This window comes from Muntiacus reevesi, chromosome 3 (genome assembly GCF_963930625.1).
Source record: "Muntiacus reevesi chromosome 3, mMunRee1.1, whole genome shotgun sequence".
NCBI classification, from domain to species: Eukaryota; Metazoa; Chordata; class Mammalia; order Artiodactyla; family Cervidae; genus Muntiacus; species Muntiacus reevesi.
The window spans coordinates 236,213,202-236,357,380 of record NC_089251.1 but is presented as its reverse complement, the minus strand read 5'-3'; the positions used below and the strand labels follow the sequence as shown (position 1 = coordinate 236,357,380).

Below are 144,179 nucleotides of genomic sequence, written 5' to 3'. Positions count from 1 at the left end.
GAGGAGATGACTTTAGAACAAATTTGCATCTCCTCCCTCCCAGCCTGTGCAGACCAAATGGAAAGCAGAATTGGGAAAGGTTAGTATTCAAATATAGATGCACTCTCTTCTTTTTTAAAGAGAGAGAAGTGAGAGAAGGAAGCAGACACAGAGATAAAATACCACCCTTCTTAACCTAACTGGTCAAATTATACAGGTAACAAAAAAACGACTGAAGAACGAACAGCATGAGTTCAGAGACTTACTTTCACAGGGCAGAACATAAGTTTAAACAATAAATTTTCTGGAAACTAATTCTAAAGTTTTGCTGTTTCCCCTAGGAAATCACAAGTTCTTGCCAAGTCAGAGTTCTCACTTTCCCCCTAATGTTTTTGAATGATCTCGCTCACTTTTCCAACAATTATCGTTGAATTTTGATGTTTGAAATCATTTCTATCTGACATCTGGAACAAATGTGTGGCATTTCTAGGAAACTAACTTTTGCCTTTTTTTTTCCAAAAAAAGTTACATTTAGAGTAACACATCTTCCTTGAAAATTCATGTGCTTCACATTCTTAACATTTTTATATCCCAGTGAGAGAAATAGAGCAGAGAGCAGTGTCAGGTCAAGTTGAAAGGAGATGAGCTTTAAAATCAGGCAGACTGGGACTTGCATGACACCTCTGTCGGTGAATAAAATGGTTTAATAACCCCTACTTCATGGTTATGTCTTGGCACTTAACTGAGATAACACATTCCAAGCGCATGGTGCTGTCCCTGGCACATAGTTCAGTTCAGTTCAGTTGCTCAGTCGTGTCCCATTCTCTGCAACCCCATGGACTGCAGCACGCCAGGCTTCCCTGTCCATCACCAACTCCCAGAGCCTACTCAAACTCATGTCCATCACGTTGGTCACACCATCCAACAATCTCATCCTCTGTCATCCCCTTCTCCTCCTGCCTTCAATCTTTCCCAGCATCAGGGTCTTTTCCAATGAGTTGGTTCGTCACATCAGGTGGCCAAAGTACTGGAGTTTCAGCTTCAGCATCAGTCCTTCCTATGAATATTCAGGATTGATTTCCTTTAGGATGGACTGGTTGGATCTCCTTTCCAATAATGGAATCTTCTATTACTTAAATTATTTCAAAACAGTTGATAAGAAGTTAAGGTTACCAATAGTATAGTAAATTTGATCTCTGGTTCCTCTGCCTTTTCTAAAACCAGCTTTAACATCTGGAAGTTCACGGTTTACATATTGCTGAAGCCTGGCTTGGAGAATTTTGAGCATTACTTTACTAACATGTGAGATGAGTGCAATTGTGCAGTAGTTTGAGCATTCTTTGGGATTGCCTTTCTTTGGGGTTGGAATGAAAACTGACCTTTTCCAGTCCTGTGGCCACTGCTGAGTTTTCCAAATTTGCTGGCATATTGAGTGCAGCACTTTCACAGCATCATCTTTCAGGATTTGAATTAGCTCAACTGGAATTCCATCACCTCCACTAGCTTTGTTCATAGTGATGCTTTCTAAGGCCCACTTGACTTCACATTCCAGAATGTCTGGCTCTAGGTGAGTGATCACACCATAGTGATTATCTGGGTTGTGAAGATCTTTTTTGTATAGTTCTTCTGTGTATTCTTGCCACCTCTTCTTAATATCTTCTGACCTGGCATGCTGCAATTCATGGGGTCGCAAAGAGTTGGACACGACTGAGCGACTGAACTGAACTGAACTGAACTGAGTATAGTAAATACCCACTGGTATTGTTGTGGCTTTGGATGGTGAAAACATAATACTAAACAACCTTGATAAATCCAAAAGTGGCCTATTAAATAAAATCATGAAGTTCAAGACAAGCACAGATATTCTCATAAATAAAGCTGTGCTAGTTTCTTATTCCCGCTATAAAAAATTACCACAGTTCACTGCTTATTACAATATAAATTTATTATCTTACACTTCTACAGGTCACAGCCCAAAGTATTGGCAGCACCACACTCTTTCCAGGGGCCCTAGAGAAATTTTGGTTCCCTCCTTCTTCCAATTTCTTAGTGACTGTCTTCATTCCTCTCCATTCCTGCCTCTTTCTCCATCTTCCAAGTGACTCTCCAATCTCTGCTCTTGTCATCATATCTCTTTTGCTGCTGAGCCTTAATTTCCTATTTCCTTTTTGTAAGCACACTTGTGATTACATTCAGTTCAGTTCAGTCGCTCAGTCGTGTCCGACTCTTTGCGACCCCATGAACCACAGCATGCCAGGCCTCCCTGTCCATCACCAACTCCTAGAGGCCACCCAAACTCATGTCCATTGAGTCGGTGATGCCATCCAACCATCTCATCCTCTGTCGTCCCCTTCTCCTACTGCCCCCAATCCCTCCCAGCATCAGGGTCTTTTCAAATGAATCAGCTCTTTGCAACAGGTGGCCAAAGTATTGGAGTTTCAGCTTCAACATCAGTCCTTCAAATGAGCACCCAGGACTGATCTCCTTTAGGATGGACTGATTAGATCTCCTTGATTACATTGGGCCCACCTAGATAATCCAGATAACTTCTGCCTTTCAAGATCTTTAATTCAATATCATCTGCAAAGTCCCCTTTTCCATGTAAGGTAATATAGTCACTGGTTCTGGGGATTGGGATGTGACATTTTTGAGGGGGCCATTCATCAGCCTACAGCAAGACCCAAGACAAATTACACAGATATGACATATAGAAAATAGCAGTTTGACAGTAAAAGGCTTGGGATTTATTGTGGAACATAATATGTGCCAGAAACAGAAAGGAAATGCTGTAATTTAAACAGCAAACATGATACTGGGGTAGGATAAGAAGAAAACTATACTGTTTATTTACAGCTGATTTGGACTTAAGAAGAAATGCCATTACCAGTTTTATATAGCAAAGTATAGCATAGACTCCAAGGAGAAAAATTCTTAATTACAGAAATCATCATATATTGAGGGGAAAAATGTCTTCTGGAAAATAAGTGAATTTCAACCGTTGTAGCTTGTGGGGGAGGGGGGAGGTACAGCATACATCTTAATAATTAATTGTGAAAGTAGGAGTGTCGGCCAGAGATAATTAACAGGAAAGGTTGATCATGTACTCTCCACACTCACAGAGAACTGAGAAAAAGGAAATGGGCCAAACTGCAATGAGAAGCTGAGCTTTTAAAAAAGGAAGTTCTTGACCATGAAGATCAGACTACCAAGGGAAGCTGTGTAATCTCCATCCTTAAAGAGCTTTAAAAATAGTATAAACAGCCATCTGCACAAGATGATTTATGCATTGACCTTCAGGAGGCGGGCCCAGATCATCTCATGAAGTCCCTTCCAAGTGTGGGATTCTATGATTTAATCAGTATGTGATTTTTCTCAGCTCCACATTTTGTGAGATAACCAGCAGATGGAAGCCACAAATTCCCCAACATCATACCAAAATCATGGTTCCTTGTACTGGTAGGGCCCGGTCAAGCTTGCCAAATTGGCATTGGTTGTAAAAATCATTGAAGGACCCACCTCAAACATTTATTTATCTCCTCATGGGTGTCTGGACCACCCATGTCCACAAAATACAGATAATCTTTATATTGATTCATGTGCATTTAGCTTTCATTTAGCATAAGAGAAAATTGCATATGTTAGAAGTATTTGTCTGATTTTAAAATCTGAAGCAATAGCTCTTGAAAACATTATGAAAGATTTACAGACCCCTATCTGAGCAGAAATTAGACCAACTGGACATTTTGCTCTGAAAAGACTCATGACTCACTTGGGCCTCAGTGTTTGTAACTTAAGTAACAGATACAGTTCTCTGTGTATGTTTATGTGTTCGTTCAACAAATATCTGAGTGCTGACTGCGTTCTAGGTTATGTATGAAACATTAGAATGCAACAGTGAGGCAGACTCCTTCCCTCATGGAGCTTCAAGTCTCCTGGGAGAAACAAATAAAGAGTCCATTTTGCTGCAGCTATAAAACTTTGAGAGGACCCTTAGGTCCCTTAGGATGAGATGGTTGGATGGCACCACCAACTCAACGGACATGAGTTTGAGAAAACTCTGGGAGTTGGTGATGGACAGGAAAGTTTGGTGTGCTGCATCACGGGGTCAAAAAGAGCTGGACACTGAGTTGAGTTGGAGCGATTGAACTGAACTGAACTGAAGAGGATTTCTGGGCTTCTCCAATGGCTCAGCGGTGAAGAATCTACCTGCAATGCAGGCATTGCAGGAGACACAGTTTCGATCCCTGAGTCAGGAAGATCCCCTGGAGAAGGGCACAGTAACCCACTCCAGTATTCTTGCTTGGAGAATCCCATAGACAGAAAAGCCTGGTGTACTCCAGTCCATGGGATTGCAAAGAGTCATACACAACTGAATCAACTTAGCATGCAAGAAGATTTCTGGAGAAAATGAAGCCTAAGCTGCAATCTGACGGATGAATGGATGTTACTAGGGAAGAAGGTGGTGGAAGCATATTTCATGGAAAGGGAACAGCCTGGCTGAGAGGCTGGTAGTGCCATGGTATGGGAATTGAGTGTCTTAGCATATGGCTGGAGCTTAGAGGGTAAAGGGAAGGTTAAAAGTGAATGGGAGGAAGGAGACAGCAAGAGAAAGTCAGCAATGAAGCTTGAGAGATCACGAGAACTCTCATAACGATGCTAAAGAATTGGGACTTTTACATAAAAGTATGAGCTGCCATTAAAAGGTATAGATCAGGTTTGTCCTTTCAAAAGATATATTATGGTACAGCTTTGAATCCAAGAACAGGAAAACAGTGACATTTGTTTTAGCAATAGGAAGAGTTTCTCGGAAGAATATTGGGAATACAAGGAATCCAGGTAGGAACCGAACGTCCAAGCTGAGTGTAGGGCAGAGAGGTTAGTTGGGAGCCACAGAGCCTGGTGTGGGAGCAATGTGGTACTTCATTCTTCTCCTGTTGTTGCTTCTTGGAGCTTTGTCCCTTCCAAATGCTCTTTCTGTTCCTCCAGTTCTGTTAATGGTCACCAAAATCTCCTAACTTGTAAGCTTTCAGACTGAGCCAGTTCTTTCTAGTATAAATCCTACTTGTCAATGGAGGGGACTGCCAGGCTCATCTTTAATCTAGGAGCTCACCTCTTGACCAGAGAACTAGCAGAGTTGCACGACAAGGCATCTGTGCTTCAGCCACTTGGATGGCGAAGGAGGGCTTGCTCCCAGATATCTAAGTGCTACTTTGCAGATTTATCTGAGTTACTTTGCTGCAACTTAGATGGATTAATGGAAAGCCTGGAGGCACAGCCGACGTGGACTTGGTTACATACATATCCTTACATAAGAGGTGGAGCTTATATCTAGGATCTATGAGGAGAGCTGGAGCCTCCATTAACTCCAGGAACTACATAGACACACAAGCCACAAGCCCAGAGCAAGCTCGGGACCTCCGTCAAGCTCCACAACCCAGAGAACAGGTTTCTGGGAATGTGTTCTTATTCAAAGATATAACTACTGGCAGGTTCTACTCTCATATGTGAATTTCTAACCAGCATGCTTTTACTCAAATTGTTCTTTTGTTTCATCGTGTTACTAAAAAAAAATATGACAGGTTGGCATGCTTGTTCATGAATGTCTGCAACTGTAATTTCTTACGACTTAACTTATGATCACTATATAGGCTACCGTTTATAATATTCTCTGAAACAGTAAAATCATCTTGTCAATACTGACAAAACTTTCCTTAAATTTGTGAAGTATGAGCTATAAGCCTTTTTATTTATTTACCTCCCTCCTATTTCCATTTGTTTTCAATTTCTGTCAATATGTTACATTAAGCAATATATATGCAGTTACCTATATTACCACTAGATGGCATCATACATCTTTCCTTCTAATTTGATCTCAAACTAGCTTTTTAGAAAATGGATTTGCTTTTGTTTTTGCCTGTTGTTTTTCAGAGTTAATAGAATTATTGCATCATTTATTGAGTGTTCATTAATGCCACTATATATTTGTAATACTATCTTTAATCATATTCTAAATTTCTATATACGCTACACATTTCCAGGCAATTTTATTATTTTCTCTGTCAATTCTTATTACTACACCATGCTGTTTTAATTACTTTAGTTTTACAATGCATTTTAACATCTTTTATCACCACCATTACTCCTCAACTCTGTCTTCAACTTCAAAATCTTTTTAATCCATTAATTTATCTACATGAAATTTGGAATGATTTCATTCCCTTAAAAAATTTACTAGCATTTTTATTGGAATTGACAATAATTTGACAATAAATTTATAGGTTAATTTTTGAGGAGGTTACATCCTTGTAGTATTTATTCCTTTGCGTGTAAATAAATGCCTCTGAACCAGAAATGTAGATAAGAACATACGCAGAGTTCTTGGCATATGCATGAGTGTGTGTGTATGTGTACAGAATAAATGATTAAATAGAGAGGGACAGATTCAAATATTCTTTTTAAAAGGAGAAAAATAACTCCTCATGTCCAACTGTAGCAGATGGGCTAAATAAATTACTGTATAATCTCAATGGAATACTTTGCTCTACCACATATAGTGATTTCAAATGATTGTCAAATGAGAAAATGCTCAAATAAAAGGTTAAGTAAATATAGTAGATGTGAAATTATACATACAACAATTTAAAAATAGAGACAGAAGGAAATAGAATCCATGCTAACTCATCACATCTAGAAGGCAGAATTGCAACTAATTCATATTTTCTTAACATTTTCCAGACTTTTCTGTATTTCCTATAGTGAACATGTATTGATTTCATAATCAGAAAAAGAAACCTTCTAAATCTTTAAAGAAAATAGATTTCATGGAGTTTTCAAAGGTATATCATTTTCTTTTATGTCTATATACAGATTGATTTATTGACCAGTTTTTAGTAAAAATACTCATGTTATTCAAAGTCAGGAAATTTCCCATAGCTCAAAAAGTTACTTTCTGTTAATTTTTCCCATATGTTCCCCTGCCACCCCCTAGAGACATAATCTCAAGTTGTAGGTCACTGTCTCCAGAAAGTCCCTCCACTTCGATTTCTTTGCACAGGTCTGACCTTTCAAGCATTCCCTGAGAGCAGGTCTTCACCTTCCAGTAGGCAGTAGAAATCAGTGGATCTCAAACTTTCTGGTCTCAAGACCTCTTTATATTTTTAAAAATTATTGACTATGCCAAAGAGATTCTTTTTTTAAATTTAGATTATATTTATTAATATTTAACATATTCCAAATTGAAACAGAAATTTCTATATATTTATTTTAATTCATTTAAATAAAAAAAAATGAGGAGCAGGTTGACCAAGATGATGGCACTGGGGGCTCCTGAGTGCCCCCGCTCCTATGAACAAGAAGAATGTATAGCCGCACACAGAGAAATCATCTCTGAAAGAAATTCAAAAGCCCTACACATCAGGTGAATTAGAAAATACCTACATTGGGTTGGGTGGGAAATGCTGAGACAAACGCTTGCCAAAGAACCTCACCCTTGGTACAGTGCATACAATCCTGAGGGATCACCCAACTCCCAACTTCTCTCTGAAGAGTGAAGAGTTTGGACCCCACACCTAGTGCTCCCAGTTTTAAGATTCTCACTTGAGAGATGGGCCTCCCAAAGCTGAGCTCTGAAGGCCAATGAGGCTTGTATTCTTGAGATCCTTGAGACCACAGCTAACAAACAGTTCTTAAGGGACAGGCAATCACTCACTGCAGCTACCTCCCCAGGGGTCAGCACATAAGGAGCAAGGGAAAAATGCCCATTTCCCAGTCTTTTTGTAAAAGGGGTCCATCTGCAGACTTTGAAAGTTGCTGCTTGAAGGTCAGGCTTCTAATATAATATACATCTAGGGGCTGGTTGCAATTGTCGCCAGAGGATGCATACTCTTACCACTTTTATTCAACATAGTATTGGAGGTAATGATCAAGGCAGTTATTCAAGAAAAAGAAATTGAAGTCATTCAAACTGAAAAGAAAAATAAAAGCATCTCTATTTGCAGATGACATAATACTGCATATAGAAAATCCTAAAGACTTAACCAAAAAATATTAGAACTAAAAAAACAAATTTAGTAAAATTGCAGGACATGAAACTAAATCTACAAAATCAGCTGCATTTCTATACACTAACAACAAGCAACAGAAATAAAATTAAGAAACAATCTCATTTACTATAGCATGAAAAAGAGTAAAATACTTAAGAATAATTTAACAAGGAGGTAAAAGTTCTACAACCTGAAACTTTAAGATGCCTGTGAACAAAATTGAAGAAAACACAAATAAATTGAAAGATATTCTGTGTTCATAGTTCAGAAGAATTGATAATGTTAAACTGTCTATATGATACAATGTGATGTACAGATTCAGTGTAACCCCTCTAAAAATAACAATGGCATTTTTCACAGAAAAGAAAAAAAGCAATTCTAAAATTTCTATGGAGTCACAAAAGATCTCAAATAGCTAAGGCAATCTTGAGAAAGAAGAATAAAGCTGGAGACATCACATTCTTAATTTTAAGTTACATTACAAGTTTATAGTAATTAAAAGAGTATGGTGCTGAAACAAAAACAGACACATAAATCAATATGGAACAGAATACCGAACCCAGAAATAAACACATACATATATGTTCAATTAATTTTTCACCAAGACGCCAAAAGCATACAATGGATAAAGAACAGTCTCTGCTATAAATGATGTTAACAAAACTGAATTGTCACATGGAAAGAGTGAAACTGGATCCCCGTCTTAGACCATGCAAAAAAACCAACTCAAAACGGATTGAAGACTTGAATGTAAGATCTGAAACAGTAAAATTCCTGTAAGAAAATACAGAGGGTAAGCTTCTTGACATTGGTCCTGATCATAATTTTTGGGGCTTGACAATCAAAGCAAAAATAACAAGTGAAGCTACACCAAACTAAGAAGTTTTTGCTCAGCAAGGTAAACCATCAACAAAATGAAAATACTTGCAAATTGCATATTCAGTAAGGGGCTAATATCCAAAGTAGATTGGAAATCATACAACTTGATCACCAACAAACCAAATAACCCAATATAAAAAAGGGCAAAGGACCTTAATAGGTATTTTTCCAAAGAATACACACAAATAGCCAAGAGGGTTCATGAAGAGACATTCAATGTCACTAATCATCAGGGAAATGCAAATCAAAGTCACAATGAGCTGTCGCCTCACACCTGTTAGGATGACTTTTATTAAATAGAAATCACAAAGTTGTCAAGGTTGTGAAGAAAAGGAAATATTTTTACACTCTTGGTAGGAATACAAACTACTATGGAAAATTCTATAAAGTTCCCTCAAAAAAATGAAAAATAGAAATATCATGTGACAAAAAAATTCCACTTCTGGATATACATTCAAAGTAAACAAAACCACATCTCAAAGAGGTACATGTACTCCCAAGTTCACTGAAGCATTAGTCGCAATAGCCAAGATATGGACACATCTAAATGTCTGTCAAGGGATGAATTAATCAAGAAAATGCGTGTGTGCATTGTGTTTATGTATCTTGCGGTTTGTGACATGTATGAACCTGAAGGACATTATGTGAAATAAGCCAGGCACAGCAAGACAAATACTGCATGTTATCACTTACATGTGGAATTTTTTAAAAAGCGCAAAGTCATAGAAACAGAAAGTAGAGAAGTGGTTGCATGCGCTGGGGTGTGACCAGAATAAGGAGAGATTGGTAAAATGGCACAAAGTTTCAGTTATAAAATGAATAAAAGATGACTAAGATCTGAGAATCTAATATATAACTTGGTGAATATAGTTGATAACACTGTGGTTGTATAATTTAAGTATTCTCACCAAAAAAAGATAAGCACGTGAATTTATGAATATGATAACTTGATGAGGGAATCCTTTTTACAATGTGTACATGTATCAAATATCCACATTGTAGACTTACAATTTTATTTGTTAATTATACCATAAGAAAATTGAACAAAAAAAGATTGTGAGTGAGACTTCAGCCTCATCTGAAGTTCTGCTGGGGAAGGATATGCTGCTTCCAGTCTCACTTGGGTTGTTGGCAGAACTCAGTTTCTTGCTGGCTGTGGGTTTGGGGCCACCCTCAGCTCCTTGAGGCATCTACAGTTCCTTGACACATGGGGTTCCCCAAATGGCCACTTGCTACTTCAAAGCCATCAAAGGAGAGATGGAGCACCTCCAGCAAAATGAGCTTATGTATCAGCTCAGTTCAGTCGCTCAGTCGTGTCCGACTCTTTGCAACCCCATGAACCCAGCACACCAGGCCTCCCTGTCCATCACCAACTCCTGGAGTCCACCCAAACCCATGTCCATTGATTCGGTGATGCCATCCAACCATCTCACCCTCTGTCATCCCCTTCTCCTGCCCTCAATCTTTCCCAGCATAGGGTCTTTTCCAATGAGTCAGCTCTTTGCAACAGGTGGCCAAAGTGTTGGGAGTTTCAGCTTCAACATCAGTCCTTCCAATGAAAACCCAGGACTGATCTCCTTTAGGAGGGACTGGTTGGATCTCCTTTCAGTCCAAGAGACTCTCAAGAGTCTTCTCCAGCACCACAGTTCAAAAGCATCAATTCTTCGGCATTCAGCTTTCTTTATAATCCAACACTCACATCCATACATGACCACTGGAAAAACCGTAACCTTGACTAGACGGACCTTTGTTGATAAAGTAATGTCTCTGCTTTTTAATATGCTATATAGGTTGGTCATAACTTTCCTTCCAAGGAGTAAGCGTCTTTTAATTTCATTGCTGCAATCACCATCTGCAGTGATTTTGGAGCCTAGAAAATTAAAGTCAGCCACTGTTTCCACTGTCTCCCCATCTATTTGCCATGAAGTGATGTGACTGGATGCCATGATCTTAGTTTTCTGAATGTTAAGCTTAAGCCAACTTTTTCACTCTCCTCTTTCACTTTCATCAAGAGGCTCTTTAGTTCTTCACTTTCTGCCATAAGGGTGGTGTCATCTGCGTATCTGAGGTTACTGATATTTCTCCTGGCAATCTTGAATCCAGCTTGTGCTTCTTCCAGTCCAGCATTTCTCATGATGTACTCTGCGTATAAATTAAATACGCAGGGTGACAATATACATCCTTGACGTACTCCTTTTCCTATTGGGAACCAGTCTGTTGTTCCATGTCCAGTTCTAACTGTTGCTTCCTGACCTGAATACAGGTTTCTCAAGAGGCAGGTCAGGTGGTCTGGTATTCCCATCTCCTTCAGAATTTTCCACAGTTTATTGTGATCCACACAGTCAAAGGCTTTGGTATAGTCAATAAAGCAGAAATAGATGTTTTTCTGGAACTCTCTTGCTTTTTGGATGATCCAGCGGATGTTGGCAATTTGATCTCTGGTTCCTCTGCCTTTTCTGAAACCAGCTTGAACATCTGGAAATTCACGTTTCACGTAGAGCTTATGTAAGAGAGTCACAAATCACCTATTCCCAATCACGTTTGGCATAGTTGGTTAGTGTCTCAGATGTGTATATGGAGCATCCTGGTTGTAGGATACATCAAATAATTTATCTGATAGAATGAGGCAAAGTCTTCCTGAAGAGAGGATATTTTCCCTAAGACTCCAGATAATAAGGAACCAGCCATGAGAAGACAGAGGTTAGGAGCATTCTGAAAAGAAGGAACAGAAAATGAGAAATGTAGTTATACCTACAGAGAGACCATATTATCATGGCATTGTAACTTTGAATTTTCCTTCTGTGTCTATTTTCTCTATCATCTGATGCTCTGTACAAGATAGCTCAGAATCAGCATATCCCTGGTGGTCCAGTGGTTAAGAAAACACCTTCCAATCAGGGAATACAGGTTTGATCCCTGGTGGGGAAATTAAGATCCCAGCTGCCGTGAGGCAACCAAGCCTACACGCCACAGCTAGATGGAAGTCCACATGCCACAACAAAAGATTCCACATGACACTACAGAGACCCTGCGGCAACTGAGACCCAAAGCAGCCTGACAAATAAGCAAATACTTTTAAGCAATAACAACAACAGAAAACTAATTATCTCAGAATCTTCAACATGTATTATGCAGTAGACAATCAGCAAATTTACTTAATAAAAGGGAGAAATTTTAAATAAATAAATAAAAATTTTAAATTAAACCCATTGCAAGTTAACATAAATAACAAATTTTTTATGGGGGAAAAAAAATCCTTTATTTTCCAAAACAACAAAAATATAGTTCCCCAAATGGTGTCATTTTCCATGTTTTGAAATTTATTTCATTTCTAGTTTAATATAAACCAGCTGGATTCTCATGTCTGCTGCTGAACTCAATCTGTTGTGCTCTCAAACATCACATAGCCTCTGGAAAACTCCACTGTAGAGCCACGAGACAAAAGGAAAAATTGGCTAGTGATATCTCAGTATCCTTTAGCATAAAGTTATGACTTGATAAAGTTCTAGAGGAATTCCAGGGCTCCTCCCCCACCCCAATCTATATTTTGAAATTCATTACTTAGTTGGATTAAAACAATCATCTAATTCTTTCTTCTCTCTGTTATAAAACTCAGGTATTCAGCTGAAACTGAAAAATAATGATGATGAGGGTAAAAACACCAACATAAAATCTGGTCCCTCGTTGTCCACTTGATTACATGGAACTATTTTTAAGCTAGACCTTTGTGTCACTCTAGAGGTAACTGGATTTGTTGAAGTCGTCTCCTTCCCTCTAAATCCACCACTGCTCTCATCACTACTTGGTTACTCCTTGTTCCTCTTGGAAGATAGTTTAAGATTCACTCTTTTTAATTCTACTCCTCTTGTACTTCTCGATGAGTTCATTATCATGAAAGTGATGCTTTCCATGTCTGCCCTCTCAATTCCTTGCTCTCCCTTCTTTAATTGATGTTGCCCTCCCCTTCACCCTGGCTACTCGTTCCCATGAATATACCCTTGAATAACTGCAAACTCTCCACAATCTCAACTTTAAACAACCTAGTTTCTGGCCAATAGCTACTGTTTTTGTTTTTGTTTTTTTCCCTCCAGTTCACTTCCTATACCCCAGTTTCAACAATCTCTCAACTCCACAAACACTTCCAATCCATTGAGCCTACAAAATTTTCACTGGTTCTCCTTGTATCCTCACTCACTTTCCCATTATCCAGTTTAAATTCCATGGTCACTTATTATAATCACTCCTGCAAATTTGCTCCCAATTTCTTTGCCTTGCTTTTGCTTCATCACACTCTCTAGGATTAAAACCCTATTCTGGTTAAATTCAACGTCTGCCTACTCTATGCCTACACCCTCCTGGTTGAACATGCCTAGAGAAAAAGCCACTGATGACATCGGTCTAAATTCATGATTACCAAAATATTCACAAGTGAGTTTTTCTTTCATGGACACTTTCATAGGTCTCCAGTAGGGTCTCTCCTGAATGGCTCCCCCGAGATTCCCTTGTCTCAGGCAGGCAGATGCATCCTATTATGGATTGTCAAGCGAAGGGTGACCAACCATTCCAGTTTGTTTGGTAGTACCCCAGTTTCAGCATTTACAGTCCCAATTTCTAAGAAACCCTTCAGTCCTGGAAAAACAAGAATGGTGGATCATTCTAGTCATAGGGACCCTGTAGCCCTTCATTAATCTGATAGCAACTCCAACTGCTGGCTTCTGGTCCTTTGCTCCTTTAGGGCCTTATTAGATAAAACCAATGATAATCATACATTGATTCACCCACACAAGTGATTCACATCTCTGGTCCACAGAAAATATTCTTTGGCTGTTTTGAAATCTAGAGGTATAAACCCTCCTTCCTACCTGAATCCAAATATTTGCAGTGGTCATCTGCAAAAGCAGCTTCTTGTACTTCCCCTCCCTTTCCTGAGAGGAATTAAGTATGTCTTGGGCCCAATGGAACAGATTCCTTCCCATGGCCTCTGTGAGGGTTTGGTGATGGTCAAGAAGCATCAATGGGTGTTGGGTTTGGGCTTCTCAAGAAGATGCACGTTCCTCACAGATGTTGGTCATGTCTGTATATAACCCTTATGATATGTATGGTGAGCCCATAAATAACTACCCTGGGGCTACCTACCTTGCTTACTCTATGGTGGAATAATAAAAACTTTAATTACTGCCACCTTTTAAAAATAGTAGTAATTTTAGTAAAATAATAAATAAAATAAAATGTTATTTTAAGCAAAATAATAATAACCAATACCAAATTTTAATATAATAGGATTTGTAATAAAAAAAAAACACTTTATCTTGTTGCCATTTCTCTAAGTCTTCTGAGAATTGGACACTAGTCTACTGAGAATCGCAATGACGTGAAATATGGTTCAAACTCTCCAAACAGACACATTGAAGTCTCTTCTTACTTAAGTTACAGTAAAGGAAATAAAGATGGCTCAGACGGTAAAGAATCTGCCTGAAATGCAGGAGACCTGTGTTTGATCCCTGGATCGGGAAGATCCCCTGGAGAAGGGGATGGCTACCCATCCCAGTATTCTTGCCTGGAAGACTCCGTGGAGAGAGGATCCTGGTGGGCTACAGTCCATGGGATCGCAAAGCATCAGGCTAGACTGAGTGACTAACACTTTCACTTTCACCATTTCCTATAATGGAGCAACTTCTCTTCCCAAAGAAATCATTTCAAAATTCTCCTCCATATCAGCTCTTTCCATATGAAAGTGATTGAGGAGTTTCAGACACGAGATGTAAACTTTTCACATTGTAATCTGGCTACAGAATATTATCTCAAGTCTATATATTGGAGTCTCAGTCTCTAACTTTAATTTGAGCATTCTAGTCTACAAGATTATCCAAATGAAAACTGTACCCAGTAAGTGGCACCTGCAGAAATATGTGCAGAATATTTGTAGCAGATTGTATTTTCCACCAAATGCGATAGCAATATTTATGTTCTCATATAACCTTGACATCCTTCCATCAAGCAGTGGAATCTATCCTTCTCTCTCCAAATATGGGAAACCTCAGTGACTCACTTCTAAAAAATACAATGTCACAGGAGCCTGACTTCCTAGATGAGGTCAGAAAGGGCCATATAGCCTCTGGCAACTTCTCCTTCTCTGGCTCTCAATCAAGACCAGCTACATAATTGGTGGGACCCAGCACAAAATGAAAATGAGCATTTGCAACACTTAAAAATTTCAAGACGACCACCAGAGAACACTACACCAAACCCGAGATGAGTGTGGGGCCCTGTGTGATGCACAGGTCACCAGCCAAATTTGCTGAAGATGCTTATCCTTGACAACCAGCCACCACGTGGAGAGAAAGTCTAGGCTAAACAGAGCAGTCATGCATACCTCTTCTAGCAGACAGCCCTAGAAAGACCCTCAGCCAATAGCCACATCGACCACCTGACATGTGAGTAAAGGAGCATTCAGAAAATTCCAGCCACCAGGCCTCTAATCTTCTGGATGAAACTCCAGATCTAATAAAAGCAAGCTGCCTTCATTGTTAATATAACTATAGATTTTTTTTTAATGCCACTATATTTTGAGATTGTTACACAGTCATGGTAAGTACAACAACCTGATTTACAGACACAATACATGAAAGCCTTGCAGTCCAGTCACACCTGCGCTTTCTCTGCTCTTCAAGCATCTGCACACAACCTGTCTCCTCAGACACGAGTCCTCCTGTGTTCTGCTGAAAAAGCTTCAACCACCACAACAGCATGGTGACAGAACAAGTGCAAGTCTCCCCTCTTCCTAGAGCAGCTCCTGCCTTTTAGCACCTTTGCCAGCTTCAAAGTGTAATCGTCCTTGGACTTCCTGTCCAGCAGTTAAGATTCTGCACTTACAATGCAGGAGGCATGAGTTCGATCCCAGGTCAGAGAATTAAGATCCCACATGCTGCACGGAGTGGCCAAAAAAAAGCTTAATCATCTTTCACATTAGAGCTCCCTTTACAGGATTTCAACCTCAAGACAGGAGGGCCACTCAGAACATCCAGCCCTGATTGCACAGGCAGCCTTTCAGGTACACTCACCAATGGGACAAGCTTCCTGACTGTAGTTTTGGGGTTACGGTTCCAGCAACCATGTATATTAAACTGGCCCAAAGGAGTGGCTTTAGAACTTAGATCAGGGATTTTTATTTATATTTATATCAGGGTTTCTAGGAACATGAGGGTCTACCTTTTCATTAGTTAAAAACAACAATCCGGTCTGTAATCACAAATCCATTATTTGACTTAAACAGCTGTTGGAGGCCATTGACTTCGTCTTTCCACCTGTTTGTTTAATGACTTTGGAAGTCATATCTCTCAGAATTTAAAACACTCAACCCAAAGCAATTTAATGTTATTGCACTCTAGAAAAGAACTACAAAAACAGAGATTCCAACTAAGAAGTTTAGACATTTTTTAGGTTTTACAAATTATGAAACCATGACCACAGAAAGAAGCTCATCTATTATGCAAAATGATGTCATGAGTTATTTTGAAAAAATATAGGAATGTTCTCAAAGTAAATGTTGTTTTTACCATAGTAAGTTATTCAGTGCAACAAGTCACTGAAGTATCTATCTGCTCTACTCTTAATAATTCCCAAATTTAGTCATTCTTAAGTGAAGATGTCTTTTATCCCCTGACTTTTCCTGTCAGTCATATATTAGTGCATGTACCATTTCAACACCATGTAAACACTAACTTAGATAAATACACACTTTAAAAAAAATCTAAATAATCTCCAACCTTGAAAAGATTTCTTGGGCTTCGCTGGTGGTCCCGTGGTTAAGAATCCACCTGCCGATGTAGAGGACATGTGTTCCATCCCTGGCTCGGGAAGATTTCACCTGCCGCAGGGCAACTAAGCCCGTGCACCTCAATTACTGAAGCCCACAGGCGGCAATAAAGACAGAGCAGTCAAAAAATGAATTTTTAAAAAAGAAAAGATTTCTTACATGTCTCTTTGGTATCCAGTTGCCAAACAAACATAAATTCAGATTTTATCAAACTTGCTTTCCATACCAAAAATGTAATTATTTGGGACACACCAAGCATAATAAAAATAAAAATTAAAATAAAATGGCACTGTATCCTTAAGGGATTAAATTTCATTATTAAAAAATAAATCTGTGAATTTCTTTTTTCTGTTTTCTTTTTCCTTTTTCCTGGACCAGTCCAAATTGAACCAAGCAGGATCATAAATTTGGATATCAAAATACTCACAGTCCAGATTCTCTAAGGGCCCATCCATATCACTGTAGCACTACCAAGTAGCAATAGCAGTAAACTATGAGGAAATGTGAACTCCTTCCTGGGAAATCCAAAAACAGGATGTTCAAGGACAATGAAAATCTGCCCTGCCTACTGGTATATGAATGATGAGAGTGACTGGCCAACCAAATTCTGTCATGATATAAATGGAAACAATAACATTTGATTAAGGACTGGGAATGTTTTCACAGTATTTAGCTCCAAATTAACTCCCTATTATAAGCTTGCTAAATAAAATCATCTTGCTTATCTCATTTTTTTCCTCTCTACTACCTCTCAAGGTGAGTAATACTATCCACCACTAGTGGAAAGAAGTCCTGTGTTCAAGTACTGGCTGTGTACAACACTCTTGACAGTCAATCAGACACTGCGCTCATCCATCCATCTGCTCATTCACTTACTCTTCAAAGCCAAACTAGTGGTTAGTACATATGAAGAGCACACACTCCCTATGGAAACAGAAGGGGAACTTGACCACTGCCTTCCAGACTGAGTGGTTCAATACAGGAGCACACTTGTGGAGGCACTCAGGGCTCCCTGGAAGAGGCAATACATTGCTGAACCCTGAATAGAGATAATCTAGTGAAACTGTTTTAATCCACATATTTTCTAACTTGGCACTTCTCAAGCTTTGTTCAAAGGAACACTAATGTTTGGCTTAATATCAATAAATATCCTGTGAATGATGGAATATCCCAATTAGCAGCAGTTACCCTGTGGTCTGACCTAGCATTTCATTCATTGTAAATAATTAAAGTTGGCCCACTGTTTCACCAATGAAGCTGCTGAATTTGATCATTCAGTACTAGCCCAACATGAACTGGCTCATTTATGCAATAAGACTCCACAGATGGGCTCGTAGCTGACTCCTCTGACCTGGTGGGATGAAGGCACACCCCAGAACAGGTGTGGTATCATTGCATCTGACCACAATTCTCAGCCTTCATGGAGCTAATACTCTGGGTAGCTTTTCTTATTTGCCTAAGGTGAAACTGGACATTCTTTGGATGAATTTAGTGGGTGTGGTTAGAAAATAATTTATTTAAAAATTAAGCCAGAAGTGATAGTAGAATGGATTGTTAACTATTTAAGAAAGGGAAATAAACTTATCAAAGAAGCTTTTTGGAGCCACAGGAGGCAAAATCATCTATGCACCAGGGTGAGGTCAAGTAGCACACACCACAGAAAACCACTCAGCCCCCATATTTCCCTGGAGAACAGAAAAGAGTCAGGCGGGTTGTCTGTTTAAAGTAGATAATCTGAGCAGAGGACTGTTGAAGTGGAAATCAGAATTAGATTAGTTAGAAAAAATTTGAAGTGAGAAGAAACCTCTCCACCTATCTCCAGTTGTGCACAGCAGCAGCCAGACCTCCACTAAAATCTCGAGAAAACACACCCCTTTGTGAATTAGAAATTTGGCAGCAACCTCTGTAGGTCCACTTCTTCAATGTATTTCATGTCAAAATACATATAGAAGTCTCAAATGGGTGCTGGTAATCCCTTCTAAAGCTTTCCCTCAGGATAAAATTGGCAGTCCTGGGAATACATTGTAGGAGTTCTAAGGTTTGTTTACACTTGTCATGTTTTTTAGTGTTTGAAGCAAGATAGCACAAGTTCAAGGTGGAAGGGATGCCCTCGACAACAAGACAGGGCCCATTCCAACATCTAAAGAGGCTTTGATAGTCCTTAGCACAGAATCCTCCTTATTTCAGATGATACTTCATACTTGTGAGTCACCTCCTTGGACACTGTGGACATTTGCACCGAGGCTCCTGTTTGCTGCAGTCTGAATAGTGACAAAGATTTGTTGAGTATTTGCTCTGTTCTAGCCTCTTCACATTAATTATTTCCTATCTTGTCAGAGAAGCAGGACGTTCTGATTCAGAAGTATAAAACCCTCGTTGCTGATGCCTGCAAACTTGTCCCTACGGCACCTGACTCGGGGCAGAGCAGGAACACACTTCTGTCCCTCATTCAGAGTCCTGGTTCTTTTCTACGGTTCACGGTAAGGCTAATGTGCTATCTTATTCTACTGAACTTCACACAGAGGAGAGGAGTGGGAGAAAAGAGGAATTGAGAAAACAATGTTTGGCTTTCCATGTGATGCCTGTGAAGCTTTCTTCCTTGAAGAAAGCACAAGTTGCAGAGAAGGTCATGTTCCTCCTCTTTCTACATCTCTCTTCCTCCACCCTTATTTTCTTGGCTCTTTTTCTAAAACCTATCTTTGACCACAAGAGAGTAAAGAGTGGATTTGGGCAAAGAATGTTTGAAACAATGCTAGTTCTCTCCTCTTTATTCCAAGTTCCACAAACCATGAAAAATCACTTTTCTCGTATTTAGCATCCCTACCTAAGCACCTGCCATAGATGCTCTGTCTCCATGGGTCCTCCGCCATCACACCTGATCAGTGCTCTCTGCACTGTGATAGAAACGTGTGTGAGGACACAGCACCATCTCTATACTTTGTGGATGCTCAGTTCGTTTTAATTCTTTTTTAATTTTGGAATTTCAAAGCAAAACCAAATTGAACTTTTTTAAAAACGAGTTTTCCAAACTACATAAACAAGTGATTCTTTTTTTTTTAAACAAGTGATTCTTACAGGAAGTTTTCCAATAAACCATTTATGACATTTGACTTTACTCTGTTTTACAAAAACCAAATCAATCATCACTGATCCAGTCCAAATGAGACTTAAAAGCAAAAACCAACAAAATAAAGAGACTCATTTTTTTTAGCTTTCTAAGGAATTTTCACAATTAAACACAATCATGTGTGTATGTGTTTTTGTGTACAAGTAATCTTGTAAGTTTATTTACCCATTTAGCAAATATTTTTCAATCATCTACAGTATACCAAGTTTGCCAACTCATGCTAGGGGCTGAAGATAGAGTATTTAATAGAACGGTGTTGTGATTCTCTATTGCTGTATAATAAACCACCCCAAAATGTAGTTTTAACCTTACTACTATAATTCATTATGATCTTTCATAGTTCAGTAGGTTGACTTGGCTCAGCTGGGCAGTTGTCACGTAGGTCTTTCATGTAGTTACAATCAGATGCTGGTTGAGGCTGAAGTCACATGAAGACTTGACTGGTCTGGATGTACCGGACTAGGACAAGGTGTTTGCTTGCAGCCTGGATGGCTGGAACAGCTGGAGCTAGCCAAATCTGCCTGCTCGTCTCTCTCTCTCTCTCAAAATCGCTCTCTCACCATCTAGTCTATGCTCATAGCCAAGTTAGGCTTCCTTACAGCCAGGCAGTGCCAGGTAACCAGAGTCATCAATTTCCTCCAGAGCACCAAAAGACCAAGGCAAACACTGCAAGGTTTCTTGTGACCTAGCCTCAGAAGTTACGCAGACTCAATTCCACTGAATTGTATTGGCTACATAGGACAAGACTGGATTCACTGTGGGAGATAACTACCCAAGATCCTGAATGTAGGGAGACATGGTTTGTTGGGGGTCGTCTTTAGAAACTAACCAGGGTAAACAAGCATGGTCCCTAACCTCTAGAAGCTTATAGTAATTAAATACTCTCTGAAATAAGAGTTGTAATTTTAACTAATTTTGGTTTTGTCATACTATTGTGGAAGAACTGTTGCTTTCGAACTCTTATGCTGGAGAAGACTCTTGAGAGTCCTATGGACAGCAAAAAGATCAAACTAGTCAATCCTAAAGGAAATCAGCCCTGAATATTCATTGGAAGGACTGATGCTGAAGCTGAAACTCCAGTACTTTGGCCACCTGATGCGAAGAGTTGACTCATTGGAAAAGACCCTGATGCTGGAAGGGATTGGAGGCAGGAGGAGAAGGGGATGACAGAGGATGAGATGGCTGGATGGCATCACCGACTCAATGGACATGAGTTTGGGTAAACTCTGGGGGCTGGTGATGGACAGGGAGGCCTGGCATGCTGCAGTTCGTGGAGTCACAAACAGTGGGACAGAACTGAGTGACTGAACTGAAGTGATACTTCTCCAAATTTTCTATAGTGAACATGTATTGTTTCGACAACAAAAAGTGTACTATATTTATAACATGCTGAGAGAAAAGGAAAGTGAACAGCTCATCCTTATACTTATTTCTGGAACTTGGGCTCTCTAAAATCACCACAGAGGATGATAAATTATCATAGAATACTAGTGCGATGTTCGGCAAAAATGAAGACTACAAGGTGGCCAGGAGTTTGGCTCACAGGACTTCAGGGTCAATAGTCTTATGAAAGAAGAGTAAAGCAACAGGGTATTTCCTAAATTCTCTTAAAGGCAGAAACCACATCTTGACAAAGGAGAGAGTCAAAGGCTTATATTTGTCCTAGAACACTGAAGTTCTCAAGAGAGAAGTGTTTTGGCCATGGTGCTTATGCGATACCATTTGAACTAGTTCCAAGAGACTTTGTCCCAAGTTTCCAAAAAGGACTGTAAGAATAAAAGAAGGGGAAAGAGCAAATATAATTAAATACAGTATGACTCCACAGTGTGTGAGAGCAAGAGATCAAGGCTACCCTTTGAAGATGCCAATAAATTGAAAGAAATGGTGAAGAAATGCTTTCCTGTCTCAGATGGTTATATAGATGGGAATAGGATGGCATTTCAGTGGCAGGAGCCCATGCGTGGTAACCAGAATCACAGACTTAGTGGTGAATGTGGTGGCCAGATGAGTACTGAGCCACAGCTCATGTGGCTCAGCCTCAAATCTAGGTCATAGACAATGACATTTAGTACAGAAACTGAGGTTTTATTTCAAAATAACTCAGATTCTTCACTTTACATCTCAAGGACTGTTAAAAGCATTGAGCTACACAGTCCACAACACCACCTTAAAATTATCTTCCCTTTCTGTATGGGATGTCTGCTATTCCTCCCCTCCAGTGTGCATTTTCCTTTCCTTCATTAGAAGTGTACACCTAGATAAAAATCAGATGATTCCCAGGTGTGGTCAAGTGACTAAGCAATTTCCTTCAAGTATGTCGGCAGGCCCCCTGTGTCCCTTCTTCCTTTATGCTGGCAATAATACAGACAATTTGGCTGAAACTGAAACATCTATTTTGGACCATGGGAGAGCACGCTAAGAATAATGGAGCAGGAAAAGGATCCCAAGTCCTTGATGGTCATGGAACTTCCATGACGGTGAAAAACTACCTACATTTGGACTTTGTAAGTGATCGAGGAACAATCTTCTATCTTATGTAAGCTATTATTGTTCAGAAGTTTTTCTTGCTTGCAGCCAAACATAATTTTAACTAATTTAAAGTCAAATCTGTACATTCCTCATTTTCCTTTCCTAAAATCCCTGAGAGAAACACGTCCCTACATGCAGTCTCCAGAATCCCAGCCCCAAGAGAGAGATATCTCCATTTCTGAAGAAAGGAATGTCTGATGATTAGAGGGAAGCCTCTAATCACTCCTCTCCCTCCTTTCCTCCAGACCCTGAGGCTCTAGCTGCCTGTCCTCATTCTCAAATTCTGCAACCCACATTCCACATGCCTGGTAGGCACAGCCTAACCTCTCTTTAGGAGGAAGGGGATAAGGAGTTAAAAGCTGTAGGAAGATTCATACTTTAATTGCTAAAGCACACCACTATTTTCAAAGTAAAACAATGAAAGAAAAATGTCATTGTTAACAAGACACCTTTTTACCTGTGCAGATAACTTTATTGAAACATGTAATTTTTATTTTCTTTTTGAAATGAGAAATTGAAGAGGGAAAAATTGTGTAACTTTTTTGAGATGATATCTGAGAAAGAGCATGCTTGGGGCAGCAATTAAATCCTTTCCACTCTCATATTTACATGCCATTTGAATGCATTACTTCATCTTACCTCTAAACAACCCTGAGGGGTGAATATTATTACCATCCCCTATACACAGGACAAAGTTGAGGCTCAGAGAGTAACAATGTCTTGCTCAAGTTCATGTAATATATCAAGTTGTATTTTTTGTTCTCCAATAGTGGCTGCCCGGCACCACTTGTCACATCTTTGACATCAGGCTTAATGCTGTGATGATCTGCTTGGGCCAGTGAAATGTAAGTAGAGGAAAGTAGTCAAAGTGTTGACTAAAACAGTTGTGTTAGTTGTGTTCCATTCTTTGTGACTTCATGGACTATAGCCCACCAGGCTCCTCTGTCCATGGAATACTCCATGCAAGAATCGTGGAGTGGGTTGCCATTTCCTACTCCAGGGGATCTTCCCAACCCAGGAATCAAACTTGCATCTCTTGCTTCCCGTGCATTGGCAGGAGGATTCTTCACCACTGTGCCACCTGGGAAACCTGAAGGCCAGGTGCCAATTCCCAACTCAAGTTTTAAAGCATTTCTTCCACCCTCTTTTTCCTGGCATAGACCTGTGCGCCCCAGGTAACTGCTGGGTCATTGATCAAATACACAGAGTTGAGCCCCAGACGATGCACAATGCACATGTATCCTGAGCAAGAAATAACACCATGTTTATTTGTGGGTCATTTGTTCCTGTCATATAATTTAGACTAAGGTGATCAATGTACAAAGTGAGTGAGTAAAAACCCTGGGGCTGAAAGATCATCCCATTTAAGGCAGTATTTGATTAGCACCTCCAGACATTCCAACAGGACCCAAAGAGCAGAAGGAGTTATAGGCAGCTATCCGCTCCCAATCTCATCCCCCTTCTCTCATGTTTGGAAGTTCTCCAATCTACTTAGATCTCAGAGATAATGCGAGTTTGGTTCCAGACCATTGCAGTAAAGAGAGTATCCCATGTGCGTTTTTTTGGTTTCCCAGTGCATATGGGTTATTTTTACCTTATACTGTGGTCTATTAAGTATTCAACAGCACTATGGCTAATAAAACAATGTAATGCTTTGGTTAAAAATTACTTTGTTGCTAAAAAATAATAACCATCATCTGAGCCTTCAGTGAGTTATAAGCCTTTTGCTGGTGGAGGGTCTTGCTTCGATGTTGATGGCTGCTGACTGACCAAGGTGGTGGTTGCTAAAGGTTAGGGTGGCTGTGGCAATTTCTAAAAATAAGACAACAATGAACATTGCCTCATTGATTGTCTTTTCCTTTTACAAAGAATTTCTCTGAAGCATGCAATCCTGTTTGATAGCATTTTGCTCACAGTAGAAATTCTTTCAAAACAGGAGTCAATCTTCTCAAATACTACTGCTGCTTTACCAAGTAGTATAATAGGTTTGTGTAATATTCTAAATCTTTTGTTGTCATGAACTGTCCCAGCACCTCAACTGTGGCTGCCATGGCTGCCAAGGAAGACCCAAGATGCCCAGATTTCACGGCAAAGTTAAGAATCAGCTGGAGAGCCGGGGGACAGGAGCTTAAGGGTCACAGAAATCCTGCTGGGTAGGACACAACTTGGTCATCCTCTCCAAGGCTGTTGTGGCCTGAAAACAATTATATACAGTTAATTTTTTATTCACTTAATACACTGATTGTATTTGCCACAGCAGGGGCTTTGTTGCTAAAGATATTTTTCGACCACCAACAAATACATGGGCTACTCATGATGCCTTTGAGCTGCATGAGGGTTCCCACATCTTACTGTCAGTAGAACCACCATTTACTGCTATAAGAGAATAATGAGGCATCTGTAAGGAAACAAAACTGCCTCACTTTCAGTTTTATGGAAAATTACTGTTTGACTTTTAATTTTTGGAGTCATTATGGATTTTAGCAACTCCTTTAAAGTTTATTTTAAAAAAACTCATTTCCTCTAAGGCTTACTGAAAACCCTAAAGTATAGTGAACTGAATGGAAAAACATCTTTACCAGAGCAAGTGATATGAGGAGATGTGGAGAAAAACCCTGGATACATTTCTGATGTTTTTGTGGCAAAAATACCTTCTTTGAAGGGTCTCTGTAAACTTTCTAAGAACCTGTTTATCCAAGCAGGGGGCCCACACTTTAGCTGTTTGACCCAGTCCTGAAGAGAATGAAGTCTGAAGGCAAAGGAAAAGGATTAGAAATCGGAACAGGAGACAACTCAAAGATTCAAAGGAGTAAACTGTGCAGTTTGCCAAACAGGTTTGACGTGCAGTACGGAACGGATACCGAAACCAGGTAAGGTAATATTTTACTTGCTACAGAACAACTTGACTGTGTTTTGTAACTGGATGCTTCTATGTTTAAGTGTTCCGACAAAGCCGTGTGTATGTGTGTGTGTGTGTGTGTGTTTGCCAAAAACTAAGAAGAAAGGGGATTTTCCTCACTGTGGCAAAGCTAGCTGAAGAAATCTGTTTCTATATGCTGTAAAATCCTGTGGCAGCAGCTGCTGTAACTGGACAGCCAGGGGAGAAATGCAAAAGGCAAGATGGAAACAGCCGTTATAACTGATACTACGCCCCTCAGTCCTCCCTAAAGATTCCTTTAACAGCTGTTAGTGTTCTTTTTCACTTTTTGACATGAGTTCTATGTTTTAACACTCTTTCCCCCGATCTCCGCACGGCCACTTTCTCACCTCCCTCAGGTTTTGCCCAGATGGCCCCTTCAAGTGAGCCTTCTCCGACCTCCCCATTCAAAATTACAGCTCTAAGCTTCCCTGGTGGCTCAGTGGTAAAGAATCCACCCACCAATGCAGGAGATACAGGTTCGCTTCCTGGTCCAGGAAGATCCCACATGCCGAGGAGCAGCTAAGCCCATGCCCCGCAGCTACTGAGCCTGGGCTGAGTCTGGGAACCACAACTACTGCACCCATGCACTGCAACCACTGAAGTCCAGACCCCCTAGGGCCCGTGTCCCACAGCGAGAGAAGCCACAGTGAGAAGCCCAAACACAGCTAGAGAGTCACCTCCACTTACCACAACTAAAGAAAAGCCCACTCATCAGTGAAGACTCAGTCCAGTCAAAAACAAATAGATAAAATTGCAGTTCTTTCCTCTCTAAACCAATATTCCCTATTCCCTATTTCCACTTATATTATCCATAGTCCTATTCTACTCTTGTAAAGTGTAATATTTAATGCATACAAAAGGATATACATATACATGTAAATGATAAATCATGTTAATAAAAGTTCACCACAACTTAAGAATTGAAACATTTTGAATATTCTGTCCTCTTTCTCATTGTATCCCTGATATGTGTGCCAGGAGAATGTACATGATAGCACACATAATCACAATACAAAAAAACTGAAAGCAACAGAAATACCCATCAAACAAAGAATAGATAAGTGAATTACAAAATATTCCCCGCATAGAATATTCATTTGGTGGAAATGAACGAACTATAGCAATACACAATGAGCATGGAGTAATCTTAGAAACATAATGAGTAGAATAATTAAGTCCCAGAAGACCAAACTGAATATGATACCATTTATATAAAGCTCTAAAACAAGCAAAATAAAATTATTAGCATGAATCTTAATAAATGTTAGCACTATGATATATTCATCATCTTTATCTTAGTTTATGATTCAAAGAGAACTCTTCCAACTTCAACATACATACATGTAAAAATAATGTTTTCTAAATTCATGCCAGTTTTAAAAACTTAGTTCCAAAACCATGAAACTATATTTAGACCTCTAAGCTGAAAACAAGAATCAATCTTGACATCTTTTGTTTCTTGCCCACCATAAAAAAACTGGCTACCCAATCAGGTAACTGCCTCTTTTTTTTTTTTTTTTTTTTTTTTAAGTGGGTTTTGTCAAACATTGATATGAATCAGCCATAGAGTTACAAGCATTCCCCATCCCAATCCCCCCTCCCACCTCCCTCTCCACCCGATTCCTCTGGGTCTTCCCAGTGCACCAGGCCCGAGCACTTGACTCATGCATCCCACCTGGGCTGATGATCTGTTTCACCATAGATAATATACATGCTGTTCTTTCGAAACATCCCACCCTCACCTTCTCCCACAGAGTTCAAAAGTCTGTTCTGTACTTCTGTGTCTCTTTTTCTGTTTTGCATATAGGGTTATCGTTAACCATCTTTCTAAATTCCATATATATGTGTTAGTATGCTGTAATGTTCTTTATCTTTCTGGTTTACTTCATTCTGTAATCTGGCCTCAGTCTTCATCCAAGTTCAGATCATCCTTAGATCAGATCATCAACTTTGAATTCTAACATTTCATAATTCCCTAACTCATCCTTCTATTTTAGTCTATTCATAAAGTATCTTTCTGTGAATTATACAGAAGATTAAATTTTTTAGTTTTTATTTCAATGATAAATTTCAAATTATTTAATGAGCATAATTGACTTATCAAATAGCTTAAACCTGACACGAATTTGTCCTTGAAACAGTTTTATTTATTTCTCCAATGGCCACATTCATTTATACCAGAATAAACCTTCCTTTCAGGTTTCCCGGGTGGTGTTAATGGTAAAGAACCCACCTGCTGATGCAGGAGACATAAGAGAAGCTGGTTCGACCCCTGGGTTGGGAAGATCCCCTAGAGGAGGGTACAGCAACCCACTCCAGTGTTCTTGCCTGGATAATCTCATGGACAGAGGAGCCTGGTGGGCTACAGCCCACAGAGACTAAAAGAGTTGGACACAACTGAATCGGCTTAGCATGCATGCACACAAACCCTTCTTTCAGTTACTTTCAGATAATTTCTAATCTAATTCATTTTAATCCAGCTAAAATTTTATTCTCATAGAGCTCCCTCCCTCCCACTCCTAGCTCATGCTGCTTTACCTTTTATGGCCTGAAATCCGTAGAGCACAAGAGTGCCCTGATTTTTGCCTCTTCTCTGGGAAGTGTAGGTAGGTGGGGGAAAAAGACTTATGGAAAGGGATGACTGGGGGCTACTTGAGGATGCTGTTGTGGTTCTCTCTTGGCTACACTGGTTACTTATTCACTTCCTCAGTACAGCAGGAATCCAACTGATGCCTCTTTCGGGGGGCAGAGTGAAGTTCACTTTGGTGCACAGGGTGTTCTTGTTGGAGGGCCCACATCACCAATTGATTCTGAGGATAGGAGATCTGATCCAGCTAGACTTACTCCCATCTCTTTATCCCGTTATCTGCTGCAACCAGCTCATACTGGCCAATAGTTAAATTTTTAGAAATTTTATGGTCAGGATGTTAATCTGTTGGCAAGCTGGATAACAGCCATGGTGGCTGCTTTATTTATTTGTGGCTGTGCTGGGTCTCTGTTGCTGTGTGGGCTGTTCTCTAGTTGCAGTGAGCAGGAGCTGCTGTCCAGTTGCCATGCACGGGCTTCTCATTGCAGGGGCTTCTCTTATTGAAGAACATGGGCTCTATCACACGCAGACTTCAGTAGCTGTGGCACATGGGCATGTGGGCTCAGTACTTGTGGCTCCCAGCCTCTAAGAGCACATGCTTAATAGTTGTAGTACATGGGTTTAGTTGTTCCTCAGCATGTGGGATCTTCCTGGACCAGGTCTTAAACTCGTGTCTCCTGCATTGACAAGCGGATTCTTTACCACTGAGCCACCAGGAGAGCACCTTAGTATGATTTTTTGAAAGTAAAATTTATTAAAGTATGATATATATACAGAAGAATGCCTGAAAGATTTCCATACAGTGCAACATCCGTGCTGCCAAAAGTCAGATAAAAATCCAACATCAGGGTCTACCTTGTGATTCCTCCTAGTCACTTGCAGCAGAAAAGAGAAGCCATTCTCAACTCAGTTGGAATTCCTGAACCAGAATCTATCAGCATAATAAAATAGAGGAAAATCTTATCTGACTTCTAACCTCATAGGTGATTTATGCCTGAATAAAATCTTTATTGAGATATCACTCACATTGCCATATAATTTAATTATCTAAATTATGTAATTTGATGGCTTTTAACATACAGATAAACTGTGAAGCCATAAACACAATCTAAAATTTTAAAACATTTTCATCAGCCCACAAAGAAACCCCATATTCATAAACAGTCATCCCCTAGTCTTTTTCACTCCTGCTTAGCTCTGAATAAGACTTTGAAATGATTATCTCTTCACATTCTTGAGATCTGACGACAGAAAAACTTACTTCATTTATCTGCCACTAATCAAACATTTCCAAGAGCTGAAATTAGAAACTAATTCAAATGGCATTTCTTCCCTTAGCAAATCTGATATTGCTATTTCCTATAAGAACGTGAAAGGTGCTCAATATTGGCACTTTGTCAAGGATGGGTAGTCTGCATCTGGCTGCTGAAATAGACAAGCACATGGACAGTCCGCAGAGCGCCGCCTCGGCTGTGCTGAGCACTCGGAATAGTGGCAGAGTAACAGGTGCTGTGGGTTTTTCCATGGGGACCTCATGACACTCTGTTCCATGAGAAAGGAGAAAACAAAGCCTTTGGCCATTTCTTTAGTCCTAATTGGTGTATCTAATGCCTAATAGTAAGCACTCCAAAATGAGAGGTACCACCTATTTGTCCTCAAATTTGCAACTTAATTGCTAATTTTCGAGCCTAAGGAAAAAGACTTATTTATTATTCTATGAATAAGCACATTCTGGATTATCCAGATGACTATCATATAAAGACGCCTTTTTAATGTTCCATATTTGTTTCTTGTGTTAGTCTCATAGCTGTGGTAGTTTTCAAATGTGGTTGAAAATTCTTCAACATTCCTCCCATTGTGACATGGGGCCCATGCCTCCACTCCCTGAATCTATATGGACTTGTGGTCTCACTGTAACCAGTAGAATACAGAGAAAATTACCTTGTGTGACTGCTGAAGCCAGAACAGAAAAAGTGAAGCAGGCTCTATTTTGTGAGCTGGGACACTTGGGAGCTCTGAGCCTCCATGTAAGAAATGGGAGCTACCACTGAGTTCTGCCAATGATATGACTGCCCTGGGTTCCACGCATTGTGGAAGCTGAGTCCACCCACAAAGGCACGTACTGAAGCTCCTGTCAACTGCCCAGCTGAGGTCCCAGCCCAGAGGTAGCATCATTCACCAAAGATGTTGAGTTATCGCCAGCCTCTGAGTCTTCTCAGCTAAGCCCCAGGTGTCCTGGAGAAAAGAGAAGCCATTCCCAGCTCAATCTGAATTCATGACTCATAGAATCTATCAGCATAATAAAATGACTATTTAAGCAGCTAAGTTTTGAGGGAAACTTATAGCAAATGGAGGTCAAATGACTTCACAGCATGTGATATAGATAAAAGATGTGCAATAGTTTGAGCAACAGAAAAAAGTGGAAGAATTGAATTATCTTAAAACATGAGGTATTATAGGCATGCTGAGATCTCATGATTAAAGACATTAATTTTTTTCCTGAATTAATTTTAGCAAAATATACTCCTTCATGTTAATGAGAATGTGAACTTTAGAATTCATATGGTTTTGTTTTTATTGTATCAATCAATTTTGGTTCTTTAGTTGTATAAAAATTATAAGCAAAAAGAATTTATATGTAATTAGCCAAAGCTTATACATATAGGATATCTATCATAATAAAAACACATGTCAATCCTAAAAAAGTCTTCAAAAAAGATTTCTATTAAAAGGATGCATGGAATCATCAGATTTGGGAAATACTGTCTTCTGCTTAATAACCCACCATTAACCTGTTGCCTTTGGATTGAGTCCAAACACCTCTATAGGAAACACAAGCACCCAGTCCTAAAGTATCCTGATTTCTGTCTTCCCTTTATTCATTTGCTTTATGTTCTAACCACCTTGAAGTTCTCCCCCATCTCTTTAGGAATTCCCCCTCTCTCTAAAAGACCCATCCTCAGTGCTACTTCTGTGAAAATCTTTCTGGACTCCCCACAGAATTCTCTCCTCTGTGTTCCCACAGTGTTTCAGTAGGGTCTGGCAGGAAACAGACGGCACAGTCGAAAGAATCATTCAAGGATGTTCCCTGAAAGCAGCTATGACTGGCTGACAGATGCAGGCAGCCCCATGTGGAAGGAGAAGGGGGATTCGACACCTCACCTCAGCTGTCCCTTCCTCTAATCTGCTCCCCGGGTCCCCATCGGTTGAGCCCAACCAGAAGCCAAAGGGCAAAAGAACCCATTGATATAGCCACTCAGATGAGCTTCCCCAGAGAAAAGTGCAAGGTGGAGATTGAATATTGGGGCAAGGGAACAGAAGATATACAGGTTTTTTTTATTTATTCTTGAATGACATTCTATGCTATGACCTTTTTCATGATTGCTTTCTTTTTGGACTCCCTGCCATTAGTATCTCCATATGCTCTTTGCTTGGCAAAAGCTACTAGGACTTCCCTAGTAGATCAAACAGTAAAGAGTCTGCCTGCAAAGTAGGAGACCTGGGTTTGATCCCTTGGAGAAGGAAATAGAAACCCACTCCATTATTCTTGTCTGGGAAATCCCATGGATAGAGGAGCCTAGCGGGCTACAAGTACATGCGATAGCAAAGAGATGGACATATCTTAGTGATTAAACAACAACGATCTTTTAATAAGTGTTTATTGAACTGATGAATTAATAAGAAAATGACATGGATGAAAATACCAAGAACGTTACTTGTATTCTTGAATATTCCCCAATTGTTGTTTAAAAATTTTTTTTCTCTAGTTATTACTTTATTTCTATTTTTTGAAATCCATTTTTTTCCTAAAATAAGCTTGTGATTTTTTTTCCTGAGTAAAGCAGCTATTTGTATTGTATATTTGTTTGTTTGAATCTTGTTAGTGAGATTTTAGTTCTTTAAGCCAGTTATAATGGTATCTTATAATAAAGCTCATTTTAATCTGCTTTATTTTTGTGTATATGATTGTGGGACAATTTTAATTTATAAACTAGGACACATTTATGGCACATAGTTTAAAATTTTCCCTTCAGTTTTGTACTGATTTCCTAAATTCCTTTACACTATTTGTATGGATCTTGTCAATCAAATTTATTCTGTATAAGAGATTAATAGAGGGATGCTGCGTTATAAGCTTTCCAGTTTCCTTGAATGATTTTTAGTATTCTATAACACTTTTTTGTAATTAAGATTTAAATACCCAATCCCTCAAGACTTGCCATACAGAGAGCTGTCAATCAAGGAATTGGCAAGCTCTATGAACGGCATGATGAAATCTTTATCCCTACTCTCTGATGCCTTCAAGACCAGCTTTTGCAAGTTGATCCTTCATTTCACATGTCTTAGAACTCACTCACACTTCTTATGCTTGGAAATGTAACACACAGAGTGACAATGTAATCCACAGCTAATAAGTTAGCGGCTATAAAAATGAACATCCACATTAACTTGCCAAGCATGGAGGCTGGAGGTGTTACACTGTACTCGTGTATATATGTCTGCCAGGGCAATAGTACATATGCCTTTGGAGATGCTTCTAAGTTATGCAGAGAAGCCGACAATAATTCTTGAACTTTGTTGTCAGGATCCAGTTTCATTTAAGAGCCATACCAACAGCATCAAAACACTTGGCCATGATCAGCTACAATCCAACCAAAGAAGAAAACACACAAAACTAGCCCTTGGGTTGTAAATTTTGTGGAAATAAGGCTATCTCAGTATTTCTGTTGTGAGCTAGTTTCGAGTATAATATGCTTTCACTGAAAAAATAATAGCAATGAAGGAATTAAAAATCTTTTCTCTGCATATCTCTTAAATCATTACACAGTCAAGTAAAGTGAATAATTACTATTATTATTTACAAAAAATTTTAATCTAAAATTTATGTCATTACAAGTATAAAAACATAATGCCATTGCATTTTTTAACTTACATTTAAAGTTTTGTTTTTGGAGTTTATTCTGTTACAAACAATATTTTAAAAGAAGCTGAGCTCTACCCATCAAAATCTAATATTAAATTTACTTATTCTGTACATTAGGATAGGTTGTTTGACACATAGTGCTTAAAACATTTATAAACTCTTTATATATACATATTCTCTTAATGTGTTATACTTATGAATGTTTTTAATAAATATAAATTCTCTTACCTTTACTCAATATAATTTTTTTTTTTAATCATGTGAACTTGTGATCATAGACATGAGGGAAGATCATCTTGAGTCCATGGAAAGTTGAGTAGAGATTTATGTTAAATGGAGGCTGGGTTATATGTTGGGAGGAAAAGGAAGCCAACATTATCCTGTGTCTATTATGGTACTTGTTTAACGTCTCTTATTTTGTTACTTATAAGAACCCAATGAAGTAGTTGTAATTTATTGCTATACTGATTCAAATGTTAAATCTCAATAAGGTTGGATAAACTGGCCAAATTCACAGGACTGGTAAATAATAATGCTGGGATATGAATCCAGATCTCTTTAAAAAGTTTTTTAAATTTTTTTTGTCATTCCACATCCTCTTTCAATGTACAGAAAGTACTACATACTACAAGCTCCTCAAAGACAAGAGCTCTACCCAAAGCACCGTTGTGAATCTGACTGTCTGTCTGTTTCATCCATTTATTCCGTAAGTATACAGTCAGTGTCTACTCTGAGCCAGGTACTGTCCTAGGCCCTGGAGTACAATGATGAACAAGACAGACAAGGGGTCCTGTCCTTAAGGAGCTTGCAGACTACGAAAAGTTCAGAAAAGCAGAAAGGCAGTGGTAATATAGAGAGGTCACTGCTACAGGGAGAGGGGAACAGACATGCAAGGGGGGTTCACATTTGGGGAATCTGGGAAGGCAACTTGGAGAAAGCAGCATTTAAGCACAGACAACAAACAAGGAGTTTCAAACTGAAGCTGAAACTCCAATACTTTGACCACCTGATGCGCAGAGCTGACTCATTGGAAAAGACCCTAATGCTGGGAAGGATTGAAGGCAAGAGAAGAGGACAACAGAGGATGAGATGATTGGATGGCATCACCGACTCAATGGACATGAGTTTGAGTAAACTCTGGGAGTTGGTGATGGACAGGGAGGCCTGGCGTGCTGCAGTCCATGGGGTAGCAAAGAGTTGGACACAACTGAACGACTGAACTGAACTGAACTGGACAAACAAAGAGGGCTAACCCAGGTTATCAAGCATTGTAAGGTATTTAATCTTTGAAGGGGCTAGTGGTCTTAATCTAACTTCCAGTAATGCAGAACATGGGGGATTCTGCTGGGGAGAAAGCTCCCAGAAAACAGTACTGAACAACCAGAGGTTGGGAATGAAGAATAGGACCACATTGAGAAGGTGGCAGGAAAGAAGGGGAAGGGAAGTAGGTTACAAAGAAGTGTATAGACATGTTCAAAGGATTGGAAATGAAAGGATCAGTGTTGCATTTGAATATAATCTCCCTGAGCTGGGTTTCCCTGGTGGTTCTGCTGGCAAAGAATTCGCTTGCAATGCAGGAGACCTGGGTTCGATCCCTGGGTTGGGAAGATCCCCTGGAGAAGGGAAAGGCAACCTACTCCAGTATTCCGGCCTGGAGAATTCCATGGACTGTATAGTCCACAGGGTCGCAAAGAGTCGGACAGGATTGAGCGACTTTCACTTTCACTTCCCTGAGCTGAGTTTAGAGAACTAAAGGAGAGGCAGATGGGGAGGGCAGGGAGCCTGGAGTGGGGGACCACTAAGAGAAGGGGTGGTGGCCTGTGCTCTGATTGGTCCTACGAACTGGCAACAGGGACTCTTGGGGAGGGAGGGAGAGCACCCTGTGAGCTGTCCATGAAGTTTTGTTAAATTTCTCAGGACAATTGAGAGGAAAGTGAAAGTGAAAGTGAAAGTCGCTTAGTCACGTCCGACTCTTTGTGACCCTGTGGACTGACTATAGAGTCCATGGAATTCTCCAGGCCAGAATACTGGAGTGGGTAGCCTTTCCCTTCTCCAGGGGATCTTCCCAACCCAGGGATCAAACGCGGGTCTCCCACATTGCAGGCAGATTCTTTACTAGCTGAGCCACAAGGGAAGCCCAAGAAAACTAAAACAATTAATGCAGGTGAAATCCTATCACAGAGAACTCCACAGGAAACATGTATTAATGAAAACTCCCAGTGGATGAAAGTGGAGACTTCTCAGAAGCTCTAAAGTATAACTCCTCTTTTAAAAATCTTAAACTGCAGCATCCAGAGGGAATACCTCTAATAAAGAAGGACTCAAGTCTTTTAAGGTGTTTATCTTTGAAGGGGCTAGAGGTCTTAATCTAACTTCCTGTAATAGGACAGGAGCAATTCCTTCCTCTCTAGTCAAGGTGCAGTCATTCTATAATTGTGGAGCATTTTGTTGTTTTCCACATAAAAAGATTTACTCCACAATTAACGAGCCTAAGTTTGTGCCTTACGTTTATGCTGCACCATACCATCAGATGCTCATTATCTCCTTCATTAAGACTGTCTATTGGATGCACACAAACTGAAGAAGAACATTAGCTCTTGTGAATAATTTAGAGTTGTGAATTCTCACTGTACAAGGACTAAAATATAAGCAAGGGAGTTTACTTTTGAACATTAGTCAGAACTTTCAACCCCAGAATGCTTCTTCTATTTCTTGACATTCCCATTAGTATATTTCATTAAAATTATTAATTTTTATATTTGATTAATGCTGTATATTAGCAAATTGTATTCAGTACAAAGTGGTTTTTAAAAATGAAGCTTTTTTTTTTTTAATACATAGTCTTTAGTGAGCTAAAGGGAGATTTCCCAAACCTTCTCAACACCATTCACCTCTGACTCAAAGAACACAATAATGAGTTGCTTCACAAAATGTTATTGACTTTAGGGCTAGCTAATAGTAAACCAATATATTTTTTATAATTATAAGGCTCATATTTAATTACTGGGTATAAAATAACATAACTGGATATTCTTTCATCAGCTACTGGTTTATTATCTTATGGAATTATGGTATCATATTCCTATTTTGCAACTATACTTAAAGCAATTTTTGAATTTTGGAGATTTAAAAAATATTTTGAAGTATACTGTGTTACTATCAGAACATCAGTTTTATATGAGTATGGTATATAATGAATTGTTTTAGGAATAAACTCTGGACATATCAAGTTATACTATGTGAAACCATAATTACATAGATCAAAAATGGTCAAGGTCAATATCATATGGTTCAAATCAAATCTTCTCATACAGATTTTCTCATCCATTTTCATTATCAGGAGGAATTAGCAATGGTTTTGCTATTGTTCAGTTGTTAAGTCCTGTCTGACTCTTTTGCAAACCCATGGACTGTAGCCCTCCAGGCTCCGCTGTCCATGAGATTTCCCAGGCAAGAACACTGGAGTGGGTTGCCGTTTCCTTTTCCAGGGGATCTTCCAAGCCCAGGAATTGAACTCGTGTCTCCTGCATTGCAGGCAGATTCTTTATCACTGAATCACCAGGGAAGTGCTTTACCCAATCATTAAATGAATGCTTAAAGGAAGTACTGTTCATATAACATATAGCTCATTAATCAATAGTTAAAAATATAATAGCTCACCCATACTTAAAAATCAACTACTCATAAGAAAAACTCAGTAGATGAGAGGTTCAGAAATCTGATTTTGTATATGTTTGAGTTAAGTTTATGATTTAGACTAAAACAATGAAGACTGACTTGTTTTACAGTAAATTCTGTGTTTGGCTGAAACTTCAAAGGGAAGTTGCTAAACATAAATGATCTCTTAGCAATTACGCCTTTCAAAACATAGAGAAGAGAAAGCTACTGAAAATTGTCTACCAGCAATGACTTCATAGAGTAGTGTAGGGAAAACAGAGGCTCTTCTTGGGAAAACATGAACTTTAATCAGAGAACCTGGTTTGTCCAGGCTGCTTTATTTCCCTCCTTTCAAAAATAAGAATGCCGAGGTCACTCTGTCAAAAAAACTGAATCTGGAGAGGACAGCAGATCATCACAGCTAGAGCAAGAGGTAGCCCATGCCTCTGAGTGTGGGAGATCCAGGAAGGAGAGCCCATGTGCTGGGTGGAGGTCCCTGCAGGGCTAAGGGTTGCTGTATTTTGCCACTATGTGTGATATACCAGGTGCTGCACAAAGTCATTGGATAGAAACTCTTGACAATTGCATCAAATTCTTGCCAAATATGATTTTATGAATTGTATTTATACGAAACTCTACACATGTTTAGCAACACAAGTAACTTGAATTTCTGGGTCTGTTTTATCCATATGTGCCTTCTTAGTTCCTGAAAACTAAGAGAAAGAAAAAGAAAGGTTATAAAAACAAATGTGAAGACATGGTCTCTGCTTATAAAGGGTGTACATTCTTCTCGGGCAGAAAAGATGAACTATACACAAAAGAATTAGAGAATATATCTTCTCTTATAATTCCCCTCGTCTCTTAGGACATTAAATATTTCAGTTACACTTATACCACCTCCCTTCTCAAGAGCTCAAACACCGGCTGTGGAGCAAACTTGGATAAAACACTTCTCACAATCCCTTTTTAGCCAGTGAGCCCATCTGGGAAACCAATGCAGTGTCTTTATACTAATCGTAAGTTCCACTGACTTTGGGATCTACCTCAGTCAGCTTTCCTCATGAGGCAATATCTCAAAAATCTTAGATGGAAAATTAAGAAAATAATGTTAGCAAAAAGCACTAATGATAAGCTCACTCTCATTGGAGCCTAACACTTGCCCTTTTGTATCTTCTGTACTTTCTTACATCAGGCTTACAATACAGGTTGCAGGTATTAGTTACTCAGTCATGTCTGACTCTGCCACCCATTGATTGTAGCCTGCCAGGCTACTCTGTCCATGGAATTCTCCAGGCAAGAATACTGGTGTAGGTAGCTTGTCCCTTCTCCAGGGATCTTCCTGACCCAGGGATTGAACCTGGGTCTCCTGTACTGCAGGCAGATTCTTTTACCATATAAGGCACCAAAGTGCTGCTCAAAAAAACATAAAGAGGTATAGCTTAAGTAACTCCTTGCTCTTTCTCTTACTATATCAACATGTCTCCCATGTAATAACTACCGAATGAGCCAGAGATTAAGACATTAAAATTGTCAAATTTTTTTTGTGGCATGACTATGAAAGTCTGACTGGTTCACCACCCTCATTCCATCCAGTTTTAAAAGTTTCTAGAAAAATTCTGCAACACATTTTTAAAAATCAATTGGCATTTAGGGGAAAAAATGTAAAATACACTTGAAGTGAAGTGAAGTGGCTCAGTTGTGTCCAACTCTTTGCAACCCCATGGGCTGTAGTCCACCAGACTCTTCGGTCCATGGGATTTTCCAGGCATGAATACTGGAAGTGAAGTTGCTCAGTCGTGTCCAACTCTTTGCAACCCCATGGACTGTAGTCTACCAGGCTCCTCCATCCATGGGATTTTCCAGGCAAGAATACTGGAGTGGGTTGCCATTTCCTTCTCCAATGAATACTGGGGTGAGTTGCCATTTCCTTCTCCAGGGGCTCTTCCTGACCCAGGAATTGAACCCAGGTCTCCCGCATTGTAGGCAGATGCTTTATGGTCTGAGCTACCAGGGAAGCCCAAAAATACACCTACTACCCAGGAAATAAGGGTTTCCCTGGTGGCTCAGTGATAAAGAATCTACCTGCCATGCAGGAGACATGAGTTTGATCCCTGGGTTGGGAAAATCCCCTAGAGAAGGAAATGGCAACCCACTCCAGTATTCTTGCCTGAGAAACCCCATGGACAGAGGATCCTGGCAGGCTACAGTCCATGGAGTTGCAAAGAGCTGGACAAGACCTAGAACTAAATAACAATCCAGGAAACACCATCTTTACTTGTCACCTACCTTCCAGCTGAGTGGGATCCCAGAGCACTCAGGATATCCCAGGGTGTTCTTTTATAATGTTTGCAGAAGCTCCATCTGTCATTCCCCTAGTTGTCCCTTTCCCTATATCTCAGCCTCACAAAGCACATTGCACTCTTCTCTGTGACACCTAGGAACATCTGCTCAACAGCCTTCAATTGGAGTTTGGGTCTGCACGGCCGCTCAGGGCACTGGAACACAGACCCTAACTTACTTCTCTCCAAATTTGATTGCAACTATTTTTTAGCCTTGGAGATCATCTTTTTCAACATTTAAGTCCTTTTATATCTCTGCTAATTCTCTCCTATTTCTCTGTGTTGTGTAATATTCCTCTGAGTTATCTTTTTCCAAGGAATTCAAAGAACTCAGTGACTCAGCTCTCCACCCAAATGCCCACAGGAGACAGGAGGTTCTCCTCCCTGCTGCCCTGAGATACAAAACTGTTTGCCTCCAGCGTGGCTCTGTTTTTCCAGCTGTTGAGCAGCAGCTGGCCAGAATTTTTTCTACAGGCTGAAAATTCACATGCAGCAATGTGGGCTATGGCATGGCAGGGTGGATGCAAGGTCTCAAGAAGAGCACAGAGGAGAATAGAGAGTGAAGCTATACAGAGACAAGTTTATTGATTTTACATGCTACGTATCAGGCTACCTATTGGGAATGCATGGAATAAAACCTTCTCCCTGGCTCTTCAGTAGGAAGAGGCACAAATGTATTAGCATTTACTCATTAAATGAGTCTGTAAACACCTATTACATTCCAATCCATACCGAAAATGGTGGAGTAGGAGGACATTCGATCATCTTCTCCTATGAGAACTCCAAAATTACAACTCACTGCTGAAAAACTATTGACAGGAGAATGTTGGATCCCACCAAAAAAAGACACCCCACATCCAAGGGCAGAGGAGAAGCCCCAGGAAGATGGTAGGAGGGGAAAAATCGAGTTTAGAATCAAACCCCATCCCCACCAGAGACACTGTGGGCTGTAACAAAACAATGTGCACCCAAGTAGATGCCATAAGACTAGGCCAGACCTGCCCTTGAGTGTTTCAGTGTCTCCTGTAAAGCTACGGGTCAGCAGTGGCACGCCCCAGCGGCAGGGGCTCTGGGTGCAGCAGACCTGCATATGACACAAGCCCTCTTGAAGGAGGTCACCATTAACCCCACCATAAAGCCACCAGAACTTACACAGGACTCAGGAAACAGACTCTTGGCACAAACAAAACTTTGTGCACACCAGGACCCAGGAGAAAGGAGCAGTGACCCCACAAGAGACTGATCCAGATTTGCCCGTGAGTGTCCAGGAGCCTCTGGCAGAGGTGTCAGTTGGCGGTGGCTGGCTGCAGGGTTGGGGGCACTGAGTGAGGCAGTGTGCCAGGGGCCTTTTGAAGGAAGTCCTCATTATCTTCATTACCTCCACCATAGTTTGGCCTCAGGTCAGACAACAGGGAGGGAACACAGCCATCAACAGAAAATTGGATTAAAGATTTACAAACATGGCCCCGTCCATCACAAAAAGACCCAGTGTCTCCCTCAGTCAGTTTCTGCCATCAGGAAGCTTCCACAAGCCTCTTATCCTTATCCATTAGAGGTCAGACAGAATGAAAATCACAATCATGGAAAACTAATCAATCTGATCACATGAACCACAGCCTTGTCTAACTCAATGAAACTAGGAGCCATTCCATATAGGGCCACCCAAGACAGACGGGTCATGGAGGAGAGTTCTGACAAATAGTGGTCCACTGGAGAAGGGAATGGCAAACCACTTCAGTAGTCTTGCCTTGAGAACCCCATGAACAGTATGAGAAGGCAAAAAGATAGGACACTAAAAGATGAACTCCCCAGGTTGGTAGGTGCCCAATATTCTACTGGAGAACAGTGGAGAAATAACTTCAGAAAGAATGAAGAGACAGAGCCAAAGCAAAAACAACACCCAGCTGTGGATGTGACTGGTGACGGAAGTAAAGTCTCATGCTGTAAAAAAACAATATTGCATAGGAACCTGGAATGTTAGGTCCATGAATCAAGGCAAATTGAAAGTGGGCAAACAAGTGATGGCAAGAGTGAACATCGACATTTTAGGAATCAGCAAACTAAAATGGACTAATATGGGTGAATTTAACTCAGATGACCATTTTATTGACTACTGTGGGTAAGAATCCCTTAGAAGAAATGGAGTAGCCCTCATAGTCAACAAAGGAGTCTGAAATGCAGTCCTTGGATGCAATCTCAGAAATGACAGAATGATCTCTGTTCATTTTCAACGCAAATCATGCACTATCACATTATCCAAGTCTATGCCCCAACCAGTAATGATGAAGAAGCTGAAGTTAAATGGTTCTAAGAAGACCTACAGGCCTTCTAGAACTAACACCCAAAAAATATGTCCTTTTCATTATAGGGGACTGGAATGCAAAAATAGGAAATCAAGAAACACCTGGAGTAACAGGCAACTTTAGCCTTGGAGTACAAAATGAAGCAGGACAAAGGCTAACAGAATTTTGCCAAGAGAATGCACTGGTCATACCAAACACCCTATTTCAACAACACAAGAAAAGATTCTACACATGGACATCACCAGATGGTCAATACCGAAATCAGATTGATTATATTCTTTGGGCCAAAGATGGAGAAGTTTTATACAGTCAGCAAAAACAAGACTGGGAGCTGACTGTGGCTCAGACCATGAACTCCTTATTGCCAAATTCAGACCGAAATTGAAGTAAGTAGGGAAAACCACTAGACCATTCAGGTATATGATATAAATCATACCTTATGATTATACAGTGGAAGTGACAAATAGATTCAAGGGATTAGATCTGCTAGAGTGCCTGAGGAACTATGAACAGAGGTTCATAACCTTGTACAGGAGGCAGTGATCAAGACCATCCCCAAGAAAAAGAAACGCAAAAAGGCAAAATGGTTGTCTGAGGAGGCCTCACAAATAGCTGAGAAAAGAAGAGAAGTGAAAGGGAAAAGCGAAAAAGAAAGATATACCCTTTGGAATGCAGAGTTCCAAAGAATAGCAAGGAGAGATAAGAAAGCTTTCCTCAGTGATCAATGCAAAGACATAGAGGAAAACAATAGAATGGGAAAGACTAGAGATCTCTTCAAGAAAATTAGAGATACCAAGGGAACATTTCATGCAAAGATGGGCACAATAAAGGACAGAAATGGTATGGACCTAACAGAAGCAGAAGATATTAAGAAAAGGTGTCAAGAAAACACAGAACTGTACAAAAAAGGTCTTCGTGACCCAGATAACCACGACGGTGTGATCACTCACCTTGAGCCAGACATCCTGGAATGTGAAGTCAAGTGGGCCTTAGGAAGCATCACAAAGAACAAAGCTAGCGGAGGTGATGAAATTCCAGTTGAGTTATTTCAAATCCTGAAAGATGATGTTGTGAAAGTGCTGCACTCAATATGCCAGGATATTTTGAAAAGCCAGCAGTGACCACAGCAATGGAAAAGGTCAGATTTCATTCCAATCTCAAAGAAAGGCAATGCCAAAGAATGTTCAACTACTGGACAATTGTACTCATCTCATAATGCTAGCAAAGTAATGCTCAAAATTCTCCAAGCCAGGCTTCAACAGTTTGTGAACTGTTAACTGCCAGATGCTCAAGCTGGATTTAGAAAAGGCAGAAGAACCAGAGATCAAATTTTCAACATCTGTTGGATCATCAAAAAAACAAGAGAGTTCCAGAAAAATATCTATTCCTGCTTTATTGACTACGCCAAAGCCTTCGACTGTGTGGGTCACAACAAACTGTGGAAAATTCCTCAAGAGATGGCAATACCAGACCACCTGACCTGCCTCCTGAGAAATCTGTATGCAAGTCAAGAAGCAACAGTTAGAACTGGACATGGAACAGCAGACTGGTTCCAAATCGGGAAAGGAGTACCTCAAATCTGTGTATTGTCACCCTGCTTATTTAACTTATATGCAGAGTACATCATGAGAAATGCTGCACTGGAAGAAGCACAAGCTGGGATCCAGAATGCTGGGAGAAATATCAATAACCTCAGATATGCAGATGACACCACCCCTATGCCAGAAAGCCAAGAAGAATTAAAGAGCCTCTTGATGAAAGTGAAAGAGAAGAGGGAAAATGTTGGCTTAAAATTCAACATTGAGAAGACTTAAGATCATCGCATCCGGTCCCATCATTTCATGGCAAATAGATGGGGAAACAATGGAAACCGTGACAGACTTTATTTTTTTGGGCTCCAAAATTACTGCAGATGGTGACTGCAGCCATGAAATTAAAAGACGCTTACTCCTTGGAAGAAAAGCTATGACCAACGTAGACAGCATATTAAAAAGCAGAGACATTACTTTATCAACAAAGGTCCATCTAGACAAGGCTATGGTTTTTCCAGTGGTCATGTATGGATGTGAGAGTTAGACTATGAAGAAAGCTGAGTGCCGAAGAATTGATGCTTTTGAACTGTGATGTTGGAAAAGACTCTTGAGAGTCCCTTGGACTCCTAGGAGATTCAACCAGTCCATCCTGAAGGAGATCAGTCCTGGGTGTTGATTGGAAGGACTGATGCTGAAGCTGAAACTCCAATACTTTGGCCACCTCATGCGAAGATTGACTCGTTGGAAAAGACCCTGATGCTGGGAGGGATTGGGGGCAGGAGGAGAAGCGGATGACAGAGGATGAGATGGCTGGATGGCATCACCGACTCAATGGGCATGAGTTTGAGTAAACTCTGGGAGTTTCTGATGGACAGGGAAGCCTGGCGTGCTGCGATTCATGGGGTTGCAAAGAGTCGGACACGACTGAGTGACTGAACCGAACTGAACTGAACTTTGTCAACAAAGGTCCATCTAGTCAAAACTATGGTTTTTCCAGTAGTCATGTATGGATGTGAGAGTTGGACTATAAGGAAAGCTCAGTGCTGAAGAATTGATGCTTTTGAACTGTGGTGTTGGAGAAGACTCTTGAGATTCCCTTGGACAGCAAGGAGGACCAACAAGTCCATCCTAAAGGAAATCAGTCCTGTATATTAATTGGAAGGACGGATGCTGAAGCTGAAACTCCAATACTTTGGCCACCTGATGTGAAGAACTGACGCATTGGAAAAGACCCTGATGATGGGAAAGATTGAAGGTGGGAGGAGAAGGGGATGACAGATTATGAGATGGTTGGATGGCATCACCAACTTGATGGACATGAGTTTGAATAAGCTCCAGGATTTGGTGATGGACAAGGAAGCCTGGCATGATGCAGTCCATGGGGTTGCAGAGTCGGATATGACTGAGCAATTGAACTAAACTGATTACATGCCAGCTTTTATTCTAAGCCCTGGGAGGGCATCAGTGAACAACATAGACAAAATCCTTGGAGATTATTGGATACAAAAATGCATGGTGGGGACTTCCCTGGCAGTCCAGTGGTTAAGACTTCGCTATCCAATGCAGGGTGGTGCAGGTTCCATCTGTGGTCAGAAAACTAAGATCCCATATGTCTTGTGGCAAAAAAAAAAAAAAAAAAAAAAAGACACAAAAATGTAAAATAGAAGGAATATTGTAACAAATTCAATAAAAATTTGAAAAATTATCTACATAAAAAACTTTTAAAAATATCTTTTTAAATGTAGATTGGATAATCATATGGACTCTGTAGTCAGACCTCTTGGGTTCAAATGCTGGCTGTGTGATACTGAGAGGAATATTTGTTAATACTTCTCTATGCCTCCATGTCCTCCATCTACAAAGTGAGGATGATAACAGTTCCTGTTGCATAGGATTTTTATGAGACTAAATGAGCTAATACAAGTAAAGAACTTAAAAGAACACCCAACATGTAAAATAGGGTCCATAAGTCCCAGATGACTCAGCAGTAAAGATTGCTCCTGCAATGTAGGAATCACAGGTTTGATCCCTGGGTCAGGAAGATCCTCTGGAGGAGGAAATGACTCCCCACTCCAGTATTCTCGCCTGGAAAATCCCATGGACAGAGGAGCCTGGCGGGCTATAGTCCACAGGGTCACAAAGAATCAGACACAACTGAGCACGAACGCACACACACAATTATTATATTAGATAATTACATTACTGAGTGACAAATGCATTCTTAAAAAGGTGTAAGCACAAAGTTCTCTGGGAGCACAGAGGCAAAGCACCTCACTTGGACAAGTGGTGGGCAAAGTTTCTTAGAGGGAATGGCCCTGGAATCTGGAAGGGTGACTCTAATTTAGCCAGATGAAAAACAAGGGAAATGGAATACCAGGTAGAGGGAGCATCATGTTTGAAGATCTGGAAGTAAAGGAGAGGACAGCAATGCTTAGAAATGCCAGTTGCTTATTATAGGTATCTGGTTAAGGAGGTGAGCTTAGAAGGAAGATGAAGAAGAGACCAGATCATGGACTTTATCCTGCAGCAGAAGCCACTCACTTTAAACAAGAAAGTAATAGAGGCTGCACTGGAGTGAAATTACAAGACAAGAAGCCAGCTGGGAAAGATTGAAGGCAGGAGGAGAAGGGGGTGACAGTGGATGAGATGACTGGATGGCATCACTGACTCGATGAACATGAATTTGAGCAAGCTCTGGGAGTTGGTGATGGACAGGGAAGCCTGGCATTCTGCAGTCCACAGGGTCACAAAGAGTCATACACAACTGAGCCACTTGAACAGATCAGAGGAGGTTGAAAGGATGGTCTGAACTGGAAGAGAAGAACCCCTAAAAACGAAGGAGTGAGCTTAAAGGGATGCGGACAAATAAAAGAGATACTAATGAGGTTGATGTGTGGGGTGCCAAGTGAGTAGACACTGAGGAGGACCCCTGGGTTTCTGGCTTGGGCAATGAGGCAGCACTACCTCTCACCAAAGTGGGGCATCAGGGAAAGGCCAGAACTTTGTAGATGGGGTTGGGGATGAGCAGGGTAGTGCCGACAATAATTAATAATTAACTTACTCTTAGATAAACTGCACTTGATAGGCCTCTGAGTCATCCAGGCCAGGACATCCAAGTGACTCCGAATCCAGCCTAGAGATCCCAACTACAGAGATACATCAGCGTGTAGATGAATTTGCAAGGCTCAGGGAACAGCCGAGATTACTCAGTTATTATCTCATTAAATCTCCACAACCCTGCAAAGTGGCTTTTTTAAAAAGACCCTTGGGCATATAGTAATTGAATGACAGACCCAGACATGTCTGACTTCAAAAGCCTTGCTCTTGTCTCTTCTTCAAGCTGCCTCCCAGGTGGTACATTGATTGGCTGGATGAAGCTGGTATTTCTGTGTTCAAAGCTTTGGTACTTTGCTGAATTCACCCAAGTTCAACACTTCTGTAGTTTCTTGAAATACAAATATTAATGACACATACCTGCCACAGTCAAAACAGGATAACAGAAATAGAAAGCCAAGAGATAATGTCAACGCAATACAGTGCCAATGAAAAAAATTAATCTGTTGATCTAAGAAATTAATAAGAGAATTTTACTTGAGCCAAATTGAGAATAATAACCCAGGAACAGCCTCTTAGAAAGCTTGGGGAACTATTCTTCCCATTAGAGGTCAAAGCACAGTTGTATAACTTTTTGAGACAGAGGACTATACATTAAATAATGTTAATAGTTTGCACAATCCAGATCTGTAAGTACAAAGTGAGTAGTGAGTCATGGGTCATTGTAGCCCCTTACAAGATTAAGAAGCTTATCTCCTAGGGTATAATCTGTTGCTGTTTATGGCTGAGAAGGTATTTTCTGCCAATGGGGAACTGTGGTTCACACATGTGCAGATATACAATGCATAGTAGAGGGGAGAGACATGGCCAGAGGGCAGAGAAAAAATAGGATGCTTAAATTTTACTTAACTTGCCTTAGAATATGAATTTTTGCTTCATTCATAGTAAGGGGAGTGATGGAGGTATGTGCAGGTGTATTTGCCAAAACTTTTTGAAGCCTTCTGGCCTCAGAAGTCCTGACAAAATGCCTAGTTCAGTCCTGTCAACCTCCAGTAAAAGCTGCTTACAGAATAGATGGAATTTGAGAGAAGAGAAAGGGGAGGAGGGCCTCTGCCTCTGGGGCTTGGTTCAAAACAGATATTCCTGAAGGGGATACCATAGCACAGAAGAGAAAATGGAAGAGAAGAGACAGCAAGACCTGGGAGGGAAACAGAAGGAAGAACACCTACAGGAACAAGCCAAGAGGACTGACCAAACTCTAAACATCAGATACACAGCCCAACACACTCCTGTGGTCCCCGGGAGGCTAACCTCTCCCAGCCCATCCTCCCCCAACAAATGCTTTCTAGGGGCCTGCTATTGTCTTTCAGTCACTAAGTTGTGTCCAACTCTTTGCAACCCCATGAACTGCAGCACCCAGGCTTCCCTGTCCTTCACTATCTCCTGGAGTTTGGGCAAACTCGTGTCCATTGAGTTGATGATGCCATCCAACCATCTCATCCTCTGTCGTCCCCTTCTCCTTTGGCCTTCAATCCTTCCCAGCACCAGGGTGTTTTCCAATGAGTCAGCTCTTCACATCAGGTGGCCAAAGTATTGGAGCTTCAACTTCAGCATTAGTTCTTCTAATGAATATTCAGGGTTGATTTCCTTTAGGATGGACTGATTTGATCTCCTTGCTGTCTAACGGGCTCTCAAGAGTTTTCTCCAGCACCACAATTGTAAAAACAACAATTCTTCAGTGCTCAGCCTTCTTTATGGTCCAATTCTCATACTGGTACATGACTACTGGAAAAACCATAACTGTGACTATTCAGACCTTTGTCTTTAAAGTGATGTCTCTGCTTTTTAATATGATATCTAGGTTTGTCGCAGTATTTCTTCCAAGAAGCAAGTGTCTTAATTTTGTGGCTGCAGTCACCAATCTGCCACTGTTTCCATTTTTTCCCCATCTATTTGTTATGAAGTGATGGGACTGGATGCTATGATCCTAGTTTTTTGGATATTGAGTTTTAAGCCATCTTTTGCACTTTCCTTTTTCACCCTTATCAAGAGGCTCTTTAGTTCCTCTTCACCTTCTGCCATTTGAGTAGTATCAGATTTGTATATCTGAGGTTGTTGATTCCAGTTTGATTCATCCAGTATTAGGAGTCAGTAATAAAAGCTTAATCAGTTCTGACATTTGGTCTTGGGTTTTGCTGACAAGCTTGGATGGATTCACAATGATAAACTTGTTTGTAAAGACTGGTCCCCCTATTGGACCTGACTTGTTCACTGTGATATTTCCAGTACACTGCCTGGCAAAGTAGCATATCAAGAAGTACAAATCTTGATTGAATTAAAGCTAAATGTAAATAAATAATCAGCCACACTAAAAATATTTTTTAAGAATCTAGTAGAACAGTTTAGCATCCAACTCATAAAAGTATAAAAAATAAGTCTTAAAAGTCTGAAAAAGATTGGAAAATCCTTGATTTAGTTGACATCTTTAGAACACCAACTAACAATACCCATTTATTTTTGAAGTTCCCATTATATATTCTCAAAGCCAGACCACATGCTTAGCCATAAAGTAGGTCTTAAGAACTTAAAAATTATGTTCTGATCATAACAAAATTAAGTTAGAAGTCAACAACAATAAGAAAACGTAAGTAAATAAATAAGTAATAAAATAAAAATCTAAAATATATTTTGTATTTTACATAATAGACTTGGCTTATAGAAATATTTCAGTCTTCCATTAGTAGAAGCCAGACTCCTAGGCTACACTTTGACCAGCCACCAATTAGGCTTTCTTCTCAACATTGACGGCCACCACCTAGCTTCTATCTAAAAGTCTTTGGATGGTCTTTGCATTGTTACTCACAATTAACATGAATTCACAATTCATCTTTTAGTTACTGCTGATTTTTTTTTTGTTGTTGTTTATCAACCCACTGGTGGATATGACAGAAAGTCTTAACTCTAAAGAGAAAGCATTTGTAGTAAAATTCTCAAGAAGTAGTCATTTGAGCAGTGAGCCTTTTTCTGGACCATATCAAAATCGAAGCTAGCATGTAAATATTCAAGAAACTAAGTAACAGTGTCTTTGTATGTGTAAGACTCCCATTGAATGACTTACTAAACTCTCTGGCACTTGCCTGCATTTCCAAATATCTTTGAATATGACTGCTGTAGTTAAATAGCCAAAACATTACTTAAATTATTTACACAGTGTGACTGATAAAGGACAAGATAAATAATGTTATAACAGCCTTTGGGATGGTTGAAGAAAACAGAGCTCAATAGATGAGCCATTCATGCTACTGAAACATTGAAAGGGAGAAGTTCATTATTAAACCTGTGGTGTCTCTTTAAATATGTAAGGTCTTCCATGGCTGCAATCTTCATTCTGTATTATGGAAATAAACAAAGATCACCCAAATGAGAACAAGCCACGGCTATTTTTTCAGAGCTTAATATAGCAAGAGTCAGCCCGTAATGACATTTGGACTCAAAGGTCAGCAAGGGAGTAGCAGCGCTTTACAGTGAAAAGTAGAGTGGCTTCCAGTATGCTGGAACTGGAGATGATCGCTGTGGGAAACAGGAGGCAGGCTGAGGAGAAGTGGAGCTTCTGACAAGACTGAATTAATGAGCATTTTCATCTTTTTCTGGTTGGTTCTGGGTTGGAAAGAAGGGCAAAATTAGGGAAGCTGACAATCAGCAAAGTCCTGACCACTTTGGACAGATTGTTGTAGAGTGAGAATTCAGTTGTCTGGCCCTTGTCTATCAGCATGTTCAGTCTCTCAACATTAAGATTTCATACGTTAGCTTTATCGGAGTGAACTCAGTATTTCTATCCTATGCTAGAACCAGCACTCTAAAAGAGTAGCTATATTCTGGTGATCCTGAGTAATTGCCGTGTCCACTCTGAGATCAGTGTCACTACAGAGCATACATTCTCAGTGAGGGCAATATCACCCCCTTGGGAGTGGTTCTTGGGGGAAAAATAAATGTTCTCTTCTGATGTATGAAGCACAGATTTATGTAGAACATATAATAATATGTATTTATATAGACCATGTAATATTTAAACAGACATACAGAATTCAAGTTGAATGTGGGGCTCAGGAAAAAAAAATGTCTGAAATAGAAGTGAGGGTGGGGAGAGGGTAGAGAATAAGGAAATAAAAAGTTTGAGAAACATGCTGTAGAGCCTAGATAAATACTTCTACATAAAACAAAGCTTTTCAGTCAGGGAGTTAAATAGCATCGGACCGCTTGGAGTACCTTTGGTAATTCCTGGCTCTTCAGATTTCTCCCCAGTTGGTTTAGTTTCTGTTCTAAATACAACTACTGTCCCTTCTCTCAAAGCACTAGGTATATCGCCGGAATAAAGGTCCATACAGCCATAGCAGACTCCCCTATAATATCAATAAAAAGATCGAATTCCCACATAGTCACTCTTTTCCGTTGCCAGAAAACAGATGTTAGTTCAAAAAATATACAACGAGAGTAGTGGTTTTACTCCACCATTTTGTCAAGATAAAGGAGAGTCATATAATTTTAAGCCGTATGTTTAATCCACCAAAATTACATTCCAAACACTGGACTATTATGGATAAAAAAGAAACAACTGTACACTTAAAAATGGTTAAGATGGTAAATTTTATATTATGTATATTTGACTACAATTTTAATAAATGTCAGGCTTACTTCTCACTCTAGTCCAATGCCTTTGCTGTATGCAAAGACCTTTGTGTACATGAAGTCTTTTTTCCTATCCTATTGTTCTTAACAGCATACAATGAATCTGAAGGCTTTTCTGCACATAACTTTCTAATTATGTGCTCTACCATTCAGAAGAGAGTATGTGTTCCCTTCCGTGGCAAATTAGATATCTCAGTTTAGTCAGACTCCTTAGCCTTGTTCTATTGGCTCTCGCTCTTCATAATGAGAGCAACCACTAGTCAGCCTCTCCACTCCTTCACTCTCCCAGCCTCATGTACATGTGTTACCACCACCACATCACCTCACATTTGCAGATTGTACATGCGCATGCTCAGTTTCTCCAGTCATGTCCAAATCTTTGTGACCCTACGGACCTTATCCCACCAGCCTCCTTTGTCCATGGGATTCTCCAGGCAAGAACACTGGAGTGGGTTGTTTCTAAAGTCTCCTGCATTGGCAAGCAGGCTGTTTACCACTGGCACCACCTGGGAAGCCCAAGGCATAAAGGAATGATCATAACCATGGCCATTTTGTGAAAATCTAGCTCTAAGGATCTTAAACACATTTTCTCATAAAATCATATAATTATTTCTTAAGTCAGTAACTAATATAAGCAAGTTGTTCAAATTTTTAAAAACCCACAGACTATCCAAAGAACAATCAAAGAAGTGCACAAAAGCCTCCTCTCTGGCTAATGTCTGTTCTAATGGGAAGCAAGAGACCTTTATTATGTATTGAGTGTAAGATGAACTACTTATTTGGTATTACTGATCATTGGGGCAAGGAAAACAACTCACACTACACATGGGAAACAGTTTTTAGAGACTTGTATGTAAACAAATACAAATCAACATGATTTAAATTCTTTTATGACAAGCTCTACACAGAGAAGCACCTGCCCAATTAATTTTGCAACATCCAAGTTTATGATTCTCATCCCAACTCTAGTTCTTCCATTTCTCAGCTATCCAGCCTATGCTGTTGCCTATATTTTATATCTAAAGTTAAATCTGATTGTGTTCCTTCACCTGGCAAAAACTCTAAGTGGCTCCCTAGTACATACTGAAAACTGAATTTAAGACTAAAGAATATGTCCAGGATCAACCTTTATACCCTATATCCTGGTGAAACTAAACTAATAGATTTTCCCTAAAGATCTCCAGGTTTCTCACTCAGCCTTTGTGTACAGTTATTCATTTGGCTTGAAATTTCTTTTTTTCCATACATCTAAATCCATAGCATTATCCACCTAGCTAACTATCATCTCCGTATCTCTAGATGGAAATTAATTTGGTTGTAAATAACACACTCGCTTGGTGGCTCAGTGTTTAAGAATACTCCTGCTAGTGCAGGAGGCCCAGGTTCAATCCCTGGATCAGGAAGATCCCCTGGAGAAGAGAATGCCTACCCACTCTAGTATTCTTGCCTGGAGAATGCCATAGACAGAGGAGCCTGGTGGGCTACAGTCTGTGGAGTCATGAAGAGTTGGAGATGACTTAGCAACTGAACAACGACAACACAAGCAGAATAATCTGCCAAACTCTGGTTGGTAGGGAAAGCAGAAAATTGTATGGAAACAGATGGGGTTATTGTTGAAGGTAACCTGGAAGAAGTGACTTTTGACCTGGAGTTCAAAGGACATGCTAGAAAATTCGTTCCCACACAGGTGGACAGAGTTCTCTAAATAGGTGGAGGCCAAGGAGAGCACTGGGCAAAGGAATAAACCCCTTTGTACTTCCTTTAACTTCCCTTGCAGAGCAGGACAGGAGTGAGATCTGTTCAGCTCCCTCACCGCCCTCAGCCCTGTCATTCTCCCTCTCTCCTTTCTTGCCACACATGAGATCCCATTTTTAACTCACTTCCAGTTGCAGCCACCAAGAACACAGAGAAAGACCCAATGTTATTTTTTACTCATTTAATTTTTCATTTATTCCACCAACACTGATTGACTACTCCATTCCAGGCATTTAATGAGGCACTAGAGAGAGAAGGATGGAAGAGAAAGATAAAAGGATAAATGGAATATCTCCAATCTTTATTAGGAGACAATTTAACAAATACTATGTGGTGTTGGGTTGTTTATTTGGTTATTTTTCATTAGACCCTCCTATCCATCCTTCACTTTATCTTTCTTGCTCATTGCCCTAGGCAAATGATGCCTGCAGATAACATCCTCTATTATCCAGGTTCCTTTGTCCTCTGCCTTTGTTGGGACATACAAGCAGGAAAGACTAGAAGAAAGATCAGAGTGTTTATTCCGCCTGTTTTTTAAGTTTTTTATCTGCTTTGTGCTGCAATCTGACATTGGCTGCATCCTTCCAGAGCAATAACTCACAGGGACCCTGCTTCAAACACTCAGTTTCTTTAAAGAAGCTATTACTATAAACATCTCCAGGGATAACATGGTAATCAAAACATGTAACCTGCAATGGCGGTGTTTCATTTATCATGGAGTACTTAAGAGCGAAGTTCATAGGTAGCATTCTAAGTTATGGTTTGATTTCAGCACTTAGAAAAATTCTAGATCTGAGTCCAAAATTTCACTTAAGTTGCCATAATAGAAATCCATGGCTTTTCATCGTTTCCAGATTCAAATCAGCTCGTAGACCCAAAATGCCCTGTTTGAAACAGAGGCCAGAGCCTGTAATGTTCCTACATGCATCCTTAAATCTTTTTCCCAGTCTCCTTCAGAAAGACATGGGACTTACAGATACTTTTGAGAATGCTCAGTGAGAAGGGATATGACCAGATCTCCCAGGAGTTATTAAATCCTGGCTCTAGGATTGCTAGAGCAATCCATTGCTATGGAGTTAAAACATTAGCCGTGTCCAGGGTACATTCATTCTTCTATTGCTACTGTAACAAATTATTATAACCTAGTGGCTTAAAACAACACAAATGTATTGTCTTATACTTCTGGAGTTCAGAAGTCTGAAATAGGTCCTACAGTTACAGTTACAGTCAAGGTGTCATCAGAGCTGTATACCTTCTAGAGGTTCTAGGGGAGAATTCATTTCCTTACCTTTTCCAGCTTTAAGAGTCTGCCTGCATTTCTTGACTTATTTCTCGCATCACTCACAGAGGGAGCTGATGAAAGGCTAAGTGGAAGCCCTTGGAACTGTCCTTCTACATCCATATAGTAAGCTAAAAGGAATACTGTGTCCCTGGACAAGGACAGAGATTGGCATCGCTATTTAAAAACCCAAAAGATGCAAGAGTGCAGGTTCCCTACCCTATACTCAGTTAACTTACTGTTCAGCCCAGACAAAAGATGGATTATGGAACCATGCCCATTGTACCAGCACGGTAACTTCACTGGACCAGACAATACAATCCTAGTATCTATGGCTATTAACTTGAAGAGTACTTTTTTTTCTTCAGGGACATCTCTGGATTTTGGAGACACCATATACCACAACCAGCTGTGCGCCTCCAACCTATTTGCTCAGTTGTACCTATGGCTGTCTGTTTTGGACAGAACCTAGAACAAGAGAGGGCTCCCTAGGTCTAGGCTATAGTGCAAGCTGCCCTGATCCTTGGATCTTAATGACCCAACAGATAATAGCTATTACAAGTGTCTGTGGCAGGCAGAGCTTCTGGCAAGCCCCAATAGGAAAATCACAGATAATCTGCCTAGGGTTTTTAGAACAAAATCATGCCCTTCACCAAAATATCCGTTATCTTTTGGTGTATATTAAGGTTTCCCAGCTGGTGCTGGTGGTAAAGAACCTGCCTGCCAATGCAGGAGACACAAGACTGCGGTTTGATCCCTGGGTGGGGAAGGTACCCTGGAGAAGGAAACGGCAAACCATTCCAGTATTCTTGCTTGGAGAATCCCATGCACACAGAGCTTGGCCGACTACAGTCCATAGTGTCATAAAGAGTCAGACACGACTGAAGCAACTTAGCACACAGGCACAAAGGTAACACCCAAACTTTGGGGCTAATTTTAGATGTGGGCTACAGCAGTCAATTACTATTCACTATATGAAAAAACTGGAAATGGAACTGCCATATGACCCAGCAATCCCACTCCTGGGCATACAGACTGAGGAAACCAGAACTGAAAGAGACACGTGCACCCCAATGTTCATCGCAGCACTGTTTATAATAGCCAGGACATGGAAGCAACCTAGATGCCCATCAGCAGACGAATGGATAAGAAAGCTGTGGTACATATACACCATGGAATATTACTCAGCCATTAAAAAGAATTCATTTGAATTAGTTCTAATGAGATGGATGAAACTGGAGCCCATTAAATAGAGTGAAGTAAGCCAGAAAGATAAAGACCAATACAGTATACTAATGCATATATATGGAATTTAAAAAGATGGTAATGATAACCCTATATGCAAAACAGAAAAAGAGACACAGATGTACAGAACGGACTTTGAGACTCTGTGGGAGAAGGTGAGGGTGGGATGTTCAGAGAGAACAGCATTGAAACAAGTATACTATCAAGGGTGAAACAGATCACCAGCCCAGGCTGGATGCATGAGATAAGTGCTCAGGGCTGGTGCACTGGGAAGACCCAGAGGGATGGGATGGAGAGGGAGGCGGGAGGGGGGATCGGGATGGGTAACACATGTAAATCCATGGCTGATTCATGTCAATGTATGGCAAAAACCACTACATTATTGTAAAGTAGTTAGCCTCCAACTAATAAAAATAAATGAAAAAAAAAAGAAATCAGTTCCTCTCTTTCTATCGAGCCCTGGGAGACACTGAAAACACGACTGTAGAACGCCTGGTATGTTAGTGTGCGGGGGCCGCCGTAACAAAGGACCACAGATAGGATGGCTTAACAGCATTTCCTTGCCTGACAGCTCTGGAGGCTGGGGTTGTTGCTGTTCAGTTGCTCAGTTTTTGCGACCCCCTGGAGTGCAGCAGGTCAGGCTTCCCTGTCTTTCACTATCTCCTGGAGTTTGCTCAAATGTCTGTCCACTGAGTCAGTGATGCTATCCATCTGAAGGCTGAAAGACTGAAATCAAGGGATCAGCAGGGTTGGCTCCTTCTGAGACTTGAGGCAAAGGATCTGTTCTAAATCTATCTCCTTGACTTGTAGATCATAGTCTTATTTATGGGTGTCTTTATACCATCTTCTCTCTATGTGTATCTGTCTCTGTTTTCAAATTTTCTCTTTTTATGAGGACACCACTCATATTATATGAGGTCCCACCCTAATGACTTCTTTTTGACCTGATGGCTTCTACAAAGACCTTGTCTCCAAATAAGGTAACTTTCTGAAAAGTTACTGGGAATCCAATTCCACTAGATTCCAGCATATCTTTTTTGGAGGTGACACAATTCAACCCATAACTATACAACCTGAACTTCAATAACAAACTGGTTGTCACCCGGCCCACCAAATGATAAAGCTGGCCCACATGTGCATCCATGTCCCATGATTAAGTGAAAATGATATCTATAAGACACAGTAGATGAGCACAAGTGATTCAGAAGGCATAAGAAAATTACATAAGCAATGAGCTTGGACTCCATGGTGCTTCTCCCACTGCTTGGTGTTTTTCCCTAAACACACACCTATAACTGCACAGGAGTTCCTCATAAACAGGCGACAGAGAAGGGAAGAGTCAGCCTTATGCAAAGTAAGCTGGCACCAGTCACAAATTATAGCTGCTACATTATAGCCCCTCTCAGGGATGCTCTGAAATAGAGTAGAAAGAGAAATCTTCCTAACAGAGAGAACTTGGAGTAGTACATCTGTTTTCCATTGTGCCTGAAAAGAGATGGCCTAATAGCAGACTTACACTGACTTACAGGTGGTGGCTAATGTGTTGGCCAGTTGGTGTCTTAGGGACTTGGGAAGAGCAAGATGGAAAGACTAGTGACAAAGAGGTCATGTGGGAGAAATTTAGGAAAGAATCTCTTGAAGTTGACAGAGTGTGGAGATATTTGTGTTTTGTGGAATACTTTCCAGAGAACGAGATGATATGCCCATGGATGTCAGCCAGCTTCCCTGGGGCTTGCTGAAAGGATAGTGTCACGGTGGGGATATGGAGGTTAAGCACGTACAGACTTCCCTTCTCCATTGCTGAGTGCACAAGCCGGTGAGAGCTGAGGCCAGCACTGAGCCATTCCCTGTGGTCCTTGTCAGATGGCCTCTCTTTCCAGCTCCAGTTCACAAGCTGCAACCAACTATTGACTCACCTTTCCTAGCAGCTGGAAGAGGGAGGAGGGGATGGACCTGAGAAATACTTGTAAAAGCAGAACTGAGAGGAGATGATGGCCATGTGAACACAGCAGAAGAATGGAGAAGAAAAACTGAGATGACTCAAGTCTTTCATTTTTGTAACTGATGAGTGGGGACACTTTTAATGTCATTGGTAAGTGGGGGTACTTTTAATGAAGACAGAAATCATCAGAGGAACGTGAGGTGAGACTGATGGAAAGGATAAAGAGTTCAGTGTGGGCCTCTGAAGGTGGGTGTGGGTAAATGGATGTGTCATAAGCAACTAGCTTGTCAGAGAGCAAAATGATTCCTGAGTTCAGAAGCAATGTCCAGACTGGAGATAAAGGATGGAAATTGGAATTTATTCCTAATCATATGTTAATGCCCCACAGGACTTTGCATTTTGAACCTTTTACCTCTAACTTTGGAAGACAGACTTTGTTTTGCAGCTGAGTGAACAAGTTGAAGAGGCAAACGCAGGGAGCAGGAGTGCTTATCCACAAGAGGAAGTAGAGGGACCCTAATGCAAAGGTTCTGTTGTGTATTTCAGACTGAAAGTGCCAAGTGCACAAATCTTATCTACCTTGTCTCACTTCTCTATTTCCGGACTCTAGATGAGAGTCTGATGCTTTGTATCCACACAAGTATTTGTGGGATGGGTGAAGTAAATGGGAGGATGTGGGGATGAATGAATAAAGGAAAAGGGGAATGAGTGAAGGAACCTACTGGGCATCCTGAGGACCTGGAGGAAGAAGCCACACCTGCACTTTTACTTTTTTTCCGAATGCTCTTTGGAAGACTGAAAGATAAAAGGCCGTGTGGAGCGGCAGTTAAGAACATGGATTCTGAATTCAGGCTCCACGACTTCCTAGCTGCCTTGACTTGGCCAGCTAACTTAACCTTCTGCTTCCTCCCTGTAAAATAAACACAAAAATGTTTAGAGCAGCTCCTGGGGAAAAGTAAGTTGCACATATAAGTGTTAGTGTTGTTATTTCTGACATCTTGATGAGAAGGTAAGCCTGAAAGACAAACCAGAAATCCCCTGCGGAGAATCAATCCAGACACTTAAGCCTCTAAGTGCCATCCACAAGCGAACAATCACTTTTTCTTTCTCTGCCTTCCAGGAGCTTTAAATACCCTAGAAATCCCCAGCATACCATTCACTGGCAAAGGACAGAGATTTGGGTTTTAGTTCCAGCTGCCAGCAATGAGCTCTCTGAGTCTGCAGAGCCCCATAGCCTCTCTGGGCTAAGTGCCCTCGCTTGCCCACTCGAGGTTGCGGGAGTTTCAGTGAGGGCGGGCCATGTTCTCCCGCCGACCTGCAGCCTCCGGGCTCCACGTCGGATGCCGGGCGCCGGCTCGCCGCAGCTCGGGCTGTCACACCCCTCCGGCGCGTTCCCGGGACCTCGCACCCTGCGCGTCCGGCGGCAGCCCAGAGCCCCGCGCGCCCATAGGGTGGTGCCTCTCGGGCGCCCCCAGGCCCGGACGCCAGATCTCCAGGGCCAGCGCGCCTTCTCCCGCAGCCTGCCTGCAGCCCTTTATACCCAGCCAACCCGGCGCTCACTAATGTTTAACTCGGGGCTGAAACTTGGAAGCGCCTTGTGACTACGCGCCCGGAGCTCCGGAGCTGCACGCGCGTCCGGGCGGCTCGCCAGACTTCTGCCTGCGCTCCGGCTCCGAAACTTCAGTTTCGAAGCGACGCAGACCATGAAGGTGAGTGATTAAAGGGCCCCTCGCCCCGCAAAGAGCCCCAGGGGTGAGTTGCAGATGCCTCTTCACTCAAGTCTCCCCAGATTACTCCCCACCCCCACCCCAAAGCTCGTTGATCGAAACCAGGGGCTCTCATTAGGCGGAAGCTCCAGAGCCACCCTCTGACAGGTGAAGGGACGCCCCAAGGCTCCTGGCTCGCTCTCGGACCCGCGGGGCTAAGAACCCAGGGACCGAGCCTTGGAGGACCTGGAGAGCCACAGGCAAAACATAAGCCAGAACTCTTACTTGGCTTCTGAGGTGCGTTTAGACGCAAACATTAAATTGCCCGGAGGCCAGAAGTTCAAGGGAAAGCGCTCTGGCAACCTCCGACTCGCGAGCTCCAAACCCTCCCAGCCCCCTGCGCCCCCTCCCAGTGCGCGCGCGACGGCAAACTCCGCTGCCTCCCGTGCAGCCCGGGCCCCGACCCTCTTACCCAGGCTGGGGCCAGATGGCTGGCTCTAACTGGACCTGACCTGCCCGGCTTGCAGACACCCTGGAAGGTGCTCCTGGGATTGCTGGCGATCGCTGCGCTCGTCACCGTCATCACCGTGCCCGTGGTTCTGCTGACCAAAGACAGTAAGTTTAAAATATTTGAAAAAGATAAGACAGTTGGAGACCGGGATCAGGTTCTATTTTAACATTCCAAGGAGACCTAGGAATTTTGCTGGGGACCGGGTGGGACCAGTGTGCCCGGTCGTGGAGCTCAGGCTTCGTTGGCATGATTGCTGCTTCTAGTGTAGCCGCTAGATTCGCTTCGTTGGTCTCCAGTGTTTAGGCTGCGAGAGCCCTGCACCTGCCACGTTTTGCATATGGCAAATACATACTTCCTGAAAATAAGGGGAAATTTTGAGATCTCTTTTTATCAAATTTAAATTTAGTACCTTTTGAATCTCAGTTTTTTTTTCTTAAAAAGAACTTTCATGATTGTGATCTTCAAAGAAAAAGAGACAGTGTTTAAAGATCCCAACGAGCTGTAAGGATGTCATGAGGGGAGGGAAGAAAATAAGAAAAAAAAACCCAAATACAGTTTTGAGAAAAGAAAGTCCATAGGGAACCCAGGTGGTTTTCCCTAAAGCTGATGGAAAATATTGCCATGTCCATGGTGATATTCAGAGGAGGTGGGATCAGTTATGTTTGGTGGAGTCCTTCATTTAAACCCACCTTGACTTCTTTTCGCCTGCTTCACTGTTTTAGTTTAGTCCTAGTTTTTAATATAAAACATCCATATAATGAAATGCACAGTATTGGATGCAAACAAATGAGAATAACTAGTTTGGGTCTGCTCTGGCCCTACTTCCTTTTAAATAGTTATTTCCTTTAAGTATTCACATTCTAGTCAGCTAACTGAAGTGCCTTCTCTGATGGTCTAGTTAACCAGGAAATCTGTAGACAGTGCTTATATACTGGGAGGTCTTATCTAGATTTCAAGGTGACAGTTCAGAATTAGTTTGTAGAACCATCAAAAACCATGTTTGGCCAACAATTTCAGGGCCAGGGCAAAGGTGCCAAAGGTTAAATAACTGAGTCTATTGACCTATTGATAATGACTTTCAGTAACTTAAAAAAGCCATGATTACCACCATTTTAGGCTGCTAAATGGTGGACATCTGTCCACTTTCTCAACTCTTTGTTACAAGCTGTTAAAATATAACTGCTTTCATAAAGTGGTACTTTGTATATTTAAACAACCACACACACACAAAGTCTTCCTGTGGGGAAAGGATGGGTCACCCATACAATCGGTAAATATTCACATGACCTACATTATGTTCCAGGAACTGTGCAAGTCGCTGCAAATCCAAAGATTAAATTTTATAAATATAAAGACCTCCAACTTCAGGAAGTTTACAAGCTAGTGGGAAACAGATATGCAAACAAATCAAAGTAACCTGGATAGTCTGTTCATCTCTAACATATTGTGAGGCACTCGGGCCTCCTTGGCAGAATGGATGAAACTGTAATTATCAGAACTTCCTTTCAAGAAAGTTGAAAGGAACAGCAAACTTTGATAATAAGTCACTTGAGATGGCAGTGAAATGAGTTAGGGGCCTGAGTCATGCAGCTGACTTCCGTGGGATTTGTTTAAGTTAACTACAGGGATTTTGTTTTGCTGGAAGGAGTATACAGACTGGGGAGAGACTGTCTCGCCATTTCCCTTAAACCATACCTAATCTCTTCTCCAAATGAAATTTGAACAAAAATTTCAAAGACATTCTCTTGAAGGGGACTTCCAGAGAGGTTCACATGTCTCCACCTAACTTTTATTATGATGCAGTGAAGAAATTTAGAGAGGCTTGAGCAAACTTCTCAGAGTGTTAGGAAGATCACTTCTGGGAAAGAGGTCTCACAAGAGGTTTCTTGTGTGAGGAGGTCTGAAGAGTTAATATCAATTCCTGGAGGTAAGTTTTCAAGAAAATTTAGAATGACTTGTGAGTCATCTTAGAGACACAATATCACCTCCTCTATCTTGGATCGTACAAGGACTCAGCAAGAGAGAAGAGTGAGTGGCAGGACTTTAACCTGTGGATGATGGAAAATTCTAGTGTGCCTGCAATGTGGGGCAGGACAGTGGGAAGGTGGACTGACATGGAACAAGGCTGGAGGGGAAGAAAGGGAAGTGACCAGGAGACTGATGATGCAGAGTAGAATTCGGAGGCTATAGGGATACTCAGAAATGTGTATGATTAGACTTTGATAATTGGAAACATAGGGAGTAAGGACATAGGGTGGCTGAGAACTCTTAAACTACTGGGTGGAGATGTGGTTCCATTGTGTGCTTTATTTACACTTAGACAATCAAATTCTTTTTCTCCTGTATTTCTTAATTGGCATGTATGTATATTTGAGAAGAAAAGGGAAATTATCTTGTTTCAACTCCTCCCTTATCATAAGGAGCAAAAGATAAAAACTCAGCTTTTTTGCTAAGCCCGCAATACCATTTCTGAACCATAATAACGGATAACCTTTTTACAAAGGATCCAGACACATCACTCAAGAAGCATCCCTCAACATTGTCCATCAAGGTTTTAAAGTCAAAACCAGAAAGGAAGAGAAGTGAGGTGGGAGAGAGGAAATATAAATGAAAAGGAAAGAAAGTGGGGGAAAAAAAGAAAGAAGGAAAGAGGAAAGGAAGAAAGATTTTGATAGAACAACAAAATTAAGTTTTGGATTATGTGGAAAGCAAAGAATTAAAAAGCCAAGAGAAAAAGGAAGAAGAAATGAGCAAACTCAAGTTCATCCCCCAGAGAGGTTGGTTTAAAAGGTTAAGTGTTTCCATATGAAGAGCTGACTTAGGCAGAACTCTGAACACACTTGGAGAAGAGAGAGAGAGACTGAGACAGAGAAAGAAAAAGGTGTAAGCTTAATACTGTTCACAATTTTTTTTTTAGAATAAAAGCTCCTTGAGGTCAGGAGTTATTCATTTCACCAGGTAATATTAAAAGTTTACCTCTTTCTGTATATATAATAACAGATTGAATTTTGTGTTAAATTCCTCAAATATCCTAACAGAAAAGGATATTGCATATTTAGACATTGTTTTTCAGAGAATCAGCAATAAAATGTATAAAAATAATTTACTCGTAGTGGAATTGAAATCTTCATGGCTTAGAGGCAATAAAACCTTCTCACTCAGTATTTGCGATCCTCTTAATTCCCTCTTTATGATATATTTATTATAGGCTGAGTTTTTTAAATAGTTGTCAAATTGTTTATTATTGAGTTTTGTTATTTGCCGGATAGTTTTCTTACTGGTTTTTGTTTTGGGATAGAGACATATCGGTTTTTCTTGTATTCTTTCCACTGCTGTAGCAGTGAATTTCCTCAGTATCTTCTTTCAGTGCATAGGAAATTTGACTGCTTTGCCATCCACCAGTAATAAAAGAAAACCCAAATGTGAAGGAGGAGACAGGAATAATCAGAGAAAAAAAAGATAACATCTATGAAGTTTGCCTGAGGAAGTCCAGGATCTATTCCAGATTTAAAAACACAGAAGCAAGCCTGAATGAAAGCTTTGTGTATTTCAGAGGACAAATTCTAAACAAAGAGCCCTGTAAAAGCTCTAGCTGACTCCAAGCTCACTCAGTTATCAAGCTTTGTCGAGTGTTCCTGAGGTCAGTGGGTTGGCCTTTTTCAGGCCAGCTATTTTGGCTTTTGGTTCCCTAGCTATAGCATGTGCCTTAAATTTCTCTATCTTAGACATCTTGCCTCTCATCTTAAAAGGGGTCAGAAAAAGGGAAGGCTATTTGCCTAACCGATGGTCAGAGAAAAGTGACATCAAGAGAGAGCTAGATCAGTGTACTTGAAATTTTAAGACTTAAACTGCTGAACCTAGGAAATGCGACAGTACGTACATGCAGGACCACCTTCCTTGTGGAAGAGAAGGTGCGAAGATGTAATAACCAACACAGATTCACTCTGTGCCAGGTACCGGGCAAGGGTGTTCGATACCCTTCTCATTTGATCCTTACAACAGCCCTTGACAGAGGTTATTCTCTCCAGGCTTACAGAAGATTTAGAGAAATCTTGAGAGGGTGCTTTAGTTATTTATTACTGCATAATGAATTGTCTCTAAACTTAAAACAAATATTTGTCATCTCACAGTCTCTATGGGTCAGGAATTTGTCAGAGGCTTAGCTGGGTGATTCTGGCTCAAAGACTCTCATGCGGTTACAATCAACACATCATCTGAGGCTTAACTGGGGCTAGGTAATCCGCATCCAAGCTCTCTTATGTGGCTGCTACCCAGAGGCCTCAGTTCCCTGCCAAAGGATGGGCCTTTCCAAACAACTGTCTCCCCTTGGAATGAAGGATCTAAGAGAACAACCAAGTAGGAAACCTCAGAGTCTTTTTGACCTAGCCTCAGAGGTGATGCGCCACCACTTCTGCTGTGTTCTGTTGGTCATACACACCAACCCTGACTCAAAGTGAGAGGGCATTGCACAGGCCGTGAATATTGGGGCCATCTTGGAGGCTGGCTACCAAAGAAATTAAGGAACTCACTCAAAGTTCCGCAGAGTTGGGATTCATGCTCAGACACCGTGCTTCTAGAGCTGGTACTTTGTGATCAAGTATAAAATTAATGTGGCCATATTAACATAAATTTGACAGCTTCCTCTCTATATGACTGTACTTAATTTCATGACTGCTAATCCCTAAATGCTAAGTGTTCTGGGGGAAAGTGCTTGCTGCTGCCGCCTCTATTCCTACACAAAGCTGTAGAGATGCAATGACTTCCAGTCCAGAGCTGACATGCCACTCTTTTTTCCTTTTTTTTTTTTTGACTGTGCTGACTGTACTGGGTCTCCCTTGTGGCCCTTGGTCTCTTCATGATGGTGCGCTGTCTTCTCTAGTTGAGGCAAGCAGGCTTAGTTGCCCTGCAGCATGTGGGAGTCTTAGTTCCTGGACCAGGGATTGAACAGGCATCTCCTGAACTGCGCAGCAGATTCTTTATCACCAGGCAATTCTTTATCACCTCTCTTCTGACTGGTCTTATAGGTGTTTTCAGTGGCGATAGTTGGTCCAGGTTTAGTACTTACACTGGATTACACGTGCTTCTAATGCATGCTGTGTCATTTCATTTGATCTTCACAACACAATCCAGGTCAGAGAAGGTATTAATTTCCTGACTTGGTACACTGAATAAAACTGAGGCATAGAAGTTTAGTGCTTTGTGAGGAAGTGCTAGTACTTGGGAATTCAGATCCTGTAACTTCTAGCCTTCCCTGAGTCTGCTGATTTCCCTGTATGCTCAGTCACTTCAATCGTGTCCCACTCTTTGCGACCCAATGGACTGTGGCCTGCAAGTCTTCTCTGTCCATGGGATTTCCCAGGCAAGAACACTAGAGTGGGTTGCCATTTCCTCCTCCAGAAGATCTTTCTGAGCCAGGGATCAAATCCTGGTCTCCTGTGTCTCCTGCTTTGGCAGGCGAATTCTTTACCGCTGAGCCACCTGGGAAGCCACTGATTTCCATGAATAACTGTTTTAAAGAATTACTTTGCTGGCAGCTTTTGTAACTTAATGACTAGTCATTGCTCTATGGCTTTCATTATTGTAAATCAATTATCTTGTAAATATTTTTACCTTTAGTCTTCAGAGGTCCCTTGTGACCTCCCAAAGAGGGTGTGTCACTCAGTCTGAAAGCAAACTGAAACTACAAGATCAGCACTTCTGAGTTGGCTGTTTTATTTTTGCTAAGTGCTATACTTGCAGTTATGTACTGTACTTCAAAGTCACAACTTCCTAGGAAATCTTTTCAAACTTAATGATAAATCATTTGCTTTAGCTAACTGTCTGCATTAATAAGCACAAGAAGACAGAGGGACACAGGAAGGAGTTTCTCTGTTTCAAGCGTGAATGTGGCATGATCTTGTTTGTATTTCTAAAATGTCTTTGACTCTGGTCTAGAGCATGGTGCAGGGTGGGGAGTGATTTATCCAGGTGAGAGATGATGCTTACTTGGACAAGGTGGTATCAATGGAAGGAGCAGACATAAGGATGCCTCCCTGGACAACTGACTGGCTGTTCCAGGCCAAATGGAGAACTTTCTTTTGCCCTCATGGTTCTAAGCTTGCCACAAGAGCTAATCTGCAGTGGTTCCTCTAACTCTCTCATCCTACTTGGATACATTTCCGCTTTCCAAGGCAGGGCTCTGAGGGCCTTCTACATTATGCACCCAGCCTGTCAACAGAAGGTCATTCTTTAATCCAGAAAATATTTATTGAGTATATTCTACGTCAGACACTTTGTTGATCACTGGAGATATAAAAATAATAGACACGACCCTTGCCCTCAAATAATTCACAATATTAAAAGAAGCATAAACATTAACTATGATAAAAAGCTGTAAGTGGCCTTCTAGTAAATGATCAAAGTGCTGTGGAAGCTCTACAGAGAACATGATAAATGCTGCCCAGGAGAGTTCATATGGAAACCAACCAAGCATAAAGGGTTAATAATTATTGAGCCTGGATATAATCCTTCCAACCTTGGGGCTTTGACAGTAGACTGGCTCCCAGCATTGCAGTTCACTTGTGTGTTTAGCTCTCAAAAACGTAAAGCCCCTCCCCCCATCCCGTTTCTATATGAAAGTTGTACCAGATAGAATACTTTTGGCTGTAAGTAACAGAATATCTGGCCCAAAGTTATTTAAACTATAGAGTCTTACTATTGCATTATTACTTCCCAGGTGGTGCAGGCAGTAAAGAATCTGTCTGCCAATGCAAGAGACAAAAGAGATGCAGGCTCAATCCCTGGGATGGGAAGATCCCCTGCAGGAAGGCATAGCAACCTCCTCCAATACTCTTGGCTGGAGAATCCCAATGGACAGAGGAACCTGGTGAGCTAGAGTCCATGGGGTCACAAAGAGTCAGACATGACTGCGTGACTGAAGACACACATTGTGTTATTGCTAGTGCCTTCTGTAACTGGAGGTGCAGAAGGAGGACCGTTCTAGAGCTTCAGTGGTCCTCCCAACCTCTTCAAGAGCCTGAGATCTCTTTCAGCTCTGCTCTTCTCATACTGTTGGCTTTTGTTCTCAAGCTTGTCCTCTCAGGTCCAGCTGCGGCAACACATCATTTGCTCACACAACCATTTCACAAGGCAGAGAGATAGCTGTTCCTCATTCACAGTCTCTGTATTAAGGAGGAAAACTATTTCCAGAAGTCCCTCAGCCCAAGGCAGACTTTCCCGAATGTCTCCTTGGCCAGATTTATGTCACTTGTCTATTCTACACAGATCTCTGGCAAGGGAAATGGATTGACATGCTTGGACTAGATAAATCAAGACTCATCTTTTAGGACCAGGAAGAAGCTTCTTCCTTAGCCCTTAGGGAAAAGGGAACTACCTAAGTTGAACTGGAATTACCTAAATTGACTCATCTTTTAGGACCAGGAAGAAGCCCCTTAGCCCTTTGAAGAGGAAAGGGAATTACCTAAGTTGAACTGAAAAGAAAGAAAGGGGACGTCTATGTGGGCATATCAGATAGTCTGTGATTGCTCATTTTTCATTACATTGGAAAATTTTAATTTGCTAACAAAAGGAAATAGATGTCAAGCTACTGATCAAGCTAGCTCGGATCTCTCAAGAATCTGATCATAGAACTCTCTCCTTCTGTTCTCTCTTTTTTTCCTAACCAAATGAATTTATTATAAAACAGGGTGTTTTGATGCTGCCTTTTTTGGTCCTGAAGGAATTTTGAGCCTAGCACTTGCTTTCTCTCCACATCCAAAATGATTAAGAATATGGAAGAATTGAGTTTGTAACATTTAAGATACAAATCAGAAAATGCAGTGGATCAGAAATATCTGAGGGAAATTACTCCCAATTTTCTCATAAAAAGCACAGATAAAGTGTTATATCTTATCCAGTTCATAAAGGGTATTTTTATTGTTGTTTTAGTCACTCAGTCATATCTGACTCTTTTGCAAACCCTCGGACTGTGGCCCACCAGGTTCCTCTGTCCATGGCATTTCCAGGCAGGAATACTGGAGTAGGTTGCCATTTCCTTCTCCAGGGGATCCTCCTGGCCCGGGAACCCAAGTCTGCTACATTGGCAGGTGGACTTTTTACCATTGAGCCACCTGGGAAAAACAACAAAAGGAATTATTTGCCTATTATTTGCTCCTGTATCTCCATACTCCCATTAAAATGTAAGCTTCATGAGGGCAGGAATTTTTCACGTTTTGTTCACTCCAATCTCTAGTGCTCAGAACATTGAGGACACAGTGGATACTTTCCCAGTGCTGCTGTAACAAGTTACCATACATTGAGGGGCTTACAGCAACAACAAAAAAATTATTCTTTTCACAGTTATGAAACCCAGAGATCCAAAATCAAGGTTTCATCAGGGCTGTACTCTCTCTGAAGGTTCTAGGGAAGGAGACCTTCCTTGCCTCTTCCAGTTGTTGGTGGTTACCAGCCTTCCTTGATGCTCCTTGACTTGTAGCTCTGTGACTCTAATCTTTCCTTTCATTGTCACATGGTCTTCTTCCCTCTCTTTCTGCATGATCCTCTTCATTTTTCAAGTCAGCAAAAGCCTGTCTCTGTTACATGGCCTTCTTATAAGGACACCAGCTAGTTTGACTAGTCCAGCAAGACTTCATTTTTTATGTTTTTATTTTATACTGGTGGCTCAGAGGTTAAAATGTCTGCCTGCAATGCAGGAGACCCGGGTTCGATCCCTGAGTCGGGAAGATCCCCTGGAGAAGGAAATGGCAACCCACTCCAGTATTCTTGCCTGGAGAATCCCATGGAGGGAGGAGCCTGGTGGGCTACAGTCCATGGGATTGCAAAGAGTTGAACACGACTGAGCGACTTCACTTTCTACAGCTGATTAACAATGTTGATAGTTTTAGGTGCACAGCAAAGTGACTCAGCCATCCATGTATGTATATCCATTCTCCCCCAAACTCCTCTCCCATCCAGGCTGCCAGGTAACCTTGAGCATAGTTCCCTGTGCTATGTGGTAGGCAGTATGACATCATTTAACTTAACTAATTACATCTGCTAAACTCCTATTTCCAGATAAAGTCAACTTTCTGAGGTTTTCAGTGAACATAAAGTTTTTTTGGGGGGGGTCTACTCAACCCAGCAGTGGTGGTGGTGGTAAGTCTATTCAGTCACATCTGACTCTGTGCATCCCTGTGAACCATAGCCTACCAGCCTCTTCTGTTGCCATGCCCACTTCAAGGTGATCTTCCCTACCCAGGGATTGAACCCACATCTCTTATGTCTCCTGCACTGGGAGGTGGGTTCTCTACCACTAGCGCTACCTGTAAAGCCCACTCAGCCCAGTACAGCTTAATAAATATTTGGTGAATTAAAGAAATTATCTCATAGCTCATGTAAAAACACATTTTTGATGAACATTTTTAAATGTTGCTTTAATTCTTATTAAAATTCTTATAATCCTAAATATGGGGTCAAGTCATCCACCACTAGATCATGCTCACCTATTCATACAGTACAGTGCTAGCAGCTTTTTGATAAAATTAATTCTTCCTTTCAGCTTACTTACAGTCTATTTAAGATGCGACTGTTCAGATTAAATATTTAATTAACCATAGAAAATTACTTGATTAACTGGCAAACAACTTGGTATAGAAAATAAATACCGAAGAAGATAACTGAGTAGCAAAGTGTGATGGATGGAGCAAAGGGTAAATCCAGAGCATGAGGAGGGATCATGAAAAACTAAAGACCACAGATGTGGATTGTTTATTTCAGAAATTTGCTAAGTTCAAGAGAAGAAATAAGGAGATGGCTACAGGAGGCAGCAAGGTCAGTATTTGATATGGGTGCACCCTGTGCATGCCAACAGAGAGCTGCTGCTCAGTCATGTCCAAGTCTCTGTGACCCCATAGACTGTAGCCCACCAGGCTCCTCTGTACACAGGATTCTCCAGGCAAGAATACTGGAGTGGGTTGCCATTTCCTCCTCCAGAGGATCTTCCTGACCCAGGGATCGAACCCACGCCTCCTGTGTTGGCAGATGGATTCTTTACCACTAGCACCACCTGGGAAGCCAGGACAGAAGTAAGCAGTGACAAGGAAGTGAAGATGATGTGGGAGAAGAGACGAAAAACCTCAGAGCCTCTGAGAAATCAAGAGGAACCAGGATCTGAGCCCGAGGCAGGCCCGTTTCTGACTCCAAGTGCCAAGGAAAGGGTTAAAGAATGGCAGGATGGACAGCCAGAAGTGGAAAGCCCAGGAAGAAGCAAGCCCCTATGGTGGGTTTTGCTCTAAAGGAGGAATCATTGAATCTTTTCCCTGGAAAACTTCATACTCTTTTGAACATGTGTACTGCAGGGCCTGAGTTATTCAAGATTTGTTATATTTAAGATCTAGGAAACATGGGGAAAAGGTAGGAAGAAAAGAAACCAGTTGTAAAGCTTGCATGACTACTTTTCATGAGTGTAGGGAAAAGATGAGAGTTACGAGTTGGAAGAGAAGGAGGTGCTACAACTTTCTTTCCAGAAGTCACAGAGTTGCCATCCTGGCAAAAACCACTACAATATTGATTGTAAAGTAATTAGCCTCCAACTAATAAAAATAAGTGGGAAAAAATATATATAAAGCAAAAAAAAAAACACTCCAGAGAGAAAATTTTTGGGTTTATAGAAAGAATCAGTGCCCCTTTAACTTCAGAGCACTAGAAAAAATTGTATTCTATTGTAACCTACCTACTGTCCCAGTTTCAAGTGATACTACCAAGCTGCCTGTTTAGATTATTTGCAAGCATTTCATCTAGACACTTCCATAAAGTCTAATGCATCTATGCTAACTCACAGAAACTGCCAACAAGCATTTACCATGTACCTCACTCTGCTGAACACTTAGGTTGTTTAGAATGGTGGTTATGACCACAGGCTTCAGAACTCTATTGCCTAGGGCTTACTAGTCATGGGACTTGGGTCTGGTTTCTGTCCATACCTCAGTTTCCTTTCCTGTAAAATGGGGATGAAAATAAGTTAATAAGTGTGTGATGCTAGAATAGCACACTGGAAGGTCTCTACGAGCATTTGTAATGATTATTCTTTATATCGCTGGTGGCTGAGATGGTAACAAATCTGCCTGCAATGTAGGGGACCTGGGTTTGATCCCTGGCTTGGGAAGATCCCCTGGAGAAGGGAATTGCTACCCACTCCAGTATTCTCACCTGGAGAATTCCATGGACAGAGAAGTCTGGCAGGCTACAGTCCATGCGGTTTCGAAGAGTTGGACACAACTGAGTGACTAACACTTTCACTTTTCCCTCTCTCTATATTTTTAACATTAAAAACATTTTAACAGTCCTAGAGTCATGTACTATAATAATACTTGTCTCACACTCTTGAAAGTTTTGCTGGGTGAATGCCAGAAAGGGCAATGTCTGTGGTAGTTTTGTTTTCTAGTGATCATTTTCTTCATCTCTTGGAAGACAAACAGGTGTCACAGAGAGTAGTCTTGCTGATTATGGCTATAAATCCTTCTGGAAAGTTCTTCAGTGACAAAATATTAGAGTTTTCAGCTTCCCTAAACGAGATGTTCTCTGATCAGTTTTCTCTCCAAACTAGTCATTTTTAGCTTTGATGTCTCACTACAACTACTGGGTATTTTTCAAGAGAAACCAGCCCTTTGCTAAAATAGTAGCTTGTTTCACAGGCCTCTGGATCATTTATTTATACAGTTAAGATGTTTCTAACTTTCAACTGTTTCTCATCACCTTGGATTACACTGATTAAAGTCAGTCAACATAGTGAGGAATAAAAGTCTTGTCAATATTAATTTTGGTTACTATTATCCAGTTTCTTTTATTCTCAGAAGAGTCCTAGCAAAGGGTGGGGGAGTGACTATAATCAGAATTTTTTAAAAAATAGGACAATTTGCATTTCAGAAAGGAATAAAGCCATCCTGAGGTCCTGTTTAGTGCTGGCTTCCTGTGTGTGCAGAGCCTCCTGGCTCTTCACTGGGGTGGAGGCAGGGTGAACTGGATTTAGTTCAGGCAGTCCCTTTGGCCTTGCATGTCTTCACCAGTGGCCATAGATACCTCCATCTTGAGCTGAAGTTTGAGACATGAATATTCTGCCAATTTCACTTCTCTGCCATATATATTGAAGTCTTATGTTGATACTTGCTTTGTTTCAAGACAATTAGAATTTCCATATCAGTTTCTGTATTTCTAACTGATCTTGGGAGCATATTTTTTTCTTCAGAATGGTTGCTGACCATTCCGAGGAATGTCCAGATAGGGTCATCAAGCCATAGCCAGGGTTGACTGCCTATTTTTCTAAGTTAAGTTTTATTTGGAATACAGCCACATCCATTCATTTACCTGTGATCTGTGGCTGTTTTCAGGCTGCAATGGCCAACCTGAGAGGTTGCAAAGCCTAAAATATTTACCATCTGGCCCTATAAGAAAGGAGCTTCCTTGGTAGCTCAGTCAGTAAAGAATTTGCCTGCTTCACAGGAGATCTGGGTTCGATCCCCCGGTCAGGAAATCCCTTGGAGAAAGAAATGGCAACCTACTCCAGTATTCTTGCCTGGGAAATCCCATGGACAGAGGAGCCTGGCAGGCTTCAGTCCATGTGGTTGCAAGAGTCAGACATGACTTAGAGACTAAACCACCACCTATAAGAAAAAGTTTGCCAACCTCAGGTCTAGATATTGTCATCTTATAGCCAAAAGAGACTTTCTCATTTTACAGGTAAGATGTGTAAATCTTCACAGAGATGTGACAAATATAGAAATCACACTAGATGTTTCAGCAGGAAAATTTGATATAAGAATTGGTTATACAAATTAAAGAGCAACAACAACAACAAAATTTCTGAGGTAAGCGAGAGACAGGAGCTGTAGGAACAAGGTACCTCTAGGACTTGGGAAAAAAGGAGAAGAGGGACACAAAAGGTCTGGATTCTGAGCGCCAAGGTGTGTGAGGCATGTGAGTGCTTCTGGCACCCCTGAGAGACAGGATGCAGCAGATTCAGGTACAAGAAGAGAAGCGTGAGCCAGCACGGGCACTCCTTTTGGGGCACATGCTGACAGAATCAGCAAGACAGAGGAAGTCCCCCTGCTCTCCTACTCACTCCAGTCTTTCTCTGCGTTCCCCTAATGGCAGGACCCAACAGGAAGCCTGAGGGTGAAGGGGCCTGGGAAGCATAGCTGTAGACTCCCTTCTCAGCATTATTGAGCAAAGCATAGATGTGTACGTTTGAGCTGAAAGACGATACGTAAATGACGGTCACAGGCATAGAGAAATGATGTGTCCTGGGGACAAAATGGAAGACTGGAGCCTGAGGCTCCTGTCCTCGCTCCGTTTGGACCCAACTGGCCCAGTGCACTGTTTTCCTACTGCCCAGTAGCTTGGAGTTCACAAAGCTCATATTTAGAGCTGTGTTCCTGTGTATGTGTTCTCCTGTTGATGTTGTCTGGCTTTTATCTTTTCTTTTAACAAATATTTATGAAGTGCCTACTATGGCCAGATGCTGTTCTAGGCCATGGTGAGATAATAGCAAACAAAAGGTAACACAACCCAATCAGTGTCCTCCTGGGGCTCACAGGTGACCAAGAGAGGTGGACAAGTAAAAAATATAGTATGTCAGGTGGTATCACTGTGGAGGAAAAAATGTAAAGCCAGGAAGGGCGATACGAAGAGAATTTCTTAACCAAAAGATTATAAATGTTGGTTCAGGGAAGGAAGGTGAGGTTTAAATAAAGACCTCAAGGAAGTGGGGAGCAAACTTTGGGCACATCCCAGGGGAAGAACACTCCAGGCCGAGGGTATAGCAAATTAAAAATCTCTGAGGCAGAAGTGGGCCCAGTGTGTCTGGGGAACAGTGGGGAGGCCAGAGTAGATGTAGTGAAGGGAGAAGAGGGAAGGGGAGGAGGAGGATGGAAGTCAGAGCCATGACATGGACAACCCCTTATTAAGTTGTTTCCTTTTTTCTAAACTGTTGCTGTTCTGGAAAAAGTGCATTGTACTATTTGGTTGGCTTTTCCAAATAAACCTTTGAAAATACATTGATTACATCCCTAACAGAAGTTTGGTCGTCTGACACTCTGATCTTAAAGTAAATGCATAGGGGACACAGTCCCGGGTTCAAGGGCTCTAGCTCAATGGCAATGCATTTATCAGATGCACTTGGCATCCCTGGGAAGTTTCTATTATTGAGAAGGGAAATCTGGTGACAGTGATTATATTCCAATGCCTCCTGTGTATAATAACCAGAGAGGTGTCACTCTTCACAAATCCTGTAATTTACCTAAGCTCAACATTTTCTCTCCATGGGAGAACACTGTGGATAATATTAAACTTGTCAAAGGAGGAAGTGATATTCGTTAGTACCAAGCAAATGATTCGATTCTACTTATCCGAGGTGCTTTCTCAATGTGATTCTCTTATGCTACCTTATTAGAATCATTTGGCATATGAACACAGTGAAACTTAATTAGCTTTTATTTTATATGAACACAGTGAAACTTAATTAAAAAATAAATAAATTTGCAGTCATATTTCTAATCTCAGCAGCACTCCTAAGTACTCCCAGGGAGAGATTCTTCTTTCATCTCTGTATCTTGATTGCCTAGCACATACTTGGGACAAGACAATAATAGGTAGTATAACCTATCTAGAGGACTTCCTAAATTTTAAATCCTGAGCCAAGAACTTTACATCTACTATCTCATTTCATTGTGGTAGATCCCTTGAGGCTGGATAATGCTATTATTATTTTATAGATTACAAAGTTGAAGTTTTGACAGCTTCAATAATTTTCCTAAGGCTGCTGTGCAAGAATTAGGTCTGGGCTTAAATCCAAGCTCTCTGGTTTCAAAGCCACCAGGGACCCAACCCCTTATTGGTATTTGTTGACTCATTGGTGATGGGCAGCAGCCCACATATGCTGCTGGTTAATAAGGGATGTGAGCTGATTTCCAGTCGATTTCTTCTCCTGCCTTCTTGATTTTTCTTTCTCTTTTCCCAGTGTCAAGGCTTCTATTTTGCTAGAGCAAATTCTAAAGTAATACTCATTTTATTTCTTTCACATCGGTATTAAATGTTAACTGATTACCATATGGAACACAAGAACTCTGTAACCAGATATCTTTTCCCCATGTTTAACAACTTTATGAGTTTGTGATCTGTAAAGAGTACATTTCTTTTTAGTTGCATTTCATTAGTCATTTATTTACCAAAATAGTTTATCCTTCTGAAGTAGAAATATTATATCATAGTTTCATACAGATCAAAAAAGTTTAGTATTAATGAGTATAAAAATGCTCAAAATATCCTATAATCATGAAATAACCATTGGCCAAAGCAAGGCTAGTCTGTGGAACTCCAGCACTCTAAAATTCTTTTTTGTTCAGAAATGATTTTGATCCTATGACAAGGGCTCATTAAGATATCATATACTTTAAAGAGAAATTATTCTTAGGTTGAACCATTCTAAAAGTTGCTCTTCTGGATAGAAATAACATTTTCATATTGTTCAACATAATAGTTGTTCTCAGTGAAGAAAGTACAGTAAGTTTCCTATGTATGAATGAGTTCCATCCAAGAATGCATTTGTGAGTCCAGTTTGTTCTTAAATCCAACATGGTTAGCCTAGGTTCTCAACTAACACAATTGGTTATACATTGTATATGTAATAGGTTCCTATTATAATAGGTTTATAATACTTTTCATACAAATAACATGGACATAAAAAAACAAACAGAAAAAAATAAAAAACATTTAAAATCTTATAGATTTGAAAAGCATAAAAGTACAGTGCAATAACTGGCATACAGGGGCTGGCACTCACATTGACATCTTTGAAAGTCTGCAACTTGAACGTTCATATATAGGGGACTGTATTAAAGTTGTTAACTGTTTTTGATTTTTAAATTCAAGGAGGCATGAATCTAGAAGTTTTGGTGTAAGCTGATGGGTAACATATGATTAACCGCTCTGCTTGGCCAGCACAGCGCTTTGATCAGTCAAATGAACAGCATGTCCCAGGCCCTCCGGGAAAACCAAAGGAGCAGCCAAAGACCTTCAGGGTGCCCTGTCAGTGAGCAAGCAGACAAGGAAAGAGAAATGTTGAGCGTGTCCTCTGGTGTTTGACAGAATAGGTTGGCAGCAAACAGTGAACTTGCTAAAGGTCAAAACTTGAACTTGGCACTCATGTCTCATAGAACTTGCTTATCTAGAGGTTTCGAAAGTATCTTCCAGTGAGCGCTGCTCATCAAATGGCAAGGCAAAAAACAAGGAACATTTGTTGCTCTGCTTGTTCCAGTTTTGCAGTGGTGTTTGGGGTGTGGGGAGCCAGGACAGGGAACCTTGGCATGCAGGGTCGTTGTAAAGGACCTGAGTGAGGGTACCACAAGCTGAGGGTGGCCCAGGCCTCACACCTATGTTTTGGGCCATAGCAAGCGCACAGCATCAGTGTTGGTATCTGAACATCAGCAGAGGGATCAGAATCAGGCTGAGCAGAAGCGAGCCTGAATCTGGTGGAGATGGTGGGTGTAGAAATTCTGAGGCCTGATGAGAGGATGAGTCCTGCGGTGTCAGGTGAGGTGGTGGGAAAGGTAAGTGCCCAGTGAGGAGGAGCAGCATCTGGGTCAGCAGGTGGCATCACAGAGGACTTTTGCCTCAGTTATTTTATTATTACAGATTGAAGTGTGCTATAAAACCTGGGCAAATATTCCCATGTGAGATACCACTTAGATAGCACCGTATCTGATCTATATTGTAGGTACTCAGTTCATTCTCTTCTTACGAAATCAAAAGTCAGTGATAGATGGGAATTCTCTGGTGGCCCAGTAGTTAAGGCTTGGTGCTTTCACTGCCAGGGGTTTGATCCCTGGTCAGGGAAGTAAAATCCTGCAAGCTATGTGGCTCAGCCAAATTTTTTTTTTCAATAGTCAGTGATGTTTTATGTTGCTATGTCTGTCTTATTATAGAAATGTATGTCTTAGTATGTGTGGACTGCTGTTACAAAACAACCAGAGACAGGTGGCTTAAGCAATAAACATTTATTTCTTACAGTTCTGGAAGCTAGGATGTCCAAGGTCAAGGTGCCAGCAGACTTCGTGCTTAGTGTTGGGTGAGGACCTGTTTTTTGTGTCCTCACATAGCAGAAGAGGCAAGAGAGCTTTCTAGAGTCCCTTTGTAATGTTTTATTTTATTTTGGTTGCAAAACACATGGGATCTTAGCTCCCCGACCAGGGATGCTACACATGCCCACTGCATTGGAAGTGCGGGAAGTCACTTTTTAAAGGGTATTAATCCAATTCATGTGGAGAAGGCAATGGCACCCCACTCCAGTACTCTTGCCTGGCAAATCCCATGGACGGAGGAGCCTGGTAGGCTGCAGTCCATGGGGTCGCTGGGAGTCGAACACGATTGAGCGACTTCACTTTCACTTTTCACTTTCATGCATTGGAAAGGGAAATGGCAACCCACTCCAGTGTTCTTGCCTAGGGAATCCCAGGGACGGGGGAGCCTGGTGGGCTGCTGTCTATGGGGTCGCACAGAGTCGGCCACAACTGAAGTGACTTAGCAGCAGCAGCAGCAATCCAATTCATGAGGGCTCCACCTCACGACCTAATCACCTTCCAAGGGCTTCCCCTTCCAATACCATCGCATGGCGGTTAGGATTTCAGCATGTGAATTTTGAGAGGACACAAGCACTTATTCGGTTGCATGTATATGTGTGGTTGGTGTGTAAATCGACCTATTTCTGTAGATCTGTCTAAACATATTCATCAGCAGATAATATTTGCAATGTGCACATCTATAACCACTGATACTTTGATTTGTACTAATTTGGGGATATGTTTTACATCTGTCCATTTTAGACTAATAGCTCTTGATAGCAGGGTGTTTATTCTCTACAATAATATTCACTTTATAATGATTTGATATATAATAGGATGATTGGATGAATATAAACAATGAGGGTGTTTAGTGAACAAATCCACATTTGTAGTTTTGTAGTCCAATATGAGTTACAAATACTATTTTCTGTAGCACAAGGCTTTATTTCTTGTTTAAAAGTTAGGTTCAAGGACCACTTCACCCACTTGTATTTTTGCTAACAAATACAAATGTTTTACTAACCTTCAGAGGAGAAATGCAGGATTGAATTGAAAAAAACAATAGTTAAAAAAAATCTTTTACGTAACAAAGTAGGCTTAAACAAAATCAATAAAATAATAAAGTGAAGTGTAGCAAGTTTATCTGCCAAAACTGAAGGTTTTATAGGCAGAAACAAGATTATGTTATGAGATCAAATCCAAAGAAATAAAATCTTAAAAACATTTTTTGAAGGGACATTTCCTGTAAGAGAACTACCTTTCCATGGGCTGTAAAAAATTAACAAGAGAAGATGCTGCTGACTTTGAAATCCCTCTCAAGGAACTGCAGTTATAGCAATATTATGGTAGTGGCTGATTTTGTGAGTGTTTGTTTATATGTATGTGAAAAATATAGAGAGTTTGGAAAAAGACTTTAGGGTATTTGTAATCAGCAGATGCTCTGGGACTGAGGAAGAGGAATCACATTGGCGTAACTATGCTTATAGGATGACACCCAACACCAACCAATGAAAACTTTTTTTACATGTCTCTATCAAGGCATGGGCTTCCCTGGTGGCTCAAATGGTAAAGAACCCCCTTGTAATGCGGGATACCTGGGTTTGATCCCTGGGTTGGGAAGGTCCCCTGAAGGAGGGCATAGCAACCCACTCTAGTATTCTCGCCTGGAGAATCCCCATGGACAGAGGAGCCTGGCGGGCTACCGTCCGTTGGGTCACAAAGAGTCAGACACGACTGAGCGACCCAGCCCAGCGCAGCACATTAAGACATACCTCTGCGCTGCTGCTGAGTCGCTTCAGTCTGTACGACTCTGTGCGGCCCCATAGACGGCAGCCCACCAGGCTCCCCGGTCCCCGGGATTCTCCAGACAAGAACACTGGAGTGGGCTGCCATTTCCTTCTCCAGTGCATGAAAGTGAAAAGTGAAATTGAAGTCGCTCAGTCGTGTCCGACTCTGTGCGACCCCATAGACGGCAGCCCGCCAGGCGCCCCTGTCCCCGGGGTTCTCCAGGCAAGAACACTGGAGTGGGCTGCCATTGCCTTCTCCAATGCAGGAAAGTGAAAGGTGAAAGTGAAGTCGCTCAGTCGTGTCCGACTCTTCGCGACCCCATGGACTGAAACTACCAGGCTCTTCCCTCCATGGGAGTCTCCAGGCAAGAGTACTGGAGAAGGGTGCCATTGCCGCCTCCAGTTCTAGATGCTAAGGTTGATGAAAAACAACCCCCCCAAAACCAATCAACAAAAACACAAAGCCTTGTCTTCAAAGAATACATGGCCTACTTGAGTAGGTCACACAGGTAGGCATGGAAAAAGAGTTATCAACACGAAGTATTAAGTGATAGGAGCCCAGTGAGTAGTGTAGGGGCAAAAGTCAAAGGCAGAATTGAATGACAGAGGAAGTAAATGGAGGCTGGAGGATTGTGACAGATGGGGAAGCAGTCGAGGACATTCCAGGAAGTCGCTTAGGGCAAGGACTAGAGGTAAGTAAGCCTAAGAGAATCCACTGCGTTCAGTAAGATTAGTGTGACTGGATCAGAAGGTTCTTGCAGGAAGAGAGCAGAAATAAGCCTAGAGCCTCATGTCAGATTGTGGAGGCTGCAAGTGCCAGGTGAAGGAGTCTGAATCTTCCTGTAGACAGTGAAGACTCAGTGAAAGCTTTTGTGGAAGAGCTCACCAGATGATAGTGGGACTTCAGAAAGATCATTCCAGTGATGGTGCAGTACAGGAACTGGTGTGGAAGAATCTGATGGCAGCATACCTGGAGAAAAGATTTCAAAGGAAGAGTCAGTAGGGTAGATTATTTGTAGGTGATGGTAAAAAAGAAAGAGACATCAAAATGATCTTCAGATCTTGAATTTGGGTCTTCAGTAACAGAGTATAAAATCACACAATTTCCTATGGAAATCTAGTTTTGGAAGGTGGACAATTATTCTAGACAAGATATGATAGGATTAGAGTGGGACAAATCAAGTAAGAAGGCTGAACACCACACTGGAAATGTGAGTGTGGGTGTAGTAGGCTAAGGTAATGAGTGCAGATTTTGTCATTTATCTAAGTGGAAAGTATTCCTGAAGTCGCATTCTCTTGAGTTCCCTGCAAGGAAGACTGTAGAGAGAGATGAGCAGAAAGTTGAAGACTAATTCCAAAGCATTTCTGCCTTGCTAGTCAATGGAGAAAAAGACAGTCAAAGTAGGAGATGGAAAACTAATGGTCAGAGAGTTAAGAGAAGGACTGAGGTGTCACAGAATCCAAGAGAAAGGTTCCATGTAAATTTTAATCAAGGTCAAGGAAAAGTGATGATAGAAACAAAGATCTCTGAACTGGGTGATTAGCATATCTTAAAGGTTTGTGTGGAGCAAGAGGACTTAGCAGTGAAACTTAGAGCCTCACAGAAGGATGATCTAGCTTTGTGTCATGCATTGCATGGCTACATGACTGAAAAGGTGCTTATCCAGTCAAGATATACTCAACTTGGTACATCAACTGTATATCAGAATTTAAAGACTTAATACAGAAAGAAATAATGTGAAAAATCTCGTTGTTGTTGTTTAGTTGATAAGCATGTCCAACTCTTTTGTGACCCAACTCTTTTGTGACTTGGTGGGCTGTAGCCCACCAAGCTCCTCTGTCCATGAGATTTTCCCAGCAAGAATACTGGAGTTGGTTGCTATTTCCTCCTCCAGGGGATCTTCCAGACCCAGGGATCTAACCCAAGTCTCCTGTGTCTCCTGCATTGGCAGGCAGATTCTTTACCACTGAGCCACATGGGAAGCCCTCAAAGATCTCATTAGTAACATTTAAATGTTGATAACACATTGAAATGGTAACATATTTGATATGTTGGCTAAATAAAATATGCTATTAAGACTAATTTTACCTTAAAAAATTTAAAATATGGTTACTAGAAAATGTACTCATACTATATTTCCCTTGAGCATTGCTGATCTAGACCTTTGAAATGAAGCTCATTAATATAGCACTGTAAAACACATGCTCACATCCACTTGAACAGCTAAATGCGTGTTTACCCATCTACTCAATCCAAAATCTTTCAGAGTGTCTTTTGCATTTTGTGAATGTATTTCTGTATTTTGTGATCAGTGTATACTGTAGAAATCCATTTTGAAAACTTTTATTCAAAACAAGTTATCCCTTCATACTGAATATTTGACTTTTTTTCCCCCAACCAATAGATGATGCTTCAACTGATAGTCGCAGAACCTACACTCTAGCTGATTATTTAAAAAATACTTTTAGAATGAAGTTCTACAACTTGAGATGGGTTTCAGGTAAGGCTTTTTGGTGGATAGAGGGGCTGATTTTTATGCTTATTTTCATTTTATGCTTAATTTCAGTTAGGTTTTGGGGCACCTTTATGGCAATGAGAATATATTCTTATTTTTTAAAACCATATGGGAAAGTATTGTTTTCTACTTACGGGTGCAAAAGGAGATAAGACAGAAAGAAACCTTAATATTTCTTTGACATGTACTATAAAAAATTAAAAGTGAATTGAACCCTTTATAATAATGATGGGAAAATGAAGGCATACTAGTGTAATATTCATCAGTTCATGTTTTTCCAACTTAGAACTTGTGTGAATTTAAATCTTACATTTTTATTGCATGAATTTTTAGTTTATGAAGATGTTTAATAGCAACTTGAAGTATTGATCTGGTCGTTTTCTCTCTTTAGATCATGAATATCTCTACAAACAAGAAAATAATATCTTGCTATTCAATGCTGAATATGGAAACAGCTCCATTTTCTTGGAGAACAGTACATTTGTATGTTTAATCACATAATTAATTCATGCTTTAAGGGAATTCTGGGGATTTTTTTCATAACCTTTCAAATCATGAGTACTATCGTTTCTCTTCCTGTTGGACTCTTTCTGCAGCATATGGTGCGGTGGATCTTTCTCTTCTTGGAATGCTCCCTGCCTTGGTTACTTTTTAGTCTTCTTTGACGATTCCTCCTCCTCTGCCCATTCTCTTACGTGTAAGTGCTCCTCAGGGCCCTGTCTTCACTGCGAGCCTCCCTCCTCACCTTGCGTGCTCCCCTTCAGCATATTCCATGCATTTCCACAGCATCAGTGCTTCTTAGATACATGCTTGTAATACTAACCTCCTCCCAAGATATAGACCTCTGTTTCCAATAGCTTGCTGGCTCCTGCACATGGATGGTCTGCAGGCATTTTAAACTCAGTATCCTGAGCTAAGCTAGTTATTCCCCCTTCCCTCTCCTAGCAAAGGGAAGGCATCCTATTCCTCTTCCCCGTCTTAGTAAATAGCGCCCTCCTCCAGGTCACTTAAGCTAGAAATCTCAGAATCTTCCTTAATTCCTCTGTTATCCCCCTTACTGAGCTACTCAATAAACCCTATCAGTTCTCTCTTGTGATGTCAAGTGTCTCTCAGGTTTCCATTTCCACAGTATAACCCTGGTTGAAAGTCTTGATTAATTTTGTGACAGTGAGTACTATATTATAACGTGTATCCCCCTCTCTCCATTCTGTAAATCAGAACACAACATTGCCCAAGTCCAAGGCTAATGCAACCCCTCCTCTCTCATCTCATCTTAGCCACTGGGTTGCCAGAGCATCTTTGGACAAGGCACATAAGATTCTGTCACATCCATGTGCAAAAAGTAGTTCATAGCTCCATTTCTTATATTTAGACACTACCTATTTTTCTAATTGTATGTCCTCTCTTTGTCTGACACACCCCATACTGTATTCAGATTAAACTTAGGCAGTCTCTAAATATGCATGCCCTTTCCACATCTGGGTTTATACTCTTGCCATTTCCCCTCCTGAGAAAGTTCTCTATCTGTTCCTGATCCCCACCCTCATATCCATCTTTCCTTGCTTAAAATTAATCTTTCCCTCCCTGACTCTCTAACCCTGATCACCACCCACCTTGCCTCATGGTCATCTGTGTAGGGGAATGTGCCCCCTCTTCTAGACTGGAACCTCCCAAGGTACGAGACACAAGTCTAGAACCATACCCAACAATAGTAGGTACTCAACAATAGCAGTTAAATGGAATCATTCAACTGTTTTTCTTTCTACTTGATTGACAGGATGAATTTGGACATTCTATAAATGATTATTCAGTTTCTCCAGATAGACAATATATTCTCTTCGAATACAACTATGTGAAGGTAAAAGAAATACTTTTTTACTGTGACATTTAAAGAATCCTATGAGTGTGTTATTTTATAACTGATCTCAGGTCTATGAATATTTAAGGTTATTACCTAAGTCAAGTAATAGGCTCTAAAAACTTATTAATTTGGTATCAAAAGAAGAAACGGTCATTCTCCTTCATAAAAGATAAATCTAATGAGTGTTTTAAAATAAATTCATTTTAGAGTTTTCAAATACTAAAAAGTTTAAGTAATATTATAGATGTAGACTAAAATTATAAGTTAATAAAATAGAACTTATAATTTAAGAGTAAGTTTACATGTCTGACTTGTAATATCTAGTCACAGACTTTTATTTCCTTTGTCTGACAAATAGTAAGACTCTCAATTATTTGCTTTAAAAACAGTTAGATGTCTCATTCCAGAAGAGATTCTGTGAAGTGACTCAGACCACCTCTCAGCCCTCAGGTCCCACCATATACAAACCATTCCTAAGGGGCAGGCTCGGCAGCAGTCACCAGCGCCCTGTGGGGAACACTGAGCTTCCGGCAGTCGCTCAGCTCAACATCAGATCCCCACACCTTCAGGAGAGGTTTCAGCCTAATCACACCTCGTTTTCATGTTTAGTTGTTGTTGTTGTTGCTCAGTCACTAAGTTATTGCTCAGATGGTAAAGAATCTGGCCTGCAATGTAGGAGACCCAGGCTCAGTCTCTGGGTCAGGAAGATCCCCTGGAGAAGGGAATGGTTACTCACTCTGGGATTCTTGCCTGGAGAATCCCATGGACAGAGGAGCCTGGTGGGCTACAGTCCATGGGGTCACAAAGAGTCAGACACGACTGAGCAACTAACAGTTTCATGTTTAGGGTGGCTGTCAATCACCAGTGACTGTAACTGCAGCTTTTGATTATTCATGGATTTGACAATGGCTGTTGAGTATGAGAAGTTTTGAAACATACAAGAAAGATTAGAAACCTGTAGAGAGATTCTGCTTGAAAACAAAACACAAAGCTGGAGATCCTGACCTCTGCCTTTCTTTTCTAGAATAAAGAGTAAATACTGAGTGGTCTTATCTCACACCATCACTGGTGTACTCAGGTCATGCAAACCATCCCATACTCCATTCCCATTTGAGGATGGTGACTCCCAGTCATAATATTTACCCTGGGTCATTGTGCTGCGCTCCATTTCCTGGACATGAAGTCTCGCTGACTAGGTCCTGCTAAACCAGTCCACCAGGAACGAATCAGAAGTTGATGCCAACTTTAACACATCTGTTTCCAATTAATGAATTAGTATTTGTTTAATTCAGTGATTCTTATTGCCATCTACAGATTAAAATCACATTAGAAACTTTTAAAAACTCCAAGTGTCCAGGGCCAATCCCCAGGTCAATAAAGTGAAGTCTCTGGGGGTGAAGCTGGCATCAGTTTTTTTTTTTTTTTTAAACATATAGAGTATTTTAACGAGCAACCAGGGTTGAGATCTGCTGGTTAACAATTTCCCATGTTAAAGTCAAACATATAATGACTGTGACATTGAGATAGAAACAGCAAGGTAAATACCAGTTCAATTTATTCTTTTGCCAAGTTCAACAAGTGCCATGTGATATGTACTAACAGATATATTTCATGGTTAGACCTTGCTGAAAAACCATCATTGGTAATTTGTATTTGTTATGTCACTGAAGTTTTCATGTGCATTTAACTTCTTTTGCTGTTTTCATTCTGTCCCCTTCATCCTGCCATCCGTGTTTCCCAAGAGTATCCATGCTCCTTTGAAAACCTAAGTTAGATTATGTCATGCCTATGTTTAAACTCTTGTGATCAGTAGCTTCTCATCACTTTCAGAATAAAACCCAAACTCTAACCAAGGCAACCTGAGAAGCCTGAGTGATTGGCCCTCAGTCTGCCCTTGTGAACTCACCACCCTCACTCCCGACCCCCACATTCACCACGCTTGGCCTGCGCTTACAGTGGATCACCTGAGGAGGTTTTTTTAAAATGCAGATACCTACAACCTACACCATGTCATCTGACTCAGCATAGCCATGGGTAATTTTAAGGACTCCCAAGTGATACAGGCTTCCCTGATAGCTCAGCTGGTAAAGAGCCTGCCTGCAATGCAGGAGACCCCGGGTTCATTCCTGGGTCGGGAAGATCTGATGGAGAAGGGATTGGCTACCCACTCCAGTATTCAAGAAACATATCCAGAACAAAGAAAAGTCTAGTTTTATTCCATTTCTCAGGAAGTTTATTTCAAGTGTTCTTTAGACCCTGCCGTGTGGCTTCTCCATGACTGAGCCAGCACATTCAGAAAGATCAATTCTTACTTTTAAGTTGTGGCTATAAAAAGATAAGTGAGTGAGTGAGTGAGAATGTAAATAAATAAGTACCATGCAGCCTAGTACAGAAGTTCTCATAACATCTCCCCTCTTTACCTAATGCTGTACAGACAATAATAGTTGCATCATCTGTGATGTGTTCACAGGAGCCCTGCTAAGTACTTCACATGCATTCTCATGTTCCCGAGATTGTTTCTGTTACTATCCTCATCTTCCTAAAGAGAAAACTGGAGCTTAAAAAGAAGCCTGTCTGATATTACATGTTAGAGACTTGTCTTCATCCATTTGGGTCACTATAACACCACAGACTGGGTGACTTAATAACAGAAATTTGTTCCTCAGAGTTTTGGAGGCTGAGAAGTCCAGAATCAAGGTGGCACCAGATTCGGTGTCTGGCAAGGTCCTGCTTCCTATGTCATAGTTGGCCATCTTCTCCAAGTGTCCTCACATGGTGGAAGGGGCAAGGGAACTAATATATGAGGAAATGAATCCCACTCATGAGGGCTTCCCCCCCTCACAAGGGGGGGAAGTCACTCCAGAGTGGCCCCACCTCCAGAATACTATCACATTAGGAGTTAAAGTTTCAACATATGAGTTGGGGAAAGGAGGAGATACAAAGATTCAGTCTATAGGAACACTTGAGTCCAGGTTAGAAGACTCCAAAACTTGTATTCTTATACATGATCATTCCTACCTTTGTGCTTGAACCTCTCTCTGCCATGATGCTTTTCTTGCCCTTCTCTGTGTGACAGCCCTCTGAGACCAATAATCACCTTTTCTATAAGCCTCTCGGCCTCCTCAATTCCTAATTTGATTCCTGCCTTTCCCCACCCATCTCCATTGCATGCTCTGTGATTCTTTTCCAGTAGTTTATGTCTCCATATCCCCCATTCAACGATGAGCTCCTTAAAAAGAGGGAGCCTGTCTTATCCAGTAATGCCTAATCAAGAGGATAGGTGCCAATGTTTATAGCCTAAATAGACTATGAGTCTGTTTCAAAAGATGAAGTGAATATACAAACATCTTGGATTTCCCTTTACAGCCCCTGATAGATCTGTCATCCTGAAATGATCTCAAAACTTCTTAAATCTCTTAATATTTTTAGCCTGTACCACAACTTTTGGCTCTAACGAGCATTATACTCTGAGGTTTCCTAGAAGCAAGCATGGAGTGTGTCAAAATAATCCAGGATTCAAAAAGAAATGTATGACTTGCAAAAAGAGGAGACTTAATAAATATTTGTTGACATGAGAGGATGGGACGGTGATAAATGATGAGTGGGCAACATAATTCAAGATTAGAAGCCTGACTTTTGTCTCAGCTCTGCCAATACAGCTCGGGGTCCTTGGGCTACCCACTTCATTATTTCAGCCTCATAGGTAACATTTAATTATTTTAGTTTGGTTTATTTCTTGAATATTCCTATGTGGCTTGTGCTAGGACAGACTCCAGGTGTTTAAAGCTGAATAAGACACAATTTCTTACCTCTGGGAATATGTTAGGAAAAACAGATATATAGGCAAGTAATTTTTTAAAAAATATTTTAAATTTATATCTGCCTCCTCATATAAACATTAATTTTTCATAAATGCAAATATGTGATCATATTTTAAAAAACCTTCAGTCTCACTGTTTTTCCATTTTTTTGCTTGGCCCTCTATTCCTCATGGGCTTCCCAGGCTCAGTGGTAAAGAATCAGCCTGCCATTGCAGGAGTCATGGATTTGATCCCTGGCTCGGGAAGATCCCCTGGAGAAGGAAATAGCAACCCACTCCAGCTTTCTTGCCTGGAAAATCCCCATGGACAGAGGAGCCTCGTGGGCTACAGTCCATGGGGTTGCAAAGAGTCAGCACGACTTAGTGAGTAGACAACAACTCCTCCTCATCTCACTGCCTTTTTCCCAGGTATCCCATGTTGAGAACCTATTGTATATCCCTCTATATTTTATATTTGTTTATTCACTTAATTCTATGAAGATAGAGATTCTTTTTAGTTATTGCTTATTTTATAAAAATGGAATCCTATTTTCCATACTTTTCTGTAAATTGCATTTCTCACTCAGAGATACCATGTGGATATTCTTCCAAGTCATCTGTTATGGCTCTAATTCATTTTTTTTTGAATTAATAGACTTTATTTTTTAGAGCAGCTTTAGGTTTACGGAAAATGAGTGGAAAGTGCAGGGAGTTTCCATATACTTCATTACCACCCCTCCACCTCACTCCGTCCCTGTTATTTTTGCTATTATTAACATTTTGCATAAGTGTAGTAGTACATTTGTTACAATTGATGAGCCAATACTGACACCTTATTTTTAATTAGAGTCCATCATTTGCATTAGGGTTTATTCTGTGTTGTACATTTTATGAGTTTTGACAAATGTATAATGTATAATGATTTTTATCTGTCATTATGTTAATAGTATCATACTATACTAATCCATAAATAACTTCTGTATAAAGAAAACTCTCAGCTCAAATAATTTTACCAGCAAATTCCTTGTTTTTTATCCAAATGAGCTAAAAACTTATACCTATGCAAAAAAACTTACACACAAAATTTTTACAGCAGATTTATTCATGCTTTGGCAAACATGAATACTTGTCTGTATGTATTAAAGTCCATAGTTTACATTAGGGTTTACTCTCTGTGTTGGACATGTTTTCATTTTTCCTAAAAATCTTCTATGCTCTGCCAGTTTCTCCCTCCCTTCACGTGAACCTCTAGGAACCACTGATCTTTACTCTCTGTGTCATTTTGTCTTTTCCGGAATGTCACGTGGTTGAAACCATACACTATGTAGCATTTTCAGATTAGCTTCTCTCACTTTACAATATGCTTTTAAGTTTCCTTCATCTCTTTTAATGTCTTCTGGCTCATTCCTTTTTGTTCTGAATAATATTCTGGTCTTCTGCATGGCTGGTTATGTCCAAGTTTTGGCAAACATGGATAAAGTTGCTGTAAAAATTTGTGTGTAGGTTTTAATGTAGATATAAGTTTTCAACTCATTCAGATAAATAACAAGGAGTTTGCTGGCAAAATTATTTGAACTGGGAGTTTTCTTTGTACAGAGGTTATTTATAGATTCTGATGTTTATTAGATGTAAAACTACTCAGATTCACAATTTCATCTTACTTTTGATAACTCATTTTTCAAGGAATTTGTCCTTTTATCCTACTTTTAAAATGTATAGGTAGGAACTTCCCTACCATGTATACAAGGAAAAAATATCTTTTTTTTTTCTTTTCTCTTAAGCAAAGAAAAATATCTTAAGATTTTTTTTTAAATTAGTTGTTTATATGTCTGTCTTCCCTACCATACTCCTAGAGGTAAACATATAGTGGTTGGGACTTCACCTTCCAGTTTGGGGCAGTGAGGTGTTCAATCCCTAGCCAGGGAGCTAGAATTCCCACATGTGTCACAACCTAAAACCAACACATTAAAAATAGTGTTGTAACAAATTCAATAAAGACTTTTAAAATGGCATATCAAAAAGCTTTTTAAAAAAGTGTATGACTAAAACACATTTAACATAATCTGACTGTCTGTGGAGCCTGTTGTGGGGCTTCCCAGGTGGCCCTAGTGGTAAAGAATCTGCCTGTCAATGCAGGAGACACAAATTCCATCCCCAGGTCAGGAAGATCCCCTGGAGAAGGAAATGGCAACCCACTTCAGTATTCTTGCCTGGAAAATCCCATGGACAGAGGAACAGGGCAGACTACAGTCCATGGGGCTGCAAAGAGTCAGATAAAATGGAGTGACTGAGCACATACACAGAGCTTGTTGTGGCATCCCATTTTTTATTTCTGATATATTCATTCATACTTTTTTCTTACTCTCTTGGTAATTTTACTAGGGCCTTCAAAGAACCAGTTTTCAGGTTTTTTTGGTTTTTCTCTTGTATTTTCTTCTATTCAATTACTGCTTTTACCTTCATTAGGCTTCCCCAGTAGCTCAGACAGTAAAGTCTGCGTGCAATGTGGGAGACCTGGGTTCAATCCCTGGGTCAAGCAGATCCCCTGGAGAAGGAAATGGCAACCCACTCCAGTATTCTTGCCTGGAAAATCCCATGGACAGAGGAGCCTGGCAGGCTACAGTTCATGGGGTCACAAAGAGTTGGACATGACTGAGCAACTAACACTTTGCCTTTATTATTTCTTTTCCTTTAATTTCTTTGAATTTAGTTTTCTTTTCATTTTTTAGCTCCTTGAGATAGTTATTTAAAATATTGATAGTATGTGTATGAAAGTGAAAGTGAAAGTTGCTTAATCCTGTCTGACTCTTTGTGACCCTGTGGACTATGCAGTCCATGGAATTCTCCAGGCCAGGATACTATAGTGGGTCGCTTTTCCCTTCTCCAGTGTGCGTGTGTGTATATATATATATATACACACACACATGTGTGTGTTTGTGTGTGCCTGTGTGTGTATGTGTTTCAATTTTAATACACATTGCCAAGTGGCATTCAAGAAAACTATAGCACTTTATATTTTCATAATCAATGTAGGAGAGTAGACACCTCTCCTCATCACTACCACCAATAGAATTAGAGATCTTTAAGATATTTTGCCACTAAAATGGCTGAGAAGTGAACATTTCCTTTTTCATAAACAGATGAACTTTGCATTACTGTGCTAAATTCTGGGAATTATGTTTGCACAGAAAGTGGCATGCCAGCCCACTGTGGTCCTTTGCAGAAGCAAGGTCAGAGATAAATGATAAATGAAATCCAGAGGAGTTTGCACTAGTTAATTTCTGAGATACTTTCTAATTCCAAAATTTTAAGACTCTACATAGGGAACTATAAGATATAAAATGTGAGAATTATACAATGTTATATGGCTTTATCTCTCACCTGGGCTTCTATAGCAAGTGGTCAAGCTATCAAGAATCACAGAAGCCTGAAATGTCTATTTTCTTTTGTAGCAATGGAGGCATTCCTACACAGCTTCCTATGACATTTATGACTTAAATAAAAGGTCAGTGACTTCCTCTCAAAATCAATTATGCTTCTCTAGTGTAACAATCAAAAAGAAAAGAAATTCTACTGTGATTTATCCACTTGGAAATGTTTCTTTTTATATTTTTCCAGGCAGTTAATTACAGAAGAGAGAATCCCAAACAACACACAGTGGATCACATGGTCACCAGTGGGTCATAAATTGGTTAGTAAGTCTCTCTTCTTTACAGGAAAATAATGGTTCAAATCTTTCATTTGCAGAGGCTCCTAACCCTGATACAGAGTAGATTCTTAGGAAGGCTGTAGTCACTATCACATAGAGTATTATTGCCTAAAATAACATTTTATTAGTCTAACAGTAAATATTAATACAATTCCTGAAAATTTCTGAACTACTGTTAGGAAATTGTTTATTTACTGGCAAAAATGTTCATTAAACTCAAATTCTAACCCTGTTGTATTTTGTTTTTTGTTCTGTTTTATTTTGTTAATTTTTTTTTTTCAATTTTCCCACTTTCTGTTAGTTCTTTGACTTTTTCTATGTCACTATAGATACACCTTCATGTTCTATAGTCTTTGGAGAATGTCAGAAGTCCTGAAGAATCTAAACAGGAAGACAGACTGTTTATCTGTAGTTGACTCTGGGCTTGCAGCTGCCTTCTCTCTACTCAGCTCCCCCCACCACCCCCCCACCCCACCCCTCCAACCCCCCCACCCCCCCCACCCCTCCACCCCCCGCCAAGAGAAATGCAAAGCACACATCATTCTATAGAATTGGACAGTCTTCTGGGATTTGCATACACTTTACTATTCAATAGCAGTGGTTGTGGGCTGCTTCTTTTTGGTAGATAAAGAGTATGTTTAGGATTATTTGGGTATTATAGCATGTATACTTATACATTTAAGAACATAAATGACTCTTCCTCCTGCTCAAACGGAATAATCTAAGGTAGTCATTCCACTTGCATGACAATATTATTTGAGGATAAAATAGTAGACAAATTTTTTAAACTCTAGGATAAAATATAACATGGTTGTGTATCCATCTTTTTTTCCAATCTTTCTAGGCATACGTTTGGAACAATGATATTTATGTGAAAAATGAACCAAATTCGCCAAGTCAGAGGATCACACAAACTGGGGAAAAAGATGTAATCTATAATGGAATAACTGACTGGGTTTATGAAGGTAAAGACTTTAAAACGTTTTCAAATCAGAAAATCTGTTCATATTCAAAAACAGTTAAACTTGTCTTTGAAAACAGGGAAATTCAATGGCATTCAAAATAAGTTGTATTTTAAAAAAGTCATCAAATATCCTTTAGCACTCATGCACCAGGCATCTATCTCACAGACTAAGAATTTCTTCACAGTGAATGTTACTGCTACATCTTCACTGTCACTTCAGTGCTCCCATTGTCTTTGCTCTGCTGCTATAATTGGCTTGTCTGTGTAGGTAGCGTTTCTGCTTTACTGGGGCATAGAAGTCTCCAGATTAACATCAGATGTTTCTCAAACCAAGCCTACCTAGCCCAGAAGTTACTAAGGAAAACTAAAAACTCCAACAACGTTCCAAAAGATGACAAAACATTGTCTGGAGGTTATGGAGCCCAGGGAAAGAACGTGCCTCTTTTATAGAGAATTTGGGTTCATTTGAACACGGACAAATTATCATTTCCTGTTTTTAAAGAAGAAAAAAAATAATTAGACTTAGTGGGAAAATGGGTTCAAATAACAGAACTGAAAAAGTTAAAAAGAATGATTCTTTCTTTTAGGGTAAAGAGTTTTATAAAATATTAGGAAAACAGTATTTGTGTCTCTAGTTGCCAAGGTAAGAAGGCATTTTGAGGCTATTCCAAACCCTTTACAAGATTGTATGATGTTTATTAAAGACTCATCCTTTTTTTTTAACCTGCTATTTTTTCTCTACTTAAAAAAAGTTAGTTTTTCTTCATGGCTCAATTTTGGTACTTACCAGTTCAGGTTGAGTTCAATCAAATGGATAACTTTGTAAGAACAACAGAAAACACTTTAAAAGAAAAATAAATTCCCATGAACCAGAAACAAGTGTTAGATTAAAACTTATAATAAGATTTACTAACACTTGTCACTTAGACATTAAAAAGCATCTTTAACACTCGTTGGACAGCACAGCACAACCTCAGGATCCCCAGTGTGAGCTGGATAAAGAAATTCTCTTCCCAAAGCTCTGACCCACCCTTCCTTGGAACAGTTGGGCATCTCTAAGATAACATCACAACACTAAGGTTCTTTCTAAGGTAGATAATAGCTGGAGGAAACTTGTTTTGCCTGTTCGTGACTAAGCCATTCACAAGCAGAAGAACTGCTTCACAGTTCCAATGTGGGCCTGTCTTTAAAAATGGGACTTTACTGGGAAGACCCAGAGGGATCGGGTAGAGAGGGAGGTGGGAGGGGGGATCGGGATGGGGAATACATGTAAATCCATGGCTGATTCATGTCAATGTATGGCAAAAACCACTACAACATTGTAAAGTAATTAGCCTCCAACTAATAAAAATAAATGGAAAAAAAATGGGACTTTAGTCCCTACAGGGAAATTCCTACAATTGGTTTTGTACATTTACGAATACTCCATACTTAGAAAGAGCATACCTGTTTCTCCATATATCAGATCACTCTCCTGTTGGAGCCACCCTCTCCACTGAAACCGCGAAGACTTGTTGGGGTCAAAAAAATGCATTTGGAGAATCCATAGGTTCATTAGTAAAAGAACAAACAAAGCTGCAAGATCTAAACAGGGCCATGTGTTGCCCTGGGGAGGGACACTCACAGAAGAGCCTATAATCTGGAACTTGGGCCCCCTCCCCACCCTGGGTCCCCAAACAGCATTCTCTCTCAATTTCTCTGTTTTTGCATTATTTCATGATTTTCTAGTTGATTATTATTTACTTTAGTTAATAAACGGCTTGCCTGGTGGCTCAGATGATAAAGAATCTGCCTGCAATGTGGGAGACCTGGGTTCAGTCCCTGGATTGGGAAGTTCCCCTGGAGAAGGGAATGGCTACCCACTCCAGTATTCTTGCCTACACAATTACGTGGACGTAGGAGCCTCTCGGGCTACAGTCCACGGCATCACAAAGAGTCAGAACGACTGAGTAACTAACACGTCAGCTTCAACTTTTAGTTAATAAATGTGTTCTTTCTTTCTTTTTTAATAGTCTATCTTCTAGGATGAAGTTAATTACATAACAGTCACTTCTGAGTATGAATATCATTTACCTGACCCAGAGATGAAAATGAAAATTTTGGTGAGAGCACAGATGAGAGGGGATAGGCAAGGAAATAATTTGGGAAGAAGAGCACTCCTTACCCCCTGAGGCAGCAGTGTTGACAAGGGGGTGTGTGATTCACGTGGGGTGCCAACCACCGACAGGTCGCTATGCGAGGTGCTGGGGAAACAGACACAAATGCTACTCAACTGCTGCTCCCAGAGAGAGACAAAAAACCCAGCAAGTAATTGTCATGGAGCAAATGAAATATCCAGTTAGAGGGAGGAAACTGGGTCCCAATGGTGCCTAAGGAAGCAGAGTGGCAAGATGGGAGTTGTGGTGGGATGGGAGGTATCGCAGGATGGTGTGTTAGGGGGTGCTCACCACCAGTTCAGGTAGGGCTGGAAATCTTTTCTTCCCTTCATTGTTCTTCTTTCCCCCTACCCTTGATCCCTGTATTCTTAGAACTTTGACTTTGATCAGAGTAGTTTTATAATAATGGTTTTGACACATCATTGTTATGGAAAAATGTGTTCGGTATTCCCCTAAGTCAGAAAGAGACAATAAATACCATATGATATCACTTACATGTGGAATCTAAATATGACTCAAATGAACTTATCTATGAAACAGAAACAGACTCACAGACATAGAGAATAGACTTGTGGTTGCCAAAGTTGGGGTGGGGGGTGGGGAGGAATGGACTGGGAGTTCGGGCTTAGCAGATACAAACTATTATATACAGAATGGATAAACAACAAGATCTGACTGTATAGCATAGGAAATTATATTCAATATCCTGTGATAAACCATAATAGAAAAGAAAAATAAAGAATGAAAGTGAGAAAGGAGGAGTTCAGTATTCTAAACAACTACTAATTCAAAACATTTAACTCTACCTGCCACCTGTACTTAAAAATGGCTTTACAAACCATTACCTTGCTGTCAATGTATTCATTTTATGTAATTCCATGTTGATCTGAGATTAGAACCAATGAGTAGAAGCCACAGGGAATGAGACATTGATTTGGTATATGAAGACGTTTTTAGTGGGAAAGTCCCTTAGTTTGGAGTCACAAGGCCTGTGTTCTTGTCTCTGGCAATTCACTCACTCTCTCTAAACCTTAGGTGTCCTCTCAGTAAAGTAGCCTATGAATAGAGTCACCTAGGGTTCAATTAGGTAAGTGTTTTGTAAATTCTAAATTGCTGCATAAGTGTGACTCAGTGATATAGGTGTAAAGGAGTCAAAGGAGGAGCAAGCTGCCTGATCAAACAGAAGGGTTTCTGTTACTAGACGTGCTGAAATCGGCAGGAATGAACAGTGGAACTTGAATTCCAAACAGAAAAATCTGGATTCATTCTTGATTCTAGAAACTATGTGCCATGTGCTCCCAAGTAAATGACTTACTCTCTTTAAGCCTACCTGCTTTGCTTTGCTCACCTGCACAATGAATTATTATGAGGATTAAGTGAAATAATAGATGTCAGATATCAGTGTCTGGTGCATGTACAGAAGACATCAAATGTCAGCTGCTCATCCTTATAATGATTATATTTTATCATTATTATTATTCCTGTAACTACTACTGCGATTATCACTGTTATTGAAAGTAAGTATCTGGAAAATAAACTTTTGTCCGGAGGCTGTGAAAATCAGAAAAGTGGATTAAAATGATTTCCTAATTCTAAGATTCAAGTTTTTATGCTTTTGCTTTTACCTTTACACTCACAGCAGAATATTAAATGTGTAGATTAACTCTGCATAAAGGACTAGAAGGTTCCATCAAATCCACTTGAATCCTCTCTTCCCAGTTGATGAAAGAGGTTTTGGCATTTTAAGAGCCAGAGATTGGAAGTCCCATGAATTGACTCCATAATAAACATAGGAAAGAGCTACCTTTGCTAGAGACTGAGGATGAGTCCAACATTGTTCAGGAAAGCAAAACCTTTCCTTTCATTTGCCTCTGTCTTTGACCTCTTCCCCCATCAGCTGATATACCAGTGCATGCATGCTAAGTCACTTCAGTAGTGTCTAACTCTCTGCAACACGATGGACTGCAGCCCGTCAGACTCCTCCATCCATGGGATTCTCCAGGCAAGAATACTGGAGTGGGTTGCCATTTCCAACTTCAGGGGATCTTCCCGACCTAGAAATCAAACCCGTGTCTCTTACCCCAGAGGAAGGTGTTAATCTAAGAGAGTTATGAGTTTCTAGACTAGGCAAAGGAGGAGCTCCTTGATAGAAGTCTCATGGAGCTTCCTGCCATTCTAAATCCATCCTTCCCACATCTTTTGTGCCAAGAGGAGTAAACTCTGGGCACCATATTGGTTTGATAGCCTGGAGCCACACACCACCCACCAGTACCTTGCAGAATCAGTACAAACTGTTGACTGAAAATTAGAAAGGAGAATCAGCCCCTTATGTGAGATTTATTTTTCGTATGTTTTGTGGCATAAATTTAGAGGATTATAAGATAAAATGGTCCAGTGGGTTACTTATTTTTACAATCCAGCTCTATCCTTGAAGATTTTATTTTTATTCATTTGTATTACTCTGATTTTGGAAGCCCAGCAAATGCAAAGTGGTTCATTAGTTGAACCCTACTGTAATTACTAAAGCTAATGAGAACAATATTTTGAATGCCAAAGCCAATTTATCAGTTACTTCTTGTAACAGAACAATTTCTGCCTTTTTTTCAGAGGAAGTCTTCAGTACTTATTCCGCTCTGTGGTGGTCTCCAAACGGCACTTTTTTAGCATATGCCCAATTTAACGACACAGAAGTCCCGCTGATTGAATACTCCTTCTACTCTGATGAGTCACTGCAATACCCAAAGACCGTGAAGATTCCATATCCAAAGGTCTGTGCTCTGTTCATATAGCGGTTCCGTGATTTGATGGGAAGAGAATGGTTTCATTTAATCCTTCCCTGCTAATGAAAATATTGTCAGTCTCTCTTCAACAGCTTGCTGTGATTACTCTTGCTGAAGTCAACAGCATCTGGCAATTTTAAAGTATTTTTATTATCCCAGGAAAGAGTGTGATTTAAGGTTTTGTAATTTCTCCAAAAACTTTGAGGAATGACAAGCCGAAAAAGATGGGGAAAATGCTTTTGAAAGAAGCAGAGGGAATGAAAATATTTGAATGGAGGAAAAGAGAGGCTGTAATTGAATCAGAAGCTCATCTCATTTGCAGAAGTTGGATTGTGCCCTAGATAAAGTTGAAAAGCATGCTTATATATCAGGTTGTATTACTAACTAACAGATACATGACTAGTTTTAGTAGTTCTGTGATAAATTTGGCATTGATGTAAATTTCACACGTCCCACATTTGGAATAATAGTGTCATGTCTTGGTTTTCAAGACTGTTTCTCTCTCCAGGATGCATGTTTATAAAAACTGAAGAGCTTTATTAAGCCAAGGAAGAGGGAGATTTAGGGAAGGACCAGGATTCTTCACTAGTGTCATAAAAATAGTGGCCACACTATTTTTTTATAGGAAAATCTAATAGTGAAGTGTTTTTGCTGTAAGCAATTTAGGGAAAGGGATTTTTATTTTTACCAACTCACTGTTCAGTTTGGTTTATGAAGAGCTGCCATTTTAGGAAGACAGAGGAAGTTAAAAGAAAAAGAAATCAGAGGATAAATACGGAAATGTATTTTCAGTGGAATGTTATTTTTTGAAGAGTAAACTGGCCAAAAAAAAAAAAAAAAACACCATGGAACCTTCTCACTAAAAATATCGTATTATTTCTAATTTGTCAATTGAAAAATCTGTGTGTATATATAAAATAATTTTATAGATTTCTGTCACAATATTGACTGTAAAGCTCCAAAGAGGTGAACCTGAATTTGCAGTGGAAATATTGGCTTCCTAATTAGCATTTTGGCTCTGGGCTCAGGTAAACTAATTTTACTAGTGGATTGTATCTTTGGCTGAACCCAGGTATTCTTCCTAGTGGTTAGCCATCAATCTTCTTGTTTTCTGGAGTCAGGATATATTTACAGATTAAAATAATTGATTTTAACAAGTTTATCCTTTTTTGCTTGAAGTACATAAAGTATGAACATTCATTACTTAGACGGGAACCATTTATGTATTTCTGCCTGAATATGAGAAGGTTGCATGTCATGACTCTCCTTTAAGTTTATTTATCTATATTAAATTGTTTAAGAGTGTCTGGTTATAATTTTAGGGTCATAATTTAGCCATTTTTGTATAGTTTTAAACTTGTGCAATGATATTATATATATATATATATATATATATATTTTTTTTTTTTTTTTTTAAATTAATACCAGTTCCATGATTTTTTTTTCCTAGGCAGGAGCTGTGAATCCAACTGTAAAGTTCTTTGTTGTAGATATCAGCAGTCTCAGCCTGAACGTTAGTGCAACTTCCAAACAAATTGTTCCTCCTGGTTCTGTGTTAATAGGGTAAGACTCTTGACCCAAATGCTCATGCTGTAAACAATTCCACAGTTCTCAGGGAGAACACTTTCAAAATGAATGACAGAATCAATGGCAGCATCTCATGGTGTCACTTGGCCTGGCCCATCATTCATTCTTCCATTCAACTATTCTGTTGGGCTCTACCCCATAGGCCTACAAGGCCTGCACTTGCCCACATTTAAGAACAAGGACAGAGCCCAGTGTCAGCAACAGAGACATCAGTGGTTTAATGGATGGGGGATCTACATGTCTGAAGCAAGGTCCTGGAGCAACATCTCACCATGTGCTCTGGTGACATGACAGGCTTTGCTCCAGAGGGGAAGGGGAGACTGCCAGTTATAGGAGGAATTGTGTCAGCTTGGCTTATTAGTTACCATGGAAACCAGCAGAGGGGCATGCCCCTCACCACCCCTTTGATAAGAACAATCACTAGCTGGGGCTTGGAGCAAGCAGGTAGGAATGTCAGTCAGGTGAGTAGGGTATACGTGGAGTAAGCTCTGGTCCAGCAGGAGATGTAGAGAGCAAGAGAACAGTCATCTTGGGTGGCCTGACCCTACACACTCTTCACTGAGTACAAACTTCATGTCTTCATGCTGGACAGGGCCCTAGGGGTGGGCTTGCAGAATGAATAGAGCAGTCAGAGTCTCTGGTATCTTGGAGCCTACAGTCAAGGTGGGGGAGACAAACAACCAAGTAAGCAAATAAGGTTACATCATGTGAGGCAGTGAAATGTGAAGACAATCAAAGGAGGGCAGATGCGATGGTGATGGTGGGCGGAGGTCACGGAAGATCTCTCTAATAAGATGCCTGTGAGAAGTGATGTGAAGGAAGAGGGGGAGATCCTGCCACATGGAGAGTTGGGGGAGCAGTAGCTAAGCAGAGGAAGAGCAGGTGCAAAGTCCCTACAGAGGGAGCATGCATGGTACCAAGGAGGCCCTGCAAGGAGCCACAGATTCCAGAGCATCTGAGTAGAGAGGGGAGTATGGGAGGAAGGTCAGGTCACATGAGTCTTTGCAGGGCCTGGTAAGACCTAGACAATTTCAGGGAAACTGTGGATTAATTTTAGGGACCACCACCACCCCATGATACTGATGTATCTCAAGATGTAACTTGCTTGAATAATCCTTAGTGGTTTGAAATTCTCTGCTGCCGCTGCTGCTGCTAAGTTGCTTCAGTTGTGTCCAAACCTGTGCGACCCCACAGACGGCAGCCCACCAGGCTCCGCCATCCCTGGGATTCTCCAGGCAAGAACACTGGAGTGGGTTGCCATTTCCTTCTCCAATGCATGAAAGTGAAAAGTGAAAGTAAAGTTGCTCAATTATGTTTGACCCTTCACAACCCCATGGACTGCAGCCTACCAGGCTCCTTCGTCCATGGGATAGGCAAGAGTACTGGAGTGGGTTGCCATTGCCTTCTCCATTGAAATTCTCTGCCTTTCCATTATTTTCCTATAAACACAAAATTGCATGACACTTTTGGCTATCAGGTTGCTGTCTATTTTCCACTACTTATGTTGGTTTTGTCATTGCTTCTAAATGATGACTAGCATCTATTGAACACTCTCTATGTCCCAGGCACAGAGCATTACATGCTTTATTTTATTAGTCTTTAAATAATTCTTTCCGATAATAATAATAATTTTTTTTTAATTTATTTTTGGCTGTGCTGTGTCTTTGTTGCTGTGCACAGGTTTTTTCTCCAGTTGGAGTGAGTGGGGTCTAGTCTCTAGTTGCAGTGCTTGGGCTTCTCATTTCAGTAACTTCTCTTGTTGCGGAGCACGGGCTGTATAGGTGTTCAGGCTTCGGTAGTTGCAGCCCAACAGCTTGGTGATTGAGGCTTGTAGTTTCTAGAGCACAAGCTCAATAGTTGTGGTGCTCAAGCTTAGTTGCTCCGTGGCATGTGGGATCTTCCCAGACCAGTGATTGAACCTGTGTCTCCTGCATTGGCAGGTGGATTCCTTACCACTGAGCCACCAGGGAAGTCCTCCAATAGTTATTATATGTCAGATACAGATAAGAAAATGAGGTCTAGATGTTAGAAAATGACCCAGTAGGAGTCTGTATTCAAACCTTTCTGACTTGGAAGAAAGACCTTGTAAGCACTCTGCGAGGTGCCCCTCCCTCTGTGTGGATTCGGGTGGTGTCCTCAGATGCCTGAAGTTATTATCAGAGCAATACGAAAGCATCTTCCTGTTCAGGGTTGCATTGACTACAGCAGGCAAGCTGGAGGCTTTGCTCTATTGTTATTAATTCATTCACTTGCTTAGAAAAGATCTGTATTAACCTATTTATTCTGAGGGAAACTTAATTATCAATTAAAATGTTTTCTTTTCCCTGAATTTGTCCAAGGATATATAAATTTACCTGGAGGTTCTAAAATCTGCTGTTTGATCCCCTCCAGCCATCTCTCCCATCAACATTGATTAAGCACTCACTGTTTACACTCATGGATGTCATAGGAGTGAGTCTGCCTTCCAACACTTATGATGGGGTGGAGGATATAAACCATGTCAATAAATGACTCCCAGAACGCCTATGACAGAAGCATAAACAAAAGTCAGGAGGCACTCTGAGGAGGCGGAAATGGGTTTTCCGTGACCCTGGGGATCAAAGAAAGCATCTTGGAGAATGAGCAGATTGAACAGGGCATGATGGGGAGGAAGAACGTTGGAGTAGAAGGATGGCTGAGCATGCGAAAGCTCAGGACTGCCCAGGAAGGGGCTTTGGATCTTAAAGATGGTTTTAAGGACCCAGCAACCTTGGTGCAAGTGAGATAAAACACAGAGATGTGGTGGCAATAAGCAAATGGCAGGCGGCTGCTTGGGTTACAGGCCCAGTCCCCGTGCCCTCTTCTTCCCCTAGGAGTCTCAGAAGAGCAGAGCCTCATTGCTCCAGAGACACTCAGAATACCAGTGTGAGGCACAGATGAGAGATCTGAGGCCGAAAGTGGTAAATATGTTTGCTCAAGGTCACATAGCAAGTTAGCTTGGGAGCTGGGGATAGGACAGAGGCCCCCATCTGCCAGCCAGAGTGAATACTGTAATTAAGATGTACGGGGCGGGGATTGTGCTGGGTGCTCTGCTCACATTGTCTCATTTATTACCCATGTGCTGCTGTCTATGGTAGCATTTTCATGGCTATTTCCCAGTTGAAGGGATGGCATTTCCCCACTTAGAAATCACTTTCTAAGGCCTACTTGTGAATTTCAGAGCTCAGGAAACTTAAGCCGTTTAAGGATTTGTTTTTCACCCTATATGAATGATTCCTTAAGTCTCTGTTCTTCATAGTTCTCTATGCTGCTGTCACAGTGAGGGCTGCCTCACTCACTGTGGATATTTTCTGTGGAATGTATTTCAACCAAAGAAGTGTTTTGGAAATGCTACAGGACTGTGTTGTGTATGAAACTGCAAATCCAGCTCTGGTCTCTGTTAGCATCAGTACAGCTGCAGCTTTTCTAAAACCAGGCTTGAGGGCCCCTCTGGTGAAAAATGTTCTAGTACACAGTGATGCTCCATTTTCTGGCCTCCTGGGAACATCAGGAGGGTCAAGTTCATCCAGGCAACTTTGCCTCTTCAGCTGCCTCACAGCCTCTGTGGTGTCACATGGTAATTCACTCACTCCCAGAGTGAGGCCCCCCTCTGCCCACGCCCATCACTGAGTTTCTCTCTAGGCCTCATCCTTTCATCATAGAGCTCCCAGCAGCTGAAATCCTACAGGAAGATAAGGCTCGTTTGTTGGACGGGGCTCCTCTGACAACCAGTGAGAACCAGCCACTCCTGCAGTGGCTGCCCTCAATGAATTAAAAGTTCAAGTTGATCAGATTAAACCGTTCATTTGCATTGACTGCCTATGTTGGGAATTTTTTTTTATTTATTTCTTATTTATTTATTTATCTTTGATTGTGCTGGATCTTTGTTCAGTGTTGCGGCAAGTGGGGTCTCCTCTTGGTAGTGGTGTGCGGTGGTTTCTCTTGTTGCTGAGCACAGGCTCCATAGTTGTGCATGGGCTTAGTTGCTCCTCTGCATGTGGGATCTCCCCAGACCAGAGAATCAAACCCAAATCCCCTGCATTGACAGGCAGATCTGCACCACCAGGGAAGTCCTATGTTGGGAACTTGAGAGTGAGAAAATAGCAGATAATGTAAAATCATAAGTCTCCTAACTTACTTAGAGAAGTGCTTCACATGACTGGATTGAAACAGGACAAGTTTACAGGGAAGGGTTGGGCCAATCCTACAATAATATCTCCAGTACCTTGAAGGGGGGCTTCCCGGGTGGTGCTAGTGGTAAAGAACCTGCCTGCCAATGCAGAAGACATAAGAGATGTGAGTTCGATTTTCTGGAGGAGGGCATGGCAACCCACTACAGTATTCATGCCTGGTGAATCCCATGGATAGAGGAGCCTGGCGGGTTACGGTCCGCAGGATCACATCGAATCGTACATGAATGAAGTGACTTAGAACGTATGTACCTTGAAGGGTGCCTGGGACATAGCAAGTGCCTAATCAATACATGTAGAATAAGTGAATAGATAAGTTCGTGTATAGATGGATGGTTGAGGTGACTTTGTCTTGGGGGGATAGGAGTTTATACAGCCAGTGCGAAAAGATGGCCTTCACAATAAACTTGCATGGTAATCCCTCCTTTCTGTCTCCTCCCAGCCCTCTGAAAAGTCTGTGACCTGAAACTAGAGGATTAGGGATGGCCTATTTTACTGTTGAATGACTCTTGGGCCCCAAAACACCCAGCTTGTGACCAGCCCCACTCCATTCTCTCTGCTCTGGAAGGACACAGTAGATAAAGCCTTTTTATGTCTCCTCTGAACAGCTGATGACCCTTGTTCTATAAAGTGGGGACCTTTAAGGTCTAAGATTTTCACTCTGGAGGTCAGTGAACTGGACTGAAATATGCTGCAAGGTATGCAAGAAAGGAGGCACTTTAGGAGCTCACATGCTTTGAGCTCCATATCCCTCAGCTCTGCTTCTTCTCACCTCCATCATTCTGGTCCTCAGCAATCTGTCAGTGGACCCTGGAGGGCTGGCATTGCTGTCAGAGCAGAGGGGGGCATGGAACCTGTGGCTAGCGCTGGCAGGATGCCCGCTTCAGTGATTCACTGAATTAATCACTCCACCACCTACAGTTGCTTTTAGTGTTGTTGTTCAGTCACTAAGTCGTGCCGTACTCTTTGCAACCTCATGGACTGAAGCACACTAGGCTTCCCAGTCCCTCATCGTCTCCCAGAGCTTGTTCAAAGTCATGTCCACTAAGTCAGTGATGTCATCCAACCATCTCATCCTCTGTGGTCGCCTTCTCCTCCTGCCCTCAATCTTTCCCAGCATCAGGGTCTTTGCTCTTAGAAGTGGTATTCTTTCCAATATTCTTTCCAGTTAATATTAAGTACTTTATTTTAAGTATGTTTAACATACCAAAACAAACATTTACACAAATTAGGGGAATTAATATCACACAACAGACATTTATTACATGCTTCCTCTTTGAAAGGCAACAGCCACTTTTCAAAGGGATTCCCTTTCCATGTGCTTTCAAAGGCAAGTCTCTCCTTACACATTTAAATAGGATTTGCTTTGTAATATTCAGTTATTCCATCTATACTCACTCTCGAGGAATAAATAAATTTCATAGAGTGAGGAGTTTTATCCAGAAAAGAATTAAGAGAGTGAAACGAACCAGCAATGTTTACCAGAGGGATGGGTGGAGGGTCTACTGGGGGAATGACGAGGAGCAGGAAATCTGAAGCCAACTGCTTATTTTTAATCCTGACTCCAGTCCTGTCCAGCGGATGACCTTGGATGAATTACCTAACCTCTCTACGCTTCTGTTTATTTGTCTGCAAAACAAGAACTCTGACGTTCCTCCCTCATAAGGTGGTCATGAGTTTTATGTCAGCACTAAGACCAGTTCCTGGCACAGAGTGGACTCCACATGGGCTTGAACTCTCCTTGTGTCCAGGAATTACTTCACTGCTTTAGTATTAAAGTCAGCCATATTCCTCTTAGACTAATTCTGTTCCAGAAGTCAGAAGAGCTAGTTGAATCACCATGTCTAACCTGGGATAGGCAGTCAGCAGCTCATGGGGATACCAGGCTGCCTGTCCAGTGCCTGGTCACTCTTCCATCCCTCCCCCAGCCACTATGACCAGCCTGTTTTTACAGAAAGAAGTTGGCACCACGGGCAAAGTGTAGTTGATGATCCCACTTGTTGGATTCTTCTGACCTTGAGCGGGGACTTAAATCTTCCTGTAAAAAGTACAATTAAGCCATTGGTTTCCTTATGTCTTTTTCATGACTCACTGACATCCTGGCCTGGCATGATCACAGATCAGGGGTGGATTATGCACCCTCATTCCGTCTCCCCTCAATTCCAAATCCTAAAGAGAAACCGTGATTAAACAGAAGTGTGTTTATAGGTGAATTCAGAATTTACGGTCCGCTCCACTGGTGAACCGCATTTATGGAGCCCTCACAAGGTACAGAGTACATCTTGGGCTATGGAGAGTGACAAAGGTAGCTGAAGATACAGGTTCAGGAACCTTTGATCTAGAAACAGGCAGGGAAGATGCCAGATGCATGTGAGTTTCCTGGCAGACTTCCCAAATTCTGTTGCTCAATGTTTTCAAACGGAGAAAAATTTTTATTTGTCTGATTGCTGAACCTGAAGCATAATTTATGGCTTTCAGTAGATAAATTTATAGTACCAGGAGACCCACTAATCATGTTAAAGGATTTTCTTCCACCTCACCTGCCCCTTCCTCCTACCAGACCACTTTGGAAAAGAGGAAGGCTGTTTATTTCTGGAGTCCACCATCCTTATTGATGCCCATGGAACCCCTGGAAAATGTGTGCATGTATGTGGGGAAGCGTTTTCTCTCTAGAGAGAGGTACATGATTTTCATCCAGTTTACAAAGGGGTTTTGACTTAAAACAGTAAAAACTACTGGTACAGAACCAGGGGTAGCACCCCCGGGGCCTGCTGGCCTAATCCAGCCCCTACCCATTTTTGGATGATCCCACAAGTAAGAACGGTTTTCACATTTTTGAATGGTTGGGAAGAAAAACCATTAGAAGAATAATCCTTCCTGACACGTGAAATTTACATGAACTCCACATCTCAGCCGCTCCTTGTTGGCACACACCTACACTCATCCCTTACATATTGTCTCTGGCTGCTTTCTGCTGCCAAGGCAGAGCTGAGCCATTGTGACATAGAGCTTGTAGCCCCAAAACTTGGAAATATTTACTGGCTGGCCCTTTCCTGAAAATGTTTTCTGACCCCTGGTCTAGAAAGTTAATTTCAAAAATTTTTGTTTTCTATCTTGCGCTTCATTCTTCCATTCCCTTTACAAGTATTTATTCCCTACCCCCAGGAAGATAGATTTGCCTTTCCATTTTCTCATTTAACTCCTCTGCCTTGGGCTCAGCGTAGTCGAGTTTGATGAGATGCCCTCACTCCTGGGTCAGCGGAAGCAGCATTCAGCTTCTCAGACTGTGCGCCCTGGGGGTTTGGATACATGGCACAAGACCTGTGACAGGCATGTAGAAGGAAAGGTCTTCAAAAAAGCTTCATGGGCAGGGGATATTTTAGAAAACCCTGAGGGGTTTCCCTGGTGGCTCAGTGGTAAAGTAGTTGCCTGCCAGTTCAGGAGACGTGACTTCGATCCCTGCGTCAGATGATTCTCTGGTGAAGGAAATGGCAACCCACTCCAGTATTCTTGCCTGGAGAATCCCATGGACAGGGGAGCCTGGTGGGCTATAGTTCATGGGGGTCACAAAAGAGTCGGACACGACTGAGCAACAGCGACAACTAAGGAAGTTCAAGCATGTCTATCGTTTCAGACTGAAGGGCAGGTTGACCGAGCCGGGAAACCTCATAGGGTGCTCATGGCACACCAGCCATGCAGACTGGAAAAGGGTGCAGTTCTTAATAAGCGAGAGAAAGGACTGAAGTAGACAGGAGTCTCCGTGTGAGTGTGGGGCTGCTGGGTGATGAGCTCTAGGCTTCTTCCAGTGCCTGCCACCTGCAGCGGGGACAGCCCGGAGGCCCGGGTACCGCTGGGCACATTAACACAGTGAGTGATCCGCGCCATAAGGGTGAAGGATTTAAAGTGCTTTATCTAACACCTGGTCCATCCTACGTGCTTGATAAATGTTTGGTGTTTGATTTAGTGTCTGTGAAGGGAGCAGAGACTGGAAGTGATAATTAATTCTGAGGAAGGACAGAGCTATTTAGGTCACGAGGATGGGACAGGACTACCCCATCTGTTCAGTGCCACATTCCACAGAATTTTAGGGAGTGCCTGTTTTGTGCCGGGTAGGCCCTGGAGATACCCCGTGAACCCTCAGAGAGTTTGCAGTTAAGCAGGGGAAAGAGCCCAGTAACAAAAGGAGGGGGACAGGGACAGCCTGTGAAGTAAAGAAGGACCATTTTAGGGGTAACAGATACGGCCATAGGGTCAGATGGGAAGGGCCTGGAAGAAAAGATTCCTTTGGAATCCTTGTGATAAAAGGAAACAAGGTTTTTATCAGACACTGGACGAGAGTGATTTAAGAACAGTCATACAAAATCACACAAGGGTGTGGGAAGCAAATGGAATAACATAAATTATCCAAAGCAAATATTTAGGGAGGCTAGCAGAAAGGTAAATTATGAATTCCATGCATCTCACTATCACTCAAAATGTAATTCCAAAAATTCTTAAAGGTATGTGTTGGAGGAGGCTGCACTGCTTGAGATATCTCTATTTGTATGAATTTATGCTAAAATAACAAAAGTTTCCTTAATTTCTTCACATGATTCATATTATGACACTTGAGAAAAGATTAGTATGATACAATGATTTGATTTTCAAAGTTTGCAGAGATAGGAGTCCATTTTTCTCCCCGCTTTGAAAATGAAGTTAAGAGAAAGGGGTCAGTTGTAGTTTCTATCTACTAGCAGGAATTTTCTAGAGAAGCACACCAAATCATCAGAAAAGACTCAAATCTCAGCCAGAGTTCCTGGCTTCACTGTAATGCTCCTTCAAGACAGCAGAAAAGAGATAGGAAAAGGGTCCCTCTTGATACCCCAGCACCACCAAAGGCCAGTTGAGGACTTGCAAAGTCCTTAGTCATGGTGTGAGTCACATATGCTACCCTGTGAGATGTTAGCTGCTTCTTCCTGTCAGATATATTTTCATTTCCATTCAGATTTAAGTTTCACTTTGTGCTTTAAGAAAGGGTAAAATGCTCTGGTGTTAAATGGTTTCAACAACGATTGAAAATTGTATTCCCGTGAAGATTGATTTCATCGAGCAAAATGTCTATTTGTACCAAGGTCTGGAAATAGTTTTTCTCTCTCTCTCTCTCTTTCCTCCCCACCCTCCCTTCCTCTCCACCCTCCCTTCTTTCCTCCCTCCCTTCGTTCCATCCTTCTGTCCTTCCTTCCTTCCCTTCTTTCAGGGATCACTACTTGTGTGGCGTGACATGGGTAACAGAAGAAAGGATTTCTTTGCAGTGGCTCCGCAGGATTCAGAACTATTCGATCATGGATATCTGTGACTATGACAGGTCCACGGGAAGATGGATTTCCTCAGTGGTAAGGTTGAATTGGGATATTCTGCTTCCAAAGCTCCATGTGATCTGAGGGTTGTATGAAAACAGGAAGAACGCTATCAGGAAATACAGTTTGAGTTTTTGTTCTTCCTCTGTGTCTGACCCTGAGGCAGTGAAGAAGTCTTGATTGACTTTTAGACACTTTGATAACCTGGTGGTACTTCTATTTCACCTTCTCTCACTACTCTGTTTTAGGTATGGTGACTATCACTTGGGATATGGGTGGTGGCTGGAAAACCAGAAAATGGAATTTGATGTCAAAATTCACAAAGTCCGAGAAAACCATGGGCTGCAAGGTCAAGGAAACATGTTTCAATAGAGAAAACAGAGTATGCAGAGTAACTTGCTGAATCTATGTTCAAGAAACAAAACAAGTATCAAGAGGTCACAAACCTATTATTAATAACCATCCTATGACTGTGACTACTTTTCAGCAGTAAACAGCTTTAGAAAGTAAATAGATAACTTCTGGGCTCACAGGGTTTCAAATTAAGGCAAGTGTTAATCCAACCTTGAAGTGCTGGGGGCCTTTCCAGCCCAGAGACCACAAGATTCAGCTCTTGGATCAAATTTAAAGCCCCTTAGGGATCAACAGCCTCGGGAGGGGAAAGTCTGGGGGAGGTTTTCTGGCATATATATCAAGGACACCTCTATGAGCCCTTTTCTGGCAATGGGCTTGTGCCTATACACCTCTCTCTGCTTCATTCTAGATAGGCCCAGGGCAGAGTTGCCTCAGAAATCTTGGGCCCTATATCTTGATCCACTCATTCACAACTATATAGCAATCATTGAATATCTATTTTGTTCCAAGTTCCATGCATGGCTCTGGGTGGAAAAAAATATTAGGTAGCATGCCTGTCCCCAAAATGTTTATTTTCTAGTAGGGAATATTGTTACGAAGACCAATAATAATTACCATTACTGTGAACACTCACAGTAGCCAGACACTGCAGAAACAGGCTCAGTAACGGTAAGGAGCTTGCTTAGGTCACAACGCCAGTCAGAATCTAAACTATAAAACCAAGCTCTTTGCTTCCTGACAATTAAATCATCCCAATATCAGCATAGTGTGCTCTAAAAGTGTATATGCAAGGTACAAAGGAAATCTAGGGCAAAAGATATAATCAACTTGATTAGGGACAGGCAGAGGGGGGTGGGAGGCGACACAGAGGAGACAAGAGCAGCCTGGAGTAAGCTGCCATATGCAGGGCATAGGATGGCATGTGGACCCTGTGAGTGGAAGCTATGCAAAGGCGTCTGAGGTGAACAGCTTGGAGCCCACAGGGGCTGGGGATACACAGGACTAGGGGTTGAGGGAGAGCTGCAGTGTTGCTGAGGTTTGAGATATAGGCTAAGGCTGGGTACCATTCTGAGGGGCTTGGCCTTACCCTGTAAGACACAGGGAGCTTACTTCAAGGTTTTAAATAGGAGAGGATCATAATGAGATAGAACCATCAGTTGCCTGATGAAGTCAGCTGTGGGTTTAGTGGAGTGGAAAGCAGATTGGAAGGAGAACAGAACAGCAGAGTCTACAACCAGGACATCAGAGCGATGGACCTGGGAAACCCGACGGACACAAACTAAGGCAGTAGCAGTGGAGAAGGGCAAAAGAAGTCAAAAAACTAGAAGACAGGGGCTAAGGAGGTTCCTGTGAGAAGAGGGGGAGGCTGGAATGATTCCCAGGTCTCTGGTTTGGGTAAATGGTGCCACTAGCCTGCAGAAGAATAAGGGAGTAAGAACAAGCTGGTGGGGATGGAGGAAAGATGAGGTAATCTTCAGTTCTGTACTCACTGAACTGAAAATGCTAGATGAGTTTTAGGGATGACGTACGAGTTACACTCCCAGGACAGAGCTCTAGGCAAGAGAGGTAAATGTTCTAATGTAGTTATGTGAAAGGTACTAACATAAATATAAATATGTGAATAGAGATAGCTTTCGCTTAAGTACAATAAATCTTATTGCCACCAATTGCAGCTAAAGATAGAATTCATATCTCATTTCTCTATTTTTCCCTCCCTAGGAACGGCAACACATTGAAACAAGTACCACTGGCTGGGTTGGAAGAGTAAGTTGTAAAAATTATGGATTTTTCTGTTCTATGGATCAGATACTCAGAGCTATTTCATATGCAGATATAACAAACAAGGGCTCTATGTTATTTGTTATTAATGGAGATATTAGTTGACCTTTTCCTCATAATATTTAAATGCTCCCTCTAGAGAGACCTTTTTATAGAGCATATATAACATGTTCAGTTGAAAAAAAGTAAAAGGACAACTGAAAATTCAAGAGAACAGCAGATAAAACAAAAGACATACTCTAGGCAAATATCTAGCTCCCGGAAAGTTAAAAAACAACCGTTGCTGAGAGGCAGCCAAGATACCAAATGTCCTTGTTGACCTCATATTTGAAGTTAGGTACTTTGGAGGCAGAAAACACAGTTTTTGCCCACAGCCTGCACAAATGCAGAAGGAGACACGACTATCTACTGCTGAATCGAGGGGGCATACACACCTCACCGGCTCTGCCCCTCTCTTTGGACGAATCATATGTGGGTTCATAGTTTATTATACCCTGAGGCAGAACTTTATCCAGGAAAGCAGGGGCCCTCAGTGAGGTCCCCTGCCTCACACAACGCTTTGGTGGGGGCTCACTGGCCACGTTGCTACAAGACCATGGAGTGAAGCGAATTGATGAAGGCGCTCCAGCCACTGTGGCAGTGTGAAAGAGGAAGATTGAATCACACCTAATTATTACAACCACTTCTATGCAGCCCCTTTATGAGAGAAACAAAGTGACATTAAAAAACATAAAAATTCCTTCTCTCTCAGAGCACAGAGGTGCGGCCCCCTGGTCCAGGAACACAGCCCTTCCAGCTGGGCTCAGAGCGCCCGCCCCCGAGCATTCACACGTCCTTTTTGTTCAGGCATTGATTGGGCAGAGGGGAGAGGTTTGCCAACATGAAAAGTGGTTTCCTCCATGGCAAGAGACATGCTACACTTCCTCACGACTCTTTGAAAAAAATATGTTTTTTCCTCTCTGTATTTAACCAGACAGATGCCACTTTTCACACATTTCTACTAGGCACAACTCCATCCAGGGGAAACAGGGAAATGTATTAAAAAGATAAGGCTGTGAACACAGGTCTAGAGAGGGGAATGTGTTTCCGAGCTCTGTAATGAGAACACCAAGTGTATTGCACGCCTCGGCTTGCTCCATAAATGAATTCGCTTTGAATCACTAAATAGAAGAGAGAAGCATTTTTCTTCCTTCCCAAAATGGGAGCTGATGAGAGAGGAAACAGCGAGGGTGAAGTGAACCAACAATTTTAAAAGACCATCTTCTACCTGCTCTCAAATGTAGTAAGGAAATCGAAGTCGAGACATATTCTTATCAGGCTGGGAGAGACCCTCTTCTGCTTAAACGACATTATGTTCTGAAAACTATCTTTTACCGAACTGTAGAAAATGGAAATTTTGTTCTATATTTCCATACAACTATTTTTTTGGGTAAATTGTTGATCCTATTTAGCAAAATGAGAAGGCCTATAATAAAAATGATAGCTATATGAATGTTTCTGTATGAAATATACGACAGACATTCCTTATGGTATCTAGTCCAGAAATGATTAAAGAGTTTCTAAGTCTGACTTTCAAAAAAATGATGTATAAGTAACAGGGTTGGGGGCAGGGTATCCCTCAAATTACAAACCACCCTCCAACCAGAAACAGTCAAAAATAATATTAGTCTGTTTCAAGAAAGCACGTTGTGACATGGAGGAAATTTACTTAATAGAACTGAAAGACTGATGCTATTTTTTTCACGCTGGTATCAAGACATCATAGCATTATTCTCCACAAACAGAAGATGCCTAAGGGTAACAATGACCACTGCTCTGTGTTGAATGTCGTGTGTAATCCTCCCTACATTCTTTCATTTGCATGCATGCATGTTAAGCCACTTCAGTCATGTCCGACTCTGTGACCCTATGGACCATAGCCCGCCGAGCTCCTCTATCCCTGGGGTTCTCCAGGCAAGAATGCTGGAGTGGGTTGCCATGCCCTCCTCCAGGGGATCTTCCCAACCCAGGGATCAAACCTGCATCCCTTACATCTCCTGCATTGGCAGGCAGGTTCTTTACCACTGGTGCCACCTGGGAAGTCCATTCTTTCATTTACTCCCCGCCAGAAAGCCCTTAGGAGTTAGATCTTTTGTCTGCATTTTCTAGGAGAATTTTCTCTTGAGACCCTCTGATTGAATTTGGCAAGTAAATGAATCATGGGTTTTGAGCATAGGTGTTGGAAGGACTTTCTGAAACTAAAACTGGTAGTGCGCTAAGACTAATGTGCTTTAACATGTTTCATGTTTCCTATTATTTTCTAGTTTAGGCCTGCAGAGCCTCATTTTACCTCTGACGGGAATAGCTTCTACAAGATCATTAGCAACGAAGAGGGTTACAAACACATTTGTCACTTCCAAACAGATAAGAGAGTGAGTATTTTTACACGATTTATTTTGGGTTGATCTCCTTTTTTTGGGAAACTAATTTGAAGTGAAAATCATGTGGTAAAGTCGATCACGATGTACAAATAATCAGACTAATTCAGATACCCCGGTGGTATCTGGAGTAGGTAGGATGGGGTGGGGGGAGACCCAAGAAAAAGACCTGAGATTACCTGAATTCCTGATATAAATTATTTAATCCTCCCCTTAACTTTGATCAGAGAGAGTCTAATAAACCTTTTTTTTTTTAAATCCCATCAGAATTGCACATTTATTACAAAAGGAGCCTGGGAGGTCATTGGGATAGAAGCTCTTACCAGTGATTATCTGTAAGTATTCTAATCATCAGTAGGATGTCAATGTATTTGTCAGAATCACGCCCTCCTTTGCCCAGAAATAAGGAAAAAATCTTCTACAAATAAAGAGTAGTCTATTTGGAATGTGTTCAGACTTTTTTCTTTCTAACATACGGAAGCCTTAATGATTTTCACATATGCTCAGCAGACTTGATACCATGCCACCAACCAGCACTACCTCTTGCTCTTACCTGCTTTACATTAGAGATGCTGCAGCCTCTTTTTCTTAAACATTTTGGAACACTGAACTATTCTGGAGCATTTTGATAGGTTTCAGGTGACACCGTATGTTTAGAAGGCTTGGAGAGGCTACTGTATCTGTCCCAGCCTTAACCTGTGGCAAATGGAAAGCTTTGTGGAGGCTGTCAAAGACCCTGCACAAAATGGTGGGACAGGGAGTGTTATTTTTCATTAGAACCTGAGGCACTTATAATTCTGTATCGGTTTCACCACAGAGGAGTTTTGCCATTGCTCAAAGCAGTTTTTGAAGGTCCTGTTTAAAAGTGGCTCTGTCAGTCTCAGAAGGATGGGGCACCTGCCACTGAGTGGTCTGTGTTATGAAACAGAGAATATGGAAAACCGTACAGATAAATGGGGGCTTCCCTGGCTGGTAAAGAATCTGCCTGCAATGCAGGGGACCTGGGTTCAATCCCTGGGCTGGGAAAATCCCCCGGAGAAGGAAATGGCAACCCACTCCAGCATTTTTGCCTGGGAAATCCCATGGACAGAGGAGCCTGGCAGACTGCAGTCCATGGGGTTGCAAGAGTCAGACACAACGTGGTACCTAAACCACCACCACATAGATAAATGGGGCTTCAACTTCAGACTAGTTGTCCAGTCATGTTTTTCTAAAAGAAGACTTTTTTGAGTTTTTACTTGTCATTTTAACTAAGGGAGTCATCCTCATATTCAGATATTTTAGCCTGTTTTAAAAAAAAAAGAATCCCCTATTTATAGAGATGATGCCCCTATTTCTGAGAAATAAAGGGGCAGGGAAAAATGATAAAAGTCGGGCAAGCACTGATACACATGCACTTGTATGAACACTAATGCTGGTTGTTGAGTTAAAGGGAGTATACTTGACTTTTTCTGTAAAACATAATTAATACATTTCATTTGTTTTCTCCCCAGATACTACATTAGTAATGAATATAAAGGAATGCCAGGTGGAAGAAATCTTTATAAGTAAGAATTTTATCAAAGTGTTAACGAGCTTTTAGCTAATGAACAATTTCTGGCTTTTATGTTTTCATTTTTTATTTTATTTTTTTGCCTAATCCTAATATATTAAATTGGAACTGCTACCGAATGCTTTTATTCCTCTATAAACCAACCCATATGTCATCAAAAGAGCATGACTTTATTAGATGCTTTGTGATATTTGCAAACAATGGGAGGTTTGAGGTTATTATGGATTAAGTCCTTCATTTATTGCATATTAACTCATTAAATTTCATGAGTATTTCTTGGCATTCTGATATCTTTGAAACTAGTACATGGCATTCTCTAATTCCTTCTTTCATTTACCCCTTTATCAAGTACTTAATTTCCACCATTGGTTTTACAGAATCCAACTTAATGACTACACAAAAGTGATGTGCCTCAGTTGTGAGCTGAATCCAGACAGGTGTCAGTATTACTCTGTATCGTTCAGTCAAGATGCAAAGTACTATCAGCTGAGATGTTCTGGTAAGTTTGAATTGAGCAGGGGGTACCCACAAAGTCCCTCTCAAGTCATTCCCTCCATCCCCTCCCCTCTCTGGACAACCTTCTCACCACCCTCCTGGCTCAGCATCTCCATTCCTGAAACCTCCTTTTCAGTGTCCAGTTTAGGAAATATTTTTTCTGCCTTGATCACTTCTCTCCTATTGAATCTGAATGCTTGAAATGACATAAGTCCTTTTCCCTTTCCACTCAATGGGTAAGTGCTGAGCTAGCCATCTTTCTTTCCCCTTCTAACCAAGAGGCTTGCTTTTAGACTGAAAGCACACATACCCAGAGCTTATGTATGACAGAGGTACTTTTCATCCTTATATATACACCTAGTGTGCATTTTTTAATGCAAATTTTAATTGTATGCACTTGCCCCTTTAAATGAGAAAAAGGTATGTACGGTGGGTCCTGTGACTCAGCCTGCTCACAGCTTCATCTTCTGTAACTATTGTTATTATTGTTTTCTTTATTAAAAAATGAAGAAATCTGGATGAAGAGAGGTAATGTGATTTCACAGGTCATGCAGCTCATAAGAAGCACAAGAGGATTCAGACACAGGCCTCTACCATTAAACACTAGATGACTTCTTAAAGTGAGAGGAAGAAATTTGGATATTCTGAAAAGTTGACAAGAACTGTCCATTGCCAAAAAGAGGTCTCCTTATCTGAACCTTTCTGTACTGGCATGCTTTAATATCATATTTTTCTTCCTAGTTCTTTACCATGGCTGTTTCCAGAAACCATTTTTGAGCACGTGTTTCATGTATATCAGGCACTGGGCTCAAGTTTTGTATTCATAATCTTATTTGATCCTTAAGAAAACTCTGTAATGTAGATATGATTGTCCTAATTTTATACATAAAGAGATTGAAGCATAGGTATGCTGTCCTAAGTCACAAAGCAGGAAAGTCAAGGATTCAATCCCAGGTCCTTAGAATGCCTCCACTGTGGTTCTGATCAAGTGTAAAAATAGTGTGATCCAAATGTGTCAAAATTAAATAGCTCACTAAGTAGCTTTTTCTATACATTACCTTCCACTCTGCAACTACCACAGTTGGGATAAATAGTGAAGATCTGAGCGTGTGAGAAAAACACTTTCTCATGCCAGGAAGGAATCGCTTATCCAAGTCAGGCACACTGCAGATGTGCCGCCTGGCCCAGTCCTCCATAGTGGGGACAGCAGCGGAGGGGATCTGCCCTTTGAAGGCGGGGAAGTGGAAAGTGGAGCGGCAGTGGAGTGTGGGCCCGGGGATACCTGTCTCCGGAGCTCCACCCCTAGTGGGCAGGGCCTGAGAGAGGGTGTGGCCTCTCTGGACCTGGGAGTGAGAGCCAGGAAGGCTGGTGGCTTACCGTGGGTCTCAAAGGCTTAGTTCACAGAAGAAAGAATTGGGCTCAGAAATGATAATGTGCGCAAGGCACTAAGCAGGGCCAGATGTGCAATTTCTGTTTCATTCTCCAGAGCCCGGTGCCTCTTCAGTGATATTAATACTTCTTAGACTCAAATTGCGTTCATTTTATGGAAAAAGAAAATCAGCTAACACTTATAAGCCTCTTATCCACTGTGATATTCATTCTATCAAAGCTAAATGGTGTCAAAGTTATATCAAAGTTAAATGGTAACAAATGCTATTTTTGAAAAGTATGGTATCTTTTTTTTTTTTAATGCTCTGAAATATTTTTTTTCGCCTGATTATGTTAACAGGTCCTGGTCTGCCCCTCTATACTCTGCATAACAGCAGCAATGATAGAGGTAACATTTTCATATTTTATCCTTGGTTTGCTTTTTAGGAAAGTATGTGTGAATAGGAGCAACATGTGCTTAGCATAATGGGATTTTCTTCAGCTTTAGAGTGTCTTGACAATGACTTGAACACAAGGTTTAAGATATGAAATGTGTATAGTCTCATCAGTGAATCACCCCCTTGTTCCTTATTGCTTTGCACAATCCAAATTCTTCACGTTGTAACAAATGCTTCAAATATTTGTTGAGAACTGAGAGTCCTGGAAAACAATTCAGATTTGGATCAAGTGCTGCAGGATGTCCAGATGCCCTCAAAGAAACTGGACTTCATTCATTTGCATGGAACAAGTAAGTGAAATTTCTCTTGGAATGTAACTTTTCACAGAAACACCAATAAAATTATAACTAAATGTAAATTGATCTGACAGTATGTATTTTATACATAAATCTATTATAATGTTATTTTTCCATAAAATGTTCTATCACAAGAATGACTAGTTTTACATTTTTTTAATCTAAAAATATAATAGTCTACATAAAATGTATTATTTTAAATGGAACATACTTGGATAAATTGCACTGTTGCTAGCTAGTTCAGTATCATCCCATTAAGTAATTTTATTCTACTATTAAGTATTAATTGTGTTTTTAACAATGAAATACTAATATATTTTACCTTTAACCCAAATAGATTGAAAATGACTTGTGTAAAAAAATTAAGTTTGGCTGTAAAATGTTGAAACTTCAGTCCAAGGATAGAAATCTTGAATATTTCCTAATCTCCTCTCCATGATGGGCCCTGGCCTAATGGCCTGATCATGCATTATGTTCAGGGACCAATAAGAACAAGGGATTTCTTTGAGTAGGAAATCCTATTATTTTTTTGTAGTTGTTTTTATTTGCTTTTTTTTCCCATTAAGGGCTAATAATTCATAGGGAAGGAGGGGCATCCATCAAGAGTGATTTATTTTAGATTGTTTTTTAATAAAGGATAATAATAGAAGACATTCAGCTCGTCCAGTTTTAAGTGGCAGGAAAAGCATGGGAGTGGAGGGTGCTTCTGAAGAAGAGCTTAGAGCAATGCTCCTGAAACTGCAGGTGCTTTTGGATCACCTGGGACCTCATTAACGTGCACATTTTGAGCCAGCCTGTGAGCGTGGGCCCAGGATTGAAGCTTGTAATAAGCTCCCACGTGATGCTAGTGCTGCTGGCCCTTGAAACTGGTTTGACTGGCAAGGGCTTAGGGTTTTGAAGAGCTAACTGGACTTCCTGGAACAGAAGGCATTGAATATTACAATATAACATATTAAATATTCGGATGTGACCCCCAGAGAAAAGACTGTGCATCTTAAAAATTACAGGAAGTAAAACATTTCCAGTTAACTAGTGTTGATTCAAACAAAGGAGAGATCAAATACTGGGTTTGACATATTTTTAAAAAGTATCATGATCAACTGATAGTTTGACATTCTACTCAAATAAAAATAAAGAGACTAAAATTTTAGTTATCATAAGTACATTTGATCAGAAAGCATAAAATAACCAGCAAAATACAAATTAAAGAAAAATCTACCTATCTAAAGATTGTACTCTTAAACTTTTCTTTTTTTCCTCAACTAAAATAATTATAACAACCAAAATACAAAAGAAAGGTGAACATAAGGAAGAAACATCTCTAGAGATAAGGATTTTTTTCCTTGTAGGTTAAATCTACTGAAGCTGGAAATATTCTTATTAAAATATGAAACAGCTCTCTTCTCTCTCTCTGTATCTCGTTTTTAAAGATTAGTCTAACTAATTAGCCTGAATTTGGTAGCAAAGGTAACCAATTTATTTTTTAGGGACAAATTTTACTAAACTGATGTTAAATCAAGCAGAGAGATTTAAACAGACCTGCACAAGATCGTGCAGAACAGTTTGCCCCACGTAAACCTAGTTTCAGTCTCTGAAACACAGAGCTGAAAATGGGAACTCATCTTACAGCCTGGGATGGCAATAAGAATTACAAAAATGTTATTAAATCAGAATTTTAAAATAGTGTTAAGGCCAACTAAAAATCCTAAACATCTTCAAAGAAATTCAAGAAGAGGAAAACATTTTGGAGGAAAACTTAGAACATAAGCCATAAACAAACTAGATAAGTAGATCAGATGCCAAAGAACAGAATCATAAAAACAAAACATTAGCAATTCTAAGATGCACTTTTATTTTACAAAACACCAATGTATTTAATAGATCCATTAGAAACAACTTTGTTTTAACCTTAAACTAATATTTTAACCTGAAAGAGAATATTTTTTATAGCTGAAAAGCATGCTAAATCAAAACGGTTCATTTTCTTTTTCTATAATAATTTAACAAATTGCTAAACTCTACATGTTATTTGTCACTGGCAGAGATAAGAAACGAAAACCGTGTGCTAATGTGTTCTTAATTCACTAATTAATCTTTCTGTTTGTTTAGAATTTTGGTATCAGATGATCTTGCCCCCTCATTTTGATAAATCCAAGAAATATCCTCTGCTAATAGAAGTGTAAGTATTCAAGCTAAAGGAATAATGTAGAAGTAAACCATTGTACATGTTTACCCAGTGTAACTCACTGAAAAATAGAGACAAATGCATCCTTTCTTGCTTCCTGAATTATTGTAGAGCAATTTTAATAATTCTTCCATTTTGCAATCACAGATCCAAGCCTGTATTTTCTACCATCTTTCTAATAGAGAAACTAGACACTCTTTTTCCCTCATAATGGCATATGGGTTTTGTTTTAATTTTTTTTCCCCCTTGAACTCCAGGGGAATTTGAAAGAAATTCTCAAGTTCCCATTTTCATCCTTACCTCTTAGACATTTTAATAAGCAATAGATCGGTATTACTAGTCTTCACAGTTTCCTTATCCCTAAATTTACCCAAATATCTCTCATTGGTGGTCTTTAATTCATTCCAGTGTCAGGTTTCTCTTTATGTAGTTCCTGAAATATCATTGCCTGGTATTTTCCATTTCCTTTTTTGGTGAAGAGAAGATATGATATGAGAAAGTATTCATTATATAATTTAAACTTCTCCACGTCCTTGAGAAAGTTCTGAAATCACAAGTCTTTGAGCAGTAAATGTGAGCTCCCATGAGGTCTAAATATTGTATCTTTGCATTTTTGGTAATTAGTAGGAAAACATTACTTCAATCTCCAAAATTGCCCTGACCTCACACATAATGCCACAATGCCACTCTTCCTATCCCAGCTTGCCTCATTTCCTTTATTCAAAACAAAACAAGCCAGACAAGTGCTATGTGCCTGCTGCATGCCAGGTAATTTGCCTTATTTTGTCCGCATTGCAAGCCTATGTAGTCAGTTCTATTGGGTCCATTATACAGAAAAGAAAACTGAAAACTTGGGGATACTTTCCAGTTGTTACTAGCAAAAAAAAAAAAAACCAGAAGGAATACAGATACTAACATGAGACACACCCTTTATACAGCACATTCCCCTGCATTTACAGTTCCATGTAAACCAAACATAAACGTTCAGAAAAAGAGAAAGAGGTATTTTAAACTTTCAGATACACTGTTGGATTCTCATTACACCTAATTTAGTCAAATTTTGACTACAGTAACATTCACTTGCTTGGGGCCTTAGCCCCAGTACCGAACAAGATCCTTTACAATTAAAAAAAAGTAATGTTTTCACATAAGGGTTTGTTTAAAAAGAAAAAAGTGATATTTTTATCTTCTTGAAATCCTTAGTAAGTAATAATTAGATCTCCCTTTCATTAGGAAAGTTTAAAAAAAACATGATAAATTCAGGCCCAGAGTGATTTTCCTCTTCATTTTCTTAGATGTCTGAATCTTTATTTTCTATTTTTAAAAATAATGTTGCTTAATCTTCAAGCTTACTTAACCTGACACATAGTTAATACTAAGGGAAGCTATTAACTCTACCAAATTTAATATCATTCAAAAGACCAGGGTATTTCACAAGTTAAAAAAAAATGTTTACTTGCTTAAGAAATTCACGAGTGCCTTCTTTTTCTAAAACTTAGAATGATACAATATCTAGTGTAAAATTAAAGTTGTACAATGAAAAAAAATGTGAAAGTGTTAGTCAATCAAAGTGTCCAACTCTTTGCAACCCCATGGACTGTAGCCCATCAGGCTCCTCTGTCCATGGAACTCTCCAGGCAAGAACATAGGAGTGGGTAGACATTCCCTTCTCCAGGGGATCTTCCCAACCCAGGGATGGAACCCAGGTTTCCTGCATTGCAGGCACATTCTTTCCTATCTGAGTCAAAATTAAAGTCATACAATCAATATTTGGCTTAAAACAAGTTCTTTTGACTGCCATCCCCAAGGAAAGAGAGGAAGATGTTAACAAAGATGTCCAAGCAGGTCTTGTCCAATCCTGTTGGCAGGGAGAGTGAACAGATGAGTAGCAGAGATGGGCTGGAAAGGGAAGAGTTACCGGAGAAGATCTGGGTCCAGGAGTCTTGTAGATCATGCAAAGAAGACCTGTTTACAAGATCTGATGACCTGGAGGAAATGTCTTGATTAACAAATGGAAATGAGAGGGCTTGATGAAGACTGTATACACAGCTATGTATGGATAAGTTACAGCCTGTGAAGAATGCAGCTATGAGAGAATTAAATTTGCTAATAAGTAGAATGCCAACAATAACCCACTTTCCAATAGTCTATTTCTTTCTCCTTTGAAGTGTGTTTTTTTTTTTTTGGCTGCACCATATGGCATGCGGGATCTTAGTTGTCTGACCAGGGATCGAACCCATGCCTCCTGCATTGGGAATACAGTCTTAACCACTGGATCGCCAGTGAAGTCCCTTCTTTGAGGTGTTCATTCATACTTTGGCCCATTCCACAGTGCCTTGTGGGCCTTAGTGAACAGCACTGTGCTGGCTCTTGAAGCAAATGCAGTGCATGTCCTACAGCAGTCTAAGTCCTTAAGGAAGTTCTAATCAAGGAAACTTGTAGTCTAAGAGTGTTTGTAAGCTCAATCAGAAAGATATACTTGAAGCTGCATTTATTGTCATCTTCATTATTTTTTCATTATACAACTCCCCTATTCTAATTATTAGAGTATTTACTTTGATTTCTAAGATATATGCAACTTAGTAAACATTGGCCTGTGAAGTCTGTGTTTGATGGCAATCTTCAAAGATAAAATTGATGGGCATCTTCGGAGGAAACACACAGCCATTATAGTCATGTTGCCATGACTCTCAAGTTTGACAGGACCCATTGAGAACACCCTGGTAGCTGGCATGATTTCAGGCTCATGAACAGGAAAGATGTACACCTCTTGTCCATGGGGAATAGAAACTCAAGCCTTCTTCATTTGATTCAGGAAAACCACAAAGGCTAACAATTTGGCATTTTTCACAGATATGCAGGCCCCTGTAGTCAAAAAGCAGATGCTATCTTCAGACTCAACTGGGCTACTTACCTTGCAAGCACAGAAAACATTGTAGTAGCTAGCTTTGATGGCAGAGGAAGTGGTTACCAAGGAGATAAGATCATGCATGCAATCAACAGAAGATTGGGAACATTTGAAGTTGAAGATCAAATTGAAGCAACCAGGTGAGTGACTAGGAGGTGAATTCAAAGGCTGTTTAATTCCCCGCCCCCCATTTATATTTTAAAGTTGTGAAGTATAAAGAGTTTCAAGTGTCCTGGGAAGAATCTTTCATCCTTGGGCTAGATTTTTAGTGAAAATATTATGTTTAGACTTAAAAGGGAATTGATATGTGTGCCACCATCTTCTAGCAGTAGGGACTCAGAATTCATCAAACATGTGGACAAAACAGGGATAAATGCGCCTCTGAGTGAACGTCTAACTAAACAAACAAGCCACTCCTGTAGTTGAGGATAAACAGAGGAGATTGGTGTGTTTATGTCAGAGTAGGATGACAACCACGAAGTCTTAGGAGTGGTTCCTACATTCTGCTGAGTGAGATCTCCTCCCCCAATTTGGGAAAGTTGTAGAATACAACCATTGTCACTCAGTTATAAGGGATCCTTTAAGGATGAAGCACATCAATTGTGAGGCTATAAATAGATGTGGTCTGACTTAAGAAAGATTTTAACCTTATTGGTGGTTACCCTGGCATGCACATGTAACATGCAGTGTTTTACAAACTGCCTTATCCCTGAAGCTACACAGCAACCCTCAGAGATGAGTGTTCAGACCTTACATTTCAGGTAAAGAAATGGAGGCTCTTAGGTTAGATAATTTGCCAAGACTGGTCAGGTCTTGAATCTGGGTTTCCCTTCAACTTACTTTCAGTTGCATTCAACTGGTAAATGGGGAATGTAGTCTTTGAGGTTCCATAACCACCTGCAGAGATGTCTGAAAAGCATAATAAACTAACAATTTAAATAACATGAAATCAGAAACTAGGAAATGGAAAAAAATTGTGAATGATTAAATGGATGGAATAAAATGCCTTTTAAAAAAGGAACAACCAACAAGGAGAAAAGATAATTTATTAAGTAATCCTAAATTTGTTAAAGTTAATGATTAGCTATTTTCCTTGAAAGTAAAAAATAAATAAAGAAAAGATTTAGATAAGAGCATAAGTTGTTTTCAAGAGTGAGGCTTTGATATTTTACAAATTCATCTTTATTTATCCAGATTCTGTGAGAAAGGGCATGGCTTCCAGGGCCTCTCAAGTCTAAAATGATAGAATTGTGTTATCCACAATATACAACTCTGTTTAAAAAGTAATGAGTAAATAAAAATAAACGGAAAAAAAAAAGTAATGAGTAGTTGCTTTTCAGCAACTCAAAGGAACTATGTACAACAACACAGATGAATCTCACAGACTGTTGAGTGAAACAAGCCAGGAACAAAAGTATATATCCTATATCCACAATCGAATTTATATTCGTACAAATTCAGGTGGAATTTTTCTGGGATTCAATAAAAGATTTTTTTTTTTTCAAAGAGAAAAATGACCCAGAGGCTTTTGGGTGATAGTATTGCCCCATTTTTTGCTCCAAGGTATGCTCACTCTGTAAAGGCTTATGAGCTTGTACACTTGTGATTTGGTACACGTTTCTGTATGTATGTGTTCTAAGTTTTAAAAGTTTACATAAGAAGATGAACTGAAAACTACTTATATTGAATTTTTTCTAATATTGCTTAACTCAGGGCAGTCTAAGATATATACCGTCAACTGAAAACAAAGGTTCTTAAGGTCACATATAGGTCAGTGTGAGGGTCCCCCACCTCCCTCAGTACTACCAAGTTAAGAGCCCCATTTGCTAGATTGTTTTTTTTAAGTAAACCAGTTGCCTTTTGATGTAAGTCTAAGACTAAGAAATAGACACAAAGAATATTTTTCTCCTTTCTTTACCTGGATTCCAACCATACAATTTAGTGACAAAACAACATCTTAATCCTTCAAGGAAGAATTGCTTCATATTTCATAGTGTTGAGTTAACTAATCAACACCCATCATAAGAAAGGATGTGTTTGAGAATGGTGTTTAAGTTCTCAGGTAGGGGGCCCAGGGATATTTCTAAGCCCTGCACAGATGTTCTCCAAGCTCCCATGTTTCTCTATTGCAGGGGCAGCTTCTCTCAAACTGAAAAACATCTGGAGAGATTTAAATTCAATTATGTAAAAAAAGTGCATCTGGGCTGCAAATTTTTATATACAGCTGTGAAAAAAACAGCCAGGATTTGTTTTCTGTGAATCATACAGACACACACACAACACACACACACAGGCATAATTTTTATGGACTCCAAAACAAGTAAACCTTGTTCATCTGGCTCTTAAGTTAAAAATGATAGACCTTGATCTCAGGTGTTTATTTGATTGCTGGCAGCAATTAATCTTAATTTCTAAAAGAATGAAATAGAGAACAAATAGCAGGGTTACACATTTGTGCAGTTACCTTAGTTTTCTATACACAGTGTGATACTAATTCGTGGACTTCTTCCATGCATTTTAGACAGTTTTCAAAAATGGGATTTGTGGACGACAAACGGATTGCAATTTGGGGCTGGGTGAGTACTTTGGCTGATGTATTCCTTAGTGAATATAATCCAAAACAGGATAATTTACTTTTGTTTGTACATATTTGGAGGTGTAAATCGCAACCATCATGTCCATCTAAGAAGGTCCAAATGTCTTAGATTTCTGGGCAATGAGTCCCCCCCAGGCTTACACTTTTGTTTATTACAATGGGGGAAAGGAGGTGAGCGAGGAAGAAGAGGCAAGAAAGAGGGATAAAGAAAAGGAAAGATAGAGGGGGAGAGGGAAGGAGAGACACTTTTTCTCAGGAGTCCAAAAAAGTAAAAACTTAGAGATTATTGCCCTTTTGTTTTATTTTTTTCTTTAACTTTTTTTGTTTTGGTCGTTTTGTGTTTAATTAGTACTACTCGGCAAAATGTCAATACTTTCCCTGTTACACCTACCAAGAAAAGGGACCAGGGCTCTGAACGGGTAGTCTTTAGATACGGCCCAATTAAGGCCAATTTAAGCCTCCTCTATCATGCTTTCTATCTCGAAAGAGGCACAGTATATAAAGATGTGAGAAATGTGGAAACTGCGACTTGCCTGCCATATGTCCTTAATTCCTTTACCTCCATAAAAATAACTGTTTCCATTTCTTAGTCCTACGGAGGGTACGTAACCTCAATGGTGCTGGGAGCAGGAAGCGGTGTGTTCAAGTGTGGAATAGCCGTGGCGCCTGTATCCAGGTGGGAGTACTATGGTAGGTGATGGCCCTCAGGTACAGAGATGCTGAGTGCGAACCTTCTCATCTCAATGCCAAAGCCATTCGTTTCTTAGTTTCCCTGTTTCTACAGTGAAGAAGCTGATTCATCTTAGATGTACTTTATGGATACCTGTAATAAGACAGTCTCACTTCTTCTGCTGTTGGGAAAGGCTGGGTGGTATTAAATGCTACCTACATATTTAGTTAGCAACCAATTCTGTTTCCTAAATGTCTTATCAAGAAATTATGTTTTCCACATTTTATAGCATTCCCAGTGCTACAGTTCTTCAGATCCCCTTCCTTACCTTTATTCTACTTTGACTTTGGGGCTTCACATATTACAAGAATAAGAGAAGTATTTCTTTCCCTTCAGGCTAAGGTTAAATATAAAGTAGGACTTTGGGTGGAAAGAAGAGACTTTGGCAGGAGAATTCCTGAAGGCTTTGTTTCCACTAAGTAGGTGAAAGTCACTCTAGAATATTCTTTACCCCACTGAGAAAGTATTGTTCTATCATATACATGTAAGGCTATGATTCCCAAGGGGAAGGGGTAAGCAGTGGAACTCTAGGTAGTGGGGAAGAGCCAGAGGTGGTGACAAGATGAATTATCTTCCTATATCTCTTCTGACCCCATCTCAAGTCCTTTCTGCAGTATAATGATAGAATCATTGATAATGAATATACTTATTAAACATTTTATACCCTAATGTATGGTAGTATATGGTAATACTAAAACTGTGGAAAACTCTAAAGTCAAGAGAAGCCAATGTGTAAAAGATACATCAATGTCTTTCTATTGAAAAAAATTGGAGAACATGGTTAGGACTGATCCTCACACAATAGATTTATTTTCATATAATACTTTCCTGCTTGATACTAATTGTTCTGTATGATGGCTTATTTCTGGAGACCTCTGGTGGTCAGTAAGATAATAGAAACAATCTTCATGAATTTGGAAATATATAATGGTAAGAAGAGTTCATTAAATGTATATGAACCAATCTAACAAGAACTTTCTAGAATTCTTGCATGTGTGAAAATTTGAACAATATTACTCAAAAATCAAGTGGAAGGAGTGCATAAATGGTATTGCAAGACATACTTCTAAAGTTTACACTGACGTTAGTGAAAGTGAAAGATGCCTAGTCATGTCCAACTCTGCGACCCCATGGACTATACAGTCTATGGAATTCTCCAGGCCAGAATACTGGAGTGGGTAGCCTTTCCCTTCTCCAGGGGATCTTCCCAACCCAGGGATCGGACCCAGGTCTCCTGCATTGCAGGCAGATTCTTTACCAAATGAGCTATCAGGGAAGCCCCACATTAACCCCTGACATTAAGCATTTTTTAAATAGTATTTTAAAAATTTTAGATCTTCTTACATAAGAAAACCTGGTTACCATAATAAGAAAGGGCCATTATGTTCTAGGACAAGAAGAATTATGCCTGTTTGGAGGAAAAATTATTTTGCCCTTAAAAGCTATTCCTACTCCCCCACCCCATTAAGTGTACATCCCAAGTTATTTCTATTTAAAGTTAAAAGATGAACATTTTGGGAAAGTCTTATATTTTAAAGTGTGCTTTAAAATATTGTATTTCCTATATTAGCGTCCTCTAGATATGTACAATTACATATAGTCTGTATTCACTTTAATCAAAATGATAAAATAATAAAAACTCATTTTGGAGGAAAATATTTTTATTTCCATTGAAAGGGCCTGAGCAATATATATGGAACAGTTAATACTAGTTATCAATGCCAGTCATTCAAAAGGGGTTAGAATGTTGCCTAAGCTTATTGTTTCGATGATCTATTCTTCTAAATAATTAATTAAATTGGTATTGAAATACTGCTACAATTACAGTGATATTCATGTCATTAATCTATATAGCACAATGGAAATATACTTATTTACTTACTGTAACCTGGCCATTTTTCAAAAAGTTATTTCACATTTTTAAAGTTATATTGGAATTCAGCAACAATACATTTTCTCACTGACATTTTAAAAAATATACATATATGTATACATAGAGCTATATATATATATATATGTCTCTCTCTACAAAATGAGAGAAAACATATTTAACTTGCCTTATGATGGAGTAGTTGAGCCAGTATGGGGTTGTACTTCAAATAATGATAACTGAATTTTTTGCTTTCAGTCTGTCCCTCCCCCACCTAAAAAAATATGTTTTAAGTGAGCAACTAGTAATTGAAAATTATGAGGAGTTTCCAGCAGGAAAGAGAATATCCTAAAGTAGGGCATATACATGTGTCAGGACCAAGAAATTCAAGACAATTTAGACATTAAATGACTTGCTAATCAAGATCTTTAAGGGAGTCAGATCTTTAATGTAGTATCCTTGTCACTGAGCATTTCACATTTGACTTTTCTGCAGGTGAGTTATTGTTTGGGTTTTAGATCACCTGTTTTGATCTCCCTCTGTCCTGCAGGGAAGGGCTAATGGGAATTGGTTACAGGGATGAGTATGGAAAGAGAGGAGTCTGGATGCATCAACAAGCCAAGCAGAAACTATCTGAAGGAGATACTTCTGATGGTATAACACTGTAGACCTTTGCGCAAGTTAAGACATAAAGTAACCCAGTAAAAGGGGAAAAGCTTGTATTGTATGAATTAAGCTTTTTTCTTTTCTCCATCACAGACTCTGTGTACACAGAGCGTTACATGGGTCTTCCAACTCCAGAAGACAACCTTGACTCTTACAGGGTAAGTGATAGTGAGCTAGATCCATTTTATAACCCATTTATAAGTGGTATAAGAACATTTTTAAGTGCATCTATTCTAGAAAATATATATTTTTATTTCCAACAAAATTCTTGTTAAAAAATAACACAGGTGGTTTAGAGTTACTCCAGTAGCTTCCCCTACTATATTCTGCATAATTACAGCCTTTATCGTATGCTATATAGGTCACAATATGCATTCATTTGGAAATACAAAGCAACACCAGATAATTACTTTAATTATAAAAAAAATTCCGTTTAGAAAACATGTCAAATTCAACATATTCCTTTAGAGCCCAGAAGACACTCTAAGTCTTTAACCACATATTAAAATTTCTTATGGTATTATCATAATTAAGATGTATGTACAAGCCTATAATTTTCTTATTCTTAGCCAAATGTGTACATTTTTTTTTTCCCCACAAGATTTGAGTAAAGCAGGTGTCCTATAGGTGCAGGAGGGTAATACTCTGAAAAGCTCTTGAATCCAAATTACTGAATAGCATCCTTCAGGCTGGTTGCCTGCTTGGAAGAGTCAGTGGGCAGGTTACTACACAAACGGGCTATCGCATCTGAGATGGGGCCTGGGTGCAGCCATCACTGGCAGCCTGCATGCTAGCGTGGGTGCCACTCAGGGCCAGGGCACTCTCTTTGGTAGCACATTTGCTTCAGCTGGAATATCAGCCTAAGTACTAGGGACCCTTCAGGGCATTGCACCATTCCCCAAAACTTCCAGATTTTGTCATGTAAGTTGGAAACCCCTAAACGTACAGATGGCTGGGTCAGCCATCCGATGTTTACATTCTTCAGAGGATATTCAAAACTCTTCCCAGGATAGTGAATTAAAGAGAAAGAAAAACAATAACCCATATAATTTAAGAGCACCATTTCTTCTCATCTGTGAAACAGCTCTCGGTGCTTGGGCTTTGTATTCATACATTGGTCTAAGTCTTATTTGTACATTTTTGTAAGATGTCATCATTATTAGGGGTTCTGAGCCCATTTAATCAAAGCACAATAAAATGCAAATACAATTTCCAGTTTTGCTAGGCATGTATAGTTTAGTTTTACATCTTCCTTTCAGCTTTATTTAGCAAGGCTCGTGTGGGGTGTGGTGGAGAGGGGTATGAGTACATTTGTGTCTGAGTTTGTGTTTTCATCTCTGTTTACCAGTCATAATAGAAAAGTAACAACTGTATAAAATAGATAGCTAATGAGAACCTACTATGTAGCACAGGGAACTCTACTTAATGCTCTGTTGTAACCTAAATGGGAAGGAAATCCAGAAAAAGAGGATATATGTAAATGCATAGCTGATTCACTTTGCTATACAGCAGAAAATAGCATAATAAAGTAACTATACTGCAATAATTTTAAAAAAAAAAGAGAGAAGTAACAACTTATGAAATGGGATGTATGAATCATCTTCTACTACAAAGCAGTCCCATAATCAGGTTGTCCTTATGTCCTCTGATTGTCCCACGTGATACTTTGGACGAAGTTTTTCCCATTCTTTCTCCTCCACATCCAATCACCTGCTTTAGACATCCTTTCCCTGCTTCATGATCACATTGCTGATGCCACGTGACTACCACCTTTCACAACCATAGCCCCCCTGCTCATTCCTTAGCTGGTGTCCCTATACTCCAGGCTGTATCGCACAGAGAGGTAAGAGCTTAACCTCCACTCACAGCACTTTCATGGACTTTTCCCATGGACTCAACTAAGTCCGGCTGTTATTCTTTAACCAGGTGTTCAATACCTTTCTTACAGCGGCCCTGGAATGTCATTTTTTCCCCTTCCACCTCCATCTATTAGGTGGCGAAGGAAATGGCAACCCAGTCCAGTATTCTTGCCTGAAGAATTTCATGGACAGAGGAGCCTGGCCGAGTTCATGGGATCACAGGGAGTTGGACTCGACTATGCGACTGTCACTCACTTCATCTTTTAGGACACTTGTACTGCTCTCCTGGTGGACTAGCATCCTCTCTTTTGACTCACATGTTTTCCTTGTATATCTCTCTATCCTCAATTTATTATTCTTGGATTCAAAGTTATTTTGTACTTCTTTTCCCCCCTCTGTGGTATTATTAGTCATTCAAAGCTTTCCTCAATATTGTAGTCTTTGGATCACCCAGTATAAAATAGAAACCTTAAAATCTTTTTTGATTTAATTTTAAAACTTCTTGAGTGGAAACACTGTTATAAAAACTATACATCTCCATCATCTCTCTCATTTTACAGCTCTAATTTTCTTGTCAGTGACCCAACTGGGATGCTTACCTTTGAAAGCATCCCTCCTGTGGTGCACCATATTTGGGGCAAGGCTAAAAGTCTTTCTTAAATAATCCCAAAGTACTAAAAAAAAAAAAATCCCAAAACATCAGAGGTATACTGCCCAGGACCCTCATTCTGACTCTAGATGCTGGTGGATGATGAGTCAAAGTTCATTTTAAAAACCCCATCTTGAAAGTCTTTGAACCTCGAAGGACAGGGTGAAGTCCAAACCTTGATATCCAAGGAAGTCCATGGCACCTACTCTACTGCGCTCCAAAAACATCAGCCAACAGGGTGTTTCCTCTTCAGTCAGTCCTCGCCCTAGAGGATAAATAGTTTTAATCTGCCATGTCAGCCTCTATCTTTTTCCAGATTTTCCTACAGGCCTCTCATTCCCATACCCATCCCCCTCTTCTCTAACTCTGCCCCCCCACTGGCGTGGCCATTTTCCTCGCTCCTCTTAGGTGTTCTCTGCGTGAGCTAGTCATGTAAATAGAAGTCACTTCCTACTGCCGATGGCAACACACGCACACTGGGAGCACAGAGTCACTGTCTCACTTTGCTGCACAGATGGCTCCCGAGGACTGTTTAATCCTTCCACGCCAGGAGTCGGGTTTTCTTGGCACAGAATTCTCTGCTGGCAATGGACACATTAAAACTGCCAGTACCAGGGAGCTAAAGGTTCCCAATGTGTTACTCAGAGGAATTATTTGGGTGGGCGATAGTTAAGGTGGGTAGGAGAAAGTGAGGTAGATGTATTCTCTGTATTGTTTCTGCCCTGTAAGTTGCCTCCTCAGAAAGTGGAGAGCTGAATCTGAGTACCTATATTTGGTGCACAGCAGGCTTTAGAATAAAGCTGCCCTCCTTTGTTTTTTAAATGAGTCTGTGCTTTTGTCTCTGGCAGGAATACATTCAAAGATTCTATTTTCCTCTAAGGCCCCAGCTGCCCCTCTGGACCCCCATCTTCTTTTACTTTTCTTTCCCAGGTTGTTTTTATTTCCTCCCTTTCTCTCTCCTCCTCTCCTTCCCTCCTCCTACCCTCTTGGAAAAAACAAAGGAGACAATTCCTTACAGGTTTTCCCTGTTCTCTGTCTTCCTGTGGGTCAGGAGAAATATTTTGAAAATGAGTCCTGTATAGGATAGCCTGTTGACTTTCTTCAGTACGTCCAGGATAGGAATGACCAAAGTGTGTAACAAGCAAGGTCTTGATCTTTGTACACCTTTTCAACTATAGAATCATTTATCTGTAACCAGAATTATAGCCTTTGGAAGAGAATATAACTTTTGATGAAACTCAGATGAGAAGATTCATTATTAGGTCATTAATGACCCAGACTTGGAAGAATGTAGAGGACAACCAAGAGAAGGACATTTTGTGAAATAAAGGTCATACTTACTTTTTAGGAAAGGAAATTGAAGGAACCATTTGTATGTGTAAATGAAACAAGTGGGGATGACATGTATAGTTGTTCAGCTTGTGCACTGCTAAAAGCCAGTCTGAGCTCCATTCACTAAGGCATGCACCTCTAGGGCTGCATCCAACCAGAAGGAGTGCCTTTTTTTATTCTTACAAAGCCACCATATAGATTATGGGACCCTGGGACTAAGACAGGGACCCAATGCAGTGACATAAGCAGTGATCCATAAGACCCTTTTTATAGATAATCACCCACCTACTGCCAAGTGGCAAGACAGAAGCACTTTTAAAGAATACTGGGAACTTAAAGAGGAAGAAGACATTCATGCCCCTTAAACTCCAAGGAGCTGGTCCCAGAAGCTCTAAGCAGGCAGGCAAAGTAGAGGGATGACAGTGAAGCCAATAGGCAGTGAAGCTCTGTGGAAACATTTTTTTTTTCTGCTGAAAATCTCAGAGCCTCACTTAGTCCATAGCCAACAGAAATGGCAATAGATTTGAGCAAAAGAATCAGATAGTCGATAAGACAACCCTCACCCCCATTATGTGCTCAACTCTGCAACTCATGGACTGTAACCCACCAGGCTCCTCTGTCCATGGGATTTCCCAGTACTGGAGTGGATTGCCATTTCCTACTCCAGGGGATCTTCCCAACCCAGGGATCAAACCCTTGTCTCTTGTGTCTCCTACATTGGCAGGTGGATTCTTTACCACTGTGCCACCTGGGAAGCCACCACCCCAATAGCAATAAGCAAATAGCGACCATGGCCCCACCTTGAGGAGTGGGTTCCTAACAGTGATGAATAGTTTCTACATGGCCAATCACAGTTTCTACATGGCCAAGCAAATCTGTAAAAAATCATTAACGTGGTAGACTTTCATTCACCTATTTGAGGTGCCTGGTGTTTTAGTTGTTCAGAAGCTGGTGACCTTGTTGGTGGGACAAAGTATGCAGACAAAATTTTTGAAGAGAAATAAAAGAAAGTAGTAATAAAGCATGAACTTGAGCATGACGGAGTGCCCACTATGTATGGAAAAGATTAGTGATTTCCAGATCGTGACTGTGGAGCCCCAGCATGCCTTCCGAGCATGTAGTGGGGAAGGGAAGTGGCTGAGAAGCTGGGATTTCACCTTCCCCCCACTCCTCTCAACCAAGGGGGACTCAGTTTCATTTATTTCATTCCTTTTTTTATTCACTCATTAAGTGCTTCTATGACCAGATGGGCTTCCCTGGTGGTTCAAATGGTAAAGAATCTGCCTACAATGCAGGAGGCCCAGGTTCAATCCGTCTGGAAGATCCCCTATAGAAGGGAATGGCTACCAACTCCAGTTTCCTTGCCTGGAGAATTCCATGGGCGAGGAGCCTGGTGGGCTACAGCCCGAAGGGGTTACAGAGTCAGACACGACTGAGTCACTAGCACTTCACTCTTCTAAGCTCTTTACATGGATTATTAGGTTCAGTTCTCCCTCAAATTCTCTGAGATAAGTGCTCTAATTATCTCCATTTTATTGACCCAGAAACTGAGGTGCGGAAATGTTATATAAGATGTAGCTACTGAGGGGTAGGGAAGGGAGAGGGCACTTATCTGGAGCCCGTCAAGGAAGATTCCGGGAGACACAGAGGAAGAGCGTCGGCTGCCCGAGGGGTGAGGCAGAGGAGCAGAGGCGTGGATTTGTGAAGCAGATCGGATGAACCGAGAGATAACATGGAGCAGGGCTGTGGGAAGAGCAGGCCAAATGGTGGCTAATAAGGCAGGATGGGAGGCTGGGGAGGGAATGGATTCACAGAAAGCAGCATCAGATCAAGGGCAAGAGAAATGAGGCCCAAGTCCTGGGCCTCGTTGCCAAGAGAAGAGGGCAGCCTGGAACACACAGAAGGGACTGATTTAACTTGTAGAGGAGATTTATTTTGCATTTTGCTCAGAATTTGATAGGCTTTTGGCAAGTGTACGAAACAGTCATAGATTTGGCAGTCTTCTGCTAGCAGATTTGAAATGTTCAATCCTTAAGAACTGCTGCATCGTTAGGTTATGCAAAACAGGGTGCAATTTTGTAAATATGCCATCTTGTACTGATTTGACATTTGTTCTATTATCCCAGAATATGCCAAAGGGAGAGAGACCTTCAGATTTAAGCCAAACCTTAACTTGTTTGTTGAATGCTGATAAAATGTTGACTGCTGTGTGATCTTTAAAGAAGCCAGTGTTGCTGGGTGAGGCCTGAGGTAGGGCCCCCTGTCGGCGGATGGGGACTGTTCCCTTGGTACAGTTGTTTGATTGATGTGAACTAGTAAAACATCTGATATGCTGGGTTGAATTAATTTTTTCTTAACATTTTTTGTGGCCTCTGTTGTGGCATGAATGGTGCTTCCTTAAATAGCTTCATTTAATATTATTTATGAGGCTTTGACGGCAAGTGGGAGAACGCGCAGGGCAAGTCAGTACACTGAGGGTGCTCTCTCACTCAAGTAATGGGTTGTCCATTAGACCAGTGGCTGCTCTTTCTACCAGGTAACGATGAGTAATTTGGCTGTGAAGTAAAGGGATGTTAGAATATGATGTTAAGAGGTGAGGACTTTTGAGTTTGACCTGTGCTCAAATTCTGTTTCCACCATCTATTCGCTTGGAGAGGTTACTGAATCCCTGTGAACCGCTGTTTCCTCATCTGTGACGGGGACAATCAGACCTGCCTCACGAGGTTATTGAAAGGATTAAAGGAGACACCTGAGCCTGCCATGAAGTAAGCTTTCAAAACCATGGCAGCTGCCGCCATTGTCCTTGGGAAGCAAATTGTCCTTCTGGTTCCTGGATGGCACAGGGGTAGCTTAAAAATTGTTAGACCTTCTGTTTCTCACAGCACTTCCCCACCCTTATCAGCTCTCTCTTTTATTTCAAAAATACAAAGATTTATTTGTTGGAAGGTAACTGAAGAACCAGCATGATCCAACGAGCAGCTACAGATGGTTCTTCTTGGGGCTTGAAGGAAAAGCTCCTCGCAGAGATGCTGAGGATCGGCATTGCCACTGGTCCAGTCCTTCCCACTTCGCTTTGCCAGGCTGTTGCTGGCAGCGGGGCTCTCCGGAAGTTTCTAGCCTCGGGAGAGTGCCAACTGCACCACCATTGCATCCCTGCCCATTTATCACTCTAAGCTTCCTTTTTAGGAGCTGGTGACAGACTATTCGGCTTCTAACTTAGTCATCCATTTCCTTTTTTATTTCTGTTTCCATCGATAGGCAAGTGGGGATTATCCTATTTTGGTGGACTGAATTAGCACAATTAAATTATTTCTGGTCATTAATTCTCCCTTAAATTAGCGCCTGCATTTCTTTCACTGGCTTTGGCTGCTGCCCTTCACTGATTAAACTGTGCCATACAGCGGGCTGTCAGGAGTCTTTCTCTTTGGAGAAGCCAGGATGCTCAGTCTGGTAGGGAAGGATCGGTGGTTCCGGAGGCAGGGGGACACAGCTGCATCTTTCCCCCCGGGGGGAAATGTTCTCAGCAGCCCGAGAGCCTTGAAATGGGTGTGTGCCTGAGGCTGCCTGGCTCCCACGCACTGAGAGGTCCCTCTTGATGCATCTCCCAGCGAACAGGGGGACGTGCACATTGGAAATGACACTCTTATCTTGTGGTTGCAGGGGAAGCCTTTGTTTTATTTTTCGCTTGCTGCATTAAAGTATTTGTCTTTCTTTCTTTGTAGTGTAATATTGTTAATGTAAAACAATTTGCATCATGACACTTTTATCACAGTTTTCGTCTTTTTCTCAGTATGTTGCATTTCTCACCATGTCTAGTTCATCACAGCTACAGTGTGTACATCACAACATTTATCTTAGGCTCAGGGTTTTACTTGTTTATAAAAATTGTCTTCTTTCAGCCTGTATTCACTCCATTTAAGAAAAAAAAAGGCAGCCAGAAACTGTTTTGGTCCAAACTCCAGTAGTTATCACATTCCTTGCTAACTGTCCTGCGTATTTATATGTCTCCTAACTATTACTCTATGTTTCAATGACATTTCTCAGTTTTATGGCTCAGGGAGGTTGTGAAGTAGCTTTTGCTCTGCACTCTGCCAAGCAAGGAAGCCCTGGGAGGCTTTTAGAGGTGGGGGGCGGGGGGAGGTGACACAGCTGTATATTTGGGTCAGGTCTAGGTGTTAAAGGTGACCATCTTTGGCAAGTGAAGAACTTGCTTCTCGTGGGGAGAAACAAGGTGGAGGAAACAACTGCGCAGGCGCAGGAGGATGGACTCGGGCGCCCGGGCCTGGGGCTCCCTCCGACTGTCAGTGTTCACTGTCGGGGTGTCCGCCCCAGACTCTGCTGTGCCCAGTTTTGAATCCTACACTGGCCTTTTTGGTAGATTGATTTTGACCCCTTCCTCTCTCGGGGGCAGAACATCGCTCAGGGTTCTATTGCTGCGATAGGCGCTGCATCAGCCACACAGTCCAAAAGTGCCTCATAAATCTCGCAGGGCCGTGCAAGCCTGCTCTCTTCCAATGAATGAATGCTCTCTTGCGATGAATTCTAAGACGGCCATGAGCACGCAGGCGCAAAGAATACCCCGTGTGTCTGTTTACTGCAAATCCCAGGACAGTTCAGTAACAATTTCTTTCCTCCTGTATTTTTGCTGAAGACCACATCATAAGCTTGGAACTTTACTGGAGACTCAGTGCAACTTAGGAGGTAAAAGAGGTTCTACCATCAAGACTTTTTCCAGCTCAGATTTCCTCCTGTAACCTGGTGCACCTGACTGTCTCCATGTAGAAGTGGGATTGCTATTAATAGACCTATCTCGTAGGAACGTCCTGAGGATTAAATAGAGCGGTGCTTTGATAAATCCTTTGAGATGCTTAGCAGAGTGACTTGCACAGAGTACACAGTAAATGTCAGCTGTTGTTACTAATGGCATTGTGTATGGATTTAAAGTGGGCAAAGCATATTTCGGTAAATTTCAGAATGAGAATATTTTATTTCACTTCCCCTAGCTGTTCCCCCTTGCCTCTGCAAAATTAGGATGGAGTATAGTGAACAGTACAATATAAGTGGTTACCTTTCTTTCATTTATCCCTTTAATTGATATTTAGCACTGTATTAAATGCTCAGAATAATGAAAAATATAGACAAATTCCTTTTCTCATGGAGTTTATTGTTTAGTTGGGTTTATAACAAACAAATATTGACTGACAATGAATAAATGAATAGATAGAAGAATGGATGGAATAACATTGGGATGGATGAACAGATGAATGAATGGATGAATTCATCTGGGACATCTCACCAGATAACACATTTCCCTAAGAGTAAAGTAAAATAAGAGTGTGACTTTTAATGAGTCCTAGATGTTTATTCTGAAAGTTTGTGGGTAAATTCTCAGTTTGGGTCAGAAATGGCATATGGTCAGGACAAGTGGGACCCAGCCTGCACAGAGGAAGAGGGCCTTTGCACTGTTTTCCGGGACAAGATCATTTTGTCAATGCAAACATGTTGGGTGACTTTGTCCTAAAAGCTGCAGACAGAATGTCTTTTTTCCAGAAACACTGTTACAGCATCCTGACATCAGTATCAGTAATTTAACCTTAATAAAAGCCACGTCTCTTGATTGCAATTTCAGTAACAGTAAGAGGAGTTAAGCTTCCTCCCATTTCAAACACAACAGTGCTCCGCAGCAAGTCTCCTGGTGCATAGTTCACTGATATTGAAGCTGGAGCTAGAACACAGCCACTTGGACCACAGCCCCATCCTCTTCCTGCCAGACCTTCAGGGTTCCCATCCTGATGTTAGCTACAAAGATATCTGTAAAATATAAACCTTGCCTCTCATAAAGTTGACTTGATTCACCAAGATGCTGCAGGACAAGTTGACTGATTTGAAATCTGTCGGGAGGCTAATGGCCCTTCCTCTGCCCAACTCATAACGAGACAATAAAAGTAGGCTCCAACTCATGCCTTCCCAAAGTCACTACAATGTCTGTGACATTTTTACCTTCATCCCAGCTCTGCAAACATCTCCAAATTAAGACCAGATGATTAGTTCCATACTTTCAAAGCGTTTTCATTTGAGACCCCAGCCTCATTTTAGAAGTCCTTCCTAAGGTTATGAAGCAGCCTTCAAAAAGCTGACCTCCCAATTTTTTCTCCTAATTACCTGGCTTGGTCCAATAGTGACATTTTCCTCAAGACAGAATGAGGCAGACAACCAGCCACTGATTTTCTAAGGCCATATTTGATCTTTGTCACCCCTCTACCCTCCCATATGTTACATTTGCCTAGGTTTCAAACATCTGTTTCAAAAAAGGTAATGCCTGCTTCTCATTCAGAGCCTAGCAATGTGGACCAAAGTTCATATGACATATTGCAGAGTATGTTTAGTTGCAAATGCTATGTACAGGCTCTTTGAAATGTAGCATGTATGGCACCATGTGACACATGGTTGCCATGGCAATACACTTTTTGGCTGAACTACAGCATAAGCCCATGGAACATACATTGCTAATATGAGACTCTGCCCTGTGCTAATGCAGAGGACCCAGCCAATCTGGGATCTGGGACCCGAGGGGTTTTGCATGTGGCCTGGGTGGCAGGTGCCCTCTTCTGCATGTGCAGGGAAGATGTGGCAGTCTCGCTTTCCAGTCCTTCTCCCAATCACAGGGCATGCTGTGCATTCTGCCTTGCATGGAGACAGCATTTGCTTGAATATCGGTTTGCTATATTTTGTATCAAAGGGGGCCCCAGCTGAAAACATTTTATTTTGTAAACTGAAGTGAAAAATCAGTTTATGGCAGATCTTTTTTTGAATAATGACATTCTTTTTCCCAATTCCAGAATTCAACAGTCATGAGCAGAGCTGAAAATTTTAAACAAGTTGAGTACCTCCTTATTCATGGAACAGCAGATGGTGAGTTTCAGTTAATTAGACTTTTTAGTATCACAGACAGGTTTGCAATTTCACTACTGACAAAACAAAAGCATGAGGGGCAAGACTGTTACATTTACTTCAATAAAACAGTGTTGCTTTCCACAACTCACTTGTCTTGGGATAAATGGGATGCTGAGTCCTAGAACTTCAGACAGTCCCCTTTCTTCTTGTGCCTTTTCCTACCAGAAAAGTGGAGCAGCTATTAGTTACTTTCTGTTTCCTTTCTCTCCCTGCAGATAACGTTCACTTTCAGCAGTCAGCTCAGATCTCCAAAGCCCTGGTGGATGCTGGAGTGGATTTCCAGTCAATGGTATATAGCAAAGCTTCCTGCAAGGGGAAGGAACTTCCTGGTGGGGTCTGGTTCCCCTCTCACGATTACTTCTCTCATCAAGCTCCCAGGAGAAAGGGACAAAAGCAAAAAAGAGTCTTATTTTTCCAGTAAGAAGTTGAAGAAGTGATATACTTGAGCCAGAAACACAGTCATGTTCAATATCAGTTAGGGGTTGAAAAGCACAATATTACTATCTTGTGAGTGTCAGATCCCTAGTCTCGTGATTGCTCTTCTAGCCCTATGATTGTCCCGTCTCTCCCTAATTTGACTCAAAAGTAATCACTTACCCAGTGAAAAGTGTGGCGAAGTAATTCTAAGGTGCAAGCAGCATGCTAATCGCTCAGCTCAAATATGAAAAGCCATCTCTAGTATGTGTTACTAGCCCTTCTAACAAAGGTGAGGTATAATAATCAGCAAGTTTCAGTTTTTGCAACTTCCATGTTATCTTTTGTTGAGCAACTACAGGTAATAAACAATTAGGCTGGGTTTATAAAGTCAGAAATGGCTAGAGAGTTGCTGTTGCCTGTTCAGAGGATGCTTCTAGGTATTAAGCAAAATTCATTCTATACACTAGACCTTTTCAGATTAAGAGAAAAAAAAAAGATTATATGTGTGTGTTGCACTAAATATTTTTGTGTTAAGAGCTTTCTTGTCTGTATTAGCTTTAATAGCCTGCTTCCCCTCACTCTCTTTTGACATACACACTTTGCTCTGTGCTCAGTTCAAGCAGTATCTACTGTATTTAAAAGCGGGACAGTCATTTGATACCAAAAAACATGGCATATATTTTGGGGTTTAGATCCTTATGAGGTTGTGGTGTATATTTCCACTGTTCAAAGAAAATACATGATACTTTAAGCAATTTTTGAAAGTTAATTTATGTCTCCATGATATATGTTTTCCTGGCAGTGACTCCCCACTTGTTTAACATGGTGGTATGAGTTGATAAATTTTTGCCTCAGGTCATCAACTCTTCCTACATAAATGTCAGACATACAGATAAGAAATTCCAGTGAAAAATCTTACGTGTTTGAAAATAATACATTTGACTTTTGACCTTACTTATGCTAAACATATATATGGAATACTGAAGTAGATTTTTCTAGTTCCTTAGTGATATACATTAGGAAAAATTGCTTTTTAAAAACATTTAATAGTTTTTTTTACTGCAGTGGAGGGGAAACTTGACAGTTGATAACACTTAATTGAAGTGGGCTTTATGGGATAAACATTCCATCCTATGCATGATAAGTTTCTAAGTGTCCTTTGAGTCAAATTTGAAAATGGACTTAGATATTTTCATTGTAATACACATATCCTTAAAGCAGTGTGCAGTGAAGTCAAACTCATGGTGACTTGTCTCAGCACTTACCGAGGACAATCAGAGATTCCTGCAAGACAGAGCTACATGTCTTGGAAAAGGTCTGGGCGGGGTAGGGAGGGTGCGGGGGTGGTAAGAAAACCTGTTTGATCATGTTTCAGTTTACAGACTGATTGAGGAGTTAAAACATTGTGTGTTATTCCATGCATGCTCATGAGAACTCATTTGGATTTAAAAAAAAAAAAAAAAAAAAAAGGCAACTGACTTCCTAATCCTGACCTCTCTCTTTTGTCTCTCCAGTGGTATACAGATGAAGACCACGGGATCGCCAGCAGCACAGCACACCAACACATATACACCCACATGAGCCACTTCCTAAAACAATGCTTCTCTCTACTTTAGCACCTCGGAACGGCATGCCATTTAAAGCTTGTGAAAAGCTACTTTTGCTCTCATTATCTCAAAACTGCACTGTCAGGATGATGCCTTAAAAAAATACACTCAAATCGAGAAAAATAAGTTTACCTTGTTCCCAAATTTCATATCTATAACCTGAAATAGGGACTTCTGTCTTTGCAAGAGACTTACCTTATGGAAATTTCAGTCTGTTTTTTTTTTATTATTATTATTTAAAATAATTTCCACATCAGCTGGTGAAACAGCAACTAAGAATTGTTTTTATGGGAGCTTTGCAGAGGTTCCCTGAGCAGCATGATTTTCTAACTGGACTAGTCCATATCTTGTTCTCTTCTTTGAAGGAATGGCAGGGTGTGGGCAGTGATGTCACTGAGGCAGGGGCAAGAAAAGAGGGGTTAGGGAGAGAAGCTGGCAGGGCAAGGCTGCGAACCCCAGTCCAAGCCTGCTGACCCAACCAGGCTACTGTCAGCTCCTCAGAGAAGAGCTGTTCTCAGCCAGACTGGCACAGTTTTCTGAGAAAGACCATTCAAACAGTCTCAGGAAATCATATATGCAAAGCACTGACTTCTGAGTAAAACCACAGCAGTTGAATAGACTCCAAAGAAATGAGAGGGAAACTGCCAACAATGCAAGGCCCCCAGGTGCCAGTTATGGCTATAGGTGCTACGAAAACACAGCAAGGGTGATGAGAAAGCATTGTAAATGTGCTTTAAAAATACTGATGTTTCCTAGTGAGAGAAGCAGCTTGGAAGGGAGATGTGAACACATCAGCTTGCCCTGTTAAGATATGAAAATATTTGTATTGCAAATCCTAACTTGAAGGAGTCTTTGCATCAGTTTTTCTTACTGCATTTCTTTGAGCATCTAATTAAAAGAATATTTTAACTTTCTTGGACTTGTTTTTAAAAATTGAAAATAAGCTACAAATGTATATAATATGATTCCCATTCTATATACTGTGGAATTTCTCCTGGTCAGTAATAAATATGCCTTCATTTTTTTCAGAGGTGTTTTGTGTCTTGAATCAGACCTAAACTGTATTGGCATATGGACATGCTTACCCAGAAAGGCTCTTGTTTATTTTGCTTGTTATCCCAAACTGCCTTGTAAACATGGAGAGGGTTCAGCTTTTGTAAGAAATAGATACAAAGAAATGTGCTAAATTAAGCAGTTCATAGGGTTTTAATCTAATATCTCTATATATACAAGTTCTGTTATCATACTTATATATAAAGCTTTTAAAAAGTCAACGTAAAATAATTTTGGTTATTTATGTAGTATATAACTTATAATTTCATTCCAGGGAACTATGATGAGGCACATAATATCAAAAATATCATCTTGATATCCCAGATGGCTTAGTGGAAGTTTAACAAAGTCAACAACTTAAGTGTTTAACTAATTATCGGTTGACATAACTATATTAATGAAATCATAGATTTAAGGTGCTGAATTTAGCCTAGAAAAGTAAAGTCTTGATAAATAAGAAACACATAATAATTTTGTTCAATTATTTTTAAAATGGCATCATTTTTAACAATTGATTTTATAAACTCATAGTTAGAAAAAGTTGTCCCAGACAGGATGAGCTACAGCAAAAAAAATATAAAAATAGAAGAATTGGAAAAAAATTTATCAGTTCAATATGAGACTGGTGAGTCATGCATAGGAATGGACAGAAGATTCTGAAATTGTTTCAACTGTATTTTCAGGACATGGAATTGAGTGGTTTCTCCTTAATTAAGTGTCATATATTATTCATTCATTTGGAACCGTAAGTCAACCCTCAAACCTATAGGGTTCTTGTCATATTTCTGATAATAGAGTTCATTCATCTTGAGTAGCGAGACCAATCTTTGTAGAGTTCTGTATCCAGAAACAGAAATCATAGGTTACATGTTCACATCCCAGACTGAATTTAGTAATAAGAAAAGCAAAGTAAGTTGAAATTCTCCTTTTAAGTTAATTGAAACCGGATATAGTACAATATCAGATATTGTTTAGATACTAATAAGACCATTTTACAACAGTAGATATTGTATAATATTAGTTGCTATACAGATATTAAGACCATTGTATAGTATCTGATAGTGTACAAGTACTGAACAATATAAAAACTCTATGAATTTACTGTTTCTTTAGTTTCAAAACATGCTCCATGTTTTCTATGGAGTTCAGAGATAATTAAAAAAAACCCCAGCACATATTTTTCACATAATGAGAGTTACAAATGGTGATAATGTGCTTGAAGTTAAAGTAAATTTCATCTGACCCTCATAAGACAGTTTTACTCTCCAGTAAGATGAGTTTTTTGGGAAAGGAAGTTAAATTGACAGATAAGAGACAAACAATCTGAGGGTATATTTGAAAAACACAGAATTAGTCATGCCAGTAAGATGTACAGACTTGTTTGCCTTTAACTATTGTAGCCTCCGCAGTTACCTGGATGATAAAATGCCTTCATAAGCAACCTGTTAGATCGCAAAAGCACCCAGGAGTGCACATCCCAAAGGAAGGAAGAAATGGTCACATCTCCTCTATGGATACAGTGTTTCTTCTTAAAGTTTTGACCAAGATTTTTAGAAAATCACTTTTAAAATTATTTTTGAACTTTTTTTGTTGTAAACTTTGCTAAAAATGATTACACACCTTCAAACTTTCTTAAATAACCGGCAAAGACCATAATTTGGTGCATCCTGATGACTCTAGGCCACCACCATGAAGCTCAGTGATCACATCAGGCTGTATGTCATTCTGAGTGTTTCTTACCTGCAGGTGGTCACTAAGGCTACCAGTTTCACCATTTGGCATTTGTTGCTTTTGCCAAGTTGATGTGAGCATTCCAATTTATAAAACTATGACATTTGTACAATATTTTAGATTAAATAATCTCTAAATGAAAAAAAAAAATCAGTCAATCCTAAAGGAAATCAACACTGATTATTCACTGGAAGGTCTGATGCTGAAGTTGAAGCTCCAATATCTTGGCCACCTGATGTAAAGAGCCAACTCATTGGGAAAGACCCTGATGCTGGGAAAGATGATGGGCAGGAGGAGAAGGGGGCGACAGAGGGTGAGATGGTTGGATGGCATCACCGACTCAATGCACATGAGTTTGAGCAAACTCCGAGAGATAATGAAGGACAGGGAAGCCTAGTGTGTTGCAGTCCATGGGGTCACAAAGAGTCGGACACAACTAAGCAAATGAACAACAACAAATGAAAAAAAGAAAAAAAAAAAGAATGGGTTTCTTCAGAGTAAAGTAAGAGAATCTTGTGTTTCCAATTTTTTTTTTTAATTAGTTGGAGGCTAATTACTTCACAACATTTCAGTGGGTTTTGTCCAATTTTGTGACTGTTCTTTCAGCAGTGTCCGAGAGCATTTTTATATACATCCTGAAAGATCTGGAGTGTGTATTCAGGATAAGTCTGAGGGATACAGATGGTTGAGAGTGAGACATGAGTGTGAGTAATAAAGCATAACGTCACTACCCGTAAGAAAAGCTCGGAGCATGGTATTAATGAGACCAATGTCATGCTCAGAAATGTATCATCCTTCTGATGTCACCTTTCTGTGACAGGATTAACATTTAAACTCAAAACTTTGAATTAATAAAAAGAAAGGTAATTTTCTTACTGCTAAATTGACAATGGTTTTTCTGGAATTAATCTCCAGTAAACTCAATCAAAATTCTTATTCTAAATAATCTTTCATCTGAACAGTCACCCCAAGTTGGTCAGATTATTTAAAATGCATGTATGATCAAAAATGTGACTTAAACAACGAAAACTTTATAGTTATTCCAATAAGTTTTGCCTGTGCACGGCAGGATTATGCTGACTTACGTTTCCTACCTCACCCCTGGTCATAGGGTTATTGGGTTTTCTAAAGCATCCTCTGACCTTGTTTGCTGAACTTTCTGGCAGATGTGCACATCTCTTGTGTGAGTCCTCTAAACCCTCTGTAGGGCTGTGTGTCCCATTCCATGTTAAGTGTGTTCCTTTTCATACTCAAGAGACACAGGTTTGATCCCTGGGTCAGGAAGATCCCCTGAAGTAGGAAATGGCACCCCACTCCAGTGTTCTTGCCTGGAGAGTTCCATGGACAGAGGAGCCTGGCGGGCTACAGTCCATGGGGCTGCAAAGAGCCAGATATGGCTGAGCAACTGAGCACATCCCAAGTCATAATATTTGTGACTTGGGAGGAAAAAAGTATTTTCATTGATTAGGTTTGGTTTCCTGTGTTAATCGCAGAAAGATGAGTGACAAGGAAAATGTAACATATTGAAGGAAAATTATTCAACCCGGTGCTGGTTGCATGAACCTGAATGACTGTTCGGTTAAGGCGGAAGGCGGTCACATCGTGCCTCCTGCTAGGCGGTCAGGGCACTCCAGTCTAGGCTAGACAGACGTGGCTTACAGTCTCAGCATGGACACTCACAGTGAGGAACATTTTAAAGAACATTACTGAGCCTCTTTGAACCCCAGCTACTTAATTTGAAAGAGATACCAGAATGCCTACCTTCCATAATAATCGCATTGTTGTGAAGATTTATGCACTATACCTGGTTTGATGAGTTCATGGTTTGCACCAGTTCTCCCCATAGGTGTCTCACGTCCGCAGGTGTAGGGCACATGAAGTTTCTTAATGAGCATTTGCCTTTCTTCCAGTGCTGCCATGTCAGTGAGAATCCTTTGTGGAGCTTTAATCATTCTTAATAAACTAAGAAGCCACATCTTCTGATGTATTTTACTTACGAGTCTGTCTACAGCCTTTGCTGGCTGAATAAACAGCAAAGAACAGGAAGAGCTAGGTTCTAGAGAATTACTAAGAAGGGATAAAACACTATTGTTACCTTTAGAGACCTTATAAGCAAATGGAAGAAATCTATAACTCTACACACACCAGAAGGTAAAAATACATAAATCCAAAGCTAAGTCTATGGGAAGAGTGGATGAGGAATGTGGGATCAAAAGGTAAGCAGTGGGGAAGGTGGTTTCTGGACTCACATGAGCCAGCCCCTGGCTGAATTTTGTTGCACACTTTGATTTTTTAAATTGT

General features: G+C 40.6%; 1 protein-coding gene across 1 annotated transcript; it reads left to right on the top strand.

Moving 5' to 3' along the window:
- The first annotated feature begins 58,053 nt into the window (after positions 1-58,053).
- On the top strand, positions 58,054-140,120 carry DPP4 (dipeptidyl peptidase 4). The gene is made up of 26 exons (XM_065931645.1): positions 58,054-58,304; positions 58,829-58,916; positions 80,092-80,187; positions 80,594-80,685; positions 81,980-82,060; positions 89,315-89,367; positions 89,481-89,553; positions 90,416-90,536; positions 95,299-95,459; positions 96,922-97,034; positions 106,503-106,638; positions 108,676-108,720; positions 111,039-111,146; positions 111,420-111,487; positions 112,646-112,699; positions 113,082-113,203; positions 114,929-114,976; positions 115,217-115,315; positions 117,431-117,500; positions 120,360-120,554; positions 122,936-122,990; positions 123,601-123,700; positions 126,370-126,434; positions 136,956-137,028; positions 137,286-137,359; positions 139,002-140,120. Exons 1-26 carry the CDS (start codon positions 58,299-58,301, stop codon positions 139,101-139,103), a joined length of 2,298 nt encoding a protein of 765 aa, XP_065787717.1. The 5' UTR covers positions 58,054-58,298; the 3' UTR covers positions 139,104-140,120.
- The last annotated feature ends 4,059 nt before the right edge of the window (positions 140,121-144,179 follow it).

Coding starts and splice junctions, on each gene's coding strand:
- DPP4 (XM_065931645.1), top strand. Junction 80,686..81,979: donor TCTTGGAGAACAGTACATTT/GTATGTTTAATC, acceptor CTTGATTGACAG/GATGAATTTGGACATTCTAT. Junction 106,639..108,675: donor GAAGATGGATTTCCTCAGTG/GTAAGGTTGAAT, acceptor TTCCCTCCCTAG/GAACGGCAACACATTGAAAC.